Source organism: Acomys russatus, chromosome 21 (assembly GCF_903995435.1).
Source record: "Acomys russatus chromosome 21, mAcoRus1.1, whole genome shotgun sequence".
Lineage (NCBI taxonomy): Eukaryota > Metazoa > Chordata > Mammalia > Rodentia > Muridae > Acomys > Acomys russatus.
In genome coordinates this window covers 15,893,706-16,037,884 of record NC_067157.1, presented here as the reverse complement: position 1 = coordinate 16,037,884, position 144,179 = coordinate 15,893,706, and the positions used below count along the sequence as shown (strand labels likewise).

The 144,179-nt window shown below is 42.5% G+C and overlaps 4 protein-coding genes and 1 non-coding gene across 6 annotated transcripts; 3 read left to right on the top strand and 2 right to left on the bottom strand.

The window, feature by feature from the left end:
* Positions 1-8,457: 8,457 nt before the first annotated feature.
* On the top strand, positions 8,458-9,768 carry Tspyl1 (TSPY like 1). Its single transcript, XM_051164274.1, has one exon. It carries the CDS (start codon positions 8,556-8,558, stop codon positions 9,696-9,698), a length of 1,143 nt encoding a protein of 380 aa, XP_051020231.1. The 5' UTR covers positions 8,458-8,555; the 3' UTR covers positions 9,699-9,768.
* A 3,991-nt stretch (positions 9,769-13,759) lies between these two features.
* LOC127205441 (U6 spliceosomal RNA) lies at positions 13,760-13,866 on the bottom strand. The gene has a single exon (XR_007832651.1). It is a non-coding gene; the product is annotated as a U6 spliceosomal RNA (small nuclear RNA).
* Positions 13,867-23,425: 9,559 nt separating this feature from the next.
* On the top strand, positions 23,426-25,003 carry Tspyl4 (TSPY like 4). The gene has a single exon (XM_051164385.1). The coding sequence runs from the start codon at positions 23,519-23,521 to the stop codon at positions 24,731-24,733; it is 1,215 nt and encodes a 404-aa protein (XP_051020342.1). The 5' UTR covers positions 23,426-23,518; the 3' UTR covers positions 24,734-25,003.
* Positions 25,004-33,175: 8,172 nt separating this feature from the next.
* Positions 33,176-130,579, bottom strand: Nt5dc1 (5'-nucleotidase domain containing 1). Of its 2 annotated transcripts, XM_051164593.1 has the most exons (12): positions 130,413-130,579; positions 123,694-123,785; positions 122,060-122,131; positions 119,579-119,721; positions 116,737-116,816; positions 115,191-115,275; positions 54,193-54,367; positions 52,507-52,604; positions 44,057-44,175; positions 42,553-42,705; positions 38,999-39,167; positions 33,176-33,785 (listed from the first exon to the last, which is right to left on the bottom strand). In XM_051164593.1, the coding sequence occupies exons 1-12, from the start codon at positions 130,503-130,505 to the stop codon at positions 33,655-33,657; spliced, it is 1,410 nt and encodes a 469-aa protein (XP_051020550.1). In that variant the 5' UTR covers positions 130,506-130,579; the 3' UTR covers positions 33,176-33,654. The 2 variants fall into 2 exon arrangements, with proteins under 2 accessions (XP_051020550.1, XP_051020549.1); XM_051164592.1 differs by lacking the exons at positions 33,176-33,785; positions 38,999-39,167 and having other exon boundaries at positions 42,502-42,705; positions 115,191-115,272.
* On the top strand, positions 107,760-113,398 carry Col10a1 (collagen type X alpha 1 chain). The gene is made up of 2 exons (XM_051164591.1): positions 107,760-107,925; positions 111,284-113,398. The coding sequence occupies exons 1-2, from the start codon at positions 107,772-107,774 to the stop codon at positions 113,170-113,172; spliced, it is 2,043 nt and encodes a 680-aa protein (XP_051020548.1). The 5' UTR covers positions 107,760-107,771; the 3' UTR covers positions 113,173-113,398.
* Positions 130,580-144,179: the final 13,600 nt, after the last annotated feature.

Here is a 144,179-nt window from a genome sequence, read left to right as displayed (position 1 = left end):
GGAGGGTGGCTCTCTCTCTCTCTCTCTCCCTCTCTCTTTCTCTCTCTCTCCCTCTCTCTCCCTCCCTCCCTCCCTCCCTCTCTCTCCCTCTCTCCTCCCTCCCTCTTTCTCTCTCTCCTTCCCTCCTCCCTCTCTCTCTCTCCTTCCCTCCTCCTGCTCTCTCCTTCCCTCCTCCCTCCCTCTCTCTTTCTCTCTCTCTCCATCTGTCCCCCTTTCTCTCTTTCTCTCTCTCTCTCTCTGTGATAGTTTTTATGTTATTTTTTGCTTTTTGTTTTTCAAGACAGCTTTCTCTTTGTAACCCTGGCTGTCCTAGAACTAGCTTTGTAGACCAGGCTGGCCTTGAGCTCACAGAGATCCTCCTGTCTCTGCTTCCCGAGTGCTGGGATTAAAGGCATACACCACCATACCTGGCTGGCTGCTGGGTTAGGGTTTCTGTTTATTCATATCTTCTTCCCAAAATTCTGATTTAAACATCAAAATACCTTCAAAACATGAGCACATGTGGATGACGCATGCCTTTAATTCCAGCATTCAGGAAGCAAGAGCAGGCAAATCTCTGAGTTCCAGGCCAGCCTACTTTTTAGTCTTAGTCTGATCAATATTAGAGTCAAGATTTCAAACAAGAAGAATTTCTGAAGGAAAGGCTATGATACTGGTCCAGCTTGCTCTATAGTCTTGATATTCCTACATTCTGATTATAATAGTCCTAACATTTATGAACTCAAATTCTATAAAACATTGAAGTCAAGGTTTTTTGTTTGTTTTGGTTTTTCAAGATAGGGTTTCTCTGTTTAGCCTTGGCTGTGCTGGACTCACTTTGTAGACCAACCTGGCCTTGAACTCACAGAGAGCTGCCTGCCTCTGCCTTCCAAGTGCTGGGATTAAAGGCATGCGCCACGCCCAGCCCGAGGTTCTTTTCTTTTCTTTTTTCTTTTTCTTTTCCCACAACCCTAGAAGCTTCTCAGGGTAAGAGTTGACTTATATTTCTAGTTTAATATACCTTTGGGCACTTTATGCTCACAGTTTCTAAAGGTAAAATTATAGAGAATTAGCTCAATTTATTGTTTAAACCAGAAGAGAGAGCAACTTCTCTGCAAGAGTTTAAATAGCATATAAAGACATTAAGGAGGAGTTGTTTCTCTGTCTCCCTTGCAAAGGAAGTTTTGTCCCCGCCATGACAGTAGGCATGCTCTTACACTTACTATGCTTCACTTGCTCTTCTATACTTACTTCTGGGCATGAGCTGCCAGCCTCGTGCAGATTGATGCTTTCCTGGGAAGAGTAAACCTCGGGAGAATCTTCCTCACATTCAATCTGTTTCCAAACTGGGAAGGAGAAATCAAATAACAAATAACTCAAAACAATATAAAGTAACATAAATATCATAACAGATGTGTAAGCAAGGCAGTGAGAGAGAAAGAGAGTGAGAGAGTGAGAGTGAGTGAGAGAGAGAGAGAGAGAGAGAGAGAGAGAGAGAGAGAGAGAGAGAGAGAGAGGGAGAGAGAATACAGTTAGACTAGGGTATTTTTTTAAAAGTTCATTTCTCTCTGGACCATTTGGCAAAATGCATAAAGGTCAAATGCATGAGACAAAAGCATTGTATGAATTTTACAAATATAGCAATTTATTAAATGTTTTTATATATTTTGTCATCTGCAATTGCCATAACAAATTAATATAAAATTAGTAAACTTAGAACAACACAAATGTATCATTATACCGTTGTGAGATCAGAAGTCCCAGAAGGGTTTCACTGGCCTGACCTGCAGCCATTGCTCATCAGGGCTTTAGTTTTTTAAGGCCTCTAGAGATAAAGCCATTCCCTTCATCTTTCCAGCTCCCGTAAGCTAATGGCATTCCTTGACTTATGGTGCCTTCTTCTCTCTTCAAAGCTAGCAATGGAAAGCTGAATTCTTTACTTATTGCTCCACTCTGACCTTTTCTGCCCGCCAGGATACTTTAAAGGATCTTTGCAACATAGCCCTGGGCCCACAGAATAGCACTATTTCAAGGTGAGCTGATTAGTGACCTTAGTTCCATCTGGAACTCTAGTCCCCTGTGAAGGTGACATAGTCATAGCCTATGAGCAGTAGGCTAAGGATATCTTGGGCACTGTTCTGTTCTGCTTACCGTTCGTAGGATGTAATGACTACATTCCAGATTATCGTCCACATGTGCAGTGGGTCTGCTAAGGGCAGGGGCAACTTCCTTTATGTTGGGGTTTTCAAGGCTTGCTGCTTGTCAAAGAGTTGCTGGAAAAGCTGCTGGTTTTTGGATCCCCTTCAGAGGAGGATGGGGGAGGGCCTGTTAGTCAAGAAGCTTTCCTTTTGCTCTGCTTTCTCGTTTGAGGCTGGAGCCAAAATGAGATGCTGAGGTTTGGACTCCGCTTCCGGCTTTCCTGATGTAGCTTCACCTCCATTTACAAATGCACCTACCACCCACTCTGCACTCCAAGCCATCCTGTGTCTCAGCCTTTTCAAGAACTGTACAGAGGGCTCTCGGGTTCCCTTTGATACTGTCATTAATATGCCTAAGCCCCGAAGTGCAATCTAACCCTGCTTTGTGGGTTAGTCAAGTCATTTATACTAACATGCTACTGCAAGAACATTTCTATTTTAAAAGGACTCTGCTGAAACCAATAAAGGTGGAGTCTACAGACTATTTTTAACCTGGCTGATAGTTAACATTTGTTAATTTTAGCACCTAGGCATTTTATATAAAATAGATCTCCCATATGCTAAATTTACATAAAGGATAGTCATTTTATTAACTGTGGGATAACTATTAGTTTGCATATTTAAAAATATACTTTAGTGAAAATAAATACTACCAAATATATCCTCAAGGCGGTCTCTAGCTCATTTATTAAACCAATTAACACACACCATAACATAGAGTCCTACTCATATAAATTACGATTTTTGACTGAATTTCAGTTGTTTTAAATCACTATTCAGACTAATACTGATGCTTTAACCAGTTACTTTTATTATTTTCTTAACTCTTTTGTTATTTCTAATCATATCCCTAAAGACAGTCTCATTGGTGCGGCGTAGGCTTTTAAAAAACATTTCACAACTGATACTTGAACAACCTTCATTATTAGTTTTCCTGACTCAATTCATGTAACTTCTATTTAAACCCCATCCTCAAATGCTGTAACACTCACAGGACTGATAAATGCATATATAAATCATTATATTTAACCCACTATCATTTATTATACACATATACCAGCATAGAAGAGAAGATTTTTTTTTTTTTTGAGTTTTTGAGTTTTTGAGACAGTGTTTCTCTGTGCAGCCCTGGTTCTCCTGGAACTTGCTCTGTAGACTAGGCTGGCCTCGAACTCACAGAATCTTCCTGCTCCTACCTCCTGAGTGCTGGGCGTGTTCCTTACCTGTCACATTCCATTTTCCTTAAGCATTGCTCCTAAGGAATCATCTTGTCTTCCCTCTCAGCCTGGTTGGACTCTTGCTTGTGTTTTGGTTTTATACTAACTGTGTTTTGTCAGCAGAGAACTTGTCTGATTTCCTTTTCTTGTTATAATTTTATTTTTGAGATTAGCAATATCCCAGAATTATCTCCTCTGTAAATCCAGACTCAGTCCTATTATCAGTTATAATCATAGAAACTCCCTCCTCTACCATCCCAAAGTCCTTTGCGCTCATCTCTTGGTACATTTATCATCTGGTGGTTTGATTATTCATTTCTGTATCTTCTCCACAGTGCCATACATCTCCAGTGAACACAGGCCATGTCTCTGTATTGTTTCATATACTCGTGTGCAGTAAAAAACAACACATACATTTTGAGTTTATATTGGTTGGGAAGAACAAGCGCGTCTCCAGTCTTGGGTGTCACAGAGGACAGATGACAATAGTGGCTAAGCAAACTTAGGTGCTCTTTCTACTTTCTGTGTTAGTGAGGAAATTCTGGGAAAAGAATTTAATGAGTCCTCAGAGGAGCAGTATTAGAAAAAGTTACTCTTTTCAGCAGAGTACTGAGCTGGTGCATCCTAATTTGGGGAGGGCTATGGAAAATTTTTCCAATAATGAGAATTACACAGTAGCCTAAATGGGAAAGATTCAGGTCTCACTCTCTTCCCCAGAACTAGATAATTCCAAATTGGGCTTCCATCATTTCTTAATAATACAGCAAAATGCATGGCAAACTCTCTTCTTGAAGCACTTTTTAAAAAATTACTGTGTTAATTTATCAGCAATTGAAGTATCTGAATCTCACGTGTCAGAATCTGGAAATACAGTTAAAGTGATGAAAATTAGTTTTAAGAAAGGATCCCTTCCTTCCTACCTCACTTTGTCCTTCCCTTTAGTGCAGTGTTGGACAATAAGGCCTCATGTATGCCAGGCAGGCACTGGACTATTGCACTACAACCCCAACTCCCAGGACTTAGGTTTGTTTGTTCTTTCTTTCTCTCTTTTTTTGTTTTGTTGTTTTTTGCTTTTCAAGACAGAGTTTCTATGTGTAGCCTTGTCTGTCCTAGACTCCCTTTGTACACCAAGCTGGCCTAGACTCACAGAGATCTGCCTGCCTCTAGCCTCCCTGAGTGCTGGGATTACATAGGTGTGTGTCACTCTGCCAGGCTCCCGGGACTTAGTTTTAAAATCTGTTCCACATGTAATATTTGCTTGTACTGAAGGACACTTGTCTACTAAAGCTATATGTTTTGTTTAGATTAATACATTGTAACTGACATTGAAGTTAGCCATCAGGGTTGTAGTGGCTGGTTTTATGTTAACCTGCCATAAGGCGGAGTCACTGGATAGGAGGACAGCTTAGCTGAGAAAAACTTTCTAGAAGATAGGACTGTAGGCAGGCTTGTAAGGCATTTTCTTAATCAGTGATTGATGGGGGAGGGCCTTGCCCATTGTGCACAGTGCCATCCCTAAGCTGGTGGCCCTGAGTTCTGTAAGCAAGCAGGCTGAGCAAGTCAGCAGCACCCCTCCACATCCTCATCAGCTCCTGCTGGTGGGCTCCTGCCTTGTTTGAGGTCCTGTCCTGACTTCCTTCAGTGATGCACTACTATGCGGAAGTGAAGCCTTTCCTCCACAACTTGCTTTTGGTCATGGTATTTTCATCTTGGCAACAGAAACCCTAATCAGGACGAGGGTAAACTCATTCACTCATTCAATGCAGACAACACTGCTTAGGAAACCTTTGGGTGCCACTGTTCATGATACAGACCCTGGGGGAAAAATGTCCCGAGAAGAAGCAGCAGTCACTTTCAGGTTTCTATATGTTACTAAAGATTTCAAGAGATCGGGAAACCAACATGGCATAGCTGGCAGGAAGAGCTCTGAAGTCAGACAAACAGGGCTATACCTATGTCCCATATGAATTAGTTAACTGAACTTTACAGAGGTATCTTGATCTTCACAATAAAGTAAATTTACTTCCATGTCAAGGATACATTTAGTGCAGGACGTATTATTTGGCAAACATTCAATAACTGTGAACCTTTCCACTGATAATTGAAGGACTAAATAATGGTCTCTTTCCAAAGCAGCAGCCTTCACATTTTCAAAATTGATATGCACAGAGTGTTTGCTTACAAACCAAAGGAAGTTACAGCATAATCTTAGAGCCAAATATTTCACAAGGCAGAGCTTTCAGCTGAGAGATGAAGGGTTGTGACATCTAAGGTATTAAATTAGGTATCAAAACATTAGCCTTTCACACTGAGTTAATTTTTGCTTGAAAAATGAGTGACCCCGACGAACTTTCCTTTAAGACAAGAAGGCTCATTGTTTTTATTTATTTATTTTGTTGTTGTGGTTTTAATCATGATGGTCTGGTTGTTCTAAAAAGGCTCTCTGACTCTGGGACTGCACCATATATTTGATGGCATTTTTGTAAGATTATGAATGTGTTTTGGAGTTTTAATGAATGGTGACTAACACAAATTCAGAGGGACAATCTTTAAGGGATTTTTGTCTCCACATCTATGCCTCATACTTAGAAAACACACAGACATATTTTCCCTGTGTGAAATTTCTGAGCCTTAGCAGTTGGAAATGTTTCACATATAAAAGCCATATTTATAAAGTATTTTTGCAGTTAAATTCAGGCACTGTGCCAGCTAAATCTCTATGGTTCATGGTAACTTTAAAATACTATGTAATACAAATGTCTTTTAAATTATTTTACACTATTACTTTATTTTTAAAAATACAGTATTTGTCAATAGTAATTTGTTTTGCTGGTTTTATTAATCATTTAATCTTCAAATTTTGAAAGTGACACTTCTGACACCAGCTGTATTTTGTTTCATTCTTCTCACCAAAGGGTGATGGCTTAGTCAGTTTTGTAATTTATTTTACACATGTGGGTTTTGTAGTGAAGAAGCAAAACATCTGGATCATCTTTTCGATATTATGTGAGGCAGTAAAAATAAGTACTTCTAGCAACACTGTTCCTTCCATGTATACATGGTTGTGGTACCCATCTTTAATCCCAGCACTTGGGAGGCAGAGGTGGGTGGATCTCTGTGAGCTCAAGGCCAGCTGGTCTACAGAGAGTTCCAGGGCAGCCAAGGCTACACAGAGATATCCTGTCTTGAAAACAAAACAAATCATTGACTGATTGGTTGGTTTTGTATATGTGTGTTTTTTTCATGTGTGCACGTGTGTGCCTTATATGAACCATGGGGGTACTTGCACAGACAGTACTTGCCGGAGTCATTTTCTCTTTCTTCCATCTTGGTCCTGGATATTATATTTATCCTTAGACTAGGCAGCAGGCACCTTTACCTGCTGAGCCACCTTGATGCCCCATAATTTCTTTTTTATTAGGGAAACGTGGCCTAGAGAGGTGCGGTGACTTGTCCAGGTCAGTCATGAATGATGGGGCTAGAAACTGAACCAAGTAGTGGTTGTCAGACTAGGCAAAAGCAAGTGGAGCACTTTGGTCTGATGGTTACTGGAAAATCATAATAAAACTAATCCTGTCTGAGATGGATCCTTTTTTTTTTTTTTTTTTTTTTGAGGTGAATCTTTTAACAATAATAATTTAATGGCTCAATTTCATTTACAAGAATCCAGTCTGTTATTGGAGCACCATCACTTTCTAAAGGGCAAGTGGCTCCCCCTAGTGAGAGTTGGTGGAAATAGCACACCTAGCAAATACTTAAAAGTTGAAATCCATTTCTTAGTGTGGAAAAACAGTGCATGAGTGGGAGAATTCCCGCCCCCCCCCCCCCGCACGCCCCACTTCACCAAACTTGGATTACAATTTCAGAAGACATGATATAGACATCCGTGTCAGTTTCTATCCACATTGACTTTTATGAGAAGTGTAAACTTCTAACCACACCATTTCTCACAGGGCAAGGCATACTAAAATTGAGACCACTACAATAAGTTTTATGAAAATCCTTAAAGTTTTTCTACTTACGTGTGTAGCTGATTATATTATCTATGTGCTTTATTTCAAGGAGGTAAATAATGTTTTGGAAATACTTGTTATACAAAGGGTGACATCTGTCCTGGTAAACTTAACAAAATACTGAATTTAAGAACCATGCATAAGGAGCTGCATTTTTTTTTTCTCAAAACAGAAAGTAAATGAATGTGTTCTTAAATATTAATCGTCCTTGTGGACGAGGAAAGAGGGAGGAGGGGAAATGCATATCAACTTGACATTGACTATGTGTTTATGCTTTTGTCCTTAAAGTGACGTCACATTCTTTTCAGAGAGCCTCGGAATCAAATCTCCTGGGCTCAAATCATTGCTGTGTCATTTTTCTATGCTATTTTTGCAAGTGACTCAGTTTCTCCTTGTCTCAATAAAACGAATGCCTTAATACGTCACAAGACTCTTTGGTTGACGTACCAGGAAGAACAATTATTAACCACATATAACCATATAACCACAAAATATCTTCCAGAAAACCAAGAGTTTCTATACAAGCCCACAGAGCTTCGTTCCTCAGTAGCCTTAGAGGTTAGAATAGAATTGCGGTTTTATTATTGTTTTGAGAAAGCTATGTAGCCTAGGTTAGCCTAGAAGACGCGACGCTCCTCAGCACCAGAGCAATAGGACAGGCAAGGACCGTCACACTAGGCTAAAATTCATATTTTTTAATTCTGTGAAGGGGGATGGGGGTACTCTGATACTCACCTTGGTTAAATACATTTTTGCTCCTAGCTTTTTCGAATACAAGGCGGTATTTTTACCTTTTCACATAACTGTTTGCAGACTTTGGGCAGTAGGCTGTGCACACACATGGCTGCAGCCAGGATGCGGGGGCACCAGAAGCCTTATCACTGCTTTCAGTGTCCCAAGAGGACTGACGTCCTTTATGGAAATAAAGCTGACGGTAGCGAAGGGCTGTATTTACATGAACTAAGGAAATACGGAAGTCGATCCGGACCGCAGAACCAATCCCGAGAGCGCTGCAGGCTCTCGCGATACTTGCGGGCTGCGGCTCTGACGTCACCGCCCTAGAGACAGCGAAGGGGCGTAAGCGGGAGCTGGGCGGACCGCGCGGGCGGAGTTGTGTGTAAACTGAGGTTGGCGCGACCGTACCCGACATGAGCAGCCCGGAGCGGGACGAGGGGACCCCTGTCCCCGACGGCCTCTGCGATGCTGACGGTGTCCCGGGGAACCCAGGCCGGCGTCCGCCGCTCGGCGAGGAAAGCGCGGCGACCGTGGTGACAGGTGAGGGCCGCGCGGAGGTCGTGGCGAGCCTAGCGTCCCGGGGTGTCGCGGGGCCTGAGCCCCAGATGCGGATGGCCGCAACCGGGCAGGGAGAGACTCCGCCTCCCGCCGAGGCCTCCGAGGCAGCGGCGTTCCTGGCTGCGAAAGACGGGGAGAAGGCCCTAGAAACCCGGGGCTCGGAGGCCGAGGCCCAGGACGTGAAGACTGACCAGGCCGCCGTGGCCGTGGCAGCGGAAGAGAAGTCAGAAGTGGAGGCGCAGGGGACGGAGGAAGGGATGGAGGTGGAGCAGAAGCCCGCGGGTGAAGAAATGGAGATGCTGGAGGCGAGGCGAGGGGTGAGGGGCGTGCAGGAGGAGGCCGGGCTCTGGCATCTGGGCATAGATCTCCGCACGAACCCCCTGGAGGCCATCCAGCTGGAACTGGACACTGTGAATGCTCAGGCTGACAGGGCCTTCCAGCATCTGGAGCAGAAGTTTGGGCGGATGCGGCGACACTACCTGGAACGGAGAAACTACATCATTCAGAGTATCCCAGGCTTCTGGATGACTGCTTTCCGGAACCACCCTCAGTTGTCCGCCATGATTAGAGGTCAGGACGCGGAGATGTTAAGATACGTGACCAACCTGGAGGTGAAGGAACTGAGACACCCCAAGAGCGGCTGCAAGTTCAAGTTCTTTTTTCGAAGGAACCCCTACTTCAGAAACAAGCTGATTGTCAAGGAGTATGAAATGAGATCTGGCCGAGTGGTGTCGCTTTCCACTCCAATCATATGGCGGAGGGGACATGAGCCCCAGTCCTTCATTCGCAGGAACCGAGACCTCATCTGCAGCTTCTTCACCTGGTTTTCAGACCACAGCCTTCCGGAATCCGACAGGATCGCCGAGATTATCAAAGAGGACCTGTGGCCAAATCCTCTGCAGTACTATCTGTCACGTGAAGGAATCCGTAGACCCAGACGTCGCCCAGTAAGGGAGCCAGTGGAGATTCCCAGGCCCTTTGGCTTCCAGTCAGGTTAACTTTTGCCTTTGAAAATACAGCTGGAACAGGTCCCTTCCCACCTGTGCTTGAGCAAATGTAACGGGTACTGAGTGGTTTTTTGTTTTGTTTTTTTTCCCCCTCCTTCTCACTTTTCTGCATCTTCTGAATATTGTCTTAACCTCGTGATTAAGACTGTGGACATGCTTCTGCTTTCTCACAGCCTCCGTGCTGTTCTGTATTAGCATCTGCTGGCTCATGGCCGTGGCTCATACCGTTTCTAAGCTTGGACTCCGTTGTTTTCAGTCTGTCACCTGTTTACTGCCACCCGGACTTCATGCTTTGTCTGAGGACCCTTTCTATTTACTTGCGCTCAGCGTGTGGCAATATGAGCACAAAGCTTGCCATCAATAGTGGACGTTAATGATGTTGCAGGAGTGGGCCACCTCCTGGGTGATTTTTGTGACTCTTTTTCTGCACCCCCTTGTAATACTCCTCGCTGTTGATGGTACCACACTCTATTGGCGCTTGCTCCTCACCCTCACTCTCCCACCTTCCTCTTGCTATTTTAAAGAAAAAGAAGTAGTTCAGAAAGTAGTGAGATGGGAAGGGGTAGTGTGCACTTAGCATTTCCTGAGAGCATGCTTTGTACAAAGGCAGCAGAACTCTTGACTGCTTTGCTCCTCCCCACCCCCCAGCCTGGTTAGCAAGCCCTGAGACGCTTACAGGGAGACAGAACTAGATGGGAACAGCTGTGATCTTCCTTACAGTGTAGAAAGCTAAAGAGACGGTGATGGGTTCCCTAAGCAGGGAAAGTGAGATGAAAAGGCTTAAGATCAAAGTAGGTCAGGTAAAAAATGGGCAGAGGATGAAAACAGGGCTGAGAGCTTTCAAGTCTTAGCCAGTGGTGATGGGAAGAGAAATATTTTCTCAAGATTTCAATAGAAAAAATTAGAGGGAGTTCAGAGTGTCAAATGTTTCTTTAGAGAAAAAGTGCAAGTTTGGGTGATTTTCCTCTTTTTTTTTTTTTTTTTTTTTTTTAATTTGACCTGATGTAAGTGAAAGTGTGATAATAGTAAAACACTATTTGTTTCTGTTTACTGGGAAAATTTAGACACTTTCTTTTGCATTCATTTGAAGCCATTTGTAAGAACAAATCCTTACAATTGTGCGACTTAAATGAATATGTTTAACAGTTTTCAATACTAGTATAAATTCTTAGAAACACAGTTTGGGTAATTAGGTCTTTATCAAATTTGCCAACTTATTTTCTTCATGGAAAAGTAAGTATGTGACTTGGTTGTCTTGATAGTTCCTTCTTACACTGCACAGTAGTTTGTAAGAGCCTTTGGTCAAATAGAACTATATTATTAGTATGTTTGTTGACATTTATGTATACAATGGTTAAATAAAAGCATGGCACCCTGTTGGATGGCTTATTTTTCACCCTGGCCATAAAGCTGCTTCAGTGAGTTTGTATAAATTGTATAATTGATTATAGAATTATCAAATTTCTTAAATGAACTCAAAACCATTATCTCAAAGGTAGGACAAGAGAGCATGGTACTGTATCTCCCTACTATAAGAGTGGTTGTTATTGTCATGTTTTGTTGCTTTAAAATTTTGACAGTTACAACTGCTTACTGAAATGTCAGTTCTTCCCACATGACTTGTGCAGAACCACCATCTCTTTACTTCCTCAGGTTCCCAGTATCTGTCTCCATAGATGATATTTTCATGCTTTATTCAAATGTACATTTCATAAGCAAACATTTAGGGAGTACTTACCATGTAATACACTATTTCTAGACCTTCTCATCTGGGAAAACATTTTTTTTTTTTTAATTAACTTAGCATCCTCCGTTTGTCAAGTCCTTCAAGGCCTGTCATGGAAACTCCTCTGCCTTATTTTAGATCCCCAGTAGGAGGTAACTTTTTTAGAGACCTCTGTTGCTGGAAAATCACATAATTACTTGTTGTGGTGAATTATACAAGTTTTTATTAAGGCATTCTGCTAGGTCTTGAGAAGTAAAATAAATAGATATATCCAGTTCCTTTCAGTGATAAAATATTATTAGACTTGATATGCAAACAATACCATGATACAATAAATAGAGAAAGAAAGATGTCACATTTTCATTCTTACTTCCCTCAGAGTTTAAAAACCTGGTGAAAATAGAGCTAAATGTATTTCACTTCCTTGGTACACTGCTATGTTTTGCACATAGTTGGTCAGTAAATTACGAAATGACAAAATGAACCACTCAGATGAAAGAAGAAAATGCCCAGGAAGACTTGTAATAGGAAGAAGTATCTTGGTATCTCTCCTTAAAGACATAGTAACAACTCTACTTAAGGTTGAATATTCTTGTAAAAGTAATTTGTTTTTGAACATTGTAAGGTAACTACTACACTGAAAATAGGAAGTTACACTCTAGGCATGTACTGTCTAATAACACAGTGACAGTTTTAATTGCAGATTGATGTTTGGTCATGTTTATCTGCTCTAACCTGAGATCTGCTGTAAATATCAAATATACACTGAGTTTCAAACACAGTGTAAAAAATTAGATCAGGTTTTCAAATTACATATGGAGAATACTTTTGGAATTGGGATATATATATCTATATATGCTTATATATAAAATAGAGCTACATAATGTATATATATGTACCTGATATGCACATAAGTATAATCAGTTCTCCTTTTTGCCAATGTGGCTAGTAGTAATTATATAGGATAGTATTTATTGAATCTCAAAGTACATATGATATTTTAAAAAGTTAAATAGTATTACTTTCTTCCTATGAACTGCATGTGTTTGTGTGTGAGTCAAGGGTTATCTAGCTAAAACACAAGATCAGTAAAGAATAGTGGGTTAAACAGAGGGTGAGATATTTTTAGTAACTTGAATAGCTAAGATATACTGAGTTGTTTGCAAAATGTACTGTGCAACTCAGTCTATTTCTGGATATAGGTAACATAGATTGGGTCCTAAGTTGACATTCCATGATTTATATTTGCTAAATTCTAGCTAATTCAAAAGATTAGCATAGATTTATATTTTTCTAGAATAAAATGACTCTCTAGTTTAATTTAGAGATACACACTATTCAGACATTATTTCAGACACTGGATGCATTAGCATCTTGTATATGTTACATGAGCTTTGTATTTTAGCAACAAAAAGTCTGGGCTTGCGGTTGTATCAGGTCACTTCCATGAGTGCTTACCACTTGAAGGAACATACTTTGCTTCTGAAAAGTAGTGTGGCTTTTACAATTCTAGCAATCTTAATCACTGCTTTTGGATGTGATAGAGGTGAAATCAGATGATAAAGGCTGTTTTTGCTACTGAGTAATTCACTCAATGAAAGATTATCATTTGTTTGGTGTTTTCCTTCTTAAAAATCCTATTGCTCTTCCCTAAAAAATAAACACAAGCAAATTTAGGAGGGACCAAGAGGCCATATGCTTCCAAGAGGAGACATGGAAGATGGTGACAACTACTCACTTCTTTTACTATTGAGTCCTAAACTATAGAAGTCACAGTTACATGAGCATCGTATGAAAGAAGTGAACAACTTGGGAGCAGTTCTTTCTTCATGGCTAAGTGCTTTGTTTGCGCTCTGAGGGGTTACTTTTATCCACTGGACTGCCTTTATCCATTTTCTCTGATGTCAGAGATTCTGAAGACCCACAAAATAGTTTTCACCTAGCCACATGTCATAGTCAGCTATAATTGTCAACTTGTCACAACCTGGAGTGAGCTGGGAAAAAAAGGAACCTCACCTGAAAAAGGGTTCAGATCAGGTTGGCTGGTGGTCATATTATGGATCATTTTCTAAAATGCCTGGCCCACTATAGGCAGCAGCATCCCTAGGCAGGTGAGACTAGGCCATAAGGTAGCTGAGCAAGTCAATAAGTAGCATTCTTTTTTCTTTTTTAAAATGTTTTCATTTTATTAATGTATTCAGATTACAACTCAATTGTTATTCCCTCACTTGTATCCTCCTGTTCCTCCCTCCCACTTTCCCCCCTTTCACCTCCCCTAGGTCTATGACCGAGAGGGGACCTCCTCCCTATAAGTAGCATTTTTTTTTTTTTAATGGAACGCTTCACAAATTTACGTGTCATTTTTGCGCAGGGGCCGTGCTAATCTTCTCTGTATCATTCTAATTTTAGTATATGTGCTGCTGAAGCGAGCACACAACATTCTTAAATGGTCTGCTTCAGTTCTGCCTCCAGGTTTTCTGTCCTGGCCCTATGATGGCCCTATAAGCTGACCTGAGTCTTTCCTTATTAAGTTACTTTTGGTTAGCCTGTCGTGTTTATGACAGCAGCAGGAAAGCAAACTAGAATACCACACTAGGAAATATATGGATGTTTACCTTCTAGCTCTAGTTATTTATTTTCAGAATAGGTTCTCTGTGTAGCTTTGCTTGGCCTGGACTCCCTTTGTAGATCACAGAGATCCACCTGCCTCTGCCTCCTGAGTGCTGGGATTACAGGTGTGTGCCACCTGTCCCCAGCCTAGCTCCATTTTTATTTAAAGAAATTTTCTTGTTAACATGTGGGAGAACTCTGTGGTCAATTAAAAATGAAGTGAGTCACTTAAGTAAGTTACTAATTTTTATGAATAGTTAGATGACTTAGCAATACCACGATGGATCAGTTAGGTGCTAGTTTTACATTGGGATTAAGTAACATTATAAAGAATTATCATACAGAGTATTAGTCAAAGTGATCTACTTCTTTGAGGCTCAGTTTCCTTACCCATAATGTAGAGACCTGAATTATAAGCTCTTAAACAACGCTGCAGAGAGGGTAACAACAACACAAATCCATGAGCTGCTGGTGTGTCTCACACTGCTAAAAGATTGCAAGCATTAACAGTTATATGTGCCGGTGGGCTGAGAATATCAGCACAGTGCTTGGTGGGTCCAGAAAGTCCCACTACACCCCTTCTTCTGTTTGGTGTTAATTTTTCATTTAATTTATAAATGCTTTGAAATCTGATATCTGGAATTCTACCCACATTAATTAGACCCTAAGATGCAGCCAAGTTTACTTCTTTGAATTCAAGTGAGGAAATACCTGCTTCCTTCCATTTTGTCAAACTGACTCAGAAGTTTGCCCCTTCAAAACTCTCCAATTACTCAGCAATTCACAGATGAGTGGGGGCTGGAGCACTGGGTAAGAGTGGGTAGGAGCCCAGCTGTTCTTGCAGAAGATCTGGCCTTCATTCCTAGCACCCACACAGCACTTCATAGCCTTTTCTCACTCCAGTGCCATGATCTGATGCTATCTTACTACCTCTGAGGGTACCAAGCATGTGCATGGTACATATACATACATGCAGTTGAAACACTCATAAGATAAAAACAAATATTTAATAAAAAGTTAAAAGAACCAGAGGAATAATACCTGCTTAAGCATTAACACATTTAAGGAATTTCTGAATTGTCTGTGATTAATTCCTTGGCTCTTGCAAAATTCACATGTTGATGGCAATTTTCATGATATCACCCATTTTTAAAAAAGCTTTATTATGTATACAGTGTTTTTGCCTGCATGTACACCTGCACACCAGAAGAGGGCATCAGATCACATTATAGATGATTATGAACCACCATGTGGTTTCTGGGACTTGAACTCAGGACCTTTGGAAGAGCAGCCAGTGCTCTTAACCTCTGAGCCATCTGTCCATCCCGATTTTACCCATTTTTAATGATTTTGTGCATACATTTTGTTGTACTTTGCAATGGTACTTTCTTAAACATGAATTTGGGACAATGGTTGCATTGTTTTCTGTTATAACACCTTTTCTCCCCCACCCCTGTACTCCCACTGCTGCCCCACCCGCACCCCTACACCCCTACGGCTGCTCCTACACCCCACCCCTGCACCCCCACTGCTGCCCCCACACCCTACCCCTGCACTCCCACTGCTGCCCCCACACCCCATCCCTGCACTCCCACTGCTGCCCCCACACCCCACCCCTGTGCCCCCACTGCTGCCCTACACCCCACCTCTGCACCCCCACTGCTGTCCCTTTTATCTCCCATCTCCAAGGAACCATCAGTAACTATGCTAGATATGTTGACAATGGACAAAGAAAATCCCCTTTGCTGATCTTTTCTTGTCTTGTTCCCCCACCTCCCCGGACAGGATTTCTCTGTGGAACTCTTCAAGGCTGGCCTTGAACTCAGAGATAAAAGATGTGCACTGCCACTGCCAGGCCTCATTGGCTGAATTTTTTTTTTTTTTTTTTAAACTGGTGTAAATCTTGGCTTTAGTCGATGGGATGATTACTTCTAGCAGGCAGTTAGTACTTACTTTCTGTCCTCTTAAAATCCCAATTTCACTTAGGACAACACAGTTCAGAGCAGTGGCCATGGTGTGTGGGTGTCTGGGTGGTGATGTAGTCAACCACTTTATGGCTAAACTCTTGAGTTTACTTTTGGTCTAGATTTGGTGAATCTTCAGTTTCTTCAGTACTGAGAGATTTCAAGTTAGCATTAAATATGAAGTAGATGAACCAAGATATGTATGGTTTTATAAATCCCAGAAAGGTAGCAGTCGTGATGTATAGTTGTGTATTTTGAGATCCTGTTTTCCCAGAATCATTTTCCAGGATATTTCTGCTTTCTACTTGTTTGGATTAAAGTCGTACTTACTAAATTTATAAGCTCTATCACAGGAATCTCACTCCTGTGTCTCACATTTCTCCGCACACTAGGTATTTGAGTGAAATGTAATTTCAGATAGTGGCTGAGCCCATCCAGACTGAAAACCACTGTGCTGTGTATCCACTATAAGCAGAGTTTGCGTTTGGCAGATTTGACTTGAAATCCATATTCCCTGTTCCACTTTGAGTGACTGTGAAGGCAATTCTACTTAAAGTTAGTTGTTAAAAACATAGACTTCACAAAGTCAGTATTTAAAAAGCATAAAGTCCTTGTGCTAGGATGAAATGACGTAATAATCACTTTAGTTCCAACAATAAACCCCTTACTTTTAATCAGCTAGAAAGAGCATGTGTCTGGAGTCCTTGGAAGTAATCACCGTAGTGGGAGAGCACTGTGCTTATGTCCTTTGAATCTTGATGACTTAGCTCGGCACTTCCCTTTCCCAGGTTTTCACTTGTTTCTTCATTCTGTACACTTCCCACCCCTGAAGCCCTCTATCCCTATAGTAGTTATAGAATAAAATTTAATATTTGTACTGCCTGTAATATAGTCTGTTTAATGTAGGCATTCTTAGTATAAAAATAACAAAGAATATGATCAAGTTGTCTTTTGCATATTATACACAGTTAAAGCACTTTACCTTTATGGCAGTTCTGTAAGTAAATTTTATTTTCTTTGTTTTATACGAGGTCTTCAGATCCTATAAGGTTGTAGCTGTTTCTTGTCACCACATATGTAACTTCTGTTGTTTACTGTGCAGATTAAGTTGTTTGGCTGCATGTTCCTTCATAACAGAACGAAGCAGAAGAGTCCGGAGAACTTGAACATGTGTAAACTTGCTAGTGAGAACTCAGGAACTGGCGTCACTATGGAATGCAGAGGGTACGGTAGTACGAGGGCATTGGGGTTTTGTCAGGTGAAGCAACTTACCCACACCAACTAGCTTGTTAAATAGCAGAGTTAGGACTTGACTGCAAAGTGTGTCTTTGATTGGGCTCGGAGTTCAGTGATAGAAGCTTGTCTGACTGACTTGTTGAAATCCCAGTACCATCACCACAATAACAACAGAAAAATCAAAATAACATAGTGTGTTTGCAAAGCCAACCATAACAGGTTTGAGAGCATTTAGTCATGTCCCTTCTCCCTGGTTTCTTTCAACACTCGAGAGAACAAGGATGCATGAATGTTTGTTTGTTTAATGAACATTACAGGGAACCATCATAACTAAATGAGCTTATGGAAAAAGTGTGTATTTTTAATAGTGATAGGCAAAGTAGAACAAGGACTGTATAATTCAGCCTTCATAGTAGAGTGCCGAGTTTATGCTAAGTCATGCCACAGTTATTTCAGTGAGCTTATGATCTAAAATTGCCATAAATATTTTCTTGAGAGAAAACTCAAATGTCAACAGAGTCAGATTTTAATATTATCTTAAATGCTGCTTCCTCTCCCCTAGGGACCAGGAATGGAAAAACCTTATGTATACATGTTAAAACAAACAGACATGCAAAAAAACAAACTCTCTCTCTCTCTCTCTCTCTCTCTCTCTCTCTCTCTCTCTCTCTCTCTCTCTCTCTCTCTCTCTCTCTGTGTGTGTGTGTGTGTGTGTGTACCACTTCTTATTTGTGGGACTAATTATGGTTATTACAGTAAGTGTGTGTGGGCATTTGTAGGGAACTTGTCATTGGGACAGTTCCCTCTATAAAATCATCCAGTGGTAAGCCTTTACATTTGTAAAATATTTTTAGATATAGCACTATAGTATGCACTATTTTACAGGTGAAGACAGAAATTACACTGTTTTAATATATGCCACATTTAAAAAGTCATTTTCTGTCTTGTCTACCCTAACACCATTGAGGGTGAAACACACCACCAGTTCATTCTATGAAAGCCATCAAACCTGAACGTAAGACTTTCTCATTCTAGTTCTTAGAATTTTTATTTTATATTTGACTGACTTTTAGGCTTTAAAGAGATTTTATTGGTTGGACATGGTGACAGCTCTTTGGAGGCAGATCAAAAAGATCAGGAGTTGAAGATTATCCTCAGCTACAGGGCAAGTTTAGGGCCAGTCTAAAAACATGTCATGGTGCGTGTTTCAAAGGGAACATATATGTGATTTATCATATATCACTCATGGACATACGTGAATGCCATTAGCAAAATAAAAGTAGTTGCATTATTCCAATTGATTCCTATTTAGAATAATCTTAATCATGGTTTGAATCAAAAGTCTTGGTGTTCATGTTTCCTCAAGCAGTATTGTTCTCTCTCTGCACCTTGAATAATTTTGGTGGTGACATGTCTTTTCTTTCTTCTTATATTGGAGATACGGTCCTACCATGTTGCTCTGGTGGACCTAGAACTCATGGTGTAGACTGGGCTGGTCTCAAACTTGTAGCAATCCTCCTGCCTCTGCATGACTATATCCAGATAATAAAAATTCTTTTTAGAGTCCAAATGCATGGCATTCTCATAAGATGCCCTGGCACGTAATACAAGTTCCTCTGAGACATGTTTACCAAGTCACAACACTCCTGCAAAGTCAGCCCTGGTGCTCTCTCACTCTTGCCAGATGTCAGCAGAAGGCATCCAGAGGACACGTAATCCCAGCTCTCTTCCCTCCCATCATTTGAAAGAGTTTGATGATTGAAATGTCAAGAGGCTGCAGTTGTCCAGTTTTCACAATGAGACCAACAGCCGAGTTCACATGTGCCCAGACAATGCCAACTACATTGTGAATGCTATTCTTATGACAGCAGTTGTAAGCTTTTGTTGACTGGCTCATAAACAGTCATTTTAGAGATGTAAAATTTAATAAAAAAGCATGCTAAGCTTAGAACTAGGAGATAGGGACAATGTAAGTTGTTGAAACTTCATTTAGCCACAGAATTTTACTGTAATGCTGCTCTTCACCTCAATAGATTCCACTACTCATGCCTCTAGTATCATCCATGTGATCCAGGTGGTAACTCCGTGCATTGCTGATTCCGTGTGTATAACCACCTACCTCGTTGTAGCATGAAGGATATGCGTGCCACAAGCATCTACATACTGAAATAGAGATTTAAAAGATGTCTTTCATTTATCTGTAAACTAGCACTATGATCTTACAATGATTAAAGTTGCATTAAGAAAATAAAAAGCACCTGGGTGTGGAGGTGTCCACCTTTGATCCAGCACTCTGGAGACAGAGGCACATGAATCTGAGTTTAAGGCCAGCTTGCTGGTCTACAAAGTGAGTTCCAGGACAGCTAGAGCTACGAAGAGATTCTCAGTCAGTCCCCCTTGCCCCCATCTCCTTACTGTCTCCTCTCTGCCTATCCCATCTCTGTATATACGTAATAGTATACTATGTGAATTTCAAGAAAGAAAACTAGTCATAATATTTGTTAAAAAAAAAAAAAAAACGAATGTTATACCAAATGGATTGGGAACTATAAAGGCATTGAACTAGAGGATAATTCATTCTCTTCTTCATTAAGTACTAGGTACGTCCCCAACAATTAATTTTGTGAGGAAACCAAGTGCTATAGATCTAATGATTATGCCTCTGCAATAAGGTGTTGAGATGGAATCCCCAGGATGAGGGTTAAAGTGGAGTCTTTGAGAACCAATTAATTTGCTTATTGAGGGCTCAGTTGGGGTCTTAATGGGATTAGTGCTACTATAAGAAGATCCCCAACCAGTCCTGCTCCTCGTGTAAGGACACAACAAAAGTCCTGTTTATAAAGCAGGAAGCAGGTCCTCAGCAGACATCCTCTCTGCTGGCTCCTTGGTCTTTGACTACATAATAAATCTCTATTTTTTTTTTTTTTTTTTTAATTTCATCTAGCCCAAGGTCTCTTGTTAGAGCAGCCTCAGATGGTTAAACAGAGTTAGGAAGGTTGCTATGGCATGTGGTCTTCAGTTTTTAGAAAGTGCTTTCTTAATTGTACAGTTTTTGTGTTGCCCATTGAATAGTGCCGTTTGCTGTGGGATCATAAATCAGTTTCTCTTCAGTTCCACCTGAGGCAAAGTGGAATCATACTTTATGTAGCAGTATATAGTATACAAAAATGAATATAACTCATGATGAACATGTAGCTAGAAATATTATTCTGAAAAAATCAACAGTTCAGAAGAATAATGGCATCTTGCATAAGTTTTCTAATATTTGACTATTATATTTGGACTTCTGATAAACATTTCCCAGTAAATAAAGTTACACTATGGGTTTTCACAGAATTTTCTATGGCTATTTTTCTATAGAATCATGTTATTGACATAGTATTTTCAATGAGGGTGAGATTCATTGCCAGTTGCCAACAGAACAGGCTCCATCATATAGAAACTGTCCAATCTATTAAAGTACCAAAACCTTAAGGTATGATTCACAGCTTCATCTACACAACTCAAACACTAGGAGAGACATATTATCCATTCTGACAAAAGAGTTTTATCTAAATCTAAATTTCGCTGGGTGGTGTGCACGCCTTTAATCTCAGCACTTGGGAGGCAGAGGCAGGCTGATATTGAGTTCCAGGACAGTCTGGTCAAGAGAGTGAATTCCAGGACAGCCAGGGCTACAGAGAGAGAGAAAGCCTATCTCAAAAAACAAAAAACAAAAACAAAACAAAAATTAAAAAATTCACGTCATCAGGTTTTATGAAAACACTCCTATGCTGGATTAAGCATCAATGGACCTGCTTGCTATGTAGCATTACCATCTAGCTGGGATGAGGAAAATAGTCATCATGAAACAAACAAGACTGTTAAAGAGTAAAACCTGGGCCGGGCGTGGTAATGCACGCCTTTAATCCCAGCACTCGGGAGGCAGAGGCAGGCGGATGGCTGTGAGTTCAAGGTCAGCCTGGTCTACAAAGTGAGTCCAGGACAGCCAAGGCCACACAGAGAAACACTGTCTCAAAAAACAAAACAAAACAAAACAAAAAACAACAAAAAAAGTAAAACCTAGAGAAGGTCTAAATCGGGCGTCAAAGCCATAGAACTATAGGAATTTAGGGGACTAACAGTGCTGAGGTAGTAAACAGTATGGAAGGATAGACACCTGTAACGGGAAGAGGCCATTTGCCATTTATACTCGTATGAATAACTTGATTTCTGGGTGCTTCCTGGGTCCTTGGCTATGAAACAATTCATTTTAAATGTTCAATGTAATTCTATAGACATTTAAAGAAGGGGCAGGGAGTGACAGCTTAACAAGTGATTTAGGTGACAGGGATAACCAAATCAAAGACAGAGGCAGGGTGTTTCTGGCAGTAGAGAAATAAGTCTTTAAAACACTGAAATACACACGAGAAAGAAGTCTACATGTGATTTTTCTCATTTTTTTTTTTTTTTTTTTATGAAGGGAGATATACCAAACTTTTTTCTTCCTTTTCATTGTCCTGCAACTTGGTTCAGTATTTGATGTTTCTCTGAATCTCTGTTTAGGTTAAAGTCCAAGAGTGTTTGTTACTCTTTTAACAGCATGAAGTCTTTAGGTAAAGAAACAGTGTAATGCTAAAGAATAACCCAGAAGTCACAAAGTCAATTACAGTACAATGTCTGTTACACAGAAAGTAAAACAGTACATTGATTTCACCCCAGTAAGGCAAGAAGAATGTTTAAGAGAAAAAGGAAAGAGGGCCAGAAAAATATTTGCTATCTATGGAGTTGATTTTGCTTGTACATTTTATTTTATTCAGATAATTGATTTATTTTGGGAGGCAGGAAGATGCAAGTCTGGGTATACTGTCTTTGAGTAGGGACACCCAACTTTGAAGTAGGAAGAAAAAAAATCAGACTGTATGATGTTTGCCCATGTTTCTGTCATTGCCTTCAGTCTTAGCTGAGCCTGGGGCCATCGTTTCTCTCACGGAGAGTGATGCTGTTTTTCTTTAAACCTCTATTCCCCGAGTCTTATTTAAGCATAACCAAGAGTCCATTTCCCATGGCAAAGAGCTGTAAAGCTTTGTTCTAGAAGGATTTGAAACATTAAATATGCAAAATTTAAGTCTTTCTTTGGTCTTACCTTTTTCAAGGATTAACAACAGCATTTTCAGACTCTGCCAAACTAAGAGGCAGTGGTGGTTTCAGATACACTCTCTAAACTTACCTGAATGAAAGACCTTTCTTCTTTTAAGTAGATAATTTAAAGAGACAATAACTTAGCTGTCTGAGAAAAAAACCTAATGATTTCTACCTTTACAAAAACAAATTTGGGCAAACGTTATTTGGCTTCGTCCCTATATTCACGAAGCAGAACCTAAGATCATAACCTAAGCAAAGAAACATTAATATGCATCGTTTTAGAAATTAAAATCCTCTGAGATTTTATTTCCCTCAGTAATATTCAAGGGTTAACTTCGTGCGTATGGCATGCTTGTGGCCACCTGTAAGAAAGGAGCAGCTTACTGTTTATTTAAGAGTGAAGAAATATCCACTTGCTTTGTCCTCGGCCAATATAAACACACATCAAAATCTCTGCAGAAATCGAAGACCTCTGGAATGTCTTGTTTGCATGAAAATGAAAACAGCGACGACACTTCTTTTTCAAAATTTTATTCTGCGCAATCCCTCAGCAGCTGCCATTAATTTGTGTCTGAAAAAAGCAAGGCCTAGGAGCTGGTAAATTCGATTTTCTAGTGCTGAGAATCTTGATGAGATCTGACTTTGTTAGACAATAATTCCTTTTCAGAAATTTGTTTTGAGACAACGGTTTAGATACAGTCGAAATTAATTCAGAGATTTAGGAATACACATAAATAAAATTCTGCACCCATTTATGCAAACAAACGCAATTTCCCAGATACAGCATCCTTAAAAAGACCAAAAAAAACCAAAAACAAAAACAAAAAAATTCCAAACCAAAAACAAACCCAAAACTCAAAAAACCACACACACACACACACACACATACACACACACACACACCAGTACCACCACCACCAACAACAAAAACACCAAAACAAAAACAAGAAAACCCACTTGATTGACAAGCGAAATTACCTGGGTGGCGAATTCTCGCGCTACAGTTAGATGCAGCTGCTGCCCTGACGTCACAGGTTGCCATGGTAGCACCAGCCCGAAGGAAAGGGGGTGGAGCCAAGCACTCACTGCGGTGCTGCGCTGCGCCTGCAGAGGACAAGAAAATCTCCTCTGCTGGGCTGACATCTGCCAAAATGAGCGGCCTGGATGGGGGCAACGAGCTCCCTGTCGCTAATTCCACGACTCCTGTCCGTGTCCAGGAAGATCTGGATCTGAAGCAGGATCAGGGGCTCTGCGAGGAAACCGAAGAGGCGCGGGTGATGGAGGCTGTAGGTGAGGCCGGTGCGGAGGGAGGCGCGCCCCCGGATTCAGAGCACTGCGGCTCTGACCTCTGCCTAGGAGTGGCTGCTGCCGCAGCCGGAGAAGGGCTGGAGGATGCTCTGCCTCCACCAAAGGGCGGGGACGCAGCCTCCGCTACTGCGGCAGCCGATGACAGCAATAAAAATGGCTGTCAGCTCCAAGGGCCGCGCAGCCCTACTGGGCAGAAAGCTCTGGAAGCCTGTGGTGCGGTGGGTCTGGGATCTCAGATGATGCCGGGGGTGAAGAAGGCCAAGGAAATGACGGCTACCAAGTGCGCCATCTCTGCAGCCGCGGGGAAGGAGGGAGAAGCAGGGGCGGCGATGCAGGAGAAGAAGGGGGCACAGAAGGAGAAAAAGGTAGCTGGAGGAGGAAAGGAGGAGTCTCGTCCCAGGGCTCCAAAGATCAATAATTGCATGGACTCGCTGGAGGCCATCGATCAGGAGCTGTCAAACGTAAATGCGCAAGCCGACAGGGCCTTCCTCCAGCTGGAACGCAAATTTGGGCGGATGAGAAGGCTCCACATGCAGCGCAGAAGTTTCATCATCCAAAACATCCCGGGTTTCTGGGTCACCGCTTTTCGGAACCACCCCCAGTTGTCACCAATGATCAGTGGCCAAGATGAAGACATGATGAGGTACATGATCAATTTAGAGGTGGAGGAGCTTAAACACCCAAGAGCCGGCTGCAAATTTAAGTTCATCTTTCAAAGCAACCCCTACTTCCGAAATGAGGGGCTGGTTAAAGAATATGAGCGCAGATCCTCCGGTCGAGTGGTGTCGCTCTCTACTCCCATCCGCTGGCACCGGGGCCAAGAACCCCAGGCCCATATCCACAGGAATAGGGAGGGGAACACGATTCCCAGTTTCTTCAATTGGTTCTCCGACCACAGCCTCCTAGAATTCGACAGAATAGCTGAAATTATTAAAGGGGAGCTGTGGTCCAACCCCCTACAATACTACCTGATGGGCGATGGGCCACGCAGAGGAGTTCGAGTCCCACCGAGACAGCCAGTGGAGAGTCCCAGGTCCTTCAGGTTCCAGTCTGGCTAAGCGCTGCCCTTGTGACAAGCTCCTGCAGGAGTCCTACCACCTCCTCGGCTTGGCCAGCAGCATGCAGCCTTCTGTCTGCTTTCTCTTCCTGTTGGATTGTGTCCTTTGGTTCTTCTAAGTCTCCCCAGTAGTTTCAAGATTGTGGCTTCCAAGTCTATGGTCGTCTTTCTCTGGGCCATCACGACGTTCTGCATAGTGTTAATGGTGTTCCAAGTGCATGGCCTTCGAACTGCTTCTACGCCAAGCTCACACTGCTGTCATTTGTACTGCCTTCCTTTGCATGGCTTGGTTCCTGTCTGTGACCATGGTCTCCTTCCATTTTTTTTAAAAAAAAAGTGGTTCTCCACCACAAGAAAGCTTGACACACGCTTACCAAGAACTAGCCAGGTTTCATGCTGTCTGCTGTGCTCCTGATATTGATGTACTGTGATGTACTGTGAGTTTGACCACTGCAAGATGGAACTGTGTCCCAACCCAGCCCAGCAGGACCTTCCAGGGTATCACCAGCCGATCTTCCTGGGCCTTTGCTGTTTATTTACCTTGCTTGTCACCTAGACAGCAAGCAGGTGGCTGGTGGGTGACTACTAGACATGAGTGAAGCAGCAGGTGAGACGTGTTTTCGCTTACCACGCTGTACCTTTTGGTTACTGTGCCTCGTGATCAGCCACTGGTGAGTAGGAAAGCCTGTGCAATTGCCCGCAGCTCTCTCCTGGTTGAGCTTTGCACAGGCTGACGCTGTTCCTAAGGACCTAAAGCTCCAGGGCAGCACACAGGACTCCCTACTGTACTATTACCCATGACCCAGGTGGCTGCTGGGCAGGATGTGTAGTCACATGTGGCAGTGCCGGAAGCAAAGCTGGAGTGGCTCCCTTGCAGCAGTTAGCTCTTCTGAGTCCTAGCCAGCACATTATTTCAAATCCAGGCAACTTTGTTAGGTAATCCCCATTCCCCCTTTCTGTGTCCACACCTGCTCTGGTTACGTCAAAGGTGCCTAGGTTGGGGCAGTTAGCAATCTTTTCTGGCACACAGGGCTTGCTATGCCTTTCTCTCTCTGACTCTTCTATTGTTCTTCCCCCGTTCTTTCTCTCTGGAGCAGTTACATCCTAGAGACAGAAAAACAAAACAGACAGCATGCTTTTAAAAAATTTGTTCTTCCTTTGGTTGTGTACAGGCAGAAAAAAGTACTGTAAAGTAGACCCCAAATCTCTTGCTGCCCTCACAATTCCACCCTTCTCTTAGCAACGTCTGAAAATTTCAAGGGAGGCCACCTCCACTCTTCCCTCCTCCGTTCTAGCAGATGCTGTGTTTCTTAGGCTTAGAATCTTCGAGAAGAGAAAGAAGAATCTCAGTGACAGACCCAGTGTCCCCCTTGAGCAGGATGTGAGTGAGTGCAACTGAAACTGCACCTGTCCCACATTTCTTCTGGGGGCATCAGCCTGTAGAAATGACCAGAGAGCAACAATACACGTCATCTTCCTTCCGTTTTGCCTGACCTTGGCCCTGACTTATCAGCTTTTGAATTTCCTTGTTTCCATCCTAACAAAGGAGGGAGCTGCCTGGAGAGTGAGTGCATTGTGGGAGGTTCCAAGCCTCTTTTGAGGGATGTGGGGATATGGGTAGTCTGTATTAGCAGGACAAGCTCCAGTGGGTGTGCAGCAGTGCTGCTCGGGCTCCTGCAGCTGCTGCAGCCCTCACCTACTCATTTTCTGATGTAAAGAGCTTGTCAGGAGCTCCTCAATGCCTCAGGAGGTCTGGATACCTTCAGGGGGTGCTGGGCATCTAAGAGTAGGACTAGAGGGAAGAGCCCATTACAGAGTGGGTTTTTCTAGTTCTCCTGTGATGACTGACATACTGCAGGAGCAGGGTTGGGGACAAAGGTCCCTCAAGCATGTTCCAGTGCAGAGTGGGGTGATCAGATGGGCTGGGATTTAAGAGGGATACTTGGGAGGATTTTCCTATAGTCTTTCCTAATTGTGAACTTCACCAATAGATCTTTTGTAAACAAATGTAAGTCGGTGTTTTTGTTTTTGTTTTTTTTCTTCAGATTCTAGGAGTGACCTTTGTCTGTGGGAAATCAATGGTGTACACTCCTTATTCCACTGTGCTTGACCAAACCCTATTACTCCCTGTCAGCTGACTGGCAGAATTGATGTTTACAAGCCTGCCTTTTGCTTAGGATTGAGAACAAGTGCAATCATTCTGATTTCTATCCTTTGCAGTATGAAGACCCCTGTGAACATTCAATCCTAGAGTAACTTGTTCTGGTGTCTGTTCATATATAGCTGTATTCTTAGAAATACAATCCACACAATGTGATCTTTGAAGTCTGAAGATTTTGAAAACTGTTGCTATTGTCTTTAAAAAGTGATTTCGAAAAGAAAAATGTAACTTGTCTTACTGGTATTTCTTGCTGTAACACTTGACGTCGTGTTCTTAACCAGTGTGAGGAGTAGAATCGCTATCAAACCACACGAGGATCTCGGTCCTTTGTCTTCTCCTGTGTGCTTGAAGAAAAACTATGTTAATGTTATGTTTCTTGTCTTCACCAAAAATAAATAAATAAATAAAATGAATAAAGAGCTATGCTCTCTGGGCTAATACACAGTTGGGCAGTGATGAAGTGTTTTACTTGTAGTCACAGGGCAACATAAACTGAGCAGACCAAATGACTTCTTTTCTTTTTCTTTTTTTAACCAGCAGATGAGAGACTATCTAAACTGGTTTTGAGGCTGTACAGAGAATAACTAGGGGAGATGGGTGTCATAGCACACATCTGTGACTGCAGGTCTTGGGAGTCTGAGGGAGGAGGAGCTGGAGTTCAAGGCCATCTTGGGCTACAAAGCAACTCATAGGCAGCTGAGTACCAACAGGATCTATCTGTCTGTCTCTGTCTGCTGTCTATCTATCTATCTATCTATCTATCTATCTATCTATCTATCTATCTTGTATTAAGACTATATCAAAGGAAGGAAGGAAACCAAGAGATCAAGGAATGAAACAGGCATGGAGCTGCAAGAGTAAACCAGCTGTTTGTCAAGTGATGTTGACAGCATGTCAGAGTCTAATTTTCACTGTAGATAAAGCAGAACAGAAGCCATGTTAACCTGCAGCAAGTAAGTGGTCCAGTCTCATCAGAAGAATAAGTAATTCTGTCAGACTAAAGCTGAGAATAAAGAAATGGCAGGGGGCAGTGGCATGCTCTGACTACGTCTAGGATAGGAAAAAGACAGAGGCCACAAGACATGGTTAATTTACAAAAGAAAACCCGGCTCTCTCACATGTCCAAGCCCAGACATGATCACATCAACAGGACCCGCTGCAGACTCTGCAAGCTATATAACAGGTTTTAACTCAGCAGAAATCTTTGCTCAAGTTTCGCTTAGATGGCTAAAAAATTTGGTTATTCATTTTCATAAATCATGTAGCATTCATACCTTAATACAGACAATGCATAAGTATTTAGCCTCTAAACCTTCCCAGAATGGTGGCTCAAAAGAAAACTATTACGTTAAATGGAAGTTGTGAAACCTTTTAAGTGTGTCTAGATATATTTCAGTCACATACTCATATTTTGGGTCTTCCTGTTAACTGTTTGGTCTTTTGTGGCAGGGTACCACCATGTGCGTAGCCCAGGCTGGTCAACTCTTGATCCTCCCGCCTCTGTCTCCCTAAGTGCCAGGATTACAGGTATGTGTCACTGAATGTTCCGTTCAAAGCACCACACCGTTGCAGGAAAATAATGTAGCACTCACAGATCCCTTGAGGACTTTGTTTCGGAAGGCTATCGTAAGGCCCTTTAGAAAAAAGACTTAGACCCATAGTGATGCTGTTAGCTAAGTGGAGACAAGGAGGGCTCACAAAGAGGATTTTTCCAATGATAACAGAACTGCAAGTGATAAAAATCAGTATAGGTCCTAAATTATCATAACCTTCCTTGTGTTAGGAAGCACCATGCTTTTTAGTGCGCATGACTGTGAAAGAAGAAACACGGGCTGGAAAGATAGCCAAGTCGTGAAGCGCAGTTTTGGCTCTTGCAGAGGGTTCCAGTTTGGTTCCTGGAAACCACATCTGGTGGCTCACAATCATTTGTTTTGTTTTTGTTTTTTTGAAACAGGGTTTCTCTGTGTAGCCTTGGCTGTCCTGGACTCACTTTGTAGACCAGGCTGGCCTCAGACTCACAGCAATCCACCTGCCTCTGCCTCCTCAGTGCTGGGATTAAAGGTGTGCGCCACCATGCCTGGCTTCACAATCATTTATAATCCAGTGTTAGAGAGCTAATGCTTTCTTCTGGCCCCCATGTGCATGCGTGTGTACATAAAGACAAGCTGGTACACACATAAATAAAAATGATATAAATAAAAACAGCTTTTCATAATGTTTTAAAATTTGTTCAACCATGTTCATAGCAGCCTTATTCATAATAGCCAGAACATGGAAACAGCCTAAGTGTCCCTCAGTAGAAGAATGGATAAAGAAACTGTGGTACATTTACACTATGGAATACTACTCAGCTATTAAAAAAAAAAAAGGAACTCCCAAAATTTGTGGACAAATGGATTGAACTAGAAATGATCATAATGAGTGAGTTAACCCAGAAGCAGAAAGAGTCAAATGGTATATATTCACTTATATCTGCATACTAGCCCAAGGGGCATGTCCCATGAAAGTCTTCACTAACCAGGAAACTGGGACAGAGGGGAGGACATCCTATTGGAACTCTAGATGAGAGAAGCATGGGAGAATGGCAAAGTTGAAGGATCCAGAGGATCCTAGAAACCTACAAGAAGAACATTATGATAGGCAGATTTGGGCCCAGGGGTCCTGCTCAAACTATGGTACCAGCCAGGGACAATACAGGCCATAAACTTCAAATCCCTACCCAGATCTAGCCAATGGACAGGACATTATCCACAGTTGAGTGGAGAGTGGGGTATGACTTTCACACGTACTCTGGTGTCTCATATTTCACCAAGTCCCCTGGATGGGGAGGCCTGGTGGCACTCAGAGGAAGGATAGCAGGCTACCAAGAAGAGACTTGATACCCTATAAGCATATACAGGAGGAGGAGGTCCCCCTCAGTCACAGTCATAGGGGAGGGGAGTAAGGGGAAAATGGGAGGGAGGGAGAAATGGGAGGATACAAGGGAGGGAATAACCATTGAGATGTAATATGAATAAATTAACAAAATTTTTTAAAAAGTGAAAAAAATAAAATTAGAAATGACTTATTTATTTCATGTAGGTGTGTCTGATGCCTATAAAGGCCAGGAGGCCACAAAGACAAAAGTGGGCTTCAGATTCCTTGCACCTGGAGTTATCGACAGCTGTGAGCTGCCCAGGTCTTCTGCAAGAGTAACAAACACTCTTAAATGCTGAGCCATCTGGCTCTCTATCTCCCTCCTCTTAATTTTTGTGTTGTTACTTTACTTTTACAATTTTAATTTTTTATTATTGCGTGCATTTGGACACAGTGTGCCACAGCATGTGTGTAGAGGTGAGAGGACAAGTTTGTGACATCAGTTCTTTCCACCTTGTCGTGGGTTTCAGGAGCTGAACAGCTCATCCAAGCCATGCAGCAAGCACTGTCATCTGCAGAGCCTCTTGTCAGCCCTATGCTCACCTCTCTTATCCAGGGAGAGACACTGGCACCTTTTATGAACCGTGAAATAACACTTAAATGTAGCTTAATAAAGCACTCCCTAGAAGCAGCAGTGACAAACAAGCAGGTGTGACAAGGGACTGTCTTCGTAGGATGGAAAAGGTGAGGTTGGATGAGGTGGCTCCTCAGCTCAAGGTCTTTTAGTGGAGAACTGAGAGAGGACTTTTCACCTGGAGTCACTTTGCCTCCTACTCTTTAGTAGTCAAAAAGTATAATTTTAAAAATTTTGGGCTTCTCAATTCCTTTTTTTAAAATAATTTTTTATTTTTTTACATATACATTTATATTATTACACCTATATAAAATAAACTACATACAGCAAAAGAACGACAGAACACTCAGGAATTACATTCATGTTACATTCATAGTATTTTGGCTGTTTGTATTTGGCAACCTTGAAGAAAACATTTTCCTATCTCGGTGAGTCTAAAATTCTGAATATAACTCAATATCTATCATATCTCATCTCTATCAACTTAAAACATCTATCTAGACCTAAAGACATCTCAATCTCCCAAACAACTAGATTTAATTGTGACACTCAACTATTTGGTCTTCAACCCCATCAGAGACTTGAGAGGGAGTGAAATTAATTACCTGAGTAAACAGGAAGTGCATGTTAGCAGCTTTCTAATTTAATAATTTGAAAAAAAATGACAGGGACAGTTTGCTGCCTGAACAATCACCCATAGCTGTCTAAAACATTGGAGCATCATCTTCAGCTTTCTGGCCCAGTATATCTGACAGACATATTTGTGAGGCAGAAACTATTGATTTGCTTACCCTGTCTTGGCAAAGTTTGGCCACTGACTCTGCCTGCATCCAAGCTTGTCAAGTTTAGGTAGAATTCTGTCAGTGGTTGAAACAAGGACATTTTGACCACTGGCTGGTTCACCATATCTGAAGCCATCTCCATGAGGAGGTTCACTGATGCTCATCATCATCATTGAGGTAGGCTGGGTGCTGCCAGGAGTTAACCTGTCTTGTCAAAAAAATCATTAAAACAATATAAACATCTTTCAATGCCATATTATGTAGGACTCTGAGGTTTTTTGAAGACCTTAACTATTTAATCTGGCTATAGAATCATGCCTATCTGTTACATGTAGGATGTATATTCTTGTGGTATAAATAGACTAGTAATTGAAGTGACCACAATTTGATCAACTGACAATTAACTTGTCTAACTTACTTATCCTAAACAGCCTGCAGTAGCGTTTTCAAAGTACTGGAGGTAAACCTTGTATTCTACTTGAGTGGTATGGGCACAATACCTCATATTAGAGTAAAAAAAAAAAAAAGATATATATATATATATATATATATATATATATGTGTGTGTGTGTGTGTGTGTGTGTGTGTGTGTGTGTGAAGAACAATCTTAAATTTGAATTCTAAACCAATGTATTAAAACTAAACTTATTTTGCATCAGTATATACATTTCTATACCAATGAATTAATAATAACCTTGAGTGTACAGTTAAGGCCTTAAGTTGAGAGGTCGACTCGACAATCCACTTTTTGTCGTATCCTCCTATGCACCTCCATATTCTCCCTTCTCTTTTTTCTGCCCCCATCTCCAAACCCAGGAAAGAATGATAAAGGAACAAAGAGAAATCCCTCAGTCCAACCTTGTTTTCTCTCTGGGTAAGTCCAATAGTAACTTATAACCAAATCCCAGTGAAATTAAGCACTTAAAGCCCAAGAAAGCATCCAAAAACCTGCCCAACACGCCCTTGAAGGAAGAGTTTCTCAATTCTTATACTAATAGCCATTTGTAAGCATTGAAACAGGCATTCTTGAGCCAAAAGATGGCTCAGTGAGTAAAAATGGTTGCTCCGAGTGTGATAACCTGAGTTTACTCACTGGGACATGCACAGTAGAGGTAAAGCACATGTGCACGTAAAAAAAAAATAGTAAGCATTCTTATCCACTAACACAAGAAACACCAATGGGGAAAAATAGCTTTATTTTAAAATAAAGTGAAATCTCTACTTAAATCATACAATGGCATCTTTTATTTGCCCTAAGCTTGATTGTGCATGCTCATTATAACACTCCAATGACACTTTGGATATCAAATAGATCACTGTTTATGTTTATTTATTGGTCAACATCAAAGATACCGACAATAAGGAAAAACATTCTGTATCCTTGTAATTACCCTGAGAAATGTATCCTCATAGTATAGCTGGGATTTATCTGAACTTTGCAAATTTTAAGAAAATAGTTTTTCAGTGCCTATGTTATTATGTGAAATTCCAAGAAAAAATAGTGATGTTTTCTAGTTCTGTCCATTATGGACAGTGAAGTTAACAGGCAAAAAAGGGCCCAGGAACTTACAAACACCAACTGAGTCCAAACATCTCTGTAAACATGACCTGATGCAAATGCTGCTAATAGAACTCACCAAAACCACACAGCGGACCCGGGCCCTGACCTGGAGTGCACCTATGAACTCTGTAGACTGCTTCTTTCGCTGTGTGTTACTCTCCCTTCCAAGGACAAAGCTGGAATTTAAGTTTTTAATATACATAAATTTAGCTTCTTCCTAACGGGAGAAACGAATACTAAGGAAAAAGGCTCTATTGTCTTAAGCAATCATGTCTCTTTGTTTGATGTATTTTGGGAAAAAAAGGAAATAGCAAAAAGCCTGCTAGCTTGGAAAAAATAGTCTGGTTTCATTAGACTCTGGTATTGGCTATCAATTCTGGTTACACTTTTTGATATGCACATATCAAAACTTTGAATATTCAGCATACACAGGGTTTACTCGACAGGCTTCAAATCATAGTTAAGATTCACAGATGAGTTGGAAGGCTTGTTTAAAGCCATTGCTGGCCCCACTCCCAACTTCTGACTCAGGAGGAATGGACTGAGGCATTCAAACTTGCATTTTCAAGTTCTATGTTGCTCCGCGCTATCAGACTTGTGGACCAGGCTTTGGAAACTGCTGGGCTAGGTAGGTAGATAGATATACCCTTGCGTATACTTTTGTTATCATTGCAGGAGAACCCTAAAAACTGCCAGTGTAGAAAGTATGAGTCGTGTTCCTTTTTAGTCTAGGGCACTAAAAATATTAATATACTAAGAACTGTTAAACATTAATATGAGATATAAAAATCATTTATATTTTAAAAAGACAAATTGACAGGTATGCACTTGGTAAGTTTTCATTGAAAAATTGTTCTTATAAATCATTTGCATTTTTGGAAAATTAATATTTTTTTTCAACAGTATGTCTGCTGCACATTTGGTTGGTTCATTTTTCAGTGAAGATTATTTTGCTGTCTGTGTCTTTAGAACCCAAGGTACAGTGGGTCAATGGATAGTAGCCAGCTGCTTTTGAGTTGTTCGTAGAGAATCTTGTGAACTTATATTCCAGCGGTAATTCTGTGAGGGAAATAAGGGAAAACGTTATGTTTTGTAAGCCTCAACACTACTTCCATAAAAACAAGTAGATTAAAGTACAGTGTTTCATAAGCCGAACAAGGACAGTGATAGTGGTCACGTTAAAGTAGACAGGGAAATGGCCATGAAGCTTCACAATACACAAAGAACTGCGGCTCACTGAAGAAGGCTGGGCATGCGAGGAAGAGCCTTCCCTAGGGAACAGCACACCGCTGGCTATCCAGTGCCAAAGGGTCAGCCCCGGAAACCCACGCACAAGGAACATTCTGTAGGCTAGATAGTTTGCATTTATGTATTTAGGAACATAGTATATACATACTTACATGTAACAGCACTTAACAAATACAGAGGTCAGGAATTTGAAAGAGCAATATATGGGAGGGTTTGGAGGCAGGAAACAGAAGGGGGAAATGAGATAATTATAATGTCAAAAAAGCCAAACGTAATTTAAAAAATTCAATGTTGTTATTTTTCCGAGTTTCATAATCTTGATGCTTGTGCTACAGATAGGTGGGCACCACAAGGACACAGAGCACAGAGCAAATATATGAAATGTGTAATATTATGTATGCCAAATCACATTTAGATATTCTACACAAAATCTCCAGGACTCTGGCCCAAATTATACTTTATATTAGGGGCCACTGAGAGGCATCAAGGCTCAAGCAGTTAATCTTTATCAGAAAACCAAAACCAAAACCAAAACAAAACAAAACAAAAATACTGCTGCCAGCACTCAGGGAGGCAGAGGCAGGCTGATTGCTGTGAGTTTGAGGCCAGTCTGGTCTACAAAGCAAGTCAACAACAGCCAAGGCTACACAGAGAAAAATCCTGCTGCTGGGTAGGAAGGAACACTGCTTTCCTGATGTCAGAGAAAGCGAGGTTTACTGTGAAGAGGAAAGCAGTTAGCAGTTGTAAACAACATACTCTGGCTTCTGGGTATTTGAATAGGAATGGCATAACTATGCAACAAGCAACAGCAATGCTGCTTATGGTAACAGCAACGATTTGTTAATATTAAGAAAAAGGGGGAGGGAGGGGTAGCTGATAAGATGACTCTACAGTTAGAAGCACGCACTGCTCCTCCTGAGGATCTGAATTGTTTCCCAGCATCCACATCAAGTGGTTCATAGCCACCTGGGACTCCAGCTTCAGGGATCTGATGCCCTCTTCTGGCTTCCACAGGCACCCCTCCCCCCACCTTTAAAAAGCAGGGATGTTTGAAGAGATGGCTCAGGAGGTAAGAATGCTAGCTCCCTGGGCCAGAGGACCAGAGTGTGGATTCCAGCATCAGTATCAGGCAGTTCACCAACTCCTATGCCCCCAGGCCCAAGGACTCTAAAGCCCCTTCTGGCCTCTTGAGCACTCACACATAGGTATATACACAGTCACAGAGACCTCACAGATATATACATAATAATTAAAAAAAAAAAAAAAAAAAAGGATCTGGGGCACCTCAGTTGTAAACTACTTGTTATGCACACGAGGACCTGAGCTGGATCCCCAGGACCCACATTAAAGAACCGGGTGCACACTTGTCATCCCACGGCTGGGGAGGTGGATACAGACAGTGCTCTAGCTTGCTGACAAGCTAGCCTGCCTAGCCCACTTGGTGAGTTACAGACCTGTGAAAGATCCCATCACAAGGGAAAGGTGGATGTTGCCTGAAGAAACACACACACACACACACACACACACACAGACACAGACACACACACACACACACACACGCGTGCGCACGACCTGGGTATAGAACAGGCAAACAGAGTCAGACAAAAAGATCACAGGCCTCGTGAGTTATGAGACCATGGAGTCAGCAAGATGTATGTTGCATCTCTGCAGTAGCAATGTCTCGGATGGCAGTTAACTACCTGTAGCGAAAGAAAAAAGAACTCCTTCCTCCCCACTGCTTATTGTAGCAGTTTTCTGTTAAATTCTGTCATGAATGCACTGTATCTGCCACATTATCCCAACTATGGACCACTTCCATGAAGTGAACCAAAACCAACACACTTGTACATGGCAAAATGACAGAGAAACAGAATGGCTCTTGGGACTTCAACAGCAGACAGCAGCATCCGAGTCAGGTAAGGCTTCATCTCTTGTATGCATAGAGCCCTGAGCATCGCACTTTCCCTGGAGCTGCCTTACTCTAAGGTAAGCAACACAGTAGTGCCTAACTGCAGTCTGCCTGACGGAATCACGCTACAGCTCTGTAGGAGACGCAACTCACTCACAATAAACGTGATTATTATTTTGCATTTTGAGGAAGTGTTTCCAACAGCACAAGTAAGACACATCTACCTCTGGTTCCCAGCAACCAACAGGGCTTGTCTCAGTTTTATTTGACCCGCCTTTTAGCTCCTTTGAGAGAAGCTGGCCCTGTCACGGTCTCTCTTAGGGTGCAGAGAGAGAAGAGGCAGGGCTGGGGACATGGCTCAGTGACTAAGAGCATTCACTGTTCTTCCAGGGGACCCTAGTTCAGGTCAAGCACCCACACTGGGTGGCCTCCATAGGCACCTAGACACATATGACAGACAGACACAAACAAACAAAATTAAATACACTAAAAAAAAAAAAAAAAAGAAAGAAAGAAAACAAAAGAGAGAAGCGCACTGAAGTGACAGCTGAGGGCTCATTTTCTCATTTTTTAAAAAGAAGTTTTAGAATGCGAACTCATTTTTCTTTGACTTCTTACTATTCACAAGCATGCTTGATAATTTTTATACCCATCTAGGTATCTTAGAATAGTCCAATGGCTTCTATTAGTATACCATTCCAATAAAATTCTGAATTATTTTGAAAGAAAATATTTTTTTAACAGATTGTTTTTATAAGAAAGATTTCTTTAAGGCTGTGTTTAATTTTGCGTATAAGCACTGAACAACAACAAAAAGGAACACTCGAGAACAAGAATCCCACTGCAGAAGGACACGCTGACACACTGGGTTTGTACAGACACACAGATGCACCAAACCTACACAGGCCACGGCCTCATTCTAAAAACGGTATAATCTCCCCCTCGCCGCCCGTGTCCACTCCGTAACAGAGGAAGTGCATCTGATGCACCAGCTTAACACTCATCCGGGCTTCTGACGGGGACGTGAGAGAACTAGAGAGGATGGACACACAGCTAACACCCGAGTGAAGCCACTGGGGTGCCGAAGGGACAACCAGTACTTAGGGGCACACAATTCCCATGAAGATCAACCAGTACAGAGGGAAGGCCACTTTCTGTCACAGATTTTTCTTCTCCTGTGCGTTCAGGTTGGAGGCTGGACTAGGCACCGGCAGCAGCAGAAAAGCCAGGGACTTCCGGCAGTCTTCCCGGGCAGCGGAACTGACTGGCTAGGGGCCGAGCGCAAAGGAAGGGCAGAGAACTGGGTTCTGCTGTTTTCTCCTCAAGCTCTTTGGCAAATTTAGAAGAGAACTGGACACCAAGACTCCACACAGAAAGCACAGCCCTCCATATGTTGTTTGTGTGTGGCGGTTCCGAGCAGCTTCTCAATTAAACAGGCACAGAAAAAGTTCCCATCTGAAGGTGGAAGGCTGCCCAGGGAGTGCTCAGACTGTCAGTTACTATGTCTGTTCCTGAGAACTGATATTGAGGAAGGGATTCTCATGTTAATAATAAATGTTTCCCTAAGCGTCTACTTTGTTCCACATGATTATAATTACTCTTGAAGTTCCGATTACAGAAATCCCTTCTCATTTTACCTTTTAAAACTCTTTTACCCCCTTTCAGAGTCTCCTGTGGTTTTACTTGGTGGAACTTCATTCGGCACCCGCCTTCCCCGCTGCCTAGCTTCACTCCACAGTGTTGGGGCTTGAATCCACGGCCCTACACACGCAGGCAGGCTCTCTACGATGGCCCTGCACACCCAGGCAGGCTATGATGGCCTTGCACACACAGGCAGGCTCTCTACGATGGCCTTGCACACGCAGGCAGGCTCTCTACGATGGCCCTGCACACCCAGGCAGGCTCTCTATGATGGCCTTGCACACGCAGGCAGGCTCTCTACGATGGCCCTGTACACGCAGGCAGGCTCTCTACGATGGCCTTGCACACCCACACAGGCTCTCTACGATGGCCTTGCACACGCAGGCAGGCTCTCTACGATGGCCCTGCACACGCAGGCAGGCTATGATGGCCCTGCACACCCAGACAGGCTCTCTACGACAGTGCGCTGTGCTGCCAGCCTCTGCACATCTCCTTTGAGCAGTACAGTAGTTTACTTTCTGATGTGTCTAATCAGCTTTAACGTCTGTTCATTACTATCTTTATTTAGATTTTGAATGATTTAATTAAAAATTTCCATCCTCTTAGTTTTTACACCTCTTATTTTGTTTTCTGTAGTTGGTTTGTTTTGTTGTTATTATCCTTGTGGTCTCCTACCCTCATATTCCCGGGAATATTTCCTTTTGGGCTGTACATTACGTGAGCTGTTTGAGTGCCAGAATAACATATTCCTCAAAAGAGAACGGACACTCCTTTCCATTACCCACTGATTAGGGAAACTAGTAATTTTTTGCTATTCCGTTGTTTGAAGCTGAGTTTCAGGCCCTGTGAAAATGTGGACTCTGCCTTAAAGCACCCTCACGACAGAGGCTGATGGAGCTGATTGGCCCCACCATGTCTTCCTGTTCCCATCTTACAAGTTACATGACGTTTCTGAAAGTGGACTCTCTGGGGGAGTGCAGCCCCAAAGCCAGGTGCATCTTGCGCACTTCCTAAGCATCTTGTTCTGGTAGTTCTCCCAACTGGTATCCTATTTCTCCAATCAGATTAAAAAAAAAAAAGCGTCCAGCCTTTGTAGTTGGCTCCAGAAAGGTAGGCAGGTGTGTGTGTGTGTGTGTGTGTGTGTGTGTATGTCCTGATCCAGGCTGCCATATTGAGAAGCTCTTTCCCCTATCAAAAACTCATTATTCATTATACAGATTGAGCAGTACACACACACACACACACACACACACACACACACACACACACACACACACACACACGGATTTGAGAGAGAACAAGGAGGGTCTATAAGAGGCTTTGAAAGGAGGAAAGGGAAGCTAGAAATGATGTAATTAAATCATAATCTCAAAAATAAAGGAAAAAAGTAACTCTATGTCCTCCTTTTATGATGACGCCTCCAGTGGTTTCTACCTTGGGCAAGGAGAGGCTGCACAGGTAAACTTCCCCTTACCTGCAATAGCTTCAATGCTGGGGACTGCAATCGTGCTGTAGGTTCTGATTCTCTTAGAGGACCACGTATAAACCAGGGAGTCTTCGGCGTTCCCTCGTCCTGAGACTGAGTCAGTAAAGTATGAGCCCCATTTATTAGATAAGGAATTTAGAGGCTTTACCTTTGGCTCCTGGAAGAGGATAGAACAGCTGTGATTAGAACGGCACCTGTGGTGAATTGGTCTTGTGTTTTTTCACTCAATAAACAAGCAGAAATAGGAAAATGCTATAGGGATCTGTGAGCAGGGTTTGGAAACCTATTACATTTTTGCAAAGAAATAGTACTTCCTTATTATCAGTGTCCTTCTAACGTGATCCAGGATTGGCTTTTTAAAAGGTCAGTTGTCATAATCTAAAAAGTATCATAAGGTATGTATCAAGATAGTTTCTTGGGCTGGAGAGATGGCTCAGTCGTTAAGAGCACTGTCTGTTCTTCCAAAGGTCATGAGTTCAATTCCCAGAAACCATATGGTGGCTCACAACCATCTGTAATGAGATCTGATGCCCTCTTCTGGGATGCAGGTGTACATGCAGGCAGAACACTGTATACATAATAATAAATACATCTTAAAAAAAAAATATTTTCTAGCTCTTCGCCGAGAGTACTGAGAGATAAATATGTCTATTTCTAGAATTATCCACAGAATTTTTCACAGGTAGACTCTTCATGTACTGATTTTCCAAGGGGTAGGTATATTCCAGGTACTTATTTCTCTCTCCTTCCTTCTTTCCTTTCCTTCCTTCCTTCCTTCCTCCCTTCTTTCCTCCCTCCCTTCCTTTCTCTCTCCCTCCCTCCCTCCCCCTCCCTCCCCGTCTCTCTCTCTGTTTCTCTCTCTGTCCGTCTCTCTCTCTGTCTCTCTCTCTCTCTGCAGAGGTTGATGTTGAGTGTCTTGCTGGGTTTCTCTCAACCTTAGTTTTTGAGACAGCTTCTCTCAGTGAACCCGGTGCTCACTGATTGGCTAGAGTGACTTGCAGCTGTCAGGAAGCCCCGCAGATCCTCCTTTCTCCGCCCCCTATCTCCCGCATTGCAAACATGTGCCACCAAGCAATGTTAAAAAGCATGGGTTCTGAGGACTGAACTCAGGTCCTTATGATTCCGAGGCAAGCACTTTACTGACTGAGTCATCTCTCCAGCTCTGTGTTTCTACTTCTTACCATCCATCTTGTTGTAGCTTGAGAAATCATTTCTTACAATGAAGTTATTCTCTTAGCTACTTTTCTATCGCTGTGAAGAGACACCATGACAACTTACAGAAGAGTATATTGGGCTTATCGTTAGGGTTCTCTAACTATACAGCTATAGTTAGTCCAGGAGCAATATGGTGGGGAGCACGGTAGCAGGCAGGCAGGCATGGTGCTGCAGCACGAGCTAAGAACTCACGTTCTCGTCTGTGAGTAGGATGCAGAGAACTAAGTGGGGACGGCTCAGAGCCCAGCTGCAGTAACATACCGCCTCTGACAAGGCCACACCTCTTAATCCTTCCTAAACAGTCCCAGCAACTGCAGACCAGGAGTTCAATTATGTGAGCTTATGGGGGGGGTCATCTCATTCAAATCACCACAGTTACAACAATACTTTCAAGCTTTCCTCAATTATTACAGCTATGGTTTTACTTTCAGGTCTATAATCCCTTCAGAGTTTATTTTTTATGTGAAGAATGAGGAAGATCACCATATTTTCCCCCTTTTTCATTCCTAACTGGAATGTTCTGTTGGCTCCTGTATGGTAACTCAGAATGCAACACAGGGGCCTTGCTGGAACCCTATTCTCTACTCAAAAGTGTTATAGACAGAGTGAATATCTCCCTCTGACATCCTTAGGGCCAGAGAAATTGCTCAGATTTAGAATTTTTCAGTTTGAGACTATTTGAATATACTTTAATTAAGCATCTAAAACTTCAGAATTCAAAGGCTCCTAAGTCTGGAATTTTTATGACCAACATCATACTGGTGTTAGGAAATCTCAGAAACTAGCTGGGTGTGGTGGTGCATCCAAATACTCCCAGAACTCAAGAGGCCAAGGCAAGAGGACTCCAAGTTTGAGGCAAGCCTGGACTACACCGTGAGGCCCTGACTCAAAATACAAAACTTCAGAGTGTGAGACTATTAGAATTCTGGGATAGGTATACCATGTCATGAGTACCAGGATGAAAATCAATAAGGTTTTGTAATGTGACTAGTATCTATGGGTAAAATCCCTTTATAATAGGGTTAGTAATCTTAGGGTAAAAAACTTCCTTTTATTTTATTTCCTTATTTTATTTATAATTATTTTATTTCCTTAGTTTTGTGAGTGTTACATTTTCTGTCTAACTGCAGAAAACCTACCCAAATAGGTTTTGCACAGCATTGCATCAATTTTGTAAATAAATTATGCCATCCTCTCTTAAGTCTATATCTTCTATTATGTAAGTTTGTATTTAAATTTTTAATAGGATCCTAAATTTTATGGATGGCAGTCTTTTGTGTTTGTTGGGTTACTTCTAAGAGATGTTTATTTTGTTGTCTTAGGGGATAATTTGTCTCTTTGTACCTCTGTGGCTATGGCTGCTGTCTCTGGCTTTGGAATGCCAATTTAGCACCAGCATTCTGAATAAACCTTTGTATTCATTTTGATACCTTGATGATTACTTCTATGCTAATGGTCACATACCTGTAAAACATAATGATTTGGTAAAACTGCCTTTTAATGCTATTCTACATTTCTGATACTTTTCTCATGGCCAGCTCTGTTTCATGATGTAATCAATGAGTCCCCTTGTCTGGCTCAGAACCTGGAAGGAAGCCCTAGTGGGACCTGCCTGCGTCTCCAGGAAATACACAGACACATGTATGTATTTTCCTTCTTCCTTCATTTTCTTCAAATGCATTGGATTCCCACTGTGGATTCAGTGTGTAGGTTTTCCCTAACTAAAGGATATTACCTCTTCTTCTTATTTGCTAAAAATGGTCACCATTAAAAGTAAATTGTTTTTTAACCGAAATTTAAGACCACAATATTCTAAAAAGTATGCATCTTATTTTTAGTTAAAACGAAGAAGCACATTAGAACAGTAAGAGAGCTCCTAGGTGTCCTTTAGCGGCTGCTGAGAAGCCTACGTCCATCCTGCAGTGTCCTTTCTTCAGTCAACCTTCCTGCATAACCCAGAACACCTATAGGCACATACTAGGTCCCTAAAACCAGAAAATACTACTAAAGCAGCTAGAGGTGTCTCTCAGGAGGAAGCCATTAAATCATAGCCATTCAAACACAAACAACAGAAACATGAAGGTATTCAGTCAGATTAGAATTTTTTTTTTTTTTTTTTTTTTTAAGGCAGGGTCTAATGAAGCCAAGGCTGGTGTAAAACTCACTATGTAGCCAAGGTTAGCCCTGAAATCCTGATCCTCTTGTTCCATTTACCATGTGCTGGAACCTCAGACACACAACACCATTTCAGGCTGATTCTAACGTCAGGCAGCAAAAGGAGACTTCAGCTTTCAAACAGCCATAAAAAGGACAGGCAGGACCCTTACCTCATATTTCCCTCTCTTCTCCAGAGGCTCTGCTCCCTCAGGCCTCTCTGCTTCTTGCCCCTGAAGCTCCTCAAGAATAAGGACTGTCTCCCAGTTAGTATAGTGATGGGCTGGGAAAATATCTGAATGCATGCTGTCACCAAAGTAAACGACCTGTGATCCAGACAGAGAATTCTGAGTGAGGCATGGCTATGGGAGCGACGGCCACTGCACGGATAACAGAGGAAGCCCCTCATCAGACATCAGCGTACAAGAACCAAAAACGGCCTAAGAGTTTAGTTGGTCTTTGCTACTTCGGGCACTCTTCTTTTTCTCCCCTTTTCTGTCCCCAGTTTCACCCCCTGATACAAGATAGGAGAGAAGCAAGGATACAAAGGAAAAGAAAGACATCCCTGAATAAAGTCAGGGCAACATTATCATTAGACTACTTCCTGCTGACTAGGAGCATCCTTGGAGCAAGTTTGATCGTGCGCCATCAGGATATCTAATTTCTTCTTCTTTTTGCACAGCTTACCTAGCAAACTGCAACCAACAGCAAGCTACAGCAAACAACAACCAACTAACAGCCCCGCAACCACCCACACATGGGGCACTTGTGTATCTGAAAAGTCTCCAGGGGTTCCAACATCACACAATTGCAGAAACTCTCTGCAGCTGGCAAAATCACATACTTGTGAGAGCATGAGATAAATCATAGTCAGCTGCTGTGAAGCAGCCTCATATCCCCACACCAGGGATTAAAATGAAAACACATTCTTATAAGATTTCTGTGTTTATAAGGAACCCAAAATTCCAAAATTCTCACTATATAAGTGTCTTCAACTTCTATAAATAATTTCACAGATAACCAATTATTCGTCCTGTTTGACTCACAGGTTTGTTGAAGATAGAAGGCAGGCAAAGAACATAAAAAACAATTTTATTTGATTTTCCTAATGAAAGAGGGAACCTGTGTGTTTCCCATGTCTATAAGTAAATATGCCTCTAGAAGTAAAACTGACAACTTTTCATAGGGGATTACCTGTTACTAAGAACATGCATCATAACCACTGGATCTGATGAAACACAACCCCAAGTGCCCTGCATCTGCTGAAGCGCAACTCTTGAGCGCATGGCTCCAGCATGAACAATTTAGAAAGGTCCCCAAGTATTCTGAGGCAAAGCCTTACTGATCCAGACCATACCCCTCAACTCACAGAAGAGGGTGTGAGGCTAAGGGCTAAGAACCAGAGGCTCCTCATCCAGGCCCTGTGTCCCATGACCCCTTGAATAGTTCTCAGGAGGCAAGGAAAGTAGGTACCAATGGACCAGCGCTCAGATAAAGACTGGGTATTTACCAAAAGTGTATCTAGTCAGAAGAGGAAAAAGGAGAGATGTAGCAGCTGCTCAGAGGCAGATGACCCACCTAGATTCATAAGCATAACCCTTTACAGCCGCCATGGCTCTGTTCACGACTGTTTATACCTGCATATGGACATCAGGGCTCGCCTCATTCAGAAATTACCTTGGGCTCAGGCTTGCCAGTCATTTTCTTCAGAAGCTCATAAAGGTGGGCAGCGTTCCCTTGGGAGTACCAGCCAGGTTTATCCAGAGAAGGCAGCTCATCCTGCTCCTCATCGTTCTCTGCAAACATGGTTGACAGCCATCATTCAGTTGGGCTGCACCCAGGGCCATGGACCATGATTCCAAGTAAACCATGTGGGATGTGTGCATTCAGTAAGCACCTGTTATAAGCACTGTGTGTGCTCACATCTATTTATTATTTATATATCAATCTATCTATGCATAATGTATGTATGTATGTATGTATCTACCTACCTACCTACCAACCATCTATTTATGCAAGGGTGCATACATGCCATGGTGCATGCTTGGAGGTCAGATGACAAATCTCAGGACTGATTCTGTCCTTTGACAGTATGGGTTCTATATGCGTTCTATGGATTAAACTCAGATTGTTGGGTACTTGGCCTCTACCTGACTCTGATTTTATAAAATGGTCCACTTAGGGAACACCATTATGGAAGCCTAATTAAATCCTGTTATTTGAATGTAGGGAAGAGGGAACAGACTTTCATCAGTGACCTATTAAATCAAGCCTTAAAATCTGCACCGTATCCAGCACTGAGAGGGAGAGGTGGACATGGGCTCCATCCCTAGCAAAGATGCTCTTTGCAACTGGTACCTGCTTGTAAAGGAAAGATCACTGGCTGTACTCACCATGCTTCACGGTAGGCCCATGGCTGGGAGGAGTTGGCCAACACTACATAAATTTAATGGTGTTTTGGCAGACATTTTGTCTCATATTGCTTTGTTTGGGCTTCTGTTGTTGGTTTTTTTTTTTTTTTTTTTTGGTAGTGTCTTATTTGTCCTTTGCTTGTATCTTTTTGTTTCTCTCTCTCTCTCTCTCTCTCTCTCTCTCTCTCTCTCTCTCTCTCTCTCTCTCTCTCTGTGTGTCTTTGTGTGTATTTCTTGATTTTTTTTCCCTGTTTGTTTTTAAAGGAGAGAGAGGGAGGGAGGGAGGAAGGGAGAGAAAGAGAAAGAGAGAAAGATAGATAGAGAGGGAGAAGGAGAGGGAGAGGGAGAGGGAGAGAGAGAGAGAGAGAGAGAGAGAGAGAGAGAGAGAGAGAGATGCAGAGAGAAAGAAAGGGCATGATGCTGGCTAGGTGAGGAAGTAGGGAAGATCTTGAAGGGGTTGAGAGAAAGGAAATTGTGACCAGAATATATTGTATGGTTGTTTTTTAATAGAAAAACATTGCACCTGAGGATTTGATTACTTCACTCAGTCCTAGATCAGGACAGGAAGAGGGGTAGTAGAGTCCCTCCTGATATCAAAGTGTGAGTGTGGACTGCTCCAAACTGTCTTCTTTGTCCCACTGTGCTGTGTGGCCTCTACCTCTTCCACAACTCTCCTCACCCCCACCCCCACCCCTAGTAAGACAGGCCTAGTGAAAGAAGGTCAGTCAGGCAGACACTAGATTGTGCTGCTATTAAAAGCCTTGTGCACAGGCTGGGAGCTGAACATAATCTGCCTGCTGCATAAAGTTTAATGAAAAAGGATGACATATCACTAGAGACTCGGGGAGCGATTAGTACATTAGAAGGCCTCCCTGTTCCCAGGAATGGAATGACTTTAGACTTTTACTTTTTCTTGGTTTTTGTTACCTTTGGCCTCTTTGCTGTGCCTCTAAGAATGATCTCGATGAGACAAAGCACATGCTACATACAAAGGTAGCTGCATAGATCACGCTCATATTACAAGGGCCTTCTTTTAGAGAATCAGTACCAAACTGCCATGGCTTCTACTGGGATCTCGGAAGGACAACTGAAGGGGCCTGAAGCTTAGGTTTTGTTAGCCTTGCTATACAATCAATCATACCATCAGTCTTGGAACAGGACAAGAGTTTATGCAGAAGGGGAAAAAGCTATGAAAATCAGGTATTACAACCACATCTCTGGCACTGATAAGCACCTTCAGCTAAAATCTAATTTCTACATGGAAAAGTATTATGCAGGCTCCCCAAATGTGTGTCCAGCTTGTAATACGAATTACCATACATGTGGATTTGTAGACCGAATGTTGGTCACTGTAGCTGTGTGGGAAGTAACTTATTAACCTTATAACAAAAACAACTGAAATATGCATCACTATAATGAGACACATTTTTATCCAATCTAAACTATTTAAAAGGATTCTGAAAGTATACGTATAAATGATTAAGACTACCTGTACAACTGGCACTACGGTCAAGGACTCCAGCCCAAGCTTGCTGTCATTCTAGAATCTACTTTTCTATTTTTTTTTCTACACAGTCCAGTGAAAATCCTCCTCTCAAAAGAATTGTTTGATGACAAGACCATCTAACACTCCAACATTCAAGTCCTAGGAAGATGCAACCTGCTTTCCAAAGACATACACCCACTTCTCCTATCTGTTTTTATTCAGTAGTGGATGTCTTATTCTGTATAGAGTGTCGGCTGGCTGACAACTGTTAAATACAGACATACTTTTGAAACAGACTCATATTTGGTATGTAAATATTCACTTCTCAAAGATAGTGGAAATCTTCTGCTTATAAAATACAAAAAGTCCATAGAGTTATGGCATCTGAAGTGTTGAGTGCCGTGCACATAGCTCGGTGGTAGACTACTTGCTTAGCATGTGTGAAGTTCTAGGTTGGACTGCTGATTCTAGTGTTGAGACCCAGCCTTCTACATATGTGGGATAAGGAAGTAATTGATTTGTGTTCCCAGCTCAGATTCTAATTAATTCCACAGGCTGTGTAGAATCGGTGTGTAGCTTTTTCCTTGTAAAAGTGGAGAGCAGGAATAACTATTTTTTAAAAGAAGCAGATCAATATTAGAATATAAAATACCATTAGCGCACACACACACGAATTTTAAATAAGCAAGTGTGCAGAACAATGTGAAGACTGTGCTCATTATATTAGAGAGGTCATGGTGGATGTGTGGTTAGCCTGGCAAGGGCTCATGCTTCCTCTATGCTGATCAGCCAGTTGTGGTGGATCTGAAATCAACCTCCGGCCAATGGATGAGATGTGGTCAGCACTTGAGTATACAGGTAGTCCACCACTTAACTACTGGAAAAGATTGTTTTCTTTAGTGACTTAGCTACCTACAAGGAGCCCAAGCTCCTATAAGTAAGCCTAATTAAACTCACTGCCTCACTACATCATTGGTACAACTGTTGCTTTGTTTCTGCTGGTGTCCTGCCTAGGGGAAATAGATCTTTATTTGTGTGTCTTCAGGACTAGTTCACAGGACAGGGGCTATAACAGGAAAATTACACTACTAGCAAAAATAAACAACACGCTAGTAAGTTAGAGCAAATTCAGTAGAACAGAGGATCTAGGGAGATAGCTTGCTGGAAGGACCTGCGTTTGGATGCCCAGAACCCACACTAAGCCCTGTGTAGCAAGCGCACACCTGCACTCCCAGTGTGCCTCAGGAAGTGTAACTGGTACAATGACAGATTCTGCCGCTTTCATTCCGCAGCATTTTCATGTCACTGGCACTGTGCTAGGGACAGCGTTCTACACACAGCTGCTACCGACAGAAGGCACATCTCAGCAGCCAACCTTGCTGCCATGGTTCTGAGGAGAGAACTGCCCAGAGCACTAGAGAAGTAACAGGAAGGCATTATTATTTGTTGAGTGCCAGAGCAAGGGTGGGGAGGGGTGAGGGTGAGGGGTGGGGATCTCCAGAGAGAGGAGGGGGACACTTCCCATCTATTTCATTATCCCTTAGCCAATCATCTTCTGAGCTTACAAACGCAGAAACCAAGGCTTGCCCAGGCCCAGTGATCCATTCTCCATGGTAACAAGCTCCAAAGGTGGTTCTGTATATACCCTACAACCCCAAAGTAATGGCAGCAAGAGGAGCCAGGACAAAGATCTGGATGAGGAGTAACTGGCCATGCTACAGCAGTGGCCCTGTAACCAGTACACATCAGGGAAGAGAAGAAGTTACCAGCCATAGGATGCTCATATGGAGTGGGAGCCCACATGATTGCGTGAATGTGATTAAATACATACAGAGTCGGCCAAAAAGTGAGTAACTGCTTACGAGCAAATAACAGATTGATGTCTTGAATGAAAAGCACTAGGAGGGAGCAAGAAGAGTTGGGAGAGACTGCAGAGGTGAGAGATTATGTAAGGATTGCACAGCCTATGGGAAAGGATGAAGAGTAGGGGCTCTGGCTCTGGCAGTTTCAGGGTTAAGTTTGCTTCTTCATCACACAAGCAGACTCCTCAGCATGCTGGGTTGTCTTTGTTCTCTAGATAAAACACTGAGTGCTCTATAGAGAAAGACACCCTGTGAGATTCAGGCTAGGAAAAGATGGGGTGGGGAGTTGGGTGGTAGGGTGGGCATCTATGTGTTGATCACAGCTGAGGCCAAGGGAGTAGAGATGTAGGTTGAATTTCCACTATTGCCCGGGGAGTGAGGTGGGCAGATAGGAACTGGGTCCCTCTGAGATTTACAGGCAGAGTTCCTCTCTCCTTCCTCCAAACCTTAGCCCTGGTAAGGACTGGTGCCTCCCTTTCCCTAGTGCAGGAAAGGAAGCGGGAAGGATGCAGACTCTGCCTACATGATGCTTTTCTCAAGCCCACACTTTTCTAAAGGTCAGCAGCAGCAGACTGACAGAGTTGCTAGGTCCTGGTTGGCTGCAGCACCACCAGCTCTTCTCTAGTTACCATGACAACCACTGACGTCAGGCACATGCCACTTACCAAGGACACACCACAGAGATTGGCTCCTGGAATTTTCTATTCTTTCATTTTATTTCTCTGCCTTTAACTGTTTGGGACAAAGGCTGAATTTACTTCCGGCAGTTCTAGCAGAGGCCTGACCTGCGGCACATCGTAGGTGTTAATATGAAGTGTGGCTTGAGAGTTAAGACGCTGATATGGGCTGCAGCTGGGTGGAAGGAAGTGGCGAGCTGAAGGATAGATGTAGAGCAGGGCAACCCAGATGAGGACGGAATTTTCTTTATTTCACTGAGATCCATGGCTGGCAAAATTCCTAAGAGAATTATGGATCGTTGAAAGAACAGCATATTAAGTGTCAGAAGGCTGATGAGCTCCTATGGACACTGCAAGCTTCCACACCTACCACTGGGGTGTAGAGAGTACAGAAGACAAACTGTGTCTCCATAGGTGACAGAACAAGAAACTGGGACCAATCAATGTACAAGTGAGAGCAAAACCATTCGCAGAGAGCTGAAGGCCAACAGAGAAAGGAGATGCAAACACTGGGATCACTAACAAGAAGGAAATCAGAGAGGGGGTGGGGCAGGAGGCAGCAAACATGAGCTTACCAGGGTGCACAGAACAGAGATATCATGAAATAAACACAGCATCAGGCTAGGAGCCATGGGCTTCCCAGGAAGAGCAAAGCCATGCTCTGAAGAACACAGCTCTGGCTACCTTCTCTTGCACTCCCAAAGTCATCTACTTCTGTTAAATCCCCAAGCTTCAGGATTTTTTGTATTTTCAATTTAAATATTTTATATTGGAAAATTAAGGCACTAAAGAACCTTAGATATCAAGTTAATCACACTTGGGGCATGTGGCATTTCTGCACCTGAGCATAAAAGCAACATATTTGATGTTTCTAGGAACCTTATACAAGTCACAAAAGGTCATGTTCTATTAACAGTATAGACTTTCATCTCTGAAACAGCAGAATAGAATCATAAACTTAGATTTTATAAGACTCTTCTAGATTCCAAATCAGTAGTAAGAAAGTATAACTGGACAAATAGGGTGCATTGTCCTATAAAGCTGCCTTCTGCACAGCAAAAGAAACAATCATGTGTGGGAGGGAGAACATATCTTCAAACCCCAAAAAGTATCTAATATTCACAATGCATAAGTTTTGGAACACATCCCAGGAGTGAACTCCCATCAGAATTCTGAGTGCTTTTGAGAACACACCGAGGAAACAAGAGTCTCGTGACCTCACTTTCTTCAAAACATGGAATTGCTCTTGGAATGTGCTATGTGGTCCTCCTAGGCACAGGGGACAGGAGTGAGCTTACTTCAGAGCTTGTTGCTCTTAAAAGTTTAGAGTATCCTTTATATGCGTCTATGGAAAGACAAAGAGGCACGGATGGTTTTGCCATGTGCGGCCTGTCCTTATGACTGTATATAACTTGAACGTTTGTGATTCTTCTTAGCTCTCATGGTATAGATTGTCTGAGGCTCTGAATAAGGCTGGGTATTGCTTGAGACTTTAGTCCTCCCCATTTTTAGGTTCTGTGCTCCCAGGTCCTGGAGCCTTTAGGGTGGTAAACAAGTGGCACCAAGACTACAGTTGGCTATGAAGTAGGAGCATGGGGACGCTCAAGGAGGAGGTGAGTGAGACAGGAGCATGGGGACGCTCACAGGAGGAGGTGAGTGAGACAGGAGCATGGGGACGCTCACAGGAGGAGGTGAGTGAGACAGGAGCATGGGGACGCTCACAGGAGGAGGTGAGTGAGGCAGGAGCATGGGGACGCTCACAGGAGGAGGTGAGTGAGGCAGGAGCATGGGGATGCTCACAGGAGGAGGTGAGTGAGGCAGGAGCATGGGGACGCTCACAGGAGGAGGTGAGTGAGGTAGGAGCATGGGGACGCTCACAGGAGGAGGTGAGTGAGGCAGGAGCATGGGGACGCTCACAGGAGGAGGTGAGTGAGACAGGAGCATGGGGATGCTCACAGGAGGAGGTGAGTGAGGCAGGAGCATGGGGACGCTCACAGGAGGAGGTGAGTGAGTTAGGAGCATGGGGACGCTCACAGGAGGAGGTGAGTGAGACAGGAGCATGGGGACGCTCACAGGAGGAGGTGAGTGAGGCAGGAGCATGGGGACGCTCACAGGAGGAGGTGAGTGAGGTAGGAGCATGGGGACGCTCACAGGAGGAGGTGAGTGAGGCAGGAGCATGGGGACGCTCACAGGAGGAGGTGAGTGAGTTAGGAGCATGGGGACGCTCACAGGAGGAGGTGAGTGAGACAGAAGCATGGGGACGCTCACAGGAGGAGGTGAGTGAGTTAGGAGCATGGGGAGGCTCACAGGAGGAGGTGAGCGAGCACAATGGGGCAGGAATTAGGGAAGGCCCTGCCTGGCCTGCGGGTCATTTTTTTTTTTTAAAGATAGGAGGACCACAGCTACACCTATTAGATAGCTTTCAAGTTGTTTATGATTAAAACCCCTGGTTTCCAGAAGAAGGAACTTTAGATGAAGAAATATGGGACAGAGTCCTAAAGAATTTTGAAAAGGCATGTGCAAGGGAGCGAGATCCCTGTTCAGTTCTGGGCCACTTGAGCATTAATTTGGACTGTTATCAAGATACTTAAGGAAGATGAGGAGGATATTAATCACAAAAAAGAGATGGCTAATTACTTGAAAGAGGATAAACGAGATGATCAGACTTTAAAATTGGTAAGAGAGGCAGAAAAGATTTTCCCTGTTCAGGCAGAATTTAAAGTAAAAACAGCACCGCCAATAACTGCGCTGCTGATAGGTTCCTCGGGTCCCTCACTGAAGCCTCCTTTAAATACACATTCTCCATTGACTGAAAATGACCTGAAGCATGAGGTGAGGAATCTGATAAATCAACTTAATCTTAAATTATCTCCACTTCTTTTTGTGTCAGACAGGGTTTCTCTGTGTGGCCTTGGCTGTCCTGGACTCACTTTGTAGACCAGGCTGGCCTCGAACTCAGAGATCTGCCTACCTCTGCCTCCTGAGTGCTGGGATTAAAGGCATGTGCCACCACGCCCAGCCACAGCAGCAATTGACTTTAACTCCTCCTCCCATGAACCATCTCTTTAGACCCTACATTCTCAACTCAAAGTGTCCGCTCTTTTCATACAGCTTTGTTTTTCCACCAGACTCCTTATGAGTGTGACAACTGTCACCACCCTTCTCTGAAGGCCTGGACTGTTGCAGAGGAAGCATGTATGTGTGTGTCTGTGTATATGTGTTTGCGTGTGCATGTGTCTGTATGCACGTGGATATGTGCATATGTGTTGGTGTGTGCCTGTGTATATGTGTTTGTGTGTGCATGTGTCTGTGTGTATACACACGTTTGTATGTGTGTGCATGAAAATGTGCCTGTGTTGTTTTGCTTTTTGTTGTCTTGATCTTTGTGGATTCTGTAGGGACTTCTGCTCCCAAAATGGTTGACTGTGACTATTAATTCATTCCCTCACACACTTAGTGTATTACATAGACCATAAAATTTCAGGTGAGATCCATGCCCTTTGTCATTGAAAAGAGGGAGAGGCTGACAGGTAAACAAATGGTTACAATATCCAGTAAGATATAAAGTTGCATAAAGTTGAATGCAATCACAGGTTTATATTTTCTTCCTCTTCTTGAGGGGACATGATGTTCTGCATAACAGGGTGTTTTGACTTGGTGTTAGCCAAAGATTCAGCAAAACACAACTTACCGAGAGTGTGGAAAGGCCTCTGGTTTGGGAAATGTGAGAAAAATCCAGGCTTTAGTGCATTTGTGATCACGATGTCAAAAAGGTCTGCAAAATCCTTCCTAAAAACAAAGTAAGTTTATCTTAAGGAATTAGAAAAGTTCCACAGAAAGCAGACCTTAATCTCTGCCATTTGTTTATAACGACATCACTGCTCACCCTTTGGTCGGCTTTCACATGATCTACATTTATCTTACTCTCTTTAAACTGGAAGCTACCCTGGAAAGAGAAAGGTGGACGGGTGCTAGCCAGTTTTTTCTGAAAATATGAACAATTATGTAAAGCACAGATACAAAAAAAAAAAGAAAAGCAAGTCAAGAAAAAAGGAGAGAGAGGAAGCGAGCAAGAGCACAGAAACTGTGCTGCCTAGACTGGGAAATCACTCTCTCTTGAAACATTGTGGCGAGCCAGAGTTTCAAATCAAGAATGGAATTCACTGGGCATGGTGGCATACGCCTTTAATCCCAGCAGCATTATATTAAGCCTGGGGACAGTTCTCAGGGTCTTCAAAACACAATGGAAGTACTTTACTTTGAACACTGGTATAGTTCTGTAACAAGTTTTAGACAACAACATCAGTGTACATCGAGAGCCAGGCTAAGGACCATCTGATGCGAGGTGGCTCTCCCTAGGGCTCGCCATTACCCCCAGGAAGCAGTGCTCCAGATGTGTAAGAAATGAAAAGGGCAAAGGCTCAAAGTCAAGACCAGAAGCAGGATTTTGGTTATTCATGCTGGTGAAAAAGGGAACTAAAAGCTCTGTGTGTTCTGATGTCCTATGCTAGGACTGCACAGGTCTACTGAAGAGGTGCTCTCCCCAGGCAGCCTGGACACTAGCCTTATTTTCCTGCAAGGATAGCGCCTACGTATTTTTAATAAAGCAAAAAACCCCATTCTCAGCTAACTATGCCACAAAACAAACTAAATCACACACACTAAAGAACATAGATATCCCGGGGCTAAAGATGGTTGTTGGAGGTAAGAGGAGGGGCTACAGCTTGGTTCACACTCAGGACAACTGTATGTGCTGAGATCTGAAATCTTAGAAGAAATCTAACAACCCTCAGTGAAATCCTGCTTTGACTGCAGGCCTGCCCTGGTATTGCCAAGAATGACATGCCCAGTACGTATGACGAATTAGCATACACTCTGCACTCTTTAAACATGTCTTCACAGTCACAGGAATATTCACAAGTCCTAGTTTTGTTTTTTTGTTTTTTTTCGAGACAGAGTATCTCTGTGTAGCCTTGGCTGTCCTGGACTCACTTTGTAGACCAGGCTGGCCTCGAACTCACAGCGATCTGCCTGCTTCTGTCTCCTGGTGGGATTAAAGGTGAGTGCCACTATGTATGCTCTGTTCACAAGTCATAGTTTTAAGACAATAAAATTGAGGCTTGAAGAAGTTATAAACTGTACCCTAAGCCACGCAGGAAGTTGGAAAGAAGGGCCTGAATCCTGTGTGTCCTTTTTCAATACCTATTACCTTGATTTTTTTGTTAATTACATCTCTGGCTTTGCTAAACAACACATCGCACTAAAATGGATACGAGGCTGCATCCTACAGTCTGTAAGGGAGGGTATTCTAAGGTTGGTCCTCAGTGATCACCCAAAGCTCATCAATGAACTCCAGGAAGAACAGCTAGCCACTTACCCAAGGATGTAACTGCCAAGAAGTTTACAGTAATCACTGTGAGAACTGGTGATCAACATTGTGACTTTCCCAGCATCCTTCAGCTGCTGAAGCCACTTTCTTACAGACGCAGGACAGCGGTACACGTATTTGCCTAGATTTCTTTTTATTTCCGGGAAGAAGAATCCACAATTTTCTGGAAAAAAAAAAAAAAGGCAATATATTTAATAAAAATGTTTTTTAAAAGGATGTATTTATTTTACGAATGTGGGTGATCTATTTGCATGAACACCTGCAGGACAGAAGAAGGCACAAGATAGCATTATAGGTGGTTGTGAGCCACCATGTTGTTGCTGGGAATTGAACTCAGGACCTCTGAAAGAGCAGACAGTGCTCTTCACTGCTGAACCCTCTCCAGTCCAATTAAAAAAGGTTTTTTAAAACTTAGTTCAATCTTAGTCAGGCCCATGTCTTTCGAAGTAACAGAAAAAAAGGCATAAAGACTAAGTTCAAACAATCTAGCCATTATGCCAATACTAATTACTTTTGGTTTGTTTGTTTGGGACAGAGTCTCCCTATATAGCCCTGTATACTCTGGAACTTGCTATATATAGCAGACTGGCTTGAACTCACAGAGCTCTGCCTGTCTGTCTCTCAGGGCTGGGATTAAAGGTGTCCACCAGCACACTTGCTCGAACTACGCATAAAATAACATTTCTGGGCTACAGAGATGGCTAAGTTGTTAAGAGTGTGTACTGTTCTTGCAGAGGTCTTGAGTTTGGCTACCAGCACTCATGTTCGGTAGCTCACAAGCTGCCCTTAAGTCCAGCTCGAGGGACCCGATGTCTTCTGTTCTACTCAGCACTTTCATTCAGATGCAGTTATCCCACATAGTCACATACAATATACACATAGTGGAAAACAAAAATTAATCTTTAAAAATATTATTTGTTGTTAACTTTTAAGATGTCATAATTGATGATACCACTTCACAAGAATCAATATGCTATTAAAATAATATAGTAGAGAATCATCAGTATTTCAAAACAGAGAAAACCTTACTGTATTTTAAGTGAACAGATTAATAAATACCCAAGAAATAATGAAAACAGGTGAGAACCAAACATTCATTTAATGCACCAGTAGCCTGCCTTTGTCACGAGGCAGCAGTTTCACCAGCTGTGTCCTTCAGAGGCACAGAAGTGTCACCTCAGGTGAAATACAAACCTTAACAGCTAGGTTACAGCCACTGAGAGGTCCAGAGCAGAGCCGCCAGGGAAGGCCGGAAGGCACTCAAGACGCTGGAATGCCTAAAGTGGAGCTGCTGGCCCTGGCTCTTGTAGCATCATCGGCAGCTGCAGATTGTGTTGAAGGGCTACCAGATTGGTAGAGCATTTTAGAAAAACCGTTTTCTAAGCACAGTAGTACTAATAACCAGAGAAGGAAATCTAAGTTCTTAGCTTCTTTAATGCCAGGAAAAGAACAAGGCAAAGACAGGACAAGAGCTTTAAACATGTTGTACTGACTTCATCAGTAGGCACGGGCCACCCCTGCGACTCTGTCCAGTGATGCACATGAGATAGCAGACAAGAAGGTTTTAAGAGTATAAAGGTTACATTTTAAGACTATCAGGACACCAAGTCAGAAAAAGTCTCTACAGGAAACAAAAAAACAAAAACGAAGGCTGAAACAGTAGCAAATATTGCTCTCTGTATGCCAGGTCCATCCGCTGCCCCTCTTCTTTGGTGGAGAATACTACCATTTGTATAAAGTTTCATTCTCCTTCCAGGGATCTTGGATGCCCAGTAGAATCCAGATTTCTCTGCCCACACACAATAATAATTCCCCCCCCCCCCATCAGTGAACTTCTTAGAGAGGTGCAGAGATCCATATGTGGCCAGTGAGTGCCCCAAAAGCACTGCAGGAGTGGGGGACCCTGGAGTAGTGACATCCCTCTTCAACTACGGGGCTTTGCCATGATTACAAATTCTACTTAGATTCGCAGCAGGTGCCTTCACCACAATGAACAAGTCATCAGTGGGAGGAGAGAAACAGGAGGGACACTTGGACGGTTGATGCTATCAGTGGGTCTCAGGACAAGCTGTGGAGTTAACAGACCTCTAGATGAAATTTGCTCGTGTGAAATAACCTCAACTAAGCAACAGCCTACCCATTAAGAACACCATTATGAGTAGCTTTAAGCAACTTGATGCAGAAAGCAACATACCACGGAACATCGTAACCACACCAGAGCACAGCAGAGAGCAGAATACGCCGCACTGAGGGAAGCAGGCCAGGTGTAGAGGCACAGGTTTAGCACAGCTGGCTTTGTGTTTGGTCCCACCATGACATGTGCGCACTTCTCTAGATATCATGTGTCAGAAGCTACTCACTGACCCTTAAAAATTAAAATATGTTTTCTGTTCTTCACTGAAGAGAAGGTTCTGTAAGCAATGAAAGAATGTTAAGAAAAATGACAAATGCAAATGGATGGCAACTGTTTAACAAGTACTAAAGTAATTTCAGAGGCTTTGCACGTTAAGAGTGGCATGACATTTTGTAACAAATAAATTTTACAGCTGGAAAACAGATTTAGAATGCATGGTGCTGAAAACATGAATGATCTTTTCTGTAGTCAGAAAATACATTTCTTGGCTATGTGTGCCTACTGCCCTCTAGTGATCAACACACAGATTGCTAGTAAAATTAGTGTTAACATTTACAAAAGATAGAAAAAAGCATATACATTTGAATAGCACAATTTAAATCCATTATCTAGATTAATTTTATTAGCAACTTTTAGTAAGTCTAACCCAAGAAAGCAGGTATAGTAACTTAATCAGGGAAGATCACTAAGGGTTATGCTTTCACAAGTGGGAGAGACTAAAAGAGTTAACACTGTTTAAACAAATGCCAATGGTCAATTACAAGTTGTGTGTGCTACAAAAGATCACGGACTGACACACCTACGTAACCTCAAACCAGTGCGTGTGTGCGCGCATGTGTGTGTGCATGTGTGTGTGCATGTGTGTGTGCATGTGTGTGTGCATGTGTGTGTGTGTGTGTGCATATGTGTGTCTATCTGTGTGGATGAAGAAGCCAGAAGACAACCTCAGATACATTTTCTCAGCATCATTCACTGGCCTGGAGACCTACATGTAGGCTGGTGGAAAATGAGTCCCAAGGATCCACTTGTCTCCACATCACCAGTACTGAAATCACTCAGCAGGCACCATGGTGCCTGGCTTTTGTGTAGTGTATAAGGTGTAGGGTAGGGGTTGTGGGGACTGAACCTGGTTCTGATGCTTGCAAGACAAGGACTCACCAAGCCATCTTCTGGCCCATTCAAACCATGTTATTCAACAAATTCTAAAATTAATTTATTGTGTATGTGCACATACTTATTGTTGCACGTGTGTGGAGGTCAGAGGACAACTCAGAGACCCTCTCTCTTTCCACAGCTGAGAGTCCCACGAACTGAATTTAGATTTTAGTTTTGGTGACAAAAAACCTTTATCTGCCTAGCCCTCTCTACCATCCTCAAACCATATTCTTTTTTTTTAATTTTAATTTTTTTCCAGGTTGTCCTTTATCTTAAAGTTTTTGTAATTAATTTATTCCGATTATAACTCAATTGTTACCATATTCTTATTAAGAGATGATTACAGAATTTTAGTATTTCTGTTAAATGACGAAACTATACTTTGAAGGCATGGAATGTATTTTTCCACTTGGCGTGAAGCTGACAATCAATGCATAAATGCTGGGTTAGTATGGAAGAGAACACAAGAACATTTATGCCTTTATATTCAAAGTAACAACACGACTTGTGGCATGCCACCAAATGGAGTAGCAAACACCTACATCCACGGTGTTCTTCAACATCATTTGGATCTAAAGTTCTGGTCCATAGTCACCATTATAAAATCACACTTCATACGACACAACAGACCAACACTGATTGGACAAGGCAAAGAATTCAGGTCTAAGGTAGAAAGCAGCAACCTTGTTTGTTCAGAACTTGCAAAGCAGTCTGCATTTTCGCTTAACCGCTGAAGGAATTCTATTTCATTGCCACTTTATGGAGCTCATTTCCCTGGCTTTTCCATCACCCCTCTTAGCTGGTATTTTCTGTGTCCAAATGGAAAGTACAATTTTAAAAATTTGACTTTAAAGAAAAAAAAAAAAAAAGCTTAGCTCTCTTATGTTAAAAACTTGGTTGATAGAGCTTTGTGGGGAAAGCCACAATGCTGGCACCGTCAGCTGTGCATGGAAGGTGGCCAACAGGGATCAGGCAGGGCTGGGAGACCTCTTGTGGTCAGAGAAGCTGGTACAACTTAAATACTGAAAACTGTTGAGTTAACAGACAATTGTGCCACATCGCTACTGCCATCATCCCTGAGCAAGCAAGCACGTCTCAGGCTACTCAGCCTCCACCGCTGTTGCTGCAATCCGGGGCAAGTGCTGTCAGAGCCGTGACAGGGACAGGGGCTGGGATGCCAACACCTCCACCATCAGCCTCCAACTAAGGTCTGTTGCTGCCGCCACTGCAGAACATTACTGAGGAGATTGAAACCATCAGCTCTACCAGTTAGATAAGAGCATGCTGGTAAACCCCCAAATCAGTAACCTGTCGGTTGTTAAAATATATATGCTGTGGAGATGATCCAATTAATTATTTTCTGAAAAAAAATCCTTGTCAACAAAAGACTAAGATATTTATGGGAGGACGAAAGAGGTAAATTTCTTTTGTGTGTTTATAGAGAGCTAAGGATGCAACTGAAATTTAAAAAGCAGATTTCTCATTTACAGTCTCTGCAGTTTTTACCATTCTAATCATTTACTTGGCAGTAAACATATATGGATGAATGTGAAAAATCTGTATGCTAAATATAATACTCAGAAAAAGACCCCAAAGAAGAACTGGAAATTGGAAGTATATAATACAATGAAAAAAATCCATGAAATATATTTTTAACAATACCTTATTCCTATCTCTGGAATTTAATTCACATACCTATGTCTCATTCCAAAGATCTGATTCAACTGGGCTGGGCTGGGCCACAATATGAGCATGCTGTGAAGATGGCCAAGTATCTCTACAGTGGCCTTAGGCTGAGAAGAGCTGCTTTCAATATGCACACAGAGTTCTTCTGCAGCCATTTACACATTCTGTATGCAGCAGTGGAAAACACAGGCTTTCCAAGCCAGGGCACTTTAGTGTTAAAGTATCTTTATTTGCTCAAGTGTGCTTCTGTTTATGATAAAAGGAACCCACACATATTGTTGTTTATTATGTTTTGTGTATTTCAGTGTACGTGTGTGTGTGTGCATGCGTGCACACATGTGTGTGTATTGCAAATGATATAGAAAGTAAACTTGTGGGAATCAGTTCTTTCCTTCTATCATGTGGGTTCTTGGGACCAAACTCAGGTTGTCAGACCGGGCAGCAAGTGTCTGCTTTATTGAATACTGAGCCATCCTGCTGGCCCAATTGTTGATTATCTGAAATGTTATTTAAATGGTTATCTTTAAAATGTTTACTCTTATACAAACTGGCATGACATTGTTCCAATTTGTCACCTGTAACTGCGGAGCTCCTGGGGGAACATCAGTGGGTTCCTTTAGAAAAATTATTCATATAGTTCAAATGAATTGCTAATAAGCTAAAGAGACGCCTTTCTTTTCCAGCTCTAAAGCTGCTCTCTTAGTTTTCTTTTTATTGCTGCGATTAAACACCATGACCAAAAGCTACTTGGGGAGCAAATGGTTTTATTTCAGCAGCCCATCGGGAAGGGAGGTCAGGGCAGAAACTCAACATAAGACCCTGGAGGCAGGGAGCGAAGCAGAGGTCAGGCAAGAAAACAGCAGCTCACTGATTTACTCCCTCAGTTCATTCAGTTATCTTCCTTACAGCTCGCAGGGCCACCTGCACAAGGGTGGCACCATCCACTGTGCTAGCCATCCCACACCAATCAATAAACAGGAAAGTGCCCCACAGACTTGCCTACAAGCCAATCAGATGGAGGCACTCTCTTAATTGAGGTTCCTTCTGCCCAGATGGCTCCAGCTTGTGTCATGATGCCCAAAAAACCTAACAGCTGCCAAAGGGTTGGAAAGTCAAGTTTATACATGTGATTTATAGGGCCATGGACTTCAGTGTCCAGGTAGGGTCACACATATTCTCTCATAGCTTACCATAACCTCCACAGTACCTGTGCATTCCACGTGGCCTACGCAACTCATTCTTAGCTCTAGTGTCTACAAGCTGTTTCTCCTGTGTAAGAGGATGAGTTACTGTAGAAGGACAGTATGCTCCTTCTGGCATGGCTACTAGGTACATATTGATATTCTTGGAGAAAAAAACATCAAGGTTTAGACGGTCAAATTCCAAATACATGAGTTCTCTAGTGGGGATGGTGACAGGGGGAGGCACAGCAGGCCCATACGACGGCACAGCTCCCAGTGCCGACATCTGCACAAGCTGCTGGGTAACTAGGTAAAATTTCCTGTGCATAGAGGTAATGGGAGGTAAAAACCTCAGCCACATGTGCACACCTGTGGAGGAGCCACCAGTTTTTTTTTAGTAGTTTGGCAATGTAGAGCCTCTGCTTAGCTCAAGGTCTACAACACAGACAGCAGTCTCTTATATTTTATTCATTCTGGGATTATCAGTACAGTGCTCAGATCCAAGAAGAGGCAATCCCTACTCTTTTTATTTTTTAATTAAACATGCATTTCTTTCTATATAGTATGTTCTCATCACCGACCTCCCCAACTCTTCCCAGATCCTCCCCAAATCCACACCCTTTCTTTATCTTTCATTAGAACACAAACAGGCATGTAAAAATTAATAAAATGAAATAAGATAAATTAAAAACAAACTAATCAGAATAGGAAAAAAAAAAACAGAAAAAAAGCCAATGAAAAAAGCATAAGGAACATGTACAGACACATACACACACAGCCCATAAAACTAAATCAGAAACTATAATATATACACAAACAATCTGTTTTGTTTTTTTGTTTTTTTTTGTTTTTTTTTTAAAGCCCAGACAAAGCATTATGAGACAAAACCCATCTAGAAATGCTACTGAGTTAATTTTGTGTTGGTCATCTGCTACTGGGCATGGGGTCTGCCCTAAAGAGTGGTTTCTAGGGGAGATTCCATTGGGGAAAACCATGTTTTCCTTTGTGAGCGTTATCAATTGGAGACAGCTGCGGGGCAAGGGACGGCGGTGTGTGTTCTCCCAGCCTTCTCGGCACTGGAATCCCATCTGACTTAGGCCTGGGCAAGTCCTGTGCACTCTGTCCCAGGTTCTCTGAGTTCAGTGTCTATCAGTCTCAGTCTGGTTGTGGCTCGAAGGCTTTATTTCCTTGGTGTCTTCCATGCCCACTGACTCTGTCAATTTTCTGCCTTCTCTTCCACCGAGTTCCCTGAGCCCTGGAGAGTAGGGATTTGATGGAGACATCCCAATTAGGATTGAGTGTTCGAAGGTCTCTCACTCTTTGAAAATTGTCCAGCTGTGGGGTCTCTGTATTTTTTCCCACACTAACTGTAGGAGGAAGCTTCTCTGATGATGGCTGAGCAAGGCACAGATCTCTGAGGATAGCAGAATGTGCACAAGAGCCATTTTGCTGCTACATTCTCTTAGCAGAATGGTAATATTTGGTTTTCTGCTAGGCCCCTATCTAGTCTCAAGTTCTTGGCCACCTGGGATGGGGTCCATCTCACGGAGTAGATCTTAATTCCAATCAGAGAGTGGTTATTCCCATAACTTTTGTGCTATGATTGCACTAGCGTATCTTGCAGGTAAGTCAACATTAGACTGCAGAGTTTGTAGCTGGGTTAGTGTTTACCTTTCTCCTATGGCAATGTGCAGAGTACCATGAACATTAGCTGCCAGGTGTGAAGGCTTGACCTCTCCATGTTCATTGAGTTGCAGGAGTTGTCTATACCTATAGGGCCTTACTAAGCACAACTTATAGCCTTGACAACAGCCCGAGTTGAGTGAAGGTTTCCAAGGGGTTGGGCCCCTGTGGCCAATGATTCGACAATCCCCACTCTTAATCAAATACACCTGGGTTATGGGTTTGAATTTGGATTAATATTGCTCAAGAAGTAGTCAAGTCAGGAGAATTACCATGGCAACATGGGAGTAAGGACACTGGATCAGAGACCCCTTTAGACGATCCCTTTGCTCAGGACAGAAAAGGAGAAAAAGTTTAGGTGAGTCTGACATTCAAATGTTAGGTACTGTCAGTGTTAGAAAACTGTGTGAAGTGACAATGGAGGAAGAGGAGGAGGTAAACTATGGTGCCTCCACACGTGATTCCCACGCCTGAGGGCACAGCAGAACACTGGCAGCACTTACAGCAGCTATCACTTCCTGTGTGCCACTCTTGGAAATGGGTGGGGCCCCCAAGATGTACATCTGCACCAGGGCACACACAGACCTGTGAACTGGGTGAGCTGCCTCTGCAGTGGTTCCTACACGCTAACACTGCCGTCCCAATGGAAGGCCCTTTCCCTACTGTCTCCCCTCCTCTAGTATGGCTCTTTGATTAATGAACAAGATCTTTCAGGGCAAGGATTTCTACACACTAGTGTTTCTGAAAGTTAGAGGCAAACTTTGTGAGTTTCTGATTCAGTTGCTTAAAGCCCATATTTTAAGAATTGCCACATTCGAACACACATACAGCCAGTCGGCATGTGAAAACATTTTCTTTCTTTTCTTTTCCTTCCTTCCTTTCTTTCTTTCCTTCTTTCTTGGTTTTTCAAGACAGGGTTTCTCTGTGTAGCCTTGGCTGTCCTAGACTCGCTTTGCAGACCAGGCTCACCTCAAACTCACAGCGATCTGCCTGCCTTTGCCTCTTGAGTGCTAGGATTAAAGGCGTGCACCACCATACTTGGCAAAAACGTTTTCTTCACAGAACGGGATCGTCTAACTGGGACAGTGAAGTAAGCATGGTTGATGTCATTTGATGAGAAATGACTTAACATCACTTAGTCTTCAAAACCAAACTCATTTTACAGATGAACTTTATGACAAGAGGGGTACTATTTCTTTACTTCGCATGAGCATCTTCAATGCCTTCACAAATGTATTTTCTTACTAATAAGTTAACCATGTTCAATATTTATAAATGAAATCGACTTAAATGACATTGTTTTGTGATAAACTATTCTGTGATAAACTGAAGGTAATATATGCCTTCATGTATAGAGGCCCAGGTATGACGCGACTGCTCTTAACTGTCTCTTGTCTTATCTTTTTAATAGTATATCCTATGGTTCACAAGTATTTACTTCACTCTTCCACTTTCTTAAACATCTATGGAATTTTTAAAAAGATAAATCTAATTCTGCCTTTGCTGTTGCCTTGAGAATTCTGATATACTTTATTTTCATCTCTGAAAGACATATTTTCAGGTTCACTTGGTGTTGTTGGTAATAAAGGAATAGCAGGAGCCAGAGCAAGACAGTGTAAGCCCAGGGCTAAAGCTGACAGCTGGCAACATTTTCCCTTGTGAATGTCAGGGAAGGTAGAAAGCTCCAACAAGAATGCTAAGATAATTAGAAGGATCTAGAGAGCTTCAATGCTATGAATAAAGTCTCTCCTGCCTAAATACCACCTTAATATTACCTGTATAAGAAATGGGATTTGGGGCTGGAGAGATGGCTCAGAGGTTAAGAGCACTGGCTGCTCTTCCAAAGGTCTTGAGTTCAATTTTGAGGAACCACATGGTGGCTCACAACCACCCATGGTGAGATCTGGTGCCCTCTTGTGGTGTGCAGGCACATATGCAGCCAGAATATTGTATAAATAATAAATAAGAAAGAAAGAAAGAAAGAAAGAAAGAAAGAAAGAAAGAAAGAAAGAAAGAAAGAAAGAAAGAAAGAAATGGGACTGCCTTGCCCTGAAACAATGGTCTAATGATTCCCACAGATAAAAACTGGGGAAGGCTTTAGGAATTGGCTTCAAGAGCTCTATGGTTTTCATGTCAAACAGGTTTTTATTTGCCAGACACATAAATCACCCTCAGAGGATGTTGTTTTCAACAGAAGCTGGTCACTGACTGATGATCCTGATTTGAAGCCTACCAGGTCCTTCAGAAGACAGGTGAACTGTAACAGACTGCCTGCAGGCACAGTGGGCTTGAGTGTGCTAATTCTATTCCCTAAAAAAAGTTCAAGTAGATTTCTTCAGCTCCGAGCTACAAAGAAATCCGAAACCGGAACAGGAACAAAAGAATCATATTCCAGATATTACAGTTCACTTACTGTAAATTTTTAAGGGAAATTTGCCTGCCACTGAGGACTCATGTGCTCTATTATTTAACCAGCCAAAGTCTGGGAGCAGTATGGTCACTGTGGGTTTTATAACTCGGTTTTTCTTCTATAGTACGTAGCCTGACAGAATGCCAAGACAGCCTCCCAGTCCATACACGCTGACAAGTAAAGCTCCCAGAGAACAGAGATAACAAAGATGGATGCTTCAGGGTGCCTAGATACATTCTACACTGATCATGTGTGAAGCAGAGTGGGGAACACAGGGCGTAGGGGGCAGTCACAGCTTTCTCCTTTACAGCTTGAACTGGCAGGAAGCTGGATAGAAGGGCTTGCAGGTGAGCAATGGCTGAGTCGGACCAGCTTCCAGAGAACAGCCTGCGCTAGGCGGAGCTTCTCTGCTCAGCCTCCTTACCATCGTGGTCCTTACTGTGCCTCCGTGGCCTACTTCCTTTTCTTTTTACCCTTTCCACACTGGCTTCTTCCAATTCAACAACACTTCAGTGTTTCCTCATTTATCTTCCTGTACAATTCATAAACTGAGCAACAGATTTTTACCTCTCACTTATGATCCATGAATGCTGCCCAAGAACAGTAGCCAATCCCACTGTGGACAAGAAACACTTCCCACATCCCCACACGTTCACTAACCACACTCTGGAACACTTGACATCTAATTTTATTAACTCTTCAAATACTTTGGACACATATGCCCCCATTCCCCCCCCCTCTCTCTCACACACACACACATGTACTTACACACTCACTCACTTAAGAGCCTTTTTCATCATAGCACGACAGTAGCCTCTCCCTCCCCCAACGGATCCACAGCAAGACCAAAATGCAAGTTACCTTGACAAAGCTGAACTAAGTCAAAGGCTATTACCTTCAAGTTTCTTTTCTTCTTCTTTTTTGTGGTGGCAGTGTGTGTGTGTGTGTGTGTGTGTGTGTGTGTGTGTGTGTGTGTGTGTGTGTGTGTAGGGGGGTGTTAGTCAGTCTGAAAACTGGAAATGGGTACATTTGATCATCACTGTAGGATGCCTGTGACCGAAAACAGTAAGAGAACCAGACATTACTGTCTCTCCCAAAGGTAAATTGTGATTACCATTATGAATATTGAAAAGGAAAAATAATCCTGACAACATAGAGTACATGGACCAGTCCTGCTCTGTAGAATACTTTGGAAAAGCTGATGCAGTCTTAAGCTGAACATTCACATACACACTGGCTGTACATTGCAGTGATCCCATTTTTTGGCAGAGCCCAGAACGGCAGGCAGACATGCAAATGATGACCATGAAGCAACTCAGTTATTCCCGTGTCTACCAAGTGGATAAACTGTGCTAAAGGGATCACAATTCAGAAAAACAATGTCGAGGAAATCCCATGCACATACGAAACCAGGCTGGAAGGAACATGAGGGGGCCCCAGGGACAAGCAAAGTTTTTTCAGCTAAAACCACTGTTACCAATAGAGTTTAACAAGTGCAGTAAGAGAAAACTGTCCCAATAGTTTCATGATCAGAAAAGTGATCTGAGAATTAAGCCCAAACCAAGTGCTAAAACAGCCATGAAAGGGTCAGATGGAAAGAACAGGCCAAATAAATTAATCCATGCAACACTGCCACTTTGTTCATACAGAGACAGGACCATCCTGTTTCAAATCTAAGAAGTGTTTTTGAATTTTATAATCTATGGGAGAAAGTTGTGTATTAAACAATGAAAACCATGTGTCTTAGAAAGACGGAAGTCAGGGTTAGGAGAAAGCATTTTCTTAGCAGACAGGCTCCCTTTTCTCCTGCCATGTTACCCTGGAAGTACCTGCCCTCACTCCTTGAGGACAGTCGGCTAAAGGAAGCAAACCTTTCCTGGTTTCTTCCAGAGTTCCTGAATCTATTAGTCTAATTTAGTGACAGTGGTGAAAACAGCTGACACTGTTTTAAGAGTTGAATGCTTATCTACAAAGTATTTATGAATTCACAAACCACACTTCCTCTTTCCCAGACCATAATCTCTGAATTCCATTCTTAGCCTGATGGAAATATCATGAGAGTGGATCTTTGTCTGGCCTGGAATAACAATCAACGTTAGCTCTAAGTGTCCCTGAACTTTGCAGGCATCAAATAACAGATTTGTATCTGTGAAAGAAAACAGTTCTTTGTTTTTAGAATTAAAGAAATAACCTCTTGCCAATAATAATTTTCCAAAGGTTCATATTCTCGAAGGTAGAATTAAGGATATATGGGGTCTAAGCTTCACCCACCAAAGAGTGTGAACTGAGGTCAGCGAACTTCACTTCTTTTTTTTATGTATTCTTTCATAGTTTTATATAAATACATGCACACACACATATATTTTGATATTTCCCTCAATATCATCTCATCAAATTCCACTTCTTAACTATGAGCTCAAGACTTTTTAGTTTCAGACTGAAATGTGTCAAATTTAAACTGAACTCTGTTCCTCTAGTTAGTGATCCATATATCAAGTATTCTAAGAGCAATAACGTCTCTAACAGAACCATTTTTTTTCTTCCTCAAGGAGATAACTAGACAGCCAGGCATGGTGGTACACGCCTACAATCCCAACATTCAGGAGGCAGAGGCAGGCAAATTGCTGTGAGTTCAAGGCCAGCCTGGCCTACAAAGTAAGTCCGGGACAGCCAAGGCTACACAGAGAGACCCTGTCTCGAAAACCCAAAAAAAAAAAAAAAAAACAAAAAAAAAACCCAAAAAAAAAGATGACTAGTGAGCATAAAATATTCAAAGAGCAGACACACAGGAGCCTGCACAGGATTATGATGGCGATTCCTAAATTGTCTAGGCCTGTACTCTAGCAGGGCATTCATCAAAGGTGGCTACTTAAAATTAGGTGAAAGTGCTGGGCTGTGGTGTCGCACACCTTTAATCCCAGCACTCAGGAGGCAGAGGCAGGTGGATCGCTGAGTGTTTGAGGCCAGCCGGTCTACAAAACAAGTCCAGGACAGCCAAGGTTACACAGAGAGACCCTGTCTCGAAAAACCAAAAAAAAAAAAAAAAAAAAAAAAAAAAAAGTGAAATTAAATAAAATTGAAGAGTCAGTTCCTGCAACACTATTGCCATCTTTCAAGTGCTTGAGAGCCACATGTGGGTCAGTGGCTACACTGTGGGCAGCACAAATACGCGCCACTTCATTACAGCGGGAAGTTGTGTTGGCTAGCCTTCCCCTGGGTGTAAGTTAACTTCAGTTCATGGTTCCTAAAATGATCAGTTGTGGCTACATACAAGGAGAGTGTGGTATTTGGATCAGGATAATAAGTCAACATGATTTGGTACAGAAATAGAGCATTTGAAAAAAAAAATAGAAGGAATAATTATAATCCTGAAACTATTTCAGTATTTCAGAACAGGTTAGTAGGCACTGTTCCCAGATCAGTGGCTTTGTCTTGCACCTCAAGTAGCCATGTTTACTTCCCTACCTCAATTCTGCGCCCTCTCCCAGAAACAGCCACGTGACTGTCTCTACATCAAGGGTAGGGGTAGGCTGTCAAATAAGCTTACAGGGTAAGAATTCTAGAGAGCGTCTGAATATTAAACAACAACCTTACGTCGTCATCGCAGTAGTTAATCTTGTCAACCTGACAGGATTTAGAATCACCATAGAAACCATAATGGATTTCCTAAGACTCTATTAGTTAAAGACGGAAGACTTATTCTAAATGTGGGCAGTATTATTCTTCAGGCTGGGGTCCTAGACTACATATTAAAGAAGCAGCTAGCCGAGCTCAAGCATTCACCATTCTCTGCTTCCTTAGCTGTAATGGGACCAGCTGCCTCATGACTTTCCTGCTATAGTGACTAAGCCTTTGATGGGTAAGTAAGAACAAATCTTTTATTCCATAAGTGGCATTTGTCAGGTATTTTATCACAGCAGTGGCACAGTAACTAATATGATTGGCAAACCTTTTCCTCATGTGTTGCCCAGAGCTTAAAGGCCTATGGGGACGATCCCACATGTCACTGGCCAGTCATTCGGCAACGTTACAGAACACCGTTCTCTACAGAAGAGAATTATTCTGGATCAACTTCTACGAAGAACAATTTTCAAATCCACACTTTAGATAGCGCTTTGTGCCTAGACTCTACAAGCAAACCTGTTCCTGAAAATACACATGGTAGAGTAATTGTTAGAGACAATTAGATATTACAGCTGTAGCCAGAAAGACAAAAAAACATCATGGAAGTAATGAATTCTAGTTACCCACTTTAAAGTGTTCATCCTCGAATGCACTGTCCTCCAAGAATTTCATATTGGCAACCCACTCTGAAAGACCACCCCTGGCTTTCCTGTTCTGCCCACATCACTCAAGTCATTCCCTAGGACTGCATTTCACCATTCAGCTATAAAGGGAGCCATCAACAGTGCACCCCACCCTAACTTTATTTCCACTTCATCTTAGAAACAAATAAAGCAAATAGATTTTTTTCATGTATCAAGAAAAACACACATATAACAGTATTTTTGACCAGGTGAGGGGACAGAAGGGAGCTTCCACAAGAGTCAAAGTGCCAAGAAGGTGAAAGCCTCTTTGGCTGGAACCCAAAAACTGCTCCAAACTGCTGAGAGGAGAAATGCTATGTGAATGGTAGGAGCATGTAGCTCCCCTGTGTGTGTGTGTGTGTGGGGGGGGGGGAACTTCATGTATGACCTTGTAAAACTAAGGACATTCCATGCCAGAGCCTAACCAGGCATCCCAGGATAGGATAATCATTACATGTAATAATGTTTTGAGTGTATTTTATTACATTTTAATAAACCCTCTTGAGGGTAAAATGTTCACAACAAATTACTTTAAATTCGTGGTATGGGCAATTTCTTGTTTATTTATTTGTACACTCATTTATTTATATCAATGGACATTTATACTCTAGGCTAGGGTCTGACTCAAGCTCATTTTGCTCTTAGATTGTTCCAGCCGTGGGTGCTGAGAGCTGCCATTCCCACGTTCCTTTGACATGTTCCATAATTACATTTTTTAAAATTTATTTTTGTGATTTAGCACTCGTTCAGTTGGCAATCTTACAGGATGCTCTGGCCACCCTGAGTATTTTCTCCTGCAGGCCTGGATCAGACATTCCTGGAAGAAGCCAGTTCCCACTGCTGAAGCGTGCTGTCATGCAGTAAGATTTACTGACTTCTCTGGTTTTTGGTGATGCAGCATACACGTTCTCACACATCATCAGATAAGCTACACCACGGCTCGGAATGGCTGAGGATGTGCTGGGTGGAGGCTAACAAGTACACTTCCGAAGAGAGTCCCTGATGCCTCACAAAAACACTGTGCTGAAGACCAGCAATTTGAAGGAAAATGGAGAGAGGAAAGAGGTACTTTAAAGAAGTATTTCTCTCAGGGAGGAAGCATCCCAGAGGTCTGTGACAGGCTCTCTTCTCTGTCTACCGAGACAACTGTGGGAAAGACCCTGTTAGTTATATATACTTCTCAACTCAGGTGGCTTTTGTCTTTCTGGCGCCTATTCCTTGATGTACATTTGGTAATATTTAGACAAGTTTTGGTTGGGTAAGGTCACTGCTACTGACATCTGGAAGCCAGAAGCCAGAACTGTCCTACAATGTACAGAACATCTCTTACAACAGAGCTAAGTCTAATACACACACACACACACACACACACACACACACACACACACACACACACACACACACCATTTCTCACAAAGAATTACCTACTCAGAAATGTTAAGTGGGAAGTTAGGCAAAGGAACGACTCACCCAATTTTATGCCACTTTTATTCTTGCTAAATCATGCTCCAGTTGTTGGCCTATCAAGAACAGTTCTAGAAGACTGTTTCTGTGTGTGACTAGCAGGTAGTCTGTCAGGAAAAAAAAAAAGAAACCATTGTGGCTAAACTATGTGGCTCTTAATTGGTAAGGCTCCCTGAGGGCTCTGATGTACTGGGCAGACAGGAGGAGGATGCTCTTTAAAATGAGCTTCTTGAGTCTCAGGTGTGATGGTACAGTGAACAGTCTCGAAGGGAGAGCCCTACAGCTGTGCATCAGCTATCAGTTTCCGAGCACGCCAGCTGTCCTCTTCTGGTTTGAGAACTGAGTGCTGCACAGCAGTGGGGCGGCTGCAAAATCAGCCACTGACTGAGTGAACCTTACTAAAGAGATGGACGTGATCCAGAAACTATTGGTCACAACTTGGTGACCTCAATCTGGAGAGGAAGTGAGTGACCAAATCCCTGTTTGTTGATGTAGTCACTGGCCACCCAGAAGTTGAACAGGAGAAAGAACCCTTTTGTTTAGTGAGATCTCTTTTGGATGCTTCAGAAAAAGTTTGCTCATCCCTGGTACAAAGACATTAATAAAAGCCATTTTTTGAGCAAAACTGAGAATCTCAGATCTGCCATTGCCTTGTATGAAAAAGTTCAGAGACATAAGGCAGCAACATTATCTTGGGTGAATCTATTTGTGGAGCTTCTGATGTGATCCAGAAGAGAATGCGTCACAATGTTCGGCACATGACTTCATCAGTGGCAGCAATACCAAAGGCTTACTTAGAACCTTCCATGTCTCAAACTCTGTGCTGAGTGCTTTGCATGTTGTCTCATTGCCTCCTCATACCTACCCTATGAGATATACGCCGTTAACAGGTTAGGGTTCATATGCAGAATTAAAAACTAATTGTGTCAAAGGCCAATAAGAAACTTTTTTTTAAGTAGTAGAGCTGACATTTCAGTGTTTGCCAATCTCATTCAATGACTTGATTATATTTATTATTGCATACAGACCCTGAAGATCACTGTAGCTGGCTGTTAGTTCTTAAGTCTTGAGTGGGAGATGGTGAGGCTCATTACTGTTAAAAACTCTTCCACTCAATATTATAGAATGGCACAATCCCTTAGTTTTTTTTTTTTTTTTTTTTTTTTTTTTTTAAATCAGACAAGATAATAATCAAGAGATCCAGACAGGAAGCAAGGCCTTGCTGTGGGTTTCCTAAAAGGGCCAGTTGTAGGCATCACATGACTTCAGGAAAGGGGACTGGTGCCGACGAGCTGTGACCACCGTCTGATTTGGGACCAAGGTGACACAAGCCAATCAGTGGCCCAGAGCCCAAGGAGTCTGTGTCAACTCCAGCTGCAGCAAGGAGGAAAGAGACAGCAGAGGTGAAGGTGACAGGTCTCCATGACAACAACCCAGAGAGGAGACTACAAGGTAGGGAGACAATAAGTATCCGTCAATGGCTTTTTGCCATCAATACTTAAAATATGCTTACACTAAAGGAACATATACACAGGAATAATTACCTTAAAAAGGTACACTGGGCTATAATAAAGAACAACAGGTTCCAGCTTGGTATTTGCTCTTATTTGGAACTGCTCACCAAATCACCACTCAGAGCCACTTAGCTAATTTTTTAAAGCCTATTTATCTTTATTTAATGTGTATAAATATTTCCTACATGTATGTGTGTTTATCTTGTAAGTGACAGGTGCCTAGGAAGGCCAGGAGAGGTGTTATATCCCCTGGAAGTAGCGTTACAGATAGTTATAATCCACCATGTGGGTGCTGGGAACTGAACCTGGGTCCTCTGCAAGAGCAGCAAGTACTCTTAATTCCTGAGCCATCTCTTTAGCTCCTTGAATTATTTATTTTTTAAAACCTTACATTGACAATTTCAAATAATATATTATAAAGTCTTGGTTCATAAGCTGTGGACAATACCAACAAGACCCTCTGTGTCTTGGCATCAGCTTTAGTTCTACAGAGAAATTTACTTTTGCTTTTGATTACTTTTGATTAAAGGTGTGCTCAACTCACAATTATTTTTAAGAGATGATATCTCTAAATATTGAGTTTTCCAATCTATAAATATGATACACCTTATTTATTAAGATCATTTTATAGTTTCTCTCAATAGTTTGTAGTTTTCCACACCTGTAATAGCTTTTATTTTTATTTTTAAACCAAATGTCCTTAACTACTTGGTATTTTGTGATAGCACTACGAATGGTACTTACTTAAATTTTAGCTTCTACTTGATTTTGATTGTGCTCAAATTATTTAGTACTCAACTTTTACATAGATGATTGCATTTTTATATATCACAACTCTTATTTCTATGAGTTTTTGAAATTTTAAACTTTAGCCAATAACTTTAAGAGTATTGGAAGCATAGGCTTACCAAAAATGATTATGGCTTAAAAAGTACACAAAACTGCTCATGAAAGGATAACTCAGGAGTCTCAAAAGCTTAGGTTTTAAGTTTGTTATGAAAGGTATGTTTGGATAGGGCACTGTGAGAAGCTGCATGGAAGCATGTTACACACACACACACACACACACACCGAGAGAGACACAGACACACAGACACAAACCTTTGCACACTTGGCAAAAAAAAAAAAAAAAAAAAAAAAAAAAAAAAGCAAGCATTCTGACAAATTGAAGATATCAGAGACAGTTTAAGAGGATATTGTGGATGACCAGAGTAGTGCACACTGGGGAGGTGAAGGTAGGAGGACTTAAGAGAACAAGGGCAGTCGAAGCTACAGAGTAAGACCAAAACAAACAAACAAAACAAAACAAAAAACAACAGGAAGGAAAGAAGCTAATCATTAACTCACACATATACTTTATCACTGGTCACACGTATAATTCCAGCACTCACGCTGGGACAGGAGGATTGCTGTGATCTGAAGGCCGGTTTGGGTGATATGTTGCAGGAGGCCACCTGAGTTTCAGGACGGGAGCGTGTCCCAAAGTATGATCTCGTTATGTACACGGTATTTTAATTTAGCCGTGCATTTCATGTCTGAGCAGAAAAGCCACATCGTCAAAGAGCAAAAGCTCATGATCCCTGTCTGACCCACTCGGGAATGGAACAGACGGAAGCCACTTATGTTCCTGTTGCAGAAACAACAAAGTCTGGATCTTACAGTGGCGCCGGTCTTTGCATGCATTCTGTCTAGTTTCTTCTTTAAGATTCACCATGTGCAGAAGTGAAAGCACAGTTAATTGAGGAAGTATGCCAGGAATGTGACGCCCAGCCAAGGGGACTAGCAAAGGAACACACCTGGGCTTCATTATCTGCATTGAAAAGTCCTCCTAACAGGACTTGCCTTCTCATAGTCTTAAGATGAGCTCACTTCTAAAGAGAGCTTTGAGTGTTTGTACCTGTGCTGGCTCCTGTTTTGTCAGCTTGACACAAGCCTGGGTTATCTGGGAAGAGGGAACCTCAACTGAGAAATTACATCCATCAGATTGGCCTGTGGGACATTTCCCTGCTTAATGACTGGTGTGAGAGGGCCCAGCCTACTCTGGGCGGTGCTATTCCTAGGCAGGTGGTCCTGGGTGTGCAAGAAAGCAGGTTGAGCAAACCCTGGGGAAGTAAGCCAGTAAGTGGTCCTCTCCAAGGTTTACTCTCTGAGGTAACTTCCCGCCTTGATGGACTATAAACTGTAAGCTTAAACAAACCTTTCCCTTTAAAATTTCTTTTGTTCATTTTGTAAAATCACAGAGAGAGAGAGAGAGAGAGAGAGAGAGAGAGAGAGAGAGAGAGAGAAGAGGGCAACGTTCAAACTAGTCCACGTAGTGTGACAGCAGCTGCAGTCAGAACAGAAGCTTCACACGGTATAGCCTGCATGTATGTGTGCTAGTCTTAATTCAAGGGGACAGAGCTGCATCAAGCTTATATAAATAACTCTTACACACTTTCTCAACTTAAATATGGAAAACAAAGAAAACCAAGACTGTCTTGTTAACTCTCCATGAGGCAGCCTTTGGAAGGGAGATGATCTTTGGATCTTTGCTAGTACTTCAGGCTTTCCAGTATTCTTTCATAAAAAACAAATAAACAAACTGAAAAACAAAATGAAACAAAAAGCCAAAAACCAAACCAAACAAAACAAGCCCTTCTTTACAAAAATGTCAGTATCTTGAATTAAAGTATGAAGGAAGATCACAGTTTTGAATTAACCTAAAATAATTAGTTGAAAGTCATCTGCACAGTGCATAATGAGAGTCTCACTATTCTGGGGTTGCTATTAGAGAGACACCCCTCCCCACCACATATCAGCAAGCTTATAAACTCCTATCATTTTATGAGCTGACAGGGAGAAGACAAGTATATCAGGGCCACAGGAGCACACCAGAAGGAAGCCAGTGAAGCCATGGGGCTGACTTTCTCAAACACCTCAAATGCCCGCCAGCCTTGGTGTGTTGAGGGTGGCTGCTGGTTTGGAAGTGGACTTAATTGGTAGCATTTGTAAATTCTTCTCACACACCTTTCTGTGTCCTCCTGCACATTCTCAAATCATGGATCTCACAGTGTCTCTTTAAAAACCCAATTATACAAATTATATTACACACGGACTAATTAGTAAATTACTATTTTTAAGAAACATGATGTTTTTCAGGTTGTGTCTGATCCACAGGTGACAGATGCACAGAATGAAAGGTGTGTGAAATGGAGCGAATACACTGTGCGTTCCCAAAATAGGAATTCCAAGGTTGACCCGGCCAAAGGCAGCAGCTGATCTTCTAATGCCCAATTCTCCATGCAAGGAAAAAAGTGTGTTTTATTTTGCCAAATTCTGTGTATGAGGATTTTCTCAGCCTGTCTGTGAGCCAATGCTGCCTCCCTCATACTTTAAGCTCTTGTGGTTTGGACTGTTGATATGATGATTTTTCTCCATGGTAGCACTAGACATTAATATTTTCAAAGACAATCAGAATATGCAACTGGTAATCAAAGAGAAAGTCAAGAGCTTGGTTACATCCTACTTCTAAAAGAAGCGTGGCAATTCCATCTTCACTCTCCATCTCATATTTTTACACTTTTTTCTAAGGCTGGGAGGTACCTTAGGAGCAGGACATCAGACCAGCATGCATAAGACACACAGACAGACAGACAGACAGAGTTATAGATGACCTGTACTGTGAAGAGATAAAGTTTAGTTTTTGCTAACACAGATTCACTGTGGTGCTAATGAATTTATCTTAGGATTTAATATTTTTTATGTCTCTTATGATTTTTTTTGAAATATCTATATAATTCCTAGCATAGAAAACTAATAACTCTTTTAGAAGAATAACTTGATAAAACAAAAGCAATTGACTCTAACCAAATTAAGACATGGGATACATTTTTTTTTTTTTTTGCTGTTGCTGTTATTATTTCATGTGTATGAGTCTTTTGCTTGCATGTTTGTCTGTAACATGTGCAAGTAGTGTCCACAGAGGTCAGAAGAGGGCACTGTGTCCTTTGGATATGAAGACAGGAAGTCGATAGCTGCCATGTTGGTGCTGGGAATAAATTCTCTTTAAAGAATCACTTAAAATTGTTAAAGATTTAAAATGGTTACTTAAAATATAATGCTACTTTTAGGGCTGTTTAGATGTTTTAAATGTGGCCATTTACATAAGCAAAAATGTCTTCCATTTCAAGACTTAGATTTCAGATAGACACTATCTGAAAATCATTTGCGGACAGGCAGGTTATGATCAACATCACCATTAGTGCTTAGTAAGTGCACTGTGGAAACTGTACTACTGAAGGTATTTACATTAACAAATAGATTTTAGCTGTTGTGTATAGTAAACCTGAAAGAAGTCAATTCTATACCTTGGGCGACATGTCAAGCCTCAGGGAAGTTGACTACCATAAGACAGTCAACGAGATAAGAAGAAACCAGGCTTACTTTGATGGATCTGTTCCTCTGGCATGGAACACTAAGTCCACTAGCCCACAAAGCTTCCAGAAGGTGATCCATTCTTGTGGGGAGTTTGGGTACCAAATGTTTCTGTGGGAGGCCAGTACAAATGCCACCTATCCCTCAGGCTCCTCATGATAATGAAGCAAGACTGTTGGGCAGCTGGAGGAAGGGCAGCAAGTGTCCACGGGTACCAGAAAGGACGAATTCTGATTGGGTCAGAGATGAAAGTTCTGTTCTGGGCACAAAACAGCTTTGGATCAAAGGTCACTTGCTGCTGGAAGGGATCAGGAAACCTTTGCCCAATGTTAGCTACCGACAAAAGGCAGCATTTGGCTGTCAAAGGGAGGAACACCAGGAATGCTGAAGTGTATGGCCTCCCCTAGATGAGGCCTAGCTAGCTACCTCAGACCTATATCTCACCTCTACTCCTAAAAGGAGAGAGATACATGGTAGCAGTCTTGTGCTGGTCAAAAACATGAATGCAGACACCCAGAGCTGTGGTAGCCATGTGCTGGGACAGCTCATTGGTGCGAGTGGAACAGCAGTCCTGATAGAAAGCTACCAGGCTAAGCAGCAAACAGTGGCAGCACTGTACCAGGGGGATTTCAGTCCCATGGTCCATTGAAGGTATGAAAACCCCCGTCCCAGTCCATTCCCGATGAGTGTGACTGAACCTTGTACTTCACTTTGCAATCGCCCAACAAGATGCTGGGTCACTTGACAGCATAAGCAGTGTTTGCTGCAGTGTCTAATGCCCACACAAGGTCTGGCACTCAACTGAAGGTCTTATGATTGACGCACTAAACAAATAGCTTCCTCAAGCCTCTCACTGTTAAGGTCTCGGAGATGATGCATGCCTTGGACCTATGAGGAGACTTGAATATAACTAGGATTAAAGTGTCAAAGGATCTTGTAAAAAGTATAAACACGAATGAGATGGTTTATTTTAGTATAGGAACAGGAACTATTAAAAATAAAGAGAGACAAACATCAGAGATGAGGCTGTTTCTTCCTTTGGTAGAATCAACAACCTCTGATGCAACTAAGGATTTATCAGTGACTGTGAAGAAGGGTTAACATTTCCCAAACTAAAACAGAGTGAAAAAAAATACCACAGGGAGCATAAGGAGATTATTATGACGCTAAATGATGTGTGATCTAGTATATAGGCAGTTACCTGAGCCTGAAAGACTAGGGAATGGGTATTTGAAGACACAATGATAAAGGATTTCTGCCCCCATCCACCACAATAGATGATATCAAACACAGACCCAAGAAGGCCAGAGAACCTCTGAAGAAATAAGCATCACTAAGCAATTCTAAGAGGAAAATCCTGAAGGCAGCAAAAAGAAACATAAAATACCAATTTTCCTAACGCTAATCTAGACTGTTGGAGTACTGGTATTGATTGCTGTGGGAGAGGAGGTGGGAGGGAGAGTTCTGGAAAAGCTCTGTATCCAAGCTATTCTCCTACCCCAGGACCTCCTCTAAAATCCACTTCTGAATTCTGATGATTATCATAACAGTAACCACTTTTATGAGCACTAACACACACCATGACTTGTTATAGAAAGTATATTCTACGCTGCACTCAGTGGCACTAAGCCTGCAAGCCCAGCACTCGAGGAGGCAGAGGCACGAGGATCTCTGTGAGTTCGAGGCCAGCCTAGTCTATGAAGCAAGTCTAGGACAGCCAAGGCTACATAGAGACCCTATCTTGAGAAAACAATAAAACAAAAAAAGTATATTTAAATTTCTAGGAACTAAGTTACAAATGACCTTTTGCAAGTGTCTAGTCCTAATTCCTAAACTCAAAGTCTTTGCACAAAACAAAGCTCTTCAAAGCTTGAGTAAAACCTACATACTTGTTATCAGATTCATATTCTTAAAATCATCTTGGCATAAGTAATGGCCAAATAAGCCTAGTGATTACAACTTTAAAATATGCAAAGCTATAGCAGTGACAACAATTATATAACTGGTAATTTGCATTTAAATGAACTTTCCTTCAATAATCTCTTAGAGGCCTACTTATTGCAGGTCTAGGACTATGCTGGAGCATAAAAGAACTCCCCCAATGTAAGGCTATTTCAGCTTAACGAAAGGGGACAGATGCAGTATCCTTAAAGACAATGGCTTGCAAATTTCCAAAGTTACCAGATCATGTTACATACACACTTGAAAAGTCCTGAGAATACCAAGGAAGACGATGTGAAAAACTAAAGTAGATAAGTAAGTAGTCTGGGCAAAACCGATCATGATTTTAAAATCAATTTGACAGACCATGGTCTTGTCAACAAGCACACAGAACTAGAAGACAGTACAAAAAACAAAGTATTTTTTTTTTAAATCAACTTATCAGATAGTATTTATGTATTTAGGAATTTACAAGCGTGCACACACGTAATGACAATTAGAGAGAAAGAGGCCATGGATGTGAAAGAGGGCAGGGGTGGTGCATGGAGGTTAGAAGGGAAGAAAATGATGTAATTATTTTATAAGCACAAAAAAATTGTTAAAAAAAAACAACATAAATAATCCACATTATAATTTTTCACGTCTCAGTTGGGTTAAATAGCATCTCCTTTTATCAAAGCTTGACAGTTCTGTGAGGTACATAATCAACAATGAGCTCGCAGGTGTAGTGCACATTCCTTTAACCCCAGCACTTGGGTGGCAGAGGCAGGCGGATCTCTTGAGTTTCAGGCAGCCTGGTCTACATGGGCAGTCCAGCAGGGTCAGAGTGACTGAGACAGTGAGACCCTGTCTCAGAACAAACAAAAAGGCGTAAAATCACTGCCTTTTCTAAATAAGTCCACCTCTGTAAGTCCTGCAATGTAAAGATTTCTTATAAACAATTAAAAAGAAGCCAATTATGGAAAGTAGAGGGCTAAGACAAAAGGAAGGAGAGATTACTAACACCTAAAACATTTTAATTCCATCCTATGAAATGCTACAACTAAGTGAAGCCAATGTTCTGTATTTTTTAATTCAAAAAAGTTTTCAATGTGTGCTTTGTGGCGCTGTTACCTACGGGTACTTTCATACAAGTACACAGCACTAATTGAGCTGATTTCCCACATAACTTCCCTTGCTCTCTGCATCTTCTTCCTTTATCCCTTTGTTGCCCTAGACAGTTTCTGCTTCTATTGTGACATTACATATACATACATGGGTTTACGTATCTATAGAAAAGCTGCGAGCCACAGACTCCCTTAATAACGGGATCTCCAGCTGCAGCCGTTCTTTGGCAAAGGATGTAGCTTCTTTCTTCTTTCTGGCTGAGAAAAAAAAATCATTGCATATATACTTTACATTTTCTTTATTATTCCTCTGTTGTCATTTTTTTTGGGGGGGGGGAAGCATACAGAAAGACATATAGTGAATGTTTTCATATGTAAAAGTTAAAGCTAGGAAAAAGATGAACTCAAAGGTAGGAACAGGACAAGGATTAAAGGGGATGGACAGAGAATGGTTAACAGGTAAGGGGTACAGTGGGACAGGAAGAACAATTTCTCACACACAGAGTAACATGATAAATATCTAAAATGACAGACATGGAAGTTAATTTGCTTTGATCATTACACACTGTGAATGTGTCTCGAAGTGCACTGCTATGTAGCATAAATATGTACAGTTCTAAGAGTCAGTTAAAAAGACAATTATGTTATGTTTATTGCCTTTGAAGGACAGAAATATTTGAGCTAATTTTACAAATGCTTTTGAATATCAAATCTCTCACTTCGAATCTGATGCATTTTGTCACCCATGAAAGCCTTGGGTGGTAAAGGCGAAAATGGCGACTCGAGGGTAACTGAATATTGTGGTTGGCTCGCGAGTGAGCTAATCCTGAAGGCAAGCAGTTTCTCATTCATCTGTGTAGGTTCTCCAGCATGCCTCGTACATGGCGGATTCTAGTTAGCACACGCAGACTCCCAGGTTCAGTTAACAAACAGCATTCAGATAGGAAAGAAAAGCTCAACTGAGGTGAGGAAAAAAAAATTCTTCATTCAGGATCAGAAGCTCACGTGCATTTCAGCCTGTTCATCTTTTTAAAAATGTTAGCCTTATCATGTATGTGTGTGCATGCACGTCACGGCACAGGTGTGGCACTCAGCTCTCCTCTCCTACCTTTATGAGAGCTCTGCAGAGAAGGTGCCGCGGCCCAGCAGGCCCGAGTGCTGCTGTCTTCTGCAGGAAGACCGCAATGAGGCCGACAGCAGGGACCACTCTCTCTCTCTCACACACACTCGAACTACTGGATACGAATGGAGAGAATCACTGTGAGCTCAGTCAGAAGCTGGATGCGAACAGTTCTGTTAGTTCAAGGTCAGCCTGTGCTACAAAGTGAGACTGTCTCAAAAAACGACGGCCAAAATGAAAACCTGGTATAAATTTCCTGTGGATTTCAACTCTAATGAACTATTTTCAAAATGAGTGTTTTGTATTTATTCACATAGATAAGATGTTAGTGCTAGGTATGCTCCAGGGAGCATAAAAACAGAGAGCCTGGAACCATAGACAAAGTCTAAGTAAGTCGGTAAATTAACTATCTATTCATATGATGTCAAGAAAAGCTGTGAAGTTATCATGGTGTTCTGGCACTTGGTACACTCTAACCAGTGTGTAACACAGGAATGGCTAGAACAGTGACTGATCACTTATGAGCGATGAGGAGGAAGCATGCAGGAAAACAACAGGACTGAAGATTTCATAATAAATGCTTTTTCTCTCTGTATAAAATGAAATCATGTTTTTTTTTCTGATTTTTGCTATGAGTAAATGCAAAGCTGGATTACTTTTTAAAGAGAGCAATGTAGAAAAAAATCAGTAAAACTACAAAATAGTCACATGTCATCAAATACCTTAAAAATAGCATTGATGGCAGGAGACGGCTTAAGGAGACATTCGTCTGTGGAAACTGCCTAGCATCTCTGGCTATCAGGCAGATACGTAATTTGCACCGTTAAAACAGAAACATCCTTTGGATCTAATAATTAAAAGTACTCATCCCCACTGAAAGCCTAGGCCAGGATGTCATTCCAACCTTACAATAACACACGGGATCAAATGTGTGAGACTCCCCAATCCTCAGCCACGTCTCAGAGAGCCACTGGCTGCTGAAGAACAACAGAAACTGATTCTCTCCTGGAAGCGAACCAGAAGGCAGACCATCACTCAACTGCCAGAACATGATTCACAGGGCTTTGTATAAAGAGCACCAAGTCCGGACATCACCGTGGGGCTCTGTGACAGCACATGGCTTTGACCCTCCCTGAATCACCATCATCACATCTCACTTCTGCCGGGGGAACCGAAGCCCAGGGCGGCACAGCAAAGCTGTCGCTTGATTAAAAGAGCATCGGACAGGCACATAGGAGCTCTCAGTTGATACAGGTAGGAGGAACAGTTGGGTCACGGGACCACAATGTGAACGATAGAACACAGGGCGTGAACGTTAGCTGTGACTATTTAAACAATTTCAGAGAAGAGACGGGACACATTTTTTTTTAAGTGGAATACTTTTTTTCAGGGTCTTGTGAGACTACTATAGTTGTACCATTTTGTCTGCATATAATGGTGAAATAAGAAAGCAGATCATTTGCCAGGAACATGCTTTTCTGGAGAAGCTGGGGTAGGTGATTAGAATGGGAGAGAGAAAGCCCTGGTGCAGATGGGCAGGCACTAGTGAGGAAGTGGGTGTCGGGATGTCTGGTCTTGTCAATGATGTTCCCTGAAGAGCACCACTTCTGCGTCCACGGGAACGCTATGTCCCAGTGACGAGACATTGTACCATGAGTTCTAGACAATCTGCAGTAGAATAATCCAAATACGCTGTAAATATTAAGACTAAAAAAGTTCTTGCAATTTTAGATCTGTTTTCTTCTCAGTCTCAAGTTGTCACCTAATGCTTTTTTTTCCCTTAAAAAAAAAAGGTGGGAAATGTTAAGAAAAAAAATGGAAATGAAAATACAAAACTACATATAGAAAAATATACTTTTCATTTTTCTGAATGTTCTCATAATGGAGGATGCATTGGGTTTTGCACCTTAATGCTCCTAGTAGTCTAAAAGATGTGGAAGTCAAGGATGAAACATGTTTTGGGAAAAGCTGCAGAAGTCAGAGCAGGACAGTCAGGGTCTTCCCGTCTGCGGTGTTTAGTTTCTGGAGACAGATGCAACTCCTGACGTTCCTGCATCTTCATCATGCCAACGTTTTCATTTATATCAGTGACTTTCTCTTTCTTTCTTCATTTATTTACCTGGTTATAAGAAAGAATTCCAAATTCTGGGAGGGCATGGAGATGCTCTCTGTTCATGCACTTTCTGGTTGATCTACTGAAAATGCATAACTTAAAAAATGCAATTTCACATCCACTTGATCCCCCATTGGACTCAAATCTTTTCAACAATGCATGATAATATTTTTTGAATTTAAAAACTATTTGGTTTTAATACCTCAATATTAGAGTCTGGCAGACATCTCTTTCAACAGTTTCCACTCTTTGAAGCCGTTGCCACACTTTATTTTCCTGCTGCCTGAGCTTCCAGGACAGTGGCAGCAGAACACTGTAAGCCAGGAACAGGCCCACAAGGCTGTCTGTCTGGGCTCCATCCACACACTGCTCTCACAGCTCACTGTTCTGACATAGCTGGGCAATTTAAAAACTGGTTGGCCAGCGGCAGGTAGTTCAAAAGAAACTTAAAGTTGTTCCTAAACCAAATTACTCAAGAAAACAGGTGAAAGGAACAAGGTGGGGCTGCATGGTGCCTGTAAGCAAAGGCTACCCTTGTTCTGGTCTTCTGTGTTCCCCAAACAATCTCAGTCACTGTGCCCAAGATTAGCAACCAGCCCCGTGCGCTCTTTGGTGGACGAGAGGTGGTGGTGGTCCATGAGTATAGCAGAGGCAAAAAGAGACAAAATGAAGCAAAGGCCGGAGTGATGAGGAAGATGCAGCAGACCTTCTGGCTGAGGAGCCAGCGGCTCACCCCTGCGTCAGCTGTTACACACAGACTGTAGCCTGGGATGGGCACGGGGACTGTGGCTGTGACAGGACACAGGGTGGAGGGAAGACTGCAAGCCCAGCTTCACTACATCTGATCTATAACTTCTTCTATTTATAGATATGTTTGACAATATTCTGAAATGACATTGTTATTTAAGGTACAATGAAATTTAAAGGCAAACACTATGGAAGCACATTAAGGTGATTTTGGTGTTATCCTGTGTGACTTATGTCCTGTCTCTGAAGTGACCATATTCATCTTTCTGGGTGGCTCTACGTGCCCATTATCTTCCACAGACTTCCTCCATCCATGATCAGTTAACACACTTACTTTCCCCTCTCACAGTACTCAGGCCTCTTTTAAAGCACATCCTTTTCCACTTTGTACTATGCACACTATATAATTCCTTAATAGATATACTAAAGAGAATAAGATAATCTCAAAAGACAGGATCATATAGTACAGCATTAAATCCCAAAGTATCAATGTGGTATTTAAAAAAAAAAAACAAAGAACAACCAACCAACCAACCAACCAAAAAAACAAACAAACAAACAAACAAACAAAAAACTCCATCCAGGTAAATGAGAAAGTTTTCACAGAAAATGAGATAGAGTAAGAAGGAAACAAACAAACTACATAAATTGAAGAGTTAAACCAGGACTGAAAATTTTCCTGAATGAGAAATGACAGTGAACATTATATCAATGATACTATTTTTTTCAATGCAAATAAATATTGACCTCCAAACCAGTTCAAGAAGGTTGGTTGTAAGTAGATTGGTTACTATTACAATATTTCATTACAAGAGATAAAAGTGATTCTTGAGCTTCATTAGAACGAATGCAATTTCTTTCTAGCACATGCTCATCCCCAAGCCCTTCTAATTTCTTGTCTATGCTTCCAGCACTTCTTTGCATACTCACCCATCCTTATTTCATTTTTATAAAAGATAGCATCAATGCATATATATCTGTGCATCCTGAGGCTTTAAAACGTATACATCCTGGAAATCCTTACATTCTAGTACCTATAAAACAAACTACTGCTCCCCCAAGAACTATATGATTCCCTTTGCATAAGCACAAAGGGGTTTATTTACCCAGCACCTTCTGGAAGAGCATGTCCCTTGATCCAATGCAATGGGCATGTGCGGCAATGGATAGTCATTCACATGTTATTTCATTGATGCATTAAATTATTGATAGGTAAATGCATTTGGGATTTTTTAATTGACTGAAAATTATTTTAAATTTTTTCTAATGCCACTTCATCTTTTTAAAGGACATTTCAAGACTTCTTAAATTGGCTTTAGTATTGTACTTACTCTTGAAGGACAATACAGGTGGTAAACTTCAAACCCCTACGCAGATCTAGCCAATGGTCAGAACATTCTCCACAGTTGAGAGGAGAGTGGGATATTACTTTCTCACGTACTCTGGTGCCTCACATTTGACCATGTCCCCTGGAGGGGGAGACCTGGTGGCACTCAGAGGAAGGACAGCAGGTTACGAAGAAGAGACCCTATGAGCATATACAGGGGGAGGAAATCCCCCTCAGGAACAGTCATAGGGGAGGGGAATAATGGGAAAATGGGAGGGAGGGAAGAATGGGAGGATAAAAGGGATAGGATAAACATTGAGATGTAACAAGAATAAATTAATAAAAAAAATTTTTTTAAATTTATATATTTATTCACTTTATATCCTGATCACAACCCTCTTCCTCCTCTCCTCCGGGCTGGCCCTTCCATCATCTTTCCTCTTTCCCAGGCCCCCTTCTACTTAGAAAAGGAGAGCCTGTGCCTTCACCTCCTACCAACTGACCCTGGCACATCAAGTCACATCAGGACTAAGCACATCCTCTTCCACTGAGGCCAGACAAGGCAGCCCAGCTAGGGGAAAGGCATCCAAAAGCAGAAAACAGAGTCCATGTTAGAGACAGCCCCCACTCCACCTGCTAGGGGACCCCCATGAAGACAAGCTGCCCATCAGCTCCATAAGTATAGGGGCCTAGGTCCAGCCCACGCATGTTCTTTATGTCACTCCCATTTCTAATCAACAGGAAGTAAAAGAAAAACAAAAGAACAATGTTGTTTCTAAAGGTTGTTTTCAGGTTTGAAAAACCCAGGCTGTTATTTTGTCTTTATATTACTTACTCAAGAAAAATTGCATTTTATTTTCTAAATCATTATTTTTCGTCATCTCCAGTGCATGACCACCAAGCTGAGGAACATTATACGGTATCTCTGGGAAGAAAAGACTCTTTTAAGAAATGATCCTGAGGCATAAACAAGTCAAATGTGGCTTTATTTTTAGACTGATGGATAAAATAAAAAACAGCAAATAAGGAATTATTTAATTCACCACCAGAAACACTCATGGATTTCTCAGGAGAACCTCTCCCTTCCATAATTAAATCAACCTGTAAATTTACCAAACAAACACACAAACGGTCAACTTTCGAGCCGTTTAACACTGCCCCACTGTGTTAGCATCTTTTAAGCAAATACAAAGTTCTGTGTATTTTTCTAATTAGCATTTCGTTAGGAGACTTAAGGTTACCCGAGCATTCCAAACCATGGACATGATCACCTGGAGCAATGAGACTAGGTGTTGGGTGAGTCAGCTGTCAGAGTTCAAGGAAGAAAACAAGCCAAGGCCCTGTCTGCTCTGCAGAAAGTGGGTCGCACTGGCAGTGCTTGGAATGGCACAGAAGAGGATCAAGGCTCAGTGACAACATTTTAGCTTAGCCAAAAGTATCACTTCTGTTTTTGACTTTTTTTTTAATTTTAAGCATGTTTACCACACATGTAATTTCAAGACCTTACATATTTTGATTAAACATCAACTCTACCAGTACACAATCAAATATAACTGCTGAGCTTGGGAGATGAATTAGCTAGTGAGGTCCTGAGTAAGCAAGCAGGGGGACTGGAGTTTGGCCCCCTAACACTTAAAAAGGGACCCAGTGCAGTGGTGCACGCCTGAATGTGACTGGCCCCCAACCTTGCCAGATCAGTGAGCTCCAGCAGAGACCCCTACCCTAAAATGCATGGTACAGAATGATTAAGGAACATTGTGAGGTTGACCTCTGACCTCACCCCATATATATATATATATACAGGTACCTGCACACCAGCGCACATACCTATAGAAACATCATGTACATAATATACAAATATATTTATATGTAATATACATATGCAAACATGTTTAGACAAATATATATATACACACACACACACACATATATACACATCACCGCTACATAAACACAATAAAAAAATTAAATGAATATGCTGGACTCAGGAAAAGACAAGACACGTTACAAATCTGTGATGAATTGAAAGCTATGATTTAACATCTCTTTGCTCTCTACCATTTCAACTCACACATCATTGAAGGAAGTCTAGAAATATCCCCTTTAGATATGGCTGTATTATATTCAGTGATGCACTCTGCATTTCCCAGACAGCGTGATTATATTGCTTTACAAAAAGGTAGTTGGAAAAACATTTTGTATATGGCCCTATTTTCCACCCAAATTTATTTTACCAAGTCACATTTCTATATCACATCACAAATCCCATAGAGAAGACATAGGGACAAGTCTCAAATGTCAAATTGAAAGGCTCCTCCACGGCACTACCCAGGCTCACTGCAGAGAACGCAGAAGTGAAATCACTACTGATAAGGAAGGCATTACACAGAGTCACATGGAACTGCTGCTGTTTGAGTGTGTTTGACACCTGAAGGTAAATGGTGACTCCACGTGGGGTGACACAACAAAAAGCTGGAGCAAAAGTAGAGGCGCTGATTGTGTCCGACAACAGCTTAGCTGAAGGAGACTTTGAAGAGATGTTTAAGGGAAATGAACTTTCTCCCCGACAGTTGATATTAGGGCTGCAACAGGGCTATGTTCACCTCAAGCGGGTCATGAGCATTTTAGACCTCATGGCTATGGATACTCTGTGCACGAACACGCTTGTAAAATGTAATCTCTGTATATTGTGTATAATAAACTTACAAATGGAGCTTAAAAGCACATGCGGGGGGCTGGAGGGATGGCTCAGTGGTTAAGAGCACCGCCTGCTCTTCCATAGGTCCTGAGTTGAATTCCCAGCAACCACATGGTGGCTCACAACCATCTATAATGTGATCTGATGCCCTCTTCTGCTGATAAAGCACTCATATACAATAAATAAATAAATCTTTTTTTTTTTTTAAAAAGCATACAAGGTCATAAGTTGGATGAATTTTTAAGAAACAATTCTTGAGCCGGGTGTGGTAGTGCATGCCTTTAATCCCAGCACTTGGGAGGCAGAGGCAGGCAGATCTCTGTGAGTTCGAGGCCAGCCTGGTCTACAAAGTGAGTCTAGGACAGCAAAGGCTACACAGAGGAACTCTGTCTCGAACCCCGCCCCCCCGAAAAAAAACAATTCTTAGCCGAGTGGTGGTGGCACACACCTTTAGTCCCAGTACTAGGGAGGCAGAGGCAGGTAAATTCCTGTGAGTTCAAGGCCAGCCTGGTCTACAGAGTGAGTTCCAGTACAGTCAGGGCCCTGTCCTGAAAAAGCAGGAGAAAAAAAAAAATCTAAAAAAACCCATCTTAATTCTAATTAATTCTGCTACTCAAAACTATATGTGAACATTTATATGTATGTATGTATGTATGTATGTATGTATGTATGTATGTATGTATGTATGTATGTATAAGCATGTATATTTAACTATACAAAAGGGACATGCATTGTTTACATAAACTAAAAACTATATTGTTCAATGCTGTGCACAGAACTACTTCACAGAACTTCTTTTCCAAGCAATGCAGTTCAGCCACCTAGTGGTAAAGCGAAAATCAACACCTTCTCTAATTTTTTAAAAATGTTTTACAAGTTTAATACGTATTTTGCAATGAACAAATATATTAATATGTGGATACATTTCATAATCTTTTCCTTCCTTCCTTCCTTCCTTCCTTCCTTCCTTCCTTCCTTCCTTCCTTCCTTTATTCACTTTACATCCTGATCCCAGGCCCCTCCCTCTTCTCCTCCCAGTCCCACCTCCTCCACTTTTCTAATTTTATTATGTTAAAATAAGACAATACGGAGTAGTGCAGCTGGACTAAACTTACTATTTCTTTCCTTTGGTCAAGTCACAGATACAGCAAAAAATCTTGATGGATTTTCTTATGGGATTTAGTTATGTTTAAATATGAATGTAGTCAAGTAATTAGGTTCAAACTAAATTTCCATTACACTTTAGTGAGCTGTGTGTTTATAAAACAACTCACCAAAATCCCCCTTACCTGGACAAGGAAGTAGATTGGGTACTGTAAGTCTACAGGGAAGGGGGCCTAGACACATAAAACCAGAGAACCAAAAGGTGACGACACTGTAAGGTGCTGCAGGAACAGAGAAAAAGAACGCACGCATCTCATTGCAGCATCCTGTAGGCAAGTGGGGAAGTGTGTGTGTGTGTGTGTGCATATCTGTGTGGTGTGAATGTGTAGATGGTGTCTGTGTGTGTATGGTGTGCATGTGTGTTTCTCTGTGTGTGTGCACCTGCATGGTGTGTGTGTGTCTCTGTGTATAAAAAGGGGATTAACCACAGGGTATTGGAGTATTATAGACATTATAATCAATGTGAATAATGAAAAGGAAAAAGAACACAGCACACTGAAGGGCTCCACATAATCTGTCCTGTTACAGCAAAGATGACCTGGAGCAACACATCAGTTACTATGAGGAGTAGTCACCTTAGTCTTTCTCACCTGTCATGTTCTATGCTCTCAACTCTCATGCCTACCCGCTCCAGTGTTTTTTTTTTTTTTTTTTTTTCAAGTTCACTGTGTATATGTGAGCCCTCTCTGTGGACTTGACACATCCAAATGAACACCTGAAGACCAGCAGACACTTGCAACTCTACACGTTCAAAGATGTACTTGCCATCTTTGAAAGTTCTACTCATTTTTCTCATTCTCAACATTAGAAATCTTCAAATGACCCACCTGCAAATTTCAACATCTTTCCCTCAGTCTCCCCACCAATCAGAATGCTTGACACTGCAGTCTACTTTCCTTACTGTATTCTGGCAAGGCCTAAACTCTCTCAAATCTCCATGACTCCCAAGTGTAGCTATATACAGTCTTCCACTGGGTGTCCTGCCTGCCAACTCCCTGTATCTATTGTGTTCCAAACAGCGTTGGAAATAAGGTCCTGGGACAGAGGTGAGCCACCCTAGGAAGAGGCTGCATGAGACAAAGGCCAGAAAGGAAATGCTGAAAGAAGTCATGCAAGGGTGGGAAAAAAGAAGTGCACATACATGGCACATAGGAATCCTAACACTCATGAGATGAGCAGATCAGGAGTCAGGGGACCAGAGGAGGAGGAAGTTCAAGGCTGACAAGAAAAGCAGAGAAGTGAGGGACCTGTGACAGGATTATCCATGAAAGAAATGGCAGCATGAGGAAAGAAAATGGAAAAGTATAGGCCAAGCCATGAGTATAGGTGTGAAGGAATGGAGGCCAGGAGGAAAGAGTAGGCATTCAAAGCTCAAAGGGAGATCTAGGAAAGAAAAGACAGACTCAAAGTCTCAAGTGAGTCTCAGGGGGATGAACCAGCACACAGGCACGAGACTGCAGTGGAGAGACACCTCACTCTGACCAGCGGTGCACCAACCACTAATGACTGAGGAAAATGACAGAGAAGAGGTAATGAGCTAGCTGGTGTTTCCTTTCTTGAATTTTGACACAAGAGGCAAAGAGATCTATGTTTGGAAGAGGAGGACGGTGTAAAAGTGATGGAGGTAAATAGAAGAGAGACTGAGCAATCGGGGGCTGGGGAAGGAGCTCAGCTGGGAAAGTGCTACTATGAAAGCACAAGGAGTTTGAGCCCTGAATGAATAAGCCCAGCACAGGTGTGCCTTCTTCTAATTCCAGTGCTGCAAAGTCAGGGACAGGTGCATCGTTGGGGCTTGTCTCGAAAAACAAGCCTGATGTCCCTTGAGTGATGATGCCTGTCACTGACCTCTGGCCTCCAAGCCTGTATACATGCACGCGCACGCGCACACGCACACGCACACACACACACACACACACACACACACACACACACACCAACTACCACTACCACCCAAAACCCCAAACTAATAAATTACTGTGTTCACCTTTGAAGTGTGGACCCTCCTCAGGGGGCTGAGGAGATGGCTCAGTGGGTAGAGTGCTTGCTCTGTATTCCAGAAGACCCAAGTTCCAATCCTCAGCAGCCACATAAAATACCACGTATGATTTCGCTGCATATGCATGTAACTACAACATAGGAGGTAGGAAGGTGATTCAACTAGCCAACAGCCTAGCTGAAATGGCACGCCTCCAGCTCAGTGAGTGACCCTATCAAGGCAACAAGGCAGATACTGACAGATAAAGACACCTTGCTCTGGCCTCCACTTGCACATGCTCACAGGTGTGCCCTGTGTGCATATACCTCCCCATTTACACAAAGACCTTAATCGTTGTTAGATGAAGAAAAGTCAGATAGCTGCTATAGTTTTCAATCCTCTACGTTCGCGGCAAATTCTGAAGCTTCCACTAGCTTAACACTTGTCTTTCTGGTGTCAAAATAAAAATGAAGACAGTGTGTCCTTTGAAAGCAGCCTCTGAAACACGAAGACTTGTACCATCTCAAAACTTTCCATGTCTCTCCTCTGGAAGGAGAAGCACACCAGAATCAAGCAGGGCACTGTACGCCTGCACCTTAGCCAAGGGAAGTGCCTGGCAAAATAAAACAGTTGTTTTTAATAAAGTTGGCACTAACCACTCTCCTAATAACACGTCTTTATAAAGGTTTACACACCAAAGCAAACACTTTGGTGTTCCAGAAACAAAAGAATTTTTGATGACGCAAAACTATCAGTTCATAAACTGCCCAACAATTGAGAAAAGAGTTGCTGTTCTTCACCCACTGTGGAGAGTTGTTGTTGCTAGTTTTAAAATTTCAAGTGTATTTGCTGTGGGGCTCTAAGTCAGTATTTAATATGGACAAGCTAAAACAGACGCCTTACCCACATTATAACTGGGAAGTTAGAACATAGAACATAAGATAAGTTACAATCAGACTGTCTGTAAACCTAACTCTATAGTTAATGACAAAATAATTATGTTTTTATATGTTGCATGTTCTTCCATGTCTTGACAACACTGAATTTTAGAAGCATACCAATGAATCGCACATAGGCTACTAACATTGATAACCTTATGTTAATGAACAGTACATAAGTGCTCATTATATCTGAATAAATTCTGAAATAAATGGAATAAAAATTTTGTCTACCAATGCTTTTTATCATATGATCACTTAATGCAGTGGTTCTCAGCCTTCCTAATGCTGTGACCTTTTAATGCAGTTCTTCACGTTGTTGCAGCCCCCCCCAATGATAAGATTATTTTGTGGCTACTTTGTAACAGTAATTTTGCTACTGTTATGAATCTTAATGTAAATATCTGAGTTTTCTGATAGCTTAGAAAACCACTGTGAGGTCATTCGAACCCCAAAAGGGTCATGACCCACAGGTTGAGAACTTAATGTGTGTAAATCAAAACCAGTGTAAATGTTAAAGGGATTTACTTCCTTTGTAGTTTATTTTGAAAAGAAATTACATAAGAAAGCCATGCACTGAATTTGTATATCTATATGAGAACTGAGAAGGACGACATGGTTATAAGAGGGTCTCGGAGGCCTTGCGGGTGAGGCACAGGTGGAGGCGGGGCCAGACGGGTGCTGTAGGCGCTGGAGCTGAGATCTGAGGCAAATAGGGGGCTGAGCAGGTTGAAAATATCGTAACTCAGAGCTTTAAAATTTAAACCCTGAACAAATTCAGAAAATTATATAAGCCTGGAGAGGTTAAGAATTCAATCTACAAGACAACACTTTTAAGCGCCATACGGTCTTCAAATGCCATCTTATTATTCTCTTATTTATTAAGCCATAAAACTACATAGCATGAAATATTTCTGATTATAAATTGAAGTGTAGATACAGCACCTAGATCAACTTATATAATGTTAAATATGAATATTGTAAATACTGCACAGAAATTGAAGTATTATTCCCAAGCAAACACTTGATAATCACTGGACATAAAACACACCGAGTTTCTCCAGACTCACGACAGTTACTCTGTTAAAGGTATAATGGCAGACAGCAATGAGAGCAGACAGCACGGAATCAACATCAGCTCACCAGACAGTGTGCTAGGAAGGCTTGGGTTGTAAAGGCAAGGAGAGGACCCAAGAGCAATGCAGAGCCTTTCCCACTGCACACTTCCCTTCTAAGACACAGTCCTCTCAACTGACTGCTCAGTGACCATGACTCCCTCAGTATGTTCTCTATATTGTAGCCAGAAGATTTTTAAAAAACAATGAAACACATCTAATTGGGTCACTCTTGTGAAGACCTCCTTTAAGTTTAGCCTGGTTTTGTTAACAGGCCTAACAGAACAGCTCCTTGTAGACCATCCTGTCTGGGCTTCAAGACACGAGGCTCACACGCTTTCTTTCAAGACCTTCACAACAGTGTGGAGGCAGTCACTGAAGGCGACATCAGAAAGGATAAAGGTCTATCAGAGGCGATAAAGGTCTAACAATCCCTTCAGTTGTACCTATTTGTGAGTGCAACAGAAGTGGGCACTGAACATTACTAGGCGAGAGCCAGGAGTCTAGCTCCTGTTCTCTGTGTAAGCCAAACACCATCTAAATGTCTTCATCTCTATAGGAAACAGATGGGTCAAAAACCTCTATCTGACTTCATTCTGAGCTCAAGACTCACCGATTATTTTACATGCAGATGTCACACCCTCGGGCGCTTCCTCAGTCTCTATTCTGTTTGGGCAAATCAACAGTTTCAACTTGCTCCTGTGTCAGCACTAAGCATTTAGACTCTTATCGAAAATAATTATTTTTCCAAAGTCTAGATACTCCTGACAGCCGTCCTTCGGGTCACTTTGTTAAAAGCAGCGGTGACACGTTCCCCACTACTCAAACATCATAGTGTTTTTGCAAACTCCATCTCAGACTCAACTTATTTATCCTGCTGAAGTAGCCTTGGCTAGGTCAGGGTTCTGTTAACACTGGCACGGAAATAATTTAGAAGGCTCTAATCCTACAAGCGCAGACTCATCCCAGTGTCTACTTGACTTCCTGTCGCACACAGTGGGGAGAAGTACAAATTAGTACATTAAAATAGCTTAAAACCCATGACGATGAAAAGATACATAAGCTACTAATTAGAGAAAAGTTCTTCACTTAAAATTTAAAATTCTTGAATTTGCTAATAATATCATCTACACCCTCAGTGAACCAAATGTATAATTACTCTAAATGTCCTGCCAGGTAAAATATACTTCTGAGAACCTTCTTTACTTAATGTCCACAGTGTTTGTCCATGGATTACACACCTGCCCTAAAGAAAGAAAGAAAATGTGTGAAATGTGAAAAGTAAGTTAAGAACCCAAAGGTCAAGCAAAGTCCAGGAAGGAAAGTGGCTTCCCAGCACTGAGACGCCAAGTGTCTTTCAGTGACAGAAACCATGAGTTGGCTTCTCAAGTGAAAGCTGTGACTGAAACACCAGGGTCACACGCTACATATTTACTGAATGCATTTCTTTGGCTACATCCATATTTTTCCTTTCATTTTGATTTACTTAGGGGAATAACTGTTGATGAAGCAAATCCCTCCAAGTGTAATTTAAAAACAGTCAGTGCTCTTAAGCAAATTTCAGTATTAAGCATCACTTTTCTTAATTGCTTCTGTCCCACAGGTCAAAAGGGAAACCAAACCATATCTCAAAAAATCAAGTTAGGCCGGGCAGTGATGGCCCATAAAGCCAGCCTGGTCTCCACAGCAAGTTTCAGGATAGCCAGGTTTATACAGAGGAATCCTGTCTTGAAAAGCTAAAAGTATTATTTTTAAGTAAATAAAATTGATTTAATTAGTGATTAGTTTAGTACATAAACTACTTAATTTTCAGCTGTTTGTTCCCTACCAGGAAGTCAGTGAGTTGACAAGGATTTATTATAGACTGCTGTACTGACCCTTTCACTTGTTACTGTGGAGGAAAATGAGAGCAAAGCTTCACAGCAACAGTCCAAGACACTGCAAGAGGGAGCATGATTAGCATCAAAATACATTCTAAATATAATTATAAGAACATTGTATTACTATATTCAAATGCTAGAAAAGAAGGTAATATTTGAATGTTATGTGTGGCAAATGGAAAGAAAAATATGCCATTTTCTTTAGCATTTTGGTTTTTTGAAAAGGATTTAAAAACTGTAATTGTGGGCATATCATACATGTACTCAGTACAAGACTCACACGGTAAAGACTAGCATATGATAAAGAGTAAGAACCCCTCAACTTACCCAAGTGCCCCACTAAAAGGCAACATTTTTTCCTAGTTTCTGACCTATGAGCTACAATGGCACACATATTGCATGTGTTATAATTTATATTATATTATTACATATATAAAGTATTTCAGGCATATGAGATATGGCAGTCTGAGTATACCAACTGGGCATAGGCGTTTTCCACGAGTGCTGCAAGGCCTGTTCTCAATTCCACATATGTTCTGGAGGGCCTCTCCCCCTGCAGTGAGGTGCCTCCGTCTTCATGTATGTTCTGGAGGGCCTCTCCCCCTGCAGTGAGGTGCCTCCGTCTTCATGTATGTTCTGAAGGGCCTCTCTCCCCGCAGTGAGGTGCCTCCGTCTTCATGTATGTTCTGAAGGGCCTCTCTCCCGCAGTGAGGTGCCTCCGTCTTCATGTAGGTTCTGAAGGGCCTCTCTCCCGCAGTGAGGTGCCTCCGTCTTCATGTATGTTCTGAAGGGCCTCTCCCCCTGCAGTGAGGTGCCTCCGTCTTCATGTATGTTCTGAAGGGCCTCTCTCCTGCAGTGAGGTGCCTCCGTCTTCATGTATGTTCTGAAGGGCCTCTCCCTGCAGTGAGGTGCCTCCGTCTTCATGTATGTTCTGAAGGGCCTCTCTCCTGCAGTGAGGTGCCTCCGTCTTCATGTATGTTCTGAAGGGCCTCTCTCCCGCAGTGAGGTGCCTCCGTCTTCATGTATGTTCTGAAGGGCCTCTCTCCCGCAGTGAGGTGCCTCCGTCTTCATGTATGTTCTGAAGGGCCTCTCTCCCGCAGTGAGGTGCCTCCGTCTTCATGTATGTTCTGAAGGGCCTCTCTCCCGCAGTGAGGTGCCTCCATCTTCATGTATGTTCTGGAAGGCCCCTCTCCCTGCAGTGAGGTGCCTCCATCTTTTTAGTGTCTATTCATAGTTCTGCTGTACAGATGGACAAATTGTTGCTACTTCTTTAGTAATAAGGGTTTGAGCATTTTGCTTCAGCTATTAGAATGTTGTTTTTTTAAAAGATGTATTTATTTACTATTATGTATACAGTGCTCTACCTGCATGTATGCATACAGGTCAGGAGAGGGCACTAGATCACATTATAGATGGTTGTGAGCCACCATGTGGTTGCTGGGAATTGAACTCAGGATCTCTGGAAGAGCAGACCAGGCTCTTAACCTCTGAGCCATCTCTCCAGGCCCCTACAATGCTGTTTTAAAGAGTCACTCCGTACCTTCATCAACTGCACGCATGTAAATACAATTGTAGGATGATACAGTACAGCTGGTATTCTTGGGTGGGAGCAATAGGTATTTAAAATGTTAAAATTCATACTGGCACTTCCTACAGCTGCTTCTACTTCTGTATTCTAAGATAATGAGATCTGAGAACTCATATTTTCCTGTACTGTGAGCTGTTCATTTCTCTGCAGATAGTTCAACTGAGTAGTTTAAGAGAAAACACAGTTGGAGGTCAGAGGACAACCTCGCTGGAGACAGGGTCTGTGTCACTGGTCTGCTGCTGTGTCCTCCAGGCCATCTGGCCCACAGGCTGACAGGATTATTTTTCTGTGCCTCCCATCTTGCCACAAGAGCAATGGGATTACTACTGTGTCTGTCTTTATGTGGCTTCTGGGATTTGAACTCAGGTCTTCAAACTTGCACGGCAAAAGTTTTACACTTAGCTCTGTCTTCTCTCCCAAATCTGGCATTTTGATTTATAAGACTGATTTATGATTACACATACATGTTTCTAACTGACACCCCCAACGCAGATCCAGAACTTGTGGCACACACACTAAAACCTTAGAAATGCCTTATACTGCATCATAGCCACAGGAAACACTTTTTTCTTTTAACTCTTCAAATAAAGGTATAATTCAACTACTTCTTCCTTTTTGACATATAACTTCTCTCTCTAAAGAGAAAGTCTCTAAATGTTCAACAAAGATTCTCCTGGTTTCAACGTAAGGACATCTCACTCTCTCATTTTAAGTGCGGACCCTCGCACCATGTCACGTGGCATCTGAGAGCCCCACCAGGTCCATCAGGATGCCACAGGTTGACACACGAGTAAACGGCCAACATTCCTTGATGGCCTGATACTTACTTGATTATATCCTTTTATTTACATTCTAGAGTCAAAATTTAAGATTATCTATGTTTGCTTATCATGTTTTGAGGATTTTCACTGCCTCATACTCTACTCAAAGACTCTCCATACAACATACATGTTTTGTTTCCCTCCAATCAGTTCTAAATATAGCCCAAGCCAACAAGTTGTGGTGAAGTGAACAGTAACTGTGCCATGAGGGAGAAGCAGAACAGATGTTCATCGGCTCTCTGCTGCTCCCAGACAGGAAAGGCAGGACTTCTATCTGCTACAGTGCTCAGCAGAGAGGCTCCAGTCTGTGCCAGATTAGGGGAACTAGGAAATAGCTTAGTGATGGAGTGTTTGTCCAGTGAATATAATTCCCCTGGGGTCAGTCCTTATCACAGAAAAGTAAACAGCTAACTGATGAACAAATGAACAAAAATAGCCAAACACAAAACCCTGGGCAGGTGTGTGATGCTTTCAAATATCATCACACATATGTTAAGAAAAGTTAAACTACAGAAAAAGGTTATATGTAATTGGTTTACAATTTTCAACTCATCCATGAAATTATTGTGGAACATAAAAGAGTAAAAAGCCAAAAACAATTAATTTTTATATTTTACTGGGAAGGTGATACAAGTTTGATTTTTTGAATGCTGGAACTCAAGGCTCCACAATATTGAGACTAAAAGATACAACACAGAAAATAAACAAATATTAAATAGTTTAAAGCAAGGGTGACCTCAATAGCAGGACTTCTAATAAGCTAGCAGGACCCATGTTATAATCTTAAATGAGTATATAACTTGTGGCTTTCCTGGAACAATGATGTGACAATCTCTTTATTAAGAGATAATATAAAAATAGAGAAAATTATGCATTTTTCAGCATTTCCTTTTCACCACCAATTTAATGTTACTAATTTTACTTTTAGAATTTCGCAGTGAAGAATGCTAAATTCTGATTGGGAGATGTTAAAATGACAGCTATTCTATCATAGCTCACCTTTCCAAACACATGCCTTTGGCAGCACTAGTGGTCAGCAGTTATTAGTTGTCCTCTAGAATATAACATTTTGCAGAGAATGAAATTTCAAACAGCAAGGGGGAACACTTTTCTATATTATAGTATTTATATTCTAGTGGAATGGTTCAGGTTGTATACTGCATAACTTTCCTATTGTATGAACCTTAAGAGGCACTGTACGTCCTTCTTGTCAATCAAATCTGCACATGGCATAGTCCCTGACCCTGAGAATATTTCAGTGTCATGTCCTGGATGAGTTCTTTTCCTCTGCACTACTCTACTCGCAACGAGCATACTTAAAAACAAATCAGTAGCTTTAACAAAAAGTGGCATATAGTACAGTCAGAACTATTTTGAGACTCATACTGTCATACATATTTTTGTCTGGGACATGGAAAAAGAGCTGTAAGTCATCAGTGGACAGTGACACCGGTTCACCCTTCTTGGTGTACAGTCTTAAAATAGTTGCCCCAAGGTCTGGTTGTAGACTACAAATAAAATTCTATGGACCTGGCTACAACCTTTTTGGAAGTCAAGGTTCATATAAGTGCACACAAATATTTGAGTTCTAAACTTAGAGTCTTATTTAGGTAATATAGAAAACCAGGAAAAACAAGCTCAATAAACAAATAAATATACTTAGCAGCTTGCTATATAAGAAAAGCTGATGTTCTCCTTATGGTTCACATGCTAACAGTACAAGAATATACTGGTTTGTGTGCTTTCTATTATAAAAAATATTGCAGTTACAGAAGAGCAAGTAGTCAAATGCAAAATGGCCGACTGAACTAATATATGCGCATTAGGTATTAATGAAATAATACAAATGACCAAATGCACCTGGCAATGAATGGAGAAAGTCATGATTAAAAAGAAAATCCCCCAATGATAGTAATTTTTTTAAAAAGCTCCTAACCTTTGCTTTCATTTTTTATCAAACTGCAAAAAGACCCAAGACAGCCCACACAGACCTCTACATTTACAGGTTATAAGAGGCCAACTAACAATAACAGGTTAAATTCTGTTCGAGAGAAAACTTTGACCAGCACTGCAACGGCAGCTGCTGCAGTTAATAACACAATGGTCACGTCTTTTGTCTGATTATAGTGAAACACATTTCTAGAGTGAATTTTATTGAGTAACTGACTTCCTAAGCTTATCCATAAGGTGATCAGTCATCTTAATATTATATACCAAATGCCAAAATATGCAGCATATAAAGATGCTGAATTGCCAGCAAGAAAAACTGATGATAGTTCAACTCAAGACTTTTCAACGCCCCCCCCAACCCCGCAAGAAAGCCAAAAATCATACTGAAAATAACTTGCAGACTTGGTAAGCTCAATTAGCTGTTCACTGAAAGATGCAATGGCACATTACTTAAGATTTCAATGGGAGAAGATACTTTTGCAAACACACTTTTGTTGAGTAACAGGGACCCCAGACCTTTGCTACTGCTCTCAACATGTGAATGGAGTCATTAAAAAATGGGTGCTTTCAGGAGATTCAAGAATAATAGCAGAGATGTAACATCAGTGCTGCCATCATAGGCATTCGTATGCTGAGCACTCAGAGCCCCATCTTAGCCAGTTTATACAGGAACAATATTTACTGCTGGCCTTGGTTCTCAAGAAGATCTGCATCCCTGCTGTCTATTTTTCATTGACTCCAAATGTGATTTTTAATTCTTTTGTCTAAAAATCATAATATTCTAAAACATTTACTCAATACTTGCTTCTCAACTAGTAATATCTCCTGCCTTTAAAGGTCATGGGTTTCCCACAGACAAGGAGCTGTGAGCCGGGAAGTACCAAACATTATTGGGAATCTAACTTTACTGCACCGAAAAACTGAATGGCTTGGTGCCCCAAGTAAATGAGATGAAAATAAAAGCGGGGGTGGGGAAGGAAGTATAGCTATGACTAAAAAGTTAGTTGTGAATCTTTAATGGCAGTTAGGTTTCTTGAGAAATTTAAAGAAATTTGTTTAATATAAAAGACCAAGTTTTGTTCTTTGTACACACGTGTGTGTATGTGAAGGGCAGAGGTCCATGTTAGTTGTTTTCCCTCAATCACTTTCTACCTTATCTCTCACTTTGCCTGCTTTTGCTATTTTGGCTAGTCTGTGTGGCTGGCAAGCCCCAGAGATCCTCGCTACTCCCCAACAGTGGGCAAATAGACCACTACAGTTGTAAGTGGGTGCTGGGAGTCTGACCTCAGGCTCCCAGAGAGCCACCTCTCTGGCCCCTGACTTCCCTTCTTTCCTTGTCTTTGTTTCTTCTTCTTCTGATTTTATCTTGGCTCCCAACTTCCACTAACCCTCTTATATCTATGCCCCCATCTTAACCATTGGAAAATCCAACTCGGAAACTGTAACCTGGTTGCCAACAGAGCGATCTGAGGGGCACAGTCACTAGAACAGTTATTACTTATTTGTAAAGCCTGCTTTTGGAAGTAGTTGTTGACACATTTAATACCGCTATTTTAAGGCCTAACATCGCTGAACAGACTCTGATACAAAACAGCACTGTGCAAATGACTCCGCCTTTGAATGCCCACAAGCGTGAGAGAAACAGCCCACACCCAGTAAATAAGGGTCTAGCTCTTAGTGCCCCCCCCCCCCCCGCCCTCAGCATCATGCCAGCATCATTCCTCAGCTCCGTACTTTTGGAGGATAGTGCTCCAACAATGGCCAATCATCTCTGAGTCACATTCAGTGGACTATAATGAGTGATGAGGAAACAGCATCTCATAGCCTAGAACGTGGGTTCACGTGGGCAAAGTCTGAGCATAGCTCAGAGAAGCTGTGTTGGGTGCAGCCTCCGAGACTGTTGTCTATAGCAAGAGGTACCCTGAGCTGGAACAGAAAGTCACCAATTAGAAAACATTTGAGAAAACCAATTGTACGGTTAATTCATATCTCATTTCCAATTTCACATTTCAAGGTATCTTATCAGTAAAATTAAGAGAGGACACGATTGGGCCATATGCTGTTTAGTGTGTCTTACTCTTCCTGGTATCAGAAGTATTGGGTTATTCTGACTTTCAAGGGACTAGAGATAATTGATAGAAGGTCTAAAAAGGTCATCAATGGTTATTATTATCTCTGTGGCAGATGGATTTTATTTTGTTGGCTCTTTTCTCTAAGTAGGGATTACCTTTATAATGTGAATTAAAGCAAGCAGGCGTTTATGTATTTGCCAGTGAGGAAATCAGATGCAGGAAGGCCAGGTGGCTCTTGGAGTTAATAAAGAGCCAGAGGCTGCAGGAGAGATCTTCATCTAGAGCAGTGGTTCTCAAACTACCTGATGCTGAGACCCTTTCATAGAGTTCCTCATGTTGCACTGACCCCTAACCACACAATTATTTTCATTGCTCCTTCATAACTGTGATTTTGCTACTATTAAAATTGCAATGCAAATATCTGATAGGCAGGCTATCTGAAATGTGACCCTGCCTCATGAAAGGGTCATTCAACTCCCAAAGGGGTCCAGACCCGAAGGTTGATCACCACTGACCTTGAATCACTCACATTCAGGGGCAGAAGTCTGTTACCCAGGCAACAAAGTTGTTGACCAAAAGGTAAATAGATAAGACCCCAGCATTAACGAAGTAACCATCACTGACATGACTTTGTTCACATTACTAAGTGCAGTGATTATGCATGCGTCTCCAGGGTGGATTTCTTGGTGGTCTGCATTGCCATGTGAAGTCTCTAGGTAGCAGGGACTTTATGTATCTCAACAGATACTTTATGTCCTATGGGCAGACACTCATTTTGTTCTCTGTCATCTGTGACTACAGAGTTGTTCTGGAACAAGCAGTACAGGGGCAGAGAGAGTCAATTAAGTGTCACCTATGACCTCTGTAACAGGGCAATGCTGAGTTGGCAGACACTGCGTGAGGGGAGTCTGGGTGGCTGGGAAGCCACTGGGCAGCCTGAGGATTTGAGGTGAGGGGCCAGGAAGCTCTCTATATTTTTAACTCAATCAAGTCACCGTGGAGAGAAAGTGATGTCATTAAGTGCCAGGTAGAAAACCATAAATAACACAGCAATTTAAGGGTTACAGAAAAAAAAAAAACCAAAAACAAAACATAAAGCCTTTGTCCAAACTGTCTTCTGACCTGACCTGAAGGTCCAGCAGATTTTCATAAACACCTGTTTTTATGCCTGTGTGTCTCGTTCCTAGCCCTGAGCAGCTATCTAACCACAAAACCACATTAGACTGTTTACACAAATAGATCATTCCTAGCTTCTGAGTCCGTCACAGCACCAACAAACGTCCCTTCACATTTTTTTTTTTTAAAAGAGGAATGAGGCATGGCATGGTGGCAGTGAAAGCCGTAGGTCTGGGAGGGCCCTAATTGAACTTCTGGGCCATTTCCACTGAGGGGGAAAAAAAAAAAGATGAAGTAAGAGGGGAACAGGAACAAGAGCATCCTGATGAGCAAGTGGGTGAAGCGCACGCTGAGTCACCGGCAGCGTTCTCTTCAGAAACTAAACTCAGACAAGATGAACAGGGAAGCTACTCTCTCCATCTATGAACAAAATGCCTGTTCCCTGTGACCTTTGCTCCCCACGGCCTTTACAGCTTATAGTTTATAAAAGAATCACAGTGTTTGGATCAAAATGCTATACACCTTAAAAGAAAGTTCTGAACATCAGGGGAACTTCCTAAGCAAGCCAAAAAGAAGCATCGCAGAGGGGCGAAAACATGTAGGCTCTTGTCACAGACCGTAAGCATGGGGAAAGCGAGCCAGAGATATGGTCTAACCATATGCAAAGATGCTCTACCTGTGAGGTGCATGGAAATGCAACTAGATCAAACTGCGAGTTTTACCTCTAAAGTGTCAAAACCCAAACACAGTTAATAACAGATTTGAAGGTTCTGAGTAAGCAAAAATGGTATTTGAGGGAATATGCAAAATGATCCAGTATGAATGGAAGGAATTTCACGGTATCTGAGAAAGTTGTGCATCTGTGTGTTTGTTTTAAAAAGGAAAATAGAGATGACAACAGATACTGACAATGGAGGGAAGCGCACAGTCCGTCCAGTGGACTACACGACCACTGCCATGTGCATATGGTTTTCATGATAAAGTTACATAAAATACAGATGAAGTCAAAAGTGCAATGGCATTTATCTAACAAAAAGAGAAGAAACAGGAATACATTATTTATAATAGAATAAATAGGTTTTTTAAAGGGTCTGGAGAGATGGTTCAGTTGTTAAAGTACCTGCCTCTCAAGGATGAGGACCCGAGTTTGGAGTCTCCAGAGCCCTTATAAAAGGCCAAGTGGGGGGAGGCATGTCTGCAAGTACAGCATGTGGGGGTGTGGAGGGGCATGGGCAGAGACAGGTGGCTGCAGAGGCTTGATCACCAGGGAGCTGAAGGCTCAGTGAAAGATTTTGGCTCAAAAAAGTAAGATGGTGTGGCAAAAAAGAAAAAACAAAAAAAATTTAAAAACCTACCCGATGTTCACTAGGCTCTGCATGTGCACATAGGTCAGCGCACTCTCACATACACAGATGATATACACATGCACAACACACACAGACACACAACACACAGATACACACATACACCTGCATCAAATCAATACTCTGGATCTAACAAACAACCAGCAAAGATTATAGGTAGACGCACAGGATGGATGACTTAGTGTTTCTACAAATAGACTGCTAGTGGGAAAGAAGAGATGGAGCTAATTACCCTATTAGGTAGCAGACACTTATGAATACTATTGGAACAAATAATATACCAACCACCAGAAATTATAGGAGATTATGTGTATTTATACATGTCTATAATATACATGCATGTGAATATCTGGTGGTATGCATGTGTGAATATATATACCTATATATGTTTGTGTATATGTATACACACAAATTTATACAGGTGTCTATATGTATGTTTTATATCTAAGAGGTAAATGGATAAAAATTTTAAAAATAATTTGTTACACACACCTTTAGTCCCAGCACTCAGAAGGCAGAGGCAGATGGATCTTTGTGAGTTCAAGGCCAGCGTGGTCTACAGAGCCAATTCCAGGAACGCCAGCCAGAAAAATACAAGGAGAAATTCTCAAAAAACAAACAATGAAACAATCAACCAAATAAAAAAGAATTTCTTCTCTGGAGAAATTTATTAAGATATGAACAGAAGAACTGGCACCATACATGTAATTTGTTTCAAAATTTGGAGGGGCAGGGGTGGGTGGAAGGCAGACTGAGTTACAGTGAGTTAAGTTTGGGTGATGGGTACCTAAGTATTTATTGTAGCCACTCCTTGTTTATAGATAAGGTCAATTTTTTCTATAATATAGTTTAAAATATGAGCACAAATAACAAAAATTTAGGTAACTAATATTAAGGAAGTTTTTGAAAACACTATTAGACCAGACGTTCCATTTCATAGTCCATCATGACCACTTGGGGGGGGGCTTTTGACACCTTAAAAATTCACTCTAAACACTAAGCAAATTGTATGCTATCCTGCAGGACTGCAGCAGTGGGGAGAGGCTGAGGACCACTGTGCAAACACCTCACGGACAGGAATGTGCACTATTCACGTGGTGTTTACCTCTAACATTTAAGAGGCATTCAAGAAATATTTGGTGAATGAGTGAAGGACCCAATGTATTCCATGGCAGTTAACTGCTACATGTGCAAAACTAGCAATTCATACTTGATACTGAAATCTTACTGGGCTCACTAGCTCAAGAGGGCAGGGCCTTCTGTTTCAAGTAGAATGGGTTGCCTTCATAAAGCCACAGACCAGTCAGTTTGAACAGCTACAGGTAACACCCAGAATAAAAATAATTTTATACACACAATTAGGTGTGGGTATGGCCAGCAAATACTCTGATTCTACAGTCTGTTTCGGACAAGGCAGTGATTTGTATGTGACTAACAAAGCAAATGCTAGACAGAGCCTATGTGCTGAAAAAAGCACAGTATTTGCCAAAAGGGTTGACTATCTAGTCTGCCAGTAAGACACCACACTTCCTAAAACTAGAGAATACAGACGGAGAAACACACATATATTCACCTACGTCCCCAAATGGAGGCACAGAAGCTCCAAGTGTGGATCTCATTTTTCTTTTTCTCTAAAGTACGAAATGGACTCTGATGATGGGGCAGGAGGCGGGGATCTCCTAGTCCAAGTGTTCCGTTGTGTTCATGAAAAGCTAGATGGGTAGAAATGCTAAGGAGGAAGTTCAGAGTGCCGAGTCTATGAGCATCCACAGGGATGATACCTAACGAGACGCCGTCATCAGGCTCAACCACAAGCACAGATGTGGATGTAACTATATACTAAATGATTAAGGATGTGTTTCTATGGAGCCTGCATCCTGCCACTGAGGAGCAGCTATGGCACCTCCTGTTTCAGAGAGGTCTCCAATGAGCCAGATGCGGTGCAGTTTACAGTACTATAAAAACTTTTTTATATGATATCTAAAAGTAAAGTATAGACTAGAATGTCAACTCTCTGTTTCTCCTTACAACCTGAACTGATGTAAGAGCTGTATTTAAAACCAGATACGATGATACACTTCTGCTTATGAGGCTGAGGCAGGTGGACTGCTGTAAGTTGAGAGGTGCTTGGGCTACATGTAAGGATCAGGGTAGCTAGGACTATACACTAAGACCTCAAAAAACGAGAGCAAAACTTCTAAAAAAAAGCTGCACATTGTATATACCTGAGCATTACATAGAGACATACACAATAATGCAGTTTTTATTTATTTGCTTGCTTGTTTTTCAAGACAGGGTTTCTCTCTATAACGGCCCTGGGTGTGCTAGACTGACTTTGTAGAGCGGGCTGGCCTTGAACTCACAGATCCGCTTGCCTCTGCCTCCCAAGTGTGGAGATTATAGGCGTGTGCCACTGAGTCCTGTAATAATGCAGTTTTTAAACTATTTATTTACTTATGTTTATGTGTGTACGCCTGAATGTGTGCATGTGTACCTCATGCACACAATGCCAGAAGCGCTCAGAAGAAGGGGTCAGATCCCTGGGAACTGGAGTTAACAGGTGGTTGCTAGGCACCATGTGGGTGCTGAGAACCCAGCCCAGCCCAAGCTCCTAACTGCTAAGTCAGCTCTCCACTTTCATGATGAGATGATGCAGACAGACTGTTAAATATGGCAGTCAGCAAAACATTTTTAAAAAGGGAAAGGGAGAATGAATTTACATTTCAAGAGCTGCTAAGCAAGGCATTGTTCAAACACACAAAGGAAATGACCTGTAAGAAGAAGATGAAAAGGGACAAACTTTTATTTCATCGAGTCAACAATCAATAGTCTGATTACCAGTCAACCCTGAGCCTACACTACTTTAATTCTAGTTAGATGCAAAAAATGATGCATTCAGCCTGTGCACCGAATCTGCTCCAAGCATGCTTACCTGCACAGCTGATCCAACTCAGAACCAAAATGATGCCATTAACAGAAAGATGGTCTTTCAAGTCTTTGTTACTTAATTTCTTTGGGTCCTGAAAAACTGATGCTGAGTTCTCTAAGGTTGTAAAGGAGAAAACCAACTATCTAAGCTGGTGATGGTGATACTGTTTACTTCTCTGGGAGAAAAGTCTAAGCGGGATGCTTCAAGATCCGTGGAGGAAATTACATCATTAGTCAACTGTATGTTTAAAAGGCAAAGTCCGAGGACTTTTTTCCCCCTTAAGACGAATATAGCAATCTTATGTAAATAAGCATACTATAGGATTATCAGGCTGATGGCCTTCCTGACTATCAGGTAAAATGAGTAAAGAATTTAAATCCTCCAGGGAAGTTAAACAGCTAATTGCCACAAGCCCAAGATGTCTTACACTTGCCTCAAAATCTTAAAGTATTTAATATGAAAACATCTGAAATATTTAATGATACCTTTTCATGCATTAGCTTCTAAGAGCTTTCTCTAAATTCCTGATATGCAAAACAATATACCTAAAGTTTTCATCATTTTTTTCCTTTTGGCTTAAGTCCCCCAAATTAGCAAACATTTAGGTAAGGTATTTTTATAAAATTTTCCCTAATAACTGAAGGATTAATATGACGATCTAAATCCGTATTTGCCCCCAAAATGAGCCTCATGTTTTTATATATTACCAAATATTTTCAATCAAATAACACAAAAATATAGTTTTTAAAAATAAAAAGGGCAAGCCATCATTCCGTCACGAACCAACACTGGAGTCACAGCTCCTAAAATGAAATGCAGAAAACAATGGTGCACAGTTAAAGCTATTAATATATATTGAAGACAAAGAGTTTATTTTTCAATGAGAAAACAAGGAAAAGAGCCTGATTTTGTACGCCTGCCCAATAGGACTTCCCACTGTAATTAGTGCTTACCACCCCTGAGGGGTGGAGCTTAGGCTCAGGGTAACCTCATGCAATAAGGGAAGAAACAGTATAAATATGCCAGGGCAGCTGTGAGGAGGGCACAATCCACTGCTCACCAGGCAGAGGAAACCAGGGAAGCTGCCCCACACATCTCCAGGGACTCCAGCACAGGTAAGTCTGGACTGAGGGTCAATGGGAGTATCCCTGTCAGCAGGCTCGGAAACAAGCTTTAGTCAGTTATGTATCTTTGGATATGTGCATGATTTTTAAAAAGTGGCATTCTATCAAAAGGCAGCCAGAGGGGTTCATTTGTATTCATCTATTTAAGATGAATTCATCTATTTAATAAAAATGACTGTACAAATTGAAGTTGGCCTTAATGTGAATCTCAATGTATCTTGAATTTCAAGCTATGTCAAAGATTACTTAATACAGTCATCTATCTAGTAATGAGACTATTTGTTGGGGGCCATTTTATTTTTAGGGCATTACTTGAAGGCAGTTTCCAAAAACTAGTAAGACATGTATATTCATGTAACAAAACTTTCCTCTTATTATTTTATGGAATATACTCAAAATATGAAAGGTCAGTCATTAAAAAAAAAGGAGAAATCACACAAAGAATTAATATGTACAGGATCACAAGAGTGAAACAGATTAGTGTGGAGCTTTGTATAATTATTCTCTTGTCTTTCAGAATCCATCTAAAAACATGCTGCCACAGATAGCCTTTCTGCTGTCAATGTCTTTGACTTCAGTTCATGGAATGTTTCATGCTGAGCGATACCAAACTCCCACAGGCATAAAGGGCCCACTTCCCAACACGAGGACACAGTACTTCATCCCGTACTCCATAAGGAGTAAAGGTAAACTCAACTGTACACTCTGCCCTGTCAGCCAGAGGGCTGCTGTTGCTGATAATATTAATGATGAGCTCCTTAACAGAAGGATTTTCAGTCTGTTCTTATCCTATGCTAAGTTCTTGATTGGCTCAAGTTACTACAACAAAATGATGTGTGGGAAAGACAGGCCTGTGGAGGAACATGAGATGCCTGGTTGGTCTAAGACAACGACTGAGGAATATCAAAGACTTATGGATGGATCCATCTTTTTCCCCTTCAAAAGGTGGTTTCATACAATTAACTAATTACCCAGAATCTAGAAATATTAACTCAATAAAATTAAGTTAATTTAAACTAGAATCATAGAAATTTTATGTATCCAATTATTTAAACATTTAAACATAAAAGAAAAAAATGTAGCTTGCAGATATTAAAGAAAATTGGTATCAAATAAAACCAGACAGCCCTCAATAAAGCTAATGGGCAAAGGAAGCAGAGATTCTCATAATTACTTACATAGTCATATATTGTGCAGTGGGCCAATGCACAGACAGAATTATGAAGTGCTAGCTGTGTGGGCTCAGAGTTCCCAGGGCTGCTGGGAAGTGGACATGTGTCTACATCTGCCAAGTGTGTGTGTGTGTGTGTGTGTCTGGTATGGCTGCTCCCTCAGCTTCTCCACCGGGATAGCCTGAGATGCTTTATCTTTCCTCTGGAATCTACCCCTCCCCTGTCTGGCTCTGTTACTATGAAGGCTGTCAAGACAGTCCATGTGAAATAACATGAGGCTGTCAGAGAAGGGCAGCAGTCAGGTCTAAGCTTGGCCAGTCCCGTCTAGCAGCATGAGACATGATGACTGGTTATAGAAACTGTCTACAGATTTCCTGTTCCACAGCGTTTTTCACTTCAGTCATATACTTGGCCTGCATAGAGGGAAGGTGTGTGTTGTAAGCTTTAAATGGTACAATTTTGGAGGCAAGCATTTTGAAAAAATTCAAATGTCTAAGAATGTCTTTTTAAAGGCAGCTTAATATTTAAAAACTATGAGAGATACTCTTGACTGTCTCATAACATATATAAATTGAGGAAAAGATAAAAGCTAGAAGGAAAGAACGGAAGACAAACTTACCCCATCTTAAAGCAGTGAGTGTGGTTTGAGATGCCAACAGGCACTCAGACTTTTTTAGTACTTTACCAGTATCACAAAAAGTGCTGATTTAAAAACAAAATGTGCCACCCTTTGAAGGTTGGACATATTTCTGCCTTCCCACCTAACGCATGGTGCTTATCATCCGACTGTTCTTATTCAGCAAATGGAACTATCTTCCTAACGAAACTGAGAAGCTGTATTTTAACTGTTAAATCTACCTTGGTCTCTTGTTGGTAACGAAGAGAAATCCTATTGATCACTTCCTACTGCCAGGCATCATTGCTCTGTAGCAAATGTACCTGCTCACAAGTAGTGACAGCAGGAACCCAGAACTTGCCCCCTGTACTCCCTGGGCAGACCTGCTCAGCACAGGCTAACAGAGCGAGACCGGCCAAAGCACTCAATTGTGCTGCAGGGAAGCGACTCCAGCCACGATGTACATTTCAACACTTAGTTCTTGCACTGAGAGGGTTAGGATCCTGAGAGCAGCCAACGGTTCAGGCTACAAAGGCTGCCACCCTATCACTGGAGGTCTAACTTCCAACAGCGTCTGATGCTATCCTTTCCAGTAAGACATGTTTTCGCCCTTTGACAGTAAAATATATTTCCACAATTCTAAGACCATTGCTTTTGTACAAAAATGATGATCCTTATAATTGGACGCAGAAGCAAATTCTGCATTTGAAAACTATGCCATTTTATTCCAAGCCATTAAAAATCTTTTACTTTTCAATTTTATTTTAAATGTGTTAAAATTTATACGTACTTATAGATGTATACTAAAGTTAATCTCAGGAGTTACCTTTGAAAATATTAGTAATTACTGTTGGTTGACTACTCTCTCCAGCTATTTAATTTAATAGGAGAGATTCTTTAAAGAATTAATGTACTTGCATATCAAGGACAACTAAAGTGAATGAAATTCTTAAAGTATTATCAAAGATAATTTATAATTGTTAATAACTATCCTTTAGTCTCCATTTTGATTTTTAAAATAAATACAGTCTTAAGAGTTTATCATATTAAAAAAGGTTAGCTTAAAAGTGATAGGTAGACAGTTAAGTGCTTAGCTCAGTGGAAAAGCACTTGCCTAGCATGTGTGAAGTCCTGGTTTTGAGGTCTAGGAACATACACACACATAGACACACATAGCATAAGATAAAATAAATAAATAAATGGATCATAATTAAACATCATTTTTACAGTTTTGAGCTATCTACTGTCACATCTGATAAATCAGCATTACTATGAACCACTTTCCAACATATAAAAAATCTCAAGGTTTTAAAAACTTATTAAGTAAAATAATTTAAATAAAAATTGTATAAGTAAATATTAAAATCACCTGCAACTTTATTGTCATCTTTACTAGTTATATGCAATTTCTCAGAAATGAACACTTGTGTGACATTTACATTGACTATTGCCAATAGACAGAAGCAAGTAGCATCTTCATGGCATATGGTCCACCTACACTGCAGCCACATCCCACTGCTGAGGGGCTTCCTACAGTACCCATCACACTTTACCCCTGAGGCCTCTACGTTACTTCCTTTTGTTTGATAAAGCCATGGTTGCCACCCCCATCGGTGGTCCAATAGCACATTCTGTCACAGGCACTCAGTAAGGGGTTACTAAAGTTCAGTTTAGTATACCAGGAAAACGCTTTGGTTAAATGAATCCACAGCTTTATGAGAGTCAGCAACACTTTGCACTAAGTCTGGTCTTGTCATTCTTTGCCTCGCTGCAAGTCAATAAAGGAGAACAAACGCTCAAGTATATATTGAGGTTGAAAAATAAGAGTAGAAATATAAACTGTTTGGTAGAACATGCTAATTAGGTTTAAGTCTCTCACCTATGTCTTCAAGTGGAACCTTGTGAGGCCAGACTGTTTAGTTCTTCCTTTTCTTTACTTATCTTTCTAACTAGATGATTTTCCTAAGGCAAATGCCATCAACCCACCTCCGTGATGTGTTTATCCTAGACGAATTCTTCAATGCCAGTTTATTTTCATTGCCTCATTAGGGTGAAACAGTCATGGTAGCCGTGGCTTTATGAAACCACCTTCTCTAGAAGTATCTGAACAAATCCACCACCCTTACCTTGTAGCCCGACTCAAGACTGTTATGTGGATGAGTTACCTGGAACATGGTGGGACACAGGGCACTACCGCACTGTCCTTAATTGCCTTTAACATGCTCATGCTGGCTGGTGTGTTGGTGTGTCTTACAGGACTTCAAGTAAGAGGAGAGCAAGGCATTCCTGGTCCACCAGGCCCAGCTGGACCTCGAGGACACCCAGGTCCCTCAGGACCTCCAGGAAAGCCAGGCTATGGAAATCCTGGACTCCAAGGAGAGCCAGGCTTGCCAGGACCACCAGGAATATCAGCCACTGGGAAGCCAGGCCTGCCAGGCCTGCCAGGCAAACCAGGGGAGAGAGGACCATATGGACACAAAGGAGATATTGGCCCAGCTGGCTTACCAGGACCTCGGGGCCCTCCAGGGCCACCTGGAATCCCTGGCCCAGCTGGAATTTCTGTGTCAGGAAAACCTGGACAGCAGGGACCAACAGGTGCCCCAGGACCTAGGGGCTTTCCTGGAGAAAAGGGGGGCCCCGGAGCCCCTGGTATGAATGGAAAGAAAGGAGAAACAGGATATGGTGCTCCTGGCCATCCAGGTGAGAGGGGCCTTCCAGGTCCTCAGGGTCCCGTAGGACCCCCTGGCCCTCCTGGAGTGGGAAGAAGAGGTGAAAATGGCTTCCCAGGACAGCCGGGAATCAAAGGTGACCGGGGTTTCCCGGGAGAAAGGGGACCATTAGGGCCACCAGGTCCCCAAGGTCCTCCTGGGAAACAAGGGCGTGAAGGTATTGGGAAGCCAGGGGCCCGGGGAGCCCCGGGTCAGCCAGGTATCCCAGGGGAAAAAGGCCACCCAGGGGCTCCAGGATTAGCTGGGCCTCCAGGAGCTCCTGGCTTTGGAAAACAAGGCTTGCCAGGCTTGAGGGGACAAAGAGGGCCTGCTGGCCTTCCTGGGGCCCCAGGTGCCAAAGGGGAACAAGGGACAGCAGGCCATCCTGGAGATCCAGGTGTGACTGGATCCCCTGGGAATATGGGACCCCAAGGTCCTAAGGGAATCCCAGGGAACCATGGTATGCCAGGCGCTAAGGGTGAGGCAGGTCCAGTTGGGCCTGCTGGGCCACCTGGGGCTAGAGGGGTAAGGGGCCCCCCTGGGTTAGATGGAAAAATAGGGTATCCTGGGGAGCCAGGTCTCGATGGTCCTAAAGGTAACCCAGGGTTACCAGGACCAAAGGGTGACCCTGGAGTGGGAGGAGCCCCTGGTCTTCAAGGTCCTGTTGGCCCTGCAGGAGCAAAGGGAGTGCGTGGACAGAGTGGCGAGGCGGGTCCAAGAGGTGAGCCTGGAATACCGGGTACCAGGGGCCCCATTGGGCCGCCAGGTATCCCAGGATTCCCTGGCTCTAAGGGTGATCCTGGAAATCCAGGTCCTCCTGGCCCAGTTGGCATGGCAACTAAGGGCCTCAGTGGGCCCACCGGTCCTCCGGGTCCTCCTGGTCCGAGAGGCCACAGTGGAGAACCTGGTCGCCCAGGGCCCCCAGGACCCCCAGGACCCCCCGGCCAAGCAGTCATGCCTGATAGTTTCATAAAGGCAGGCCAGAGGCCCAGGCTTCCTGGGATGCCTCTTGTCAGTGCTAACCGTGGAGCATCAGGAACGTTGGTGTCTGCTTTTACCGTCATTCTCTCCAAAGCTTACCCAGCAGTAGGCGCCCCCATCCCATTTGACGAGATTCTGTATAACAGACAGCAGCATTATGACCCAAGATCTGGGATCTTTACCTGTAAGATCCCAGGCATATACTATTTCTCCTACCACGTGCACGTGAAAGGGACTCACGTTTGGGTAGGCCTGTATAAGAACGGCACGCCCACGATGTACACGTACGATGAGTACAGCAAAGGCTACCTGGATCAGGCTTCAGGGAGCGCCATCCTAGAGCTCACAGAAAACGACCAGGTGTGGCTCCAGCTGCCCAACGCAGAGTCAAACGGCCTCTACTCCTCTGAGTATGTCCACTCGTCCTTCTCGGGGTTCCTGGTGGCGCCCATGTAAGCACTTCCCGCCAAGCTCATCTAAATCCCTCGCTTGGAAAGGCTTCCCCCCAGTTCCATCGCGCCCGCCCTGGAGATGCGGATGGAGGTAGGCTAAAAGTAATGTGAACAACTTTAACTTTCTAAGATGCACTCCGAGGCCAAGTTTCCTCCTGTAAAAGTGAGCAGCCACGGTGACCGTGTGAGGACTCTCCTCAACACTCAGGAATCCTAAAGCCCTGGGGAGAGGGGGGGTTCTGTGATTCTATCAATATTTTAAAATTTACCATAAGTTAAAAAAAAAAAAAAAAAAAAACAACCAAACTCACAAAAACAGAAATGAGGTTCCAAGTCACCATAAATTTCATTTCATTAAATCAGCATTTTTCTTTCTTTCTTTTTTTCTTAGAGCCTGTTTTTTTTTTTTTTTTAAATTACTATGAGAATTTCTAGGATACATACAGGAAATATCATATAATTTTATATCCTTTAAATACTTGAATATTCAAATTTAAATGACACTGTATACCCGAGGCTATTTCTGAGGGGGCATCACTCGATGGCTTACATAGTCCCTTTCATCAAGGTGAATTCAAAAAGTACAGGTGCATACAGACTTTTTGAAGCACTCATAAGAAACCAAAATGTTGTTATTAAAATTAATTTGAATCATGAGGTGCTTTGTCACAGGCTGTTTCAAGCTTTTCTGCGATTGCAGAAAGTCCACATACCTGGTGCAACCTGGAAACAGGTGTTTGGCTTATTCTTATGCCCGTAACACAGTGTGATTACTCTGATTTAATTCCTTGCTGCATCTTTGTAAAGTGATTTTATGGGCTTTAAGATAATTAGAATAGCCATCTTGTGTGCCTTCCATTCCAGTGAAAATATAATTAACATTAAAGATTTCCAAGTCGGACTAGAAATGAAAAGACATTATTTATTTATGCTCTGTACTGTATTTTGATATTACTGTTTAAAACTGTTAAGCCGTACCTCACTTATTAAAGCATGGAGTATTTAACCTACTTGTTATTATAAAGCAATAAAATGACATGAATAGATCTTTCTTCTGTGATGAGTTTACTTCAAAGCAACAACCGGCTGTTCTCAACCATACCTTACAACTTTTTATTCGAAACAGTGGGTGATTTTACAGTTATCTGGGTTTGTCCCTCTGTCAAGTTGGACATGGCTTACACCATGTACTGCGAAGATCTTAAAAAAGTGCCTCTATGAGCCAGCACCAGAGCTGATGAGTAGACACAGGAAAATACAAATATATAAAACATCACTTGGAGGGAGAGAAGAGGGTGTCAAATATCAAACTGAAACAAATATCCTGCTATTAATATTTATTGCCTTGGCACATTTTAGTCATAATATTTAAAATTATTTTGAAGGCTTGATTTATTGAAAGGAAGGCATGCAATTTTTTTGGTGTCACTCAAAAGGGAACATATTTCAAAACTTAACACCCTGCTGATCAGCACCCATCAGCCCACCTGCTAATCAAGCTCATCGGACTCAATCCTAGGGTAACGTAGCATTAAGGCTATGTTTTCCTTGGAATAAGACTCTCTACAAACCTGCAGAGGAAAACCAGAGCCCTGCTTGAGGTTGGCAGTGACTCTGCGCCCATTCTAGGTCAGCCACTCCCACTCCTTAGACGACAATGGAATTTTATCAGCAGGCACTTTGACTGTCTCTCAGTCACTACTACATTGAGGGTGACCAGTGTCACCAGCTCCCGTTCCTTTGCCAGCAAACAAGGACTGGGGCTCTCATTCTTGGGATCAGCCTCTGGCCCGGGAGAACTGCACTGGGAGACATGCGACAGCAGCTGACCAGACTGGCTCACACGCCTGACAGCTGCAACCACAGAACAGATAGGAACACAGGTCCCAGAACTAATTTCATAGCAAACATTTTCACCGATTAAATCCCAAGAAAGGAGCACAGCAAAAGCATCTATCTAATTCAGAAGAGATGGGGCGTTTAACAAACCTCTACCAGGAAGCCTCTCTTCACGTTACTCACCCTTAAAGGCTGACATTTTAAAATTGTGTTGTATACCAGCAACTATATCCTTCCAAAAATCAAATGTTTTTTGACCTCTGTTCTGCTAAAAAAAGAAATTTCCAAATGTAACAAGTGCAGTGATTCTGTTTCTCAGCATAGTGGTAAAGCTATGGCAAATCATTATGTGTGTCGACTTTAAGGTAGAAATTTGAGTTTTGGAAAACACGACAGATTAATACAGAAATACTCATTTTAAAAAAATCACCAGTACAAGTCAACACACAAATAAACATCACTACATATGAAGTTCACACAGCCCAACTAAGGGAACAAGGTTCGTTCCTACTGCCTAACGCTATAGGGTATCTAGCCACATGAGAAATTTACAAAGTGCTACAGCTTCTGAGAAAACAGAACCTGCCACTTAATGTGTGGTGGTGCCACAGGGCTCAAAGCAGCGGAGCTCAGAATTCAGTGTCCACCACAACTGCATTCCACATAAATATCACCAAGTCACTGCAGCAGGATGAGTGAGGTGCTCAGTCCAGAATGGAAATCATTTTACAGAGAATTTTCCAGGCTACCAAAAAAATTTACATCCAACTATATGACTCCTCAGCCTTTTGCTTCATAGAAACACTACCTTCTTTTTATACAAAAAAATGAAGATTGCATTTACATCACGATGCACACTACAAAATACAAAAGGCTGATGAACAGGGGTGAAGTTCAGCAGTGGAGCACTTGCCTGGATGCAGAAGGACATGGGTTTGATACCCAGGCCTGGAGGGGAGGGGAGGATGTGGTACTCCGCACCCCCATTGGTGTAAGAAAAGGAATAGCCTCCATATTCTGCTAATAAAAACTACAATGCTGGGGTACACCTCTGTGCGGATACACCTGCATACTCAAGGCCCTGAGGAAAATCCCTAGCACCAAACCAAACCAAATCAAATTGAAAATCTCTCCTGCTCGCAAAAATGCTCATGGATACATGACTGTAGTTCTCATTTTAATAAATAAGCCACTTACATGCTTAATTGTGATTTTTAAAAGACAAGCATGCAAACACAGCTATATTCATAGGTCTTAAGTCTAAGTATAAATTGTCAAATTAAGAGATATTTATCTCGTGAGCAGGCACAAAGCAAATGGTTAATTAAAACTATTTGCCTCATGTTTCTGGTTTGATATTTAGAATACATAAAAACACAAGGAAGTTTTCTTAATTACCTGTACTTTTTTTTTTTAATCTGCTAATGGAAGCAAGAAAATATTTGTCCAGAGCATGTTTTGTTTTCTTTTTCTAGACTTTTACGCCCCCTACTGGAGAAGGGAGTGACTTTTTCCTGACCAAACTTTTTTTTTTTTTTTAAAGAAAGGGTACTGTTATTTAATTTTCCAAAAATATTTGCGACCAAATTCACCATGTCTGCTTACTCGGTCACTTCTGAGACCAACCAAAGAAGACAAAGTGAAATCTCAACTTAAAAGTTACACATAATTAACTCCTAGTACTTAGAACTAAATACTGTTTTGCTTTTTTAAATGAGTGCCCACTCACCTTTGTTAAAGAATCCACCACTCTGGCGCACAGAAGAGCCCCAGGCAGGTCAAAGTAGTTATCATAGAAATAACACTTTCCTGAAACAAACAGACAGACAGACAAAGTCAGTGCCTCCTGCTTGTGGCAAATAGAGAAACGTGTAGGTCTGAATGCTCACTTAACTATCAGGAAAGCTTCCACTTGTTACTCGGTGTTGGAAGTGGGGAAAAGGTATGAGTGCAGTGGTGGTGTGCGCCTGCACGCGGAGGCCATTCCTCTATGGTTGGTTTTTAAGAACACCAGGACTCCACGTCTTTCTGCTTCCAAGCCCTGGGATTGCACCATGCATGCCCTGGTTTTTAAGTGTGAACTCGGATCCTTTCTGGTCTTTTTAATTTTTATTTGGGGCAAATGTTACTCGTGTAACGCTTGTCCTTGAACAAGGCAGTGCACACTGATACTCTCGGCTGCATATGGAGAACTTCCTATAGTAATTTCAGTGAAAAGCCCCATTTCAATTCAAATTGGCATCACAAGCTATCCTTTCTTTTTTCATATTAAAACTTTATTTCTATTCAGAGTATATGAGCGAGCATTTTAAAGGTTTAATGACAATAAAAGAAAGTTGAAACATGACATATGTAAGCTAAACATTTTATTAAAACACATTTCACTGTAAAATATATACCCTCAAAACAGAATATATTATCACTATAAAATGCAATATGAAGAAGCCATAATGTTATTAAATGTCATCAAATTTTAAAACAGTCAAATAATCTAACATTAGAGTCTTATGAAGTGTGCTCCATAAACTGCCCTAATGTCTGTGTTAAATAATAATAATAGCCCAGCTAAATACTGCATTCAACTTGTATGCCATGTCAGACAAAGATGACATCCAGGGGGTAACGACACATATCAAAAAAATTCAAGAGTATGAGACAAGTCAACTCCAGGATGACCTTGAGTAAACCAAATCCAAGCCCTTCCTTGGCACATCTGCCACCTTTGGATTCCACGTCCCAGGAAAGATGGTCCAGTCCACATCCCTGATGCCCAACAGCCATCTGTGCTGCTGAGTGGCATCACCCAAAAGATATAACAAGGTCACGTGCGTTCTCTCAAAGGCCCTGGAACCTCGTGGCCAACTCAACTAACAAGCCAGTGAAGCAGCACCTCCACCTCCCCAGGAATCTCAGTGAAAGCCAGGGTTCCTAGTTCCTTATTTTTAAAATATCTAATTTTACCAGACAGATGGGCTCAGATCGTACTTTAATGTAGGCATAGTCCAATTGCTTTATGGAACTGCGGGGCCTTTTCCCCCTTCATTCTTCTTTCCACTTAGAAGATTTTATTTGAGGGGTGAGGGAAGGTTTGGTGGCTGAGAGCATGCGCCGTTCCTGTGGAGGACCCAAGTTTAGACCCCGGCACGCACGGTGGTTCCAGCCAAATGCCTGTAACCCCAGCTCCAGGCCGCCTTGGCATCCTTCTCTAGGCTCTATGTGCACCTATATGTACTTAAGGTCTTATTTTGAAAGGAGATGGGCCTTTATTGGGGAGCACAGTCTGGTGTCCCAGGCTCTGCACACATGGATGGCAACTCTGCCACAACCAGGTAAGATCAGGCCAGTTCCAAACCACCAAGACGCTTATAGAGAGACGAAGCAGCAGGAAAGGTTGATTCAAAGAAGCAGCGCCCTTTGGCAGGAATGGCGTGGACAAATGAGCCTGTCATAACTGGGTCAACTGGGGACCTGCTCTTTCTTGTATATGCGAAACATTTTATTTTTAAAACATATTCGTGATTTTGAATAAACTCCCAAGTGAAACACTTAGGTATGAGCCTAGCTTTCCTTGGAAAAGGGAAGAACTTACTTCACAGGGCTTTTTGCTCCTGGGAACTGAACACAAGACTTCACATACACTAGGCACACTGTACCAGGGAGCGACATTCCCAGCCACAGACAGTTCATTATTACTCGGGAGGAAGCCTTTGATTGACATGTACAAAAGCCTCCTAAACTGAACTCAAAGGCAAAGTCCTGTTTTCTTAAACACTGACTTTGTCAAAAACACTTTCAAACCACCAGAGAGACTTAAAGATATCCCCAAAGGTGGCAAATGTAACAAGGCAACACCGCAGTAGCAAATGTTGACTATTTTTGGGTTATCACATGACTGAAAGGGAGAGGGTACATTTTAACATTGTGGTGTGGTAGACAGAGCAGAGGGTTAAAGCAGAGAAAACAAAGAAACGGCATAATTTCCTGAGGACTCCTGTCCATAAAAAGGTATCAACCATGTCAAATCGATCCATGCATGCCTTTGTCAGTAAACAATTAATTTCTGAAATACTGCTTCATTACTGTTTAGCTCAGGTAAAGCTCTTTACAGACTTGTGACAAACATGTGGAATCATTTCAAAATAAACTCAGATGCAGGAGATCAGGCCGTCAATAAGGAAGCAGAGTCTAGGATACAGAAGTGCCAGGCAGTGAAATACAAAGACTCGGGAAACAGGGAAAGCGAGGATGGAGGTTGTAATGGCTGCATCAAGAACCCAGGCCAGCTAAGGGTGCACCATCCTCAGGGGGATAGTTTATTCCAGAGCAAGTGTGGGCCAAGACGAGATTCAACGAAATCTTCCTTACAGCACTGGAAACGTGGTATGTAAGCACACCCTGGACCCCGAACAGAAACCAGACACACCCTAAAAATAATACATCCTGGTGCTATAAAGGCGAAGGCATTCCTCTGGACATCCTGCTTGTCCAGAGGGACAGAGGCTCTTCTTTGTGTCGTCACACTATAGGTGAGAGGCTAAAAGTCAAGCAGAGTGGGTGGTGGATGAGCCTACCTGAGCAGCAAGGAATGTCGGGTTTGGACGCACAGCGTTTGTCTGATGCACAGCGCTCGTCTGACGCACAGTGCCTCCACTCATTCTTGCCATAGGCCTCGGTCAATGCCTCTGGAGTCATCATCTTGGTGCCATGGCTCGCCCTGTTGAAGACAGGACTGCATTACCTCTTTGAGGACACTGGGACTACTGAGCCCCGATCCCACCGGAGTTAACACAGTTCTGTTTTTTGGGTTTTGGGTTTCCCCCCACCTCTTTTCTTGAGATAGGATCCTGTTAAATAGCCTAGGTTGCCTCAAATGTGTGATCCTCCTGCCTCAGCCTCAGCAAGTATAGTCTAAAAGGGTATAGTGACGGGCCATCATGCCTGACTCTTATCTTTCGTTTTGTGTATCTGGTTTTCACCTGGGTTGATCTCAACAGGTCTGGGATTCTATATGCTCTTTATGGTCATAACAGTAACCACGGTGCTATGCACTTAAGACAGGAAACATGTAAGCAACACAAGTAAAAGTAGATCAGTTCAGAGATCATCGTCTGGATGCTCTGGGACTTCTGCACCGCTCTGGATCTGCCTCTTTTAGTCTCTGCACTGACAAGGAGGGAGGAGCTGCCTTATTCGAGGCTGCAGAAGACCTGCTCTTTCCTGGAGAAGCCGTAGTGTCATCAAAAGATGAGACAAAGTCATTGTAGTGGCACATGCTTGGAAGCCCAGCTCTCCTGAGGGTAGACCAGAGGCCCACAAGTTCAAAGCCATCTTAGAAGATATGAGAGACATTGTCTTATACATAAAAGGAAAAGAAAAGCACTGAGGACGTAGATTGGAGATAGGAAACCAGCCTAACATGTATGGCTTCTAGTCCCAGTAACATGTATGTGTACTTGCACATACATGTGTACACAGACACACACACACACATACAAGGCAAGAGAAAAATACGTATCATCCAACTGGAACAACTAAGACACAACCATGCAGACTGATGGGAAGAGCGACTTTGGCAGGAAGAAGGAAGAGGTGGCTAGAATATGGGGCACATGAGGTACACAGGAGTGGCAGGTACCTGGCACCAAGGGCCTGTGGAGACAAAAGCAGAATACTTGCCCACACAAGGACACATACATCCGAGCAACAAACATATCAGCATCACACTGGCAAGCAGAAGTCAGAGTAATGTCCCAAACAGAATAGGATGCAGAAATAGGTTCTATGCTCAGAATGCTGGTTTTGCTTCACTAGGGCTTATGTAGGGGACTCTCACCACACAGTTAAGTAGACAGATGACATTTAAAATAGTTCATAACGAAAACATGGAAGTGTATTTAATTTTGGTTAGAAAAGATTCTGAAGAGGAACATGGAGAAATGAGGGAAGAACAGATGAGGAAGAACACACACGGGGTCTTTTTCTTGAGAGACTGACACCTCCGAGTGCTCTGTGTCGAGGTGGCGGGATCCTCCGGGCAAACATGAGCTGACAAGAATCTACTGTGTAAGACTTAAAACCATACGGAGATAAAGTGTAAAAGAGGAACCAAGTCTGAAAGAGGAACTTGAGGTTACTCAGAGGTTGGACTGAGAGAGAGAAGAGGCTGGGGAGACAGGCAGACAGAAATCAGCAACTAGAGAATGACTGAAGATGACCAAGAACGCTGGCAAGAATTAAGGGTCAGGGACAGAGTATTGCCTACAGAAAGACACACACACACAAGCTGCCAGAACAATGTAGGCAAATAATTAACAAAATAATCAGAGATAAGGTCATATCTGCTCCTTTCAGAAGCACCTTAGGGGAGCCTGGGAGAAACAGGAAAGCAACCTGATTACAAAACAAGTGGTATCATCAGAAGGCGGAGTGCTTACAGGGGTTCCACACTGAGTCCTCTGTGGCGCTGACCAAGCGGGTATAAAAAGGGCAAGAGCACCTGTCTGGTCATGTTAGCATGACCACAGTGTTAACATGTGTTGGGAAGCAGATCCTCACTCCATGGCGCTCTCTGTGACACTCAGCAGTGACAGAAGCTTCGTACTGACTACTCTCCACACCCTGGTCAGCCCTTGAGAGGTCTGCACGCACTCGGAGAGGAGGGACGGAAAGGGGCTGACACGGTTCAAAGGGAACGCTGCAGGAGAAGCAAGTGTGGCCTAAAGGGGTATACACAGACCTCTACCCAGTACCCATCCGCATCTTCTTTACTCTCAGGATCCCTGATGGTATTCTAAGTGCCTGATGAAAGGTGAACAGTGCAACATCCATGATCTTTTAAAAAGGGCAGGGAGGCAGTGACACAATGCATGTTATTTCTATTATATTTCCTGCACATATTTCTAAGAAGTTAAAAGTTAAAAGTAATAGGGAGATACTATCTCTCATCTGATCAGCTGAACAATGAATGACCCCACCTGCAGCTTAAGGACTATACACTAGTAATTGAGTATCCTGGGAGGAGTGAGACTCTGATCACTATTACATCAGATTACCTGAGCACAGTGCCATCAGCCGCAAGCTTAAAGAAGGTCCCATCGTCCAGATCCAGAGCCAAACCCTTGCAACTAAAACAGGAAAGTCTGATTTATCAATCAGCTCCTCTACGTAGTTAACCTCAGAGACAAAAACCTGTAGTATCAGATGTTATAATGTTAAAGAGATTTTTCCCCCACCTAAATGAAGGATGCGTTAACCAATGAGAAAGGACATTCAAGAACATGAAGTACCACTTAAAAATACTAAATGAAGATTTTTTCTGTATCTTGTTAAAATATACAAATGTTTTCCACCATCTAAAAGCACATGGCAGGTAAGATTGTTCAGTGGGTAAAAGTGATGGCTGAACAAAGCTGACAAACTGACTTCAACCCCCAGATCCATGGTGGAAGAGAGAAGAGACTTCTGAAAGCTGATCCTTGACTTTCACATGTATGCTGTTGCGAGAGCACACATGTGTATCTGTGTACACATGAGCACACACATGCACACACACAAACAGAAAGATGCTCATGACTAGCTACATCCACAGACATTTACAAAGCACAAGCTAAGATCTTTGCTAGGGTGCTTTCCACACTGTTTCTAACACACTTCCCCCTAACTCACAAAAACTTACCCTCTGGGCAAGGCCTATTACTGAAAACCAGTTTGTTTTTTTTTTTTTTTAAAAAAAAAAAGGTCAAATACTAAGATTTGTTGCCCATCTCCCTGCTCCACACTGGGATTTTATCTGACTCAAGCTAAGCCAGGACGTGTGCATGCTGTCAATATCTGTGTGAGTTCGTATGTGCAACTACCCTGTTCCATCCTGAGAGCAGTTAGGTCCCTTGCAGTCAGTCACTACCCCTACCTTTTATGATCTCTCCACCCTCTCTTTTTGCAATGATCTCTGAGCTTTGGGAGGCACCAGCTCTGGAGGATTGAACCCAGGTCCTCTTGCTTGCAGATTACTGACTGGGCCATCTTTCCAATCTTAACTTAAGACACAGGACTTTCGATGCTGCCCAGCCAGCCTTGAAGAGCACCCTCCTCCCTCAGACCTTAGGTAGCGGGAACTATATTCATACTAGCATGCATAATCTACCACACCTGTCCAAACCACACAACTTACATTTATTAAGTGTTCTTGCTTCTCTTGGCTGCTTAAACGAGGACAAAAGACAAAGAATGCCCTTTGTGAAGTTGAAAATCATAAACCAGGAAGGGAATGAACAGTAGGAATCAGAAAGGAATATTTTATTAAAATGTCCTGATTCAGTCACTTAACCATGATGACTCCTCTTCCGTGGTTCTTAATATTTAAAAAAAAAAAAGAACCTTTTTTGCAAAGATATAAATTATAGTTCTTAGTAACCCTGCATGCTCCTAGCTGTGACCAATTGAAAACTCCATAAAAATATCCTACAAGTAGTTACAAGCTGAAAGTTCATTTTCATATTAAAAGAAGTCTAAACATGTTTAAAGTACAGTATTGTAATTCACTAAACACAAAACTTTTAGAATAGAAGTTATTTTGTCCCCTGACTAATTTCACATTTTCACTGTTCACCTTCACAGAGAGTAAGAAGTGAGGTTCTATCAGCAGCCACAGGGGACGTAGAAGGAAAAAGAGGGATGGGGGACTTACCAGAAATCCCAGTCCTCTGGGGTCAGGGTGAGCAACTCCTTATCGTAGCCTTTCTCCTTGACTAAGAACTGAGCAAAGCTGTTATAAATGAGCTGCAAATAAGGGAAGTAAAAAGAGAGATTAACTATAAAGTTCACTGGTCACTCTTAATTTCATAGACCTGAAAACCAAAATGAATCACTGATGGGGCCCCGTAGGAGAGGAATGTCTCTAACTGCGAAGTTCTGCAGTTTAGCCCTCTTCCCAGGTGATCGGTCAGCCCCGAAGAGCCCTGAAATTATATCATCAGAACACAAGCATACAACCAGAGACAGGTACTAATCTTAGACGCAGGGCCTAATGGATTAGAGCTTCTCATTAAGACCTGACAATGCGTGGCCAGGGCGTGGTGGCGCACGCCTTTAATCCCAGCACTTGGGAGGCAGAGGGAGGTGGATCGCTGTGAGTTTGAGGCCAGCCTGGTGTACAAAGTGAGTCCAGGACATCCAAGGCTACACAGAGAAACCCTGTCTCAAAAAACTGGGGGGTGGGGGGGGCGGGGGGAAGACCTGACATTGCTTTGTAGCTACCAGATCAGTGATTCTCAACATGTGGGTCCCATTGGCAATCCTCTATCCCCCAAAGTATTTATTTACTCTATAGTCTGTAACAGTAGCAAATGAAGTAGCAATGAGAATAATTTTAAGGCTGCGGGCCACCACAGGGGGAGGAACTGTATTAAAGGGTCACAGCACTAGGAAGGCCGAGAAGCCCCATACTAGATGGTTACCAGGACAATAAGCATGCTTACCACTCTCTCACTATTATCTATCTTGGGTCCATCAGGGCTGGGCTAAGAGACTTGGTGAGATACTCGGCTGATGAGTTAGGAGGAAACATGAGGTCTCCATCAGACACCGGGCATTTCTTATTTCTCTTCGCAGTCTCTACGCAAAAAGGACAACTAAGTACAAGGGAGAAGGAGAGCCTTTGGAAGCAAACGCAGGATAAAGCAAAGCTGATCGTTGAGGTCAGACCTGATTTCTCAACTGCTGGAGGACCCTGCTGTTTGAGGTTGCAGGCCTCCCAGGCCGGAGAGACTTCCTGAGCTGTGCAGTAGATGAAGGATGCTCTCTCCCCAGCAGGTGCTTCTACTCTCTGTCTCACCTCATCTGGAGAGTGTCATTAGGCGTAGATGTCTCTAACCACATCTGATATATGGCCTTTGGCACAGTTCCCTGCTAGGTCTCCCCTCCCTGTGCCTATAGGATAATTAGGTTCTGTGTTCCTGTTCATATGATAGGAGTGTGCTGCCAAATAAAAATCGAAACATCGTTGGAATCCCTACCCTCAACTAATTAGTTACACCTCTCCTGTGAACCACCTCCCACTCCCCAAGGACTATATAGCCTTTGCTCTCCCTGAATAAACTTGAACTATCTCACTGAAGTGGTTTCCTGGAGGTCGTTTTTCTTCATTCTCACTGGCCTTGCAGGCAGGAGCCCTGTACCCCCTTTTGCTCCTCCTGCCCTCATGGGTTGGTGGCCTACAGCCCCCCAGGGAAGAGATCACATTCAACATTTTTTTTTAATTAAAATACCCATTTATTTTAAGTAACCTGACGCTAGGAAGATGGCTCAGTGGGCAAAGTGCCTACTGTACAAGCACGAGGCCTGCGTTCAAATCCCCAGCACCCATGCAACATCTGGGCACGACACCCACTTGGAACCCTAGTACTGAAGGTCAGAGAAAGGTGGCTCTCCAGAGCTTGCTGATCTGAGAGGCTGGCTGAGTCTGTGAGCCAAGTTTAGTGACACACCAACACCTGGAAGACAAGGCAGAGCTGGGCGAACCCAGGACCATGGAGAATCAGCCAGGTGCAGATACCCAGGGCCGGGACTCTGCTACAGCTGGGGTGGAGGGGGCTGAGGGCTGGGCAATGAGTACGGAGAAAGGAAAGACTCCTGTCAAATAGAGCTGCTCTCTGTCGAAAAGCCAACTAAAAATTATAAGTATGAGTCCCATCTAGTGCAGTGTGACTGTCATCCAGGCCAGCAGTGCCACTATATATCAACAATTCAGAACGGGCACTGTTTCTCAAGCCACTAGACTTTAAGGGAGAGAGAGGCCTGGTGGACTCCTACATGATTCTTTTATTTCTTTCTTAAGACAGGGTCTTATTATGTAACCCTGGCTAGCCTGGAACTAAGAGAGATCCGCCTGCCTCTGCCCCTTTAGTGTTGGGATTAAAGGCATGCTCCACCATGATCGGCTCCTACAAGAGTCATTAAGCCTAGGGACCACAGATACACATCTTGAAAAAATAATTTTTTTTAATGTACTGGATCATACCAAGGCTCAAAGTTAAATACTATGAACTGTAAAAAATATGTATGTCATGATCCTGCCTGCAAGGCCGATTGCCAGCACAGGGTTAACAGATACAAAGCGCTGAGAGATACTCAGCACACAGGCAAATCCAACACAAGCATTTGCCATTATTAACAGTCCTGTGCTAGCCATAAACCAAGAACACAATTGACTCTAACACCTGCCCATTTCCACTGTATAAATATTCCCATCCTGCCACCCTACAGCATAGGGCTGGATGCCATTAGTGTTTCCAAATAACGACGAGGTAAATCTGAATGTTAGATTAACAGCAAATAGCGTTTGTTGTTGTTGTTTTTCTGATAAGCATGTTCCATATAATAGCTGGGGCGTTCCCAAAAAAACTAGGAATGCTTCTGTAATTTGAGACTCAAATTGAACTACGTGCCCTGTGTTTTAATTTGCTATGTCTGGCAACTCTATGATCCTGCTGTATCGGAAAATGAGGTGATTCCCCGAAATGGAAAGATTTCAAACTAGTTCAGAGATCCAGCGTTTGAAAATGAATTAGAAGACCTGGCAGGATGGAGCGCCTCTTGGTTACTGTTGGAAAGACTGGTGTGTGGCTACTCTTTCAGATGGGGCACGCATTCTCAGTGCCAGACACCCCATTCTCCCAACCACAGAGAAGAGGGAAGTGGCTGCTACTTGACCGTTCAGTTCTGCAAGCCCAGAGAATGCAGGTGCCCAGCGTCATCATGTCCTCTGGGATGCTATTCCTGAGGCCTGGGGGAAGGGACACATACAGATCCACATTGGTCCAACACCACGTACTTGTTAAATGCCCTCACCTAGAAAACCCTTGATCTCTCTAAAGCTTCTGCAGTCTGCACCTTCTGAACACCCACCTCCGCTGTACTGCGCATGCTCCTTTTCACCTGTCTCCCTTCCAACTGCAACTCTGTGTGGACACCCTGCCCTGGGCCTCTCTGCATTATAAGAGTGCCTGGGTGTGAGAAACGGAAACTCAGTGTCAGCACCCATGCTGGGTGACCCAAAGATATTCATTTGTGCTAAGGACTTAACCTTTCGGTACCTTGTTGGTTACCTACCTACCATCTCTTGTGGTTCACAGTCTACAAATCCTCCAGGGGGCCTGTAATGCTGCTACAGATACTTTGTTCAACTTGGCTGGATTTGGAACCACCTAGGAAACACACCTTTAGGCTGGGTGTGTCTTTGAAGGTGTTTCCAAACAGATATAACTGGTGGAGGTGGGGTGGGGGTGGGTGGGGGAGGTATAACTGTTCTTGAATGACTGTAGTACACCCCCAGGGTGGAAGGCCCAGACTAAATGAAAGTGGAATAAAAAGCCAGTAGAGGGATCCGGGAGATGGCTCAGTGGAGACAGCACTATCCAAAGCTCTCTGGCCAGCCAGTCTAGCGGAAACAATGAGCTAGCATTAGGTTCAGTGAAGACACTCATTCATAAAAAATAAACTGGAGGGGTTGGAGAAATGGCTCAGTGGGTAGAGGTAATTGCTGCCAAGTCCGACAACCTGAGTTCAATTCCCAGAACCCACATGGTGGAAGGGGCTAACCAACTCCTTATAGACTTCCACACGTGCACACATTATGTGGGCACACACATGCACACAGCCAGCAGAGCACCAGCATTTATCTCTCTCCTTCCTGGCTGTTGATACAATGTGACCAGCTGCCTCATGTTCCTGTTGTTATGCCTCCACTGCCAGGATGGACTTGAACTCTAGAAACAATGAATCAAATGAAGTCCTTCCTTAACTTGCTTCTCTTCACATATTTGGTCACAGCAATGAGAAAAGTAACTGAGACAAATTCAACCTATTCATCTAAGCAGAATGCATACTGGAATAGCGGCTGTACAGTGCAGTACCATAAATCTGTACTCGCAATGGGGGCGGGGAACACAGGGACAGACCGATGCAGTGGGCTTGCTGGCCAGCCAGTCTAGCGGAAATCTGCACTCTCAAAAGAAAAGTGGAGAGCAGGAGAGAAAGACATCTGACATCGACCTCTGACCTTCACATGCGAAGCACACCCAAGTATGCATATACGCATACATACATACGTACACCATACCAAAAAGAGAAAAAGTGACTGTGTCACATCCAGTTACTACAGTTCTTTAGTTCCAACCACATGGTCAAGTACTGAGCCCAGTACCCTCAGTGTTAACATTCAGGACACAGAAAACACTGTCAATCAGGCTGGAGCTAAGAAGACGGGGGCTCTGGGGAGGAGTTGAAAGAGTACGTGGGAAATGTTTAAACCTTATAGTGAGTGTCTGGAGACCTTAGGTTGAGGAAAATTGAAAGTGGTGCCTCCATAAGAGTCATAGGTGGGTGAGGCGGACCTCCTCCCCCTTTATATGCTCATAGGGTATCAAGTCTCTTCTTGGCAACCTGCTGTCCTTCCTCTGAGTGCCACCAGGTCTCCCCCTCCAGGGGACGTGGTCAAATATGAGGCACCAGAGTTCGTGTGAAAGTCATACCCCACTCTCCACTCAACTGTGGAGAATGACCTGTCCATTGGCTAGATCTGTCATAGGGGAGGGGAGTAAGGGGAAATGGGAGGGAGGGAAGAATGGGAGGATACAAGGGATGGCATAACCATTGAGATGTAACAAGAATAAATTAATAAAAAAAATTATTTTGAAAAAAAAAAAAAAAAAAAGTCATAGGTGGGAAGGGAAGGATGGGCGGTGCTTTCCTAAAGGAATAGTACATAAGATAAGACGCCGCACGATGAAGAGAGACACTGTGAGGAAGGAACAAGACCCTCCGGGTCAGGCAATAGCATGCAGCAAGCCTTAGCAAATACTGCCCTCCACCTTCTTTCTGCTAACAGGCTGCTGCCCGCAGAGAGGCACGTACCTGTGTGTGGTTGGTCTCTGTGTCCCTAACTATGTCCCAGGGCTCAGCATGCTGTGAGGATTTCCACACTAAGAATAGCCCGAGACTCACGAGGCCACTGTTTTCAACCTTTAAAAACAGCACTGCAATTCAAAACTTGCAATAGCGTATCCTGTGGATCTTATATCCTCATGTTTTATGCTCACACATGCATGAAACTGGCTCCTCACATGACCAACAATATTCCTTGTGGACGATGGTGAACACAGATCATGAAGTGCATGGGAAAACATGAACCAGACAGGAATCTGAAAGGCACTGAAGGAAGGAAAATAACATCCAAAGACCTTTGTGAAAGAGTAGCCAAAGGACCGAGACTTAAAGAAATAGTTTCAAATTGCCGAGAAAGGAAGTGAGTGAGATCTGTGTGACTGGCAGGGAACTGAGTGCCAGCTGGGAACACTTTTCTTTCTTTCTTTCTTTTTTTTAAAAGCATCTGTATGCAGAAAATACATAGGAGTGATTCAGAAGCCTCAATTTTGATTTTGGAGTACCTGACTGACTGGGACACTGGCCAGCCTGGCTGTTGTCTGCACTAATGATCTAGTCTACCCAAATACTCTGGGCGCAAACCAAAACAGCAAACAATTGTTCTTTTAACGGGGACAAGCTCTAAAGCACCACACATCTATACTGCCCACTTAATCCCCGCCAGGGAAACCGAGAAGGAACCCAGGTTATTTGCCCAGTGTCACAGAGCTAGACACTTGGGGCTGCTGTCCTGAACCTGGTAGATTTGGCTGCAGAGTTCTACTTAGATCTCTCACTGTAATATTTTTAATTCTTCAGTTTCTTGTGAAACCAAACAGTCTGAGAAATTAAGATGAGGGTACAAGCCTACACAAAAAGCGATCTACTCCCCTCACAGTTAGGGTAGATTCTGTTGGGATTACAACTTTCTTTCTTTCTTTCTTCTTGTTTTTCGAGACATGGTTTCTCTGTGTAGCCTAGGCTGTCCTGGACTCCCTTTATTTTAAACTGCACAAAACAAGTAGGAGGTGCACAGTAAATCCTCTTTTCTTCTCATGGTAAAGACAAAAGTAGGTCTAAGACTAATGACTTCAGCTGGTATTTCTCACAAGACTATTACACAATCTCCCTGACTGAAATGCTTGAACTACAGGTGAGTATTTGGGCTTGCAAAAGACAAGATGCAGCCATGTTTTCTAGAAGTGCAAAACAAGTAGCTGTACCCACTCAGCTGGTGCCCAGAGGAGTTGGAAAGAAATACCAGGGCCTGGGATCTGCAAATGACACCCAAAGCTCCCGACCCCAACTTTCCAGTACCCTAGAAGCCAGTTCCCCAGCTCGACCTGGCACAATCTTCCGCCCCTGGCTTCCTCCTCGGGCTTACAGGACCCCTGCAAGCACACTTCCGCCCAGCGCCCCGGGACCTAAGACACTCTGCGCAGCCGCCATGGAGGCCGTGCGCCTGGTGCTGCCCGCGCCACTCACCCGGGCGCTCTCAGGCAAGTTGTAGCGGCACAGCGTGTGGTCGAGGTCGAAGCCTACCACGTCGCAGGCGGCTAAGGAGAAGTGTTCAGACATGGCTGCGCAGCGGCTGGTGCCCAAACCGGAAGGCTGCTAGAGCGTGCGAGCAGGCGTTGCCAAGACCCGACTTGCGAGACTAGCAGGCAGGAGGCGGGGCCTGATGGAGTGAGGGGGCGTGGTCTGGCGGGCGGGGCTAGTTGAGGGGGCGGGGCTGAACCCTGGCGGCGTTCGCCCTCCCACCGCCACAGGCCCCGCCCCTCCCTCATTTCAAGTCTGCGGGCCGCCCACCTCCTGGACCGCCCCAGTTCTGCAGGCTGTGGCTTAGAGTGCGGGTGTGCTGGAACTGAATGTCCCTTGCTTAAAGTAACACAGAATGACTCGGAATTCCTGTTCATCTTTCAGGAGCCACATAATTAAGGGATCCTCGTGAAGCCTCATCTTTTATTCTTGAGTGTGGAACAGTGTGAGATGGAGAAGCACCAATAGCTGTTCGGACCCCTTTTGCATATAGTTTGGTAGGTGATCTTTGTGTGTTAAATCAACAGCTTTTTACTCCATAGTTTGCTAATAAGATGTGAAAGACGCTCCTTGCATCATTTCATCCCTTAGTATGAGTTAGGACATACATTAGAAAATGACCACCTTGCCAAAAGTGGTTATTTGATGGCCTCCCCCCCGCCCCTTTTTTTAAAAAAAGATTTATTTATTTAGGTATACAGTGTTTTGCCTACATTACATGTACACTTGCATACCAGAAGAGGGCACTAGATCTCTTTATTAGATGGTTGTGAGCCACCACGTGGTTGCTGGGAATTGAACTCAGGACCTTTGGAAGAGCAGCCAATGCTCTCTTAGCCATCTCTCCAGCCCCCTGATGGCCTTCCTTTTAATTGAGTTTTTTTTTTTTTTTTTATGAAGACATCAAAAATGTTATAGATGAATTGACTATACTACACAAGAAAACCTTTTGCAAGCAGGAAGCACAGGGTGATCTGAGTGATGATTTTTCTCCATTAAGGAATAGACCGGCAGACAGACAGATACTATTTTAGATGCAGAAAACTCAGTCCAGTTGGGTAAAAGGATGTCAGAGACCTTTAACTCTCCCTGCCTCTGTGTGTGGTAAAACTAATATACTATGATTTCTAATCACAGCCTTTCATTTAAAAGAGAAAATACAAATCCATTCTCTTCATACTGTTACCCTATATTTAAAAGGCTCTTCATCTAATGAGAACGGAGAATTGGTATGGGATAATGACATAACTGGTTGAGAATTACATTTAACCTTCACATGTTCTAACTCTAAAGAGGCAAATAGACCAATCGAGGTCCGTCAGTTAATTAGTCCAATAGATAGTGCATTGGTTATGTTGCTTATAACACCTAGTGGACTTATTTGAAAACAAATTGATAACTTTTCTAGGAAAAACTGAGCTCCAAAAAAAATCTGGACTCAGAAGAGGATCAAATCTCTAGAAAACTGAACAGTTCACTAGTAAGATCTTAAAGACCACGGAGATCGTCCGCTGTCTTGTAGATCACACAGATCTGGGCCAAGTGGGGTCCGTGAGTGTAAAAGTGGGGTCCTTGAGTAGGCCAGGGCATCCTAGCTTCAAATGGGCTTTAACTCAGGGGTTAGGGTGCCACAAAGTCACCGTCAAACAAAACTCCTACTGACTTAGTAGCTCTGGGTTCCTGTCTCTCAAATGCAGAGGAAGGACAAGGGAGGTCAAGTTAGAATGCTTTATTCTAGGACTCTAGATGGGAACTTAAGTGACAGGAAGGAGGCAGCATCCCTGTGTGGCTGGAGCAGGTCCCAGGGATGGAGCAGGTCCCAGGGATGGAGCAGGTCCCAGGGATGGAGCAGGTCCCAGGGATGGAGTTAGTCTAGGGGATGATTATAGGTCTAGTGGCAGAAGCTGGAGGAGGCGTGGGAAGGCGAGTTGCTCAGTCCATTTGGACCACCCTTGAGCTGTCCAGGTGCTTCTCAGTTTGAGTCATGTCACCATTTATAGTGTCCAGCCACTGGTGCTCACCTACGTATTACAGAGATGGCAGAGCAGAAACCAGAGGCCCCTTGTGTATCCCTGGCCCCTGTCTGGGACAGAACCAATGACGTTTTTACACCTGGCTAGGGACCTCTTTTGAGGTCCTTGCTGGAATAGTTTCTATCCCTTATTCTTATCCACAGACATTCCCTCATGAGCTATGACTGGAAGCACTGGCCTCCATCCGGATGCTTCTCTGAATCTTCAGTGCAAGGCCTCCAGAATGTGACTTCCATTTAGTTTAAACTTGAAGGCGACAGATCTTCTTAGAAGAGACGGTGTGTGTGTGTGTGTGTGTGTGTGTGTGTGTGTGTGTGTGTGTGTGTGTGCACATGTGTGCATGTGTTGGAGGTATGCTTGTTGATAGACGCTTTAGAGATTTTCTTATGGTGATCAATACTTAGGTCCAGGAGTGTTAAAAGGAAGTTTCTTGATGACTTAGCAGAGAATTTCCTTTACAATTCCCCTGGGTGTTCTGAGCCAGGGACAGGAAGTTCTTTGGGGGAGGACGGAGCACGAGTCATTCTTCAGACAAAAGATGTCCCCATCTGTAAGCAGGTGGCTTCAGGCTGGAGTTGGCCATTCGGTGTATTCAGCAACAGTCCTATTCTTGCTGATCAGCCAGCATTTTATTTATTATATTCCTCATGTCTACACAGAGAGCCCTTGTGCTGTGGCCTACATCATTTTACTCAGTAGAGAATTTGACCAGTTATTCAGTTTCTTGAGCCCCACCCACCTTTTTGTTGTCTTTTGTCTCAAACCTCATCTCAGCCCCCCACTAAGGACTTGTTTCTTTCCCGTGGTTCCATTCCATGCCGAACACTGAACTTAAATACCGACGCTCTGGTTCATAAAGCTTATTGTTTTCAAATGACGTTATTTCCTCCTCTTACACATTAAACTTTGACACAAATAACACAGATTTCCTCTTATCAACTAACCATTGAATCTGCAGCTTAAATATTGTATTATTACTTCTTCCCATTGCTGTGATAAAAGCAACTTATCTTGGGTGAGAGTTTGAGGGTACAGCACATCACGGGGGGCGGGGCATGGAGGCAGAGCAGATCTAGCTGGGGTGACAGGAGTACAGAAGCAGGAAGAGATGAATGCTGGTGTGCAGCTCTTCTTTCTGTCTTTTCCTCCCATCGAGGACCGTAGTCCATGGGGTGGTGTCATGCACATTCAGGGAGGGGCTTTCTGTCTTATGGGACCTCTCTGGAAACACCCTGAAAGCCACGCTCAGAGGTTTGTTTCCTAGGTGATCTCTCTTCCTGTCATACTGACAGGCAATATTCACCATCACATGTAAGAATTGTTTATTTGACTAACGTGTTGAACATCAGTGGTATGGAGTGGGTTGTGTACCTTCAAAGCCATTCGTTGGAGCCCTGTCATATAACATGACTGTATTAGAGGAGGGCTTATAGGGAGATGATTTTGTTAAATAAGGTCACAAGGTCATGAGGGAGGGTCCCTTATCAGATAGGCTTATTGTCCTACAAGAAAACAAAGTGACATCAGAGATCTCAAGTACAGAAATGCCCTGAGAATCTAGTCCGGACCAGCCTGCAAGCCCAGGAGATAGGCTTACGTGGGAACCAACTTCGACAGCTCTTTCATCTTAGAGGTTGCCCATAGAGCTATGAGGAGTTGCTCTGTTGTTAGGACCCACCTAGCCCGTGGTTTTCTAAAGACAGTCTAAAGAGAGACCACAACAGTCAATAATGTGATTAGTCTCTAAGCAATACTGAAGTGTTAATAATGTGATTAGTCTCTAAGCAATACTGAAGTGTTACGTATAAGGCCATTTCAAAGATCCACGAAGACAAGGAACCTTACGCCATTTGTCCATTCTTACAAATTCAGATGCTTTAAAAATGTTCAGCCAGGTGGTGGTGGCATTCGCCTGTAATCCCAGCACTTGGGAGGCAGAGGCAGGCGGATTGCTGTGAGTTCGAGGCCAGCCTGGTCTACAAAGCGAGTCCAGGACAGTCAAAGCTACACAGAGAAACCCTGTCTCGAAAAACAAAAACAAAAACAAAAAACCAATCCCAAACAAAACAAAACAAAAAAAAAAAGTGTTCCATTTGTCGAACAGTTACATAGTAACTCAAAAATGGTCAGAGACAATCGGGAATATTGCCAATACTCTAGAGTTGACTTTCATCATTAAAACACAGTCATTTCCTCTCTTCTTCGGACTCTGTCTTGTATGTAGCCAAGGCTGCTTTCCCATGGATAATTTTCCTGGCTGATTCTGACTACTAGAATTATAGACCTGTACCTAAGAGACCATACCTCACCGGCCTTTTAATAAAACTATTTCTTAGCCACTGCAACCTATGGCTTTTACTTGCTCATCATTATTTACCTGATTAATTAGCATAAGTCATAGGTTATGAAACAACTCATTAAATGACAATTAATGTACTTACAACTGTGTACTAACATATAAATTTTACACATAATTTGTGCAAGTATTATTTTGCGCAGAGAGGTGCTGGGTCTTTGATTAGTTTAACATATATTTGTTTTAACTACCCCTAATTAAACATTGGAAATTTAAACATTTTATATACCCAAGAATAACACACATATTCTCTGGAACACATAGTTCAATTAAACTGTATTAGCAAAGTTTATTTACAAAGAATAATAAAATTGAGGACTACTTCTTAATCTTTATGTCATCTAAATGCTAGGTATTCAGCTAAGTAGAAAATCAATCTTGTAATACTGAACAAAGCCACTAGGTGGCAGTAGTTCAGCATGGGACTGTTTTCCATTTATTTATTTTTTCTTTCATATCTTTAGATTTTTTATATTTCTTAATTAAAAAAAACATTTCATCTTGGGGCTCTGGTTCTGATATTGCAACAAAAAGAGAGACTTAGGAAGCATACTGAAGTTTTAGTGTTTGTGCTTACTTTTGATTATGGTGTTTAAAATATGAACACACATACACACACACACACACACACACACACACACACACACTCACACACGCACACACACACCCCTTTAACCGAGCTCAGGCGAGCACTTCAAGCATGTCACTCCATATCAGCCACTCCTGTACCCTTCTTCTGCCTCGTTAAAATACCATCGGCTTTGGAACACATGAGGTGGAGAAGGATAATGCTATGGTGGAGGAACTATTGCAGGCAGGCCCATTCTCAGACGCTGGATTCATATTCGAATCACTTTCCTCCTTGTCACGGAACTCTGTGGAAGGCCATCTCCTTTTAGACTCCCCAGAGAAATAAAAATGAAATTCCCCCTGCTCTGGGCTCCCAAACTCATATGGAAGGTGCTTTTGTTTTCCCACGCGGGGGAGACCTTGCACGGGCAGGGGGTGATACTCATCAAGCAGTTCACCGAGGGTCACTAGACTACCCCCCGAGACTCTACAACTAGGTCGAATATATCATGCCTAATTATATTTGTCGCAAATATCCCATGAGGCATAGTAATACTAAAATAATACATACTGTATTCTTGAACTTTCTATCGAAACAATTTCTCTCTCTCTCTCTCTCTCTCTCTCTCTCTCTCTCTCTCTCTCTCTCTGTGTGTGTGTGTATGTGTGTGTGTGTGTGTTATTATTCGTGAAATCTGGCAGCTCTAGTCCATTCCATGATCAAGGTTTTGGCCAAAAAGTTGGTTTTATTAATTTTTTTAATATTTATTTTCAATTATGTGTCTGCGTGTGGGTGTGGGTATGCATATGTAAGTGCAGGTGCCCAGGAAGGTCAGAAAAGGACATCAGATCCCTTGAGCTGCAGCTGTACAGTGCTGGAATTCAGACCTGGGACAAGCAGATGAGGTCCCCAGGATCCCCTACCATCCCTCAGTCCTTACCTATTACAGGGCATGGCTGGCATACCCCAATCTCCACCTTCAGCTTTGCAGCCTGGGCCCGGGGCTTCCTGTCCCCCAGAGGCTCTTCACAATATAATCCAGACATTTTGGCTCCCCTCTCCCCCAGCTTTTCCTCTTTCTTTTCTCTCTGTCCCCACTTTTCTGTCCCCCTCTGTATGGCAGCTTCAGTGATCTCTACCTGTGGGATCAGTGAAGCCACCCTAGAGCTGCCCCCCAATAACCCTGCATTTATATACCCTAATTAGGCTTGAACATACCTGTCATATAGGTGTTGTGGCCTGTTGAATGTAGGTGCTAAGAACTGAACTTGGGTCCTTTGGAAGAGCAGCAAGTGAATTTTTTTGTTGTTGTTGGTGGTGGTGTTTTTCAAGACACGGTCTCGCTGTGTTAGCCTTGGCTGCCCTGGAGTCTCTTTGTAGACCAGGCTGGCCTTGAACTCACAATGATCCGCCTGCCTCTGCCTCCTGAGTGTAGGGATTAAAGGCGTGGGCCGCCAGGCCCGGCCACAGCAGCAATTGACTTTAACCCCTCCTCCCATGAATCATCTCTTCAGACCCTACTTTTTTTTGTGTGTGTATATGTGCGTGCACATTTGTGTGTGTGTGTGTCCGTATGTGTGCATGTGTCTGTCTGTGTGTACACATGCATGCACGTGTGTGTGAATGTCCATGTGTGTGCATGTGTTCGTGTGTGTGCATGCCTGTGTGTGTGTATGTGTGTGCATGAGTGTCTGTGTGCATGTGCTCACATGTGTACATGAGAACATGCATATATGTGCGTGTCTATGTGCATGTGTTTGTGTGTGTTTGTGTGTATCTGCGATGTGGTGCATGCGGAGGAGGTTTGGTGACAACTCTATGGCATGGTCCTCTCCTCCCTGTGCTTGGGTACCAGGGCTTGAACTGAGGCCACCAGGCTTTATCGGTGACGAGCCACCTCATCAACCCTGGAAACAGACTTTCTAATTTACCCTTTTTACAAAGTTTAGAATTTAAAGTCAAATGTGCTTTACTGTTTGCTATGAGCTAAATTGTTGTATGTGTTGAAACCCTAGCGTTTATGGGTTCATATGTGACTAGAGTTGGAGATAAAGCCTTGGAGGGCTAAACCGAGGGCTTTGGGTGGCCACAAATCCAGTCTGGCCGTATCCTTACAAGATGAAATTTGGACATATGAAGACACACTGAACATGTTTAGGGAAGGATCACCTGAAGACACAGCAGGGAAGGAAGGCAAAGTTAGGTAAAGAGACACAGGAAAATGACATCTGTCAGCTGAGTGGGCCTCAGAAGATAGAATGTACTGACACTTTGACTCCCAGTCTCTAGAAGCCTTGGGAAGGTGTTTTGTTTTTACTTTGCCTCATCTCTGGCATTTTGTTATGAAAGCCTAGCTAAGCCACACCACTACTGCAAGAGTCACAACCACTCTGAAACACAAAACCAAAAGCCATCGCTCTTCTCTGTTACATGAAGTCACCCGTAGAGGGCTAGGCTGAGAACACACTAGGGCTGTTGGCTGGGTGGTATGAAGAGGTCACGGAACAGTTTAATATTATATACCTCGGGAGCAATCTATAAACACGAGCGTAATGGGAACATGCCAGGCCTTCCTCTGTAAGATTGCCATCCCTAAGGGCTTGTGGGAGATTTCTGAGATGGTTTGGAGTCTGATGAGTTTTGATGATAACAGTAGCAAGTAAAATGTGAGACACCGAGATGCCTCTTATATTCTTTTCTTCCAGTTAGGTCTTGATTCTAAAATTTCAAATATTTGAGTGAGTTGAGGTTTATTTTTAAAAATCTGCAGTAAGGCCTGGAGAGATGGCTCAGCAGTTAAGAGCACTGTCTGTTCTTCCAGAGGTCCTGAGTTCAATTTCCAGCAACCACATGGTGGTTCGCAACCATCTATACCCTCCAATGCCCTCTTCCAGTGTGCAGGGGTATATGCAGATAAAGCACGCATATAGATCAAATAAATAATTAAAATCCTTTACAAAATCTATTATAAACTGGTTTCTTGTAACTCAGTTTTGAGTCTGTACCTCCTTGTCTCCTAACCTTCTGAGCAGGAAGTCAAGTCTCATAACTTAAGTGACTGAATATGTAGTAGGAGAGCAAGCCACATTAAAGGACCAATCAATTGTTCGTTTATAAACTCTTACTGAAATTGTCAAGGATTGCCCCTGGCTTTGCCTACTGGGAGCACACGGATCCCACCTACCATGTCAACTGGAGTTGAGAATGATGCTCCTCTTAGAGCTGCCATATCTAAGAGGAAAGCTGGACCACTGTCTTGAGGATGTTACTAAGCATCATGTCTGAAATGCCGTAACCAATGTTAGGTGCTTACAGCATGCATGCTACGTGCACGGTTTCCTGAAACAAAATAGAAGGTGCTGTGGGATGGCTCATAGCATTCGTTTCCAAATTCTCTGACCTGCAGAAGCTGCTAGAAAGTTTTTGTTATAGGAAAAAGAGGCTGGTTGGTACAATGTTCTCCTCCTCTCTCTTCTAGAGTCAGCTGACTTAAGGCTTTTTGTCCCATCATCATGAACCAAGGTGCTAAGTTCTCAAGTCTGCTTTATAATGACGTCTGTAAGGTACTGGAGAGATGGCTCAGAGGTTAAGAACACTGGCTTCTCTTCCAAAGGTCCTGAGTTCAATTCCCAGCAACCACATGGTGACTCACAACCATCTATAATGAGACCTGGTGCCCTCTTCTGGCATGCAGGCACACACATAGGCAAATCAAGATATAAATAATAAATAAATAAGTCTTTTTTTTAAAAAAAAAAGATGTCCATAAAATATATACTTAAATGTTTCTCTGAGGTTTGCATCATTTTCATGAATGGGCTTCCAATACCACAGCTTGAAAAAAGACATGGCTATGGGTCATGTATTTGGAAACGGTCCTAGAAATTAGCAATAAATAAAGGGAGAGAGAAAAATGACAACAAAACCAATATAAGATCAATACTCAAGTCACTGTGATAGCAATGGTTCAACACTGCTAGGATGTCCCGTGAAACACCTAAAAGCCTTGGAACCATTGCTGGAAGGGGAAAGGGCTGAATTTTATCTCCTGGCTCCTTTTCTGTCTCCACTGAGAGTTACCTACCCACCAGCTTTCCGGGCTGTACATGACCTTGGGTTCCTGTGGCCTCAGTTAGCCCCTGGGCACCAAGACTAAGGGCCTCTCAGGTCTGTTGAGGAGGGTTCTTGCCAATGTGCTATGAACTGTGGCAGAAGTCAGAACCAGACTAAAAGGTTGAGGCTGGGGCCCCAGTGCCATCTGCTATGCCAGACGTTCTTGTAAACCTTAATCACTTCAACCTAGTTTGCAAAAAATGTATTTTACTAAGAATTTAGCTGGGATTGGTGTCTCCATCTGCTGGTCAGTCTGTTTGCAACCCACTGTCCATCCTGTCTGTCTTCTCCTTCCATCTCTTCTGTGCTCGCTTTCCAAATAGAAAGTAATAAAACTTAATGGAAGAGACCACGAATGTTTCAGCCCACGGCTTTCCAATGTGTTCATCTCATGGGTACATAGAAACCAGGCTATTTTTTTCATGTTTATTTAATATGGTGAGGCAAATGGAAAACCTGATCCTGTTAGGCAGGGCATCCAAGGCTCATAGAGTTCTGGTCATCCTGTTTAAACCCCAGGAAAGGGCCAATAAGTATCTTATAAATATAACTGAGTATAACAGGACACACTGGTTGAACACATTGCTTATTTCTTCTTTTCTTTTTATTCATTTATTTATTTTTTAACTTTTAATTGACTCTTTGTGAGTTTCACATCATGCACCCCAGTCCCACCTGTCTCCCTGTCCCTTTGTATTCAGCCTCTGCCCTTGCAATCTCCCCAAAGAAAATTTTTAAAAAGATAAGAAAAAAAGGTCATCATGGAAGCTGTAGTATGTCACAGTGTGTCCCACAATATACCTTTTAGTCTACAGGTCCTTACTTCCAGACAGTCACTGCAGTGAGTCATTGGTCTGGTTTGTGTCCTCTGGCTTCTGCCTCACCAGGACTCCTCATAGATCCTGCTGCTGCCCTGTGATGGAGATCCTGCAGCTTTGGATCTTCAGGACAGACCCTTTCACATGCTCTAGCAGTTCGCGGATGAGGTAAATGTTGGGGCGGGCCAACTCATAGCCCTGAATCTGGGCCTGGGTGGAAACTGAGTTGGTCAGTCTGTCAGCTCTCTTGTGTCCACACCACTAGGGAGAGCTCTCCAGCTCTGCCCTGGGTAGTTCACTCAACGCTGCAGCCAGTAAGGGGCAGGACCAGTTATCCCACTCTCATGTCCTTGGGGGTGGCTTACTCACACTTGTGCCATCAGGACCAGCTCAACTGTACTGCCCAGGAGAGGCACAGGGCCCACTCTCCCAAATACTGCAGCTGGTGAGGAGGAATGGGTAGTTCTTCTGCTCTCATGACCCTTGGACCAGCTCCTCCTCCTGCTGCAGGTGTGTGTGTGGGGGTGGGTGGGGGGGACATCTGTCCTGTCCATGCCATTCACAACAGGAGAGTGACAAGTCCATCTCTCCTGAGCTCACACCCTTGGGGCTGGCTCACCTGCACCCCTGACACCTGGGAAAGCTCTACTGTGCTGCCCAGGGTAGGAGCAGAGCCCACTGCTATAGCCAGCAGCAGGGCCAGCTCTGCACAGCTTGTCCCTTGTTCGATCCTGGGTTTTGGCACCAATGTTATGACTAAAAATTAGGGCTCTAAGACATAAGGTAATAACTTATAAGGTAATAAGGTACCAGATGCCAGATATTATGTTATATGAGGTTTATTAAATGAGCATGGGGAGAGAAGGAAAGGGGGGAGTGGTACCCCAGAGAGACAGAGACAGAAGAGAGGAGAGAGAGAGGAAGAAGAGGAAGAGGAAGAGAGAAAGAGGGAGTAGAGAAAGAGTAGAGAGAAAAGGTCACCAAGTGGATGGTTTGCCCTTTTATATAGCCCTGGGCAGGACCACGCCCCTGTAGCAGGTAAGCAATGACATCACAAGTAGGCAGACTGAAGCAGAATCCTAACACCTTGGGCATCACCATGGTCCCAGGCAGCAGACCAGACCAGGGACTTCAGCATGGCCTTTAGTGGTGATATGAGCCACAGACACCGACACAGACACCTGCTGCTAGCTGCATGGCCACAGACCCAGACATGGGCCTCGGTGGTAGCACGGACTGGGACTTTGCCATGGCCTCAGGTGGCAGGCCACGCTGCTGACATCAGGCTGGTCCTCTCCACCCTCTAGTCTCCAGTTCCACCTCTTCTCATTATGCTCACACTGTTCTACTTCCCTCCTTGTCCCATCTGTCCATCACATACTTGCACAATGTAGTGGCTCTCGCTTCCGGTGTCTTCCTCCGCTCGTGAGGTGTGACATGGCAGTGGGCGGGCCTCTCTTCTGCTCTTTTTAATTACTAGTAAGTTCTGGAGTTTTAACTTCTTAGTTAAAATGAGCAAATATTTAATATATCCCTATTATGGGCTAGATACATGGGAGTGTTATGAGAACACAGCAGCAGACAACATGGCAGCTTCCATAGAAGTTCAAGGAGGAAGTTCTGCATGATTTGACAAACCCACTAAAATACTGCAGAGAAAAAGAACCTAAGAAGCTGGCACACGAGATGAAATGCCAGCCAGTCAAATGTTAGGACCTATGTTCAAACCCCCAGCACCCACATAAAAAGCCAAATGTGGTGCCTGTGATCCAAGCGCTAGGAAGGCAAAGGCGGGTGGGTCCCTGAACTTTTTAACAGCTAGCTAGACTAGCCAGTCACTGAACTCCGAACTGAGTGACTGACAGAGAGAGGAAGACACTGAATACTAACCTTTGACCTCTACATACCTGTGCACACATGCGCACATGCATACGTGCACACATGCATGCGCACACTCAAATGAATAAAACAGAAGGAACAAGTAGCCTGGCTAATCTAGGCTTAATATTATGTGATCTTCACAACATATCCCACCTCTTTTTTATTCCTTTGTCTCCATCTCTCATGTTACTCTTAGACGTGAGTGAGGTGTAGCTGTGGGAACAGGAAGATGTCCTTACCTCCTAGTTGGTACATCAGCATGTGTTTGTATGACAGTCTTCTCCACCAGCTGTAAGTTATTTTGAACTAGGGACTTTGCCTCATTTGTCTTTGGCCTTCAGTAACTAGCCATACAGCCTGGCTCACAATGCCTGCTGGATGGAATCATGGCCATTTTTTTTTTTCATTTCTGTCTTATCCATTGTGAGTCTGGAGTGGCTTAAAAAGCCATTACTTAGGGGAAGATAAATTATGTTTTACAGAAGCTCCAAAATCTGTTTCCAGTAATCAGTCGAGGTTTACGTGTCACAGACAACAAAGATTTTAATTGCTTAGAGCCAGAAAACAGGCACAATGTTTTGACAACCATAACGATTTCATTCGGTTAAGTACTAGTATAAATGCACAAGCTACTAACTTTTCATTTAACTATTGGTAGATTTCATTGCCCACACCAAGAGCTCACATACAGGTAATATCAAGATGGCTGGGGCTAACATATTTAAAACAGAACATGTCACTTACGAGTGCATTTTGCCCCTGTGGGGAGGCTGCAACTGGTTAAACTGCCTTCTTAATAGTCCTTTGGAAACCTCTGTAATTTATTCGTGTTGTTAAGAGCATATATACTAATGTTCCTTTGAACATGAACTAGTTTCTGAAGAGAATGGTTGAATAAATTCTGTTTAAAACAATTTTTTTTAGTTTTTTAATATTTTTTATTTAATTAATTTATTCAGATTACATCTCAATTGTTATCCCATCCCTTGTATCCTCCCATTCCTCCCTCCCTCTTGCTTTCACCCTTTTTCCCTCCCCTATGTCTGTGACCAATGGGGAACTCCTCCTCCACTATATGGTCATAGGCTATCAAGTCTCATCTTGGTAGCCTGCTTATCCTGATGGGCAGATCTGGGCCCAGGAGCTCTGCCCATACTACTGCACCAACCAAGAACAATACATGCAATAAAGATCGAACCCTCACTCAGTTCTAGCCAATGGACAGGACATTCTCCACAGCTGAGTGGATAATGGGGACTGACTCTGACACGAACTCTGGTGCCCCTTATTTGGCCACTTCCCCTTGGTGGGGAGGCCTGGTGGCACTCAGAGAAATGATAAATTCTGTTTTTAACTGGCATTGATACATGCAGAATCTCTAATCATGTTCTAGAAATTAGACAGGCACTATAAATACAAATATGTTCATTTTCTCCTTTTCCCCATCAAATATGAGATCACTCTAAGGAACACATCAAAGGGCTACAGAATTCCTGTGCTCATTTTTCCTTCCCTGCTTGTCTCTCCATGACATGCACATTCCCCCAAACACATGCACTGTGTGGAGGTGAGGCTTGTCAATGATGGGGTAATAATAATGATTATTGAGCTCTTTCCATAAAGAAGAAATCATATTGAGAATATTAGAAGAGGTTGGAGAGATGGCTCAGCAGTTAAGAGCATTAGCTGCTCTTCCAGAAGACCTAGGTTTGATTCCAAGCACCCACATGGGGGGATTATGGCTATCTATAACTCCAGTCCAGGAGATTCAATGGCTTCTCTTGGCTGTCCTGGTCACTACACTTACCTGGTGCACAGGCATACATGCAGGGTCAACGTTCATACACATAAATACAATTAATTAATTTAATAAGGAATATTAGATAATTACTTCATTCCTATATTACTACAACATGAAAAATATGCAGAATATGCAGATGA

Bases quoted from the DNA above. Each gene is read 5' to 3' on its own strand.
- Tspyl1 (XM_051164274.1), top strand. From the start codon at position 8,556: ATGAGCAGCCCGGAGCGGGACGAGGGGACCCCTGTCCCCGACGGCCTC.
- Tspyl4 (XM_051164385.1), top strand. From the start codon at position 23,519: ATGAGCGGCCTGGATGGGGGCAACGAGCTCCCTGTCGCTAATTCCACG.
- Col10a1 (XM_051164591.1), top strand. From the start codon at position 107,772: ATGCTGCCACAGATAGCCTTTCTGCTGTCAATGTCTTTGACTTCAGTT. The intron at 107,926-111,283 runs GTAAACTCAACT...TGTGTCTTACAG, and splicing joins GTACTCCATAAGGAGTAAAG to GACTTCAAGTAAGAGGAGAG.
- Nt5dc1 (XM_051164593.1), bottom strand. From the start codon at position 130,505: ATGTCTGAACACTTCTCCTTAGCCGCCTGCGACGTGGTAGGCTTCGAC. The intron at 123,786-130,412 runs GTGAGTGGCGCG...CCTTATTTGCAG, and splicing joins ACTTGCCTGAGAGCGCCCGG to CTCATTTATAACAGCTTTGC. The intron at 42,706-44,056 runs GTAATTTCTGAA...TCTGGATCACAG, and splicing joins CTGGCAAGCCTGAGCCCAAG to GTCGTTTACTTTGGTGACAG.